We start from the raw sequence: 123,224 nt of genomic DNA, 5'->3' as shown, positions 1-123,224 counted from the left end.
AACACAGTGTCAGGGGAGGTAGTTGAAACAGATACAATGGCAACATTTAATAGGCATTTAGACCAACATGAACAGGCATGGAATAATAAGATATGGCATCAAGGTGCTGGATTGGTGGGCTGAAGGGCTTGTTCCTAAGCTCCATTATTCTATGTTCTTCTTTGATCCATAACACATAGTTCTTAGCTACTCAGCAAGGGCAAACGTCCTACCCATATCCACAATGGAGTACTTTTAAGAATTCTGTAATTTTCTCAATAACGTCTCCTCTGAATTTTCTAAACTCCAGAGAAGAAACCTTGCCTCCTTAATCTCTCTTAATGTGATAGACCTGCCATTCGAGGAACCAGTTTAGTAATTTTTTACTGCACTCCTGCTATGGCAAGTATAAGTTTTTTATGTGTTGCCAATATTGTGCGCAATACACATGGTGATACTCATCAAGACCCCAGATAATTGCAGTAATGCAATGAACAAATCTTCACAAAACTATACTGGCTCTATATAAACAACAATTATTGTCTAATCCATATTACCTGTGAATAGTTTCTCCTTTAATTCATATTTATTTAATTTCTTCAATCCATATTCCCCAGTTGCTATGCTATCCTTGCTGAATTAGAGATCCAGACTTCTGACTGCAAGCCCTGTACCTTACTAATTATGATGCAGTATCTATATGATTTGGCTGTGAAGGTACTGCAAATACCAAATACCAATCCAGGTAAAGTTTTGCAGTACACACAGTATTGATGCCAAATGTGGGGCACAATGGCAAATAGAGAACTGTCGCCTGTTTTTACAAAATGCTAAAATAATTACTAACCAATGCAACTAATTTCAAGGGTTGAAGGTCTAAGTATAACTCAGGCTCTTCTGTTTTAATGCTATTTTGTTGCACAATTTGTTTCATGTGATTGATGGTGAGAAAGATATATGTCCCTCTTGGGCAAGCATTGGAAGCTTTTAAGTGTCTAGACAGCCACTGATTGAGGCTGGGTATGTGTGTCCCAATGTGACTGATTTATACTGCTTCAGCAAAATAATTCCAATTTATCTAACATACAGGCAGAAATAAACAGACAATAAACATTACTATACAGGGAGTCGGAGTGATCTTAAACCAAGCCCCAACAGAGAGATCTACAAGATGTGTATTCCAGTTTAATTAGTTGTTTATTGAAGTAGTTGTATAAAAAAAGAGATGAATATACCAGGCTGTACTTATTTCGCATTCAAGTCGTAGCTGGCTGCTCTGTTCCTCCCGTCTGCTCACAGCTCTCGTTGCAGTTCTGGTAAGAACTGTGTCCTCTCCCTCCCTGTGCCTAACTCCTCCCAGTCCTTGTATCCACAGATATACCACCTTGTTCTGGCTCCTCCCAGTCCGTTATGCCCATATATATATTCATCTAATGACAGCTCCCAAGTGTCCAAAATAATACGGCAAGATACATCTAGACAAAATAATATAATATGTTAACAGCAGCCAGTACAAACACAAATGGCTCCTACACCATGAAAGGGAGGCACAGCGCACAATTGCTGCCTTACAGCATCAGAGACCCAGGTTTGATCCTGACTATGGGTGCTGTGTGTTCAGGGTTTGTATGACTGCGTGGGTTTTCCCCGGGTTCTCCAGTTTCCTTGCACACTTCAAAGACGTGCAGGTTTGTACGTTAATTGGTTTTGGTAAAATTGTAAATTGTCTCTAGTGTGTAGGATAATGCTAATGTACGGGGTGATTTCTCCTTGGTGGGTCTAAGGGCCTGTATCTACACTGTACCTCTAAAGTTTAAAGTCTAATGAGGACAATCAAGCCATCCACAGTATACAAATAAAGAGTACAATTTAGTGCAAGATAAAGTACGATAAGGTGCATTAAAGATAGTTCAAAGGTCTCCAATGAGCCTGATGGGAGGCCAGGTATATTGCTGCGTCGGCATAAACTGAGAACAGCATTCTCATCAGTCAATTATATTTTCAACATTTATTGTTGGAACTCATAATGACTGACCTCTATTGATTGAAAATCTGGAAGAACCTAAACAAAATCATTTCTATTCAGGGGTCAATGATTTCAGGAAAGGAGAATAAGTAAAGGTCAAGCGTGTTTAATTGTCATATGTACCAAAATGGAACAATGAAATTCAATCAAAGATATATGCTCTATTATGAATGGAAGCTAAAGCCTAATACTTTAATGTATATATTTATTTCTGTGAGAAAATCAACACTTTACAAATATTTAACGACTCCTAAGCATTTCAGATTTTCTGGCGTTATTCTTAGATATTTTCCAAATATCAAACATATTTGTTCCAAGTTGAAATCTAATAGGATACTAGGCCAAGTGGACCCGTTGGGCCCAAACTTCTCCTGCATTGGTGTAGCACCCTCTCCTCCCCCCCTCCCCTCTCCCCCTCCCCCCTTCCCCCTACTCCCCCTCCCCCTCCCCTCCTCCTCCCCTCTCCCCCCCTCCTCCCCCTCCCTCCTCCCCTCCACCCCACTCCATCCCCCTCAACCCCCATTATCCGCCCTCCTCTCCCCTTCCTCCCTCCACTCCCTCCCGAGGAGATAGATTAAAACTTTAAAATATGAATAACTTTAAAAATATAACACCGATTTCAATGAAACTTCTTCCATTAGCACCAAAGAGATGATGGTGAGTAAGGTGGGCCTAAAATCGTCATGCTATCGTGTACCATTTTGGCTGTAGTTCAGGAACAAACAAACAAACAAACAAACAAGAGTTTTAGTATATAGATTAAGTTCTGCACTCTTTCTGCAGGCATTTAAGAAGCCTTTAGATAGGTGTTTGGATCACGTGCAAACAAATTAAATTAGATTATTTTGGCATTATGTTCAGCACATTTTGGGCCGAAGCACCTGTTCCTGTGCTGTACTGTTCAGTGTACTATATCAGTGTATATATGAAAACAAAGTTAGTATTAAGAAATATTAAAATGTTTCTATTAATGATGAGTATAACCAGTTATCTATGGTCCAACGCTGGTCTACTAAGTCAAAGCAGTTTGCCGTTTCTGTTCTGTGAATGACTGAGTCATGAAGTTCACAGACAAGTATGTTATTTATAACCATAGAGCAACTGCAAAAGGAAAGAAGGCAGACATTACAGAAGTAATGAAAGCTTTAAAAAAAAATTATCTGCTGCAAAGCTGTAAAATATTGCATTGCATTATGAAAGCAAGTGCGTAGTTAGAGAGATACAGCTGGATAAATGGGTTGAATTCATCTTTGAAAGATGCCTTATATTTATCCCTGAACAAATCTTATTTTCAGGTTGGTGAGCAGTTTGCCATGAATGAAGAGAACTTGAATGGTTCAATATTTGGTAAGCACAACATGATAGGATAAATAATCAAAACATTCCTAAAGCATGATAACAACCTCCCATTTTTTTTAAATAACAGTGATTAGCACTTTTAATTCATCAAACAGTGCATCTACTTTAAGGGCTTGTCCCACTTAGGCTATTTTTTAGGCGACTGTCGGCGACTGTCAAATTCGTAGCAGATCGCCGAGATTTTCTTTGACCCTACGACAATGACCACGACAATGCCCCTGGCTCAAAGATTACACTGTCTTCGGAAACGTCGCAAAATTCCCACGCTTATCAATGTTCTCCGGCATCATAATTTTCACTGGAATCACTGACAAGTCGGTAATTACTTGAGAGTTTTGAAATATAACATCTTGCCCGGGTTACTTGAAAACCAAGCTTCATTGGTAACAAGGCATAAACTGGATTGACTTCCACTTTACTAATAGCAGTATTAAGAAATTTAATTTTTAACGTGGTTAAATGGATTTTTGTGTGGAGTGTGGGCATTCTTTGTAAATGTACGGGAGATGCATATCTGGTTTCTGGGTTGCATATCTGGGTTGGGAGCCTACTTTAAAAGTAATCGCTGATGGCCATAAACATCGCGAAATTCCCACGCTTACCTGACCGTAAAACTGTCGCCTCCAATCTACCTGTCAAATGTCCTGACAGTAAATAAATTGGTTAAACACAAGTATTTCATGGTATCTTCAAATGACTTTACTTAATTTAATATTATGTGCTTCTAAATGCATTTGTGACAACCTAGCAAACCTGGGGACAGCATGCGACAGCGCCCGCAATAAGCAACGATACCTGGCGACAGGCCAGTTGTCGCCGAGAAATTTCTATCTGGAAAATATCTCAGCGACGCACCGAGATCCACTACGATTTTTTTAAGACTCCTCACGATCATGCCCACGACCCCATAGTGAACTGTCGGCGACAGCCTAGTCGCCGGCAGTCGCCTTAAAATCGCCTAAGTGGGTCAGGCCCTTTAGTGATTCATCTGAAACGTTTCCATCTGTTACCTGATAAGGTTTCTATTTTGAAACTTCAATAAACACTGGGAATCATTCCAAACATCTTTTCCATTTCTTCTAGCACCAGCACTCCTCAAAAAAGAACAATATATATTTAAAACAATTACAAATATAAAGGATAGAAATTGAAGTTGCATTTTAATTGCTTTCGTAAATACACATGAGAATATTTAAGTTTTACTGTAGCCAAGCATGGGTGAGATAATGTGTTCCCATAACATTACCTTCAAGAAGTTGTGGCCCAGAAGATCCCAGTTGGTGCTTTAGTTTAGAAATACAGTTTAGAGATATAGTGTGGAAACAGGCTCTTTCGGCCCACCGGGTCCGCGTGCATTAACACTATCCTATACCCACTAGAAACAATTTTTAAAAATATTTTCCAAGCCAATTAACCTACAAACCTGTACGTCTTTGGAGCGGGGGAGGAACCGAAGATCTCAGAGAAAACCCACGCAGGTCACGGGGAGAACATACAAACTCCGTACAGACAGCGCTGGTTGCAAAGAAACTTCAAACTTGGCCTCTGATAACTTCAAGCTTGACTTGTCTGATAACAAAGCAAGTGATGATTCAATATATGAGTTGTCTGATCAAGATCGTAACTCCATTCATCTATCGGCCATAACCTTCAACTACAGCACAGGAATAGGCCCTTCAACCCACAATCTTTGTGCCAAACATGATGTCAGATAAACTAATCTTCTCTGCCTGCAAATGATCCACATATCCCCCCAAACCATGCATATCCATGTGCCTATCGAAAACCCTCTTAAATCTCACTATCTGCCTCAATTACCACCCCTGGTAGCGTTCCAGGCAATCACCACCTTGGTGTAAAAACCTTGCCTCACACATCTCCGTGAAGCTTTGCCCCTTTCATCTTAAAGTTATGCCCTCTAGTTTTTGATATCTCCATCTTGGCAGAAAGGTTCTGACTGTCTACTCTATGCCTCTCATAATGTCATATGTTTTCACAAGGTTACCCCTCAACTCCAGCTTTCCAAATAAACTTACTGTCTTGAACTTGAATATATTCAATGATTTTGGGGGTTTACCAAAAAGATCTACCATTTGATGTAAGAAACTTCTTCATCTCTATCTTAAATAGGCAACCCAGTATTTAAAAACAACATCCTCGAGTTTTAGATTCCCCACGAGTCGAAATATCCTTTCAGCATCTATGCTGTCAAGCATCCCTTGAATCTGATGTATTTCAGTAAGATCTCATCTCATTCTCCTAACATCCAACATGTAGACCTAATCTGCCCCATGTGACAAGCTCTCTACCCCAGGAATCAACCTAGTGACACCTCTCTGAACAACATCCAAACCAAGTAAATCCCTCCTCAAATAGGAGACCAAAACTCTAAGCAGTAGTCCAGATGTGGTCTCACCAATGTCCTCCTTACTTGCAGTTAGACTTCCCTCTATTTATATTATAATCCCTTTGCAATAAAGGTTAACCTTCATTTGGATTTCCAATTACTTTCTGTCTGTAAATAAAATATAATGAAGAAGAACACTTCAAACCTCATGTATAGCAACATTTTGTGGTTTCTTTTTATCCAACAAACAGCCATGCAGGTTGCCATTTCATTCTCAGGCCATTCTGTGACTCTAAAGGCATAGCAACATAGTTCTTAGCTACCCTCCATAAAATAGCTGACCTTCATTCAGGGGCAATCTGGGTTGGACAATAAATATTGGGGTTGCTTGTGATACCCTCATCATGCTAGAGAATAATTTATCTGTTTAAAAATGAAGGTCTTGGCACCTCTTCATAACTTACACACCTGACTTGAGGTTATGGCCTCAAGATCGATCCACATTCAACAGTGATTAGAATTCAAAAGTATTTAATTGTTTTGTACATTTTGAAACAGTTAAAGTGGACTCATAAGTAAAATTCTTCATTTATCTTTCAGGGCAATGTGATTACATCTGATCTTGAGAAAAAAAGATTTGTTTCATGAAGTACAACATAATAGACATGATTGAAGCCCAGGTAGTGAAAGGGTGGTAGAAGTGTGGATAGGAAAATCAAAGAGACTCTTTACAGCGAATGCAGCGCCGGAGACTCAGGTTCGATCCTGACTACGGGTGCTGCACTGTAAGGAGTTTGTACGTTCTCCCCGTGACCTGCGTGGGTTTTCTCCGAGATCTTCGGTTTCCTCCCACACTCCAAAGACGTACAGGTATGTAGGTTAATTGGCTGGGTAAATGTAAAAATTGTCCCTAGTGGGTGTAGGATAGTGTTAATGTACGGGGATCACTGGGCGGCACGGACTTGGAGGGCCGAAAAGGCCTGTTTCCGGCTGTATATATATGATATGATATGATATGATAAGATAGTTGTGGTGAATGCCATAGGTATGTTTCCTCCCACATTCAAAAGATGTGCAGATTTGTAGGTTAATTGGCTTCTGTAAATTGCCCATAGTGTATACGATGCGAAACTGGGTAAAAATAGAACCAATATACAGTTATCGCTAGTCGGCATGGATTGGGTGGGCCGAGCGGCCTGTTTCCATGCCGTATCTCTAAACTGAGCTAAACGTAAAAGGAAGCCACTCAATGCATTAAGTCTGTGCTGGTTCTTTTAAAGAACCCTTAAATATACCTGGACTATCTCTGACATCTCCCTCCCGTTTCTGGACCTCACCATCTCCATCACAGGAGAAAAACTAGTGACGGACATTTATTACAAGCCCACCGACTCGCACAGCTATCTGGACTACACTTCTTCCCACCCGGTCCCCTGCAAAAAGTCTATACCCTACTCCCAATTCCTCCGTCTACGCTGCATCTGCGCCCGGGATGAGGTGTTTCAGACTAGGGCTTCCGAGATGTCCTCGTTTTTCAGAAAACGGGGCTTCCCCTCCTCCATTATAGATGAGGCTCTCACTAGGGTCTCTTCTACATCCCGCAGCTCCGCTCTTGCTCCCCACCCCCCCACTCGCAACAAGGACAGGATCCCCCTCGTTCTCACCTTCCACCCCACCAGCCAGCGGATCCAACATATCATCCACCAACATTTCCGTCACCTACAACAGGACCCCACCACTGGCCATATCTTCCCATCCCCTCCCCTCTCTGCGTCCCGCAGAGACCGTTCCCTCCGTAACTCCCTGGTCCACTCGTCCCTTCCTACCCAAACCACCCTAACCCCGGGCACTTTCCCTTGCAACCGCACGAGATGCAACACCTGTCCCTTTACCTCCCCCCTCAACTCCATCAAAGGACCCAAACATTCTTTCCAGGTAAGACAGAGGTTCACCTGCACCTCCTCCAACCTCATCTATTGCATCCGCTGCTCTAGATGTCAACTGATCTATATCGGCGAAACCAAGCGCAGGCTCGGTGATCGCTTCGCTGAACACCTGCGCTCGGTCCGCATTAACGCAACTGATCTCCCGGTGGCCCAGCACTTTAACTCCCCCTCCCATTCCCAGTCTGACCTCTCTGTCATGGGCCTCCTCCAGTGCCATAGTGAGGCCCGCCGGAAATTGGAGGAGCAGCACCTCATATTTCGCCTGGGCAGTTTGCAGCCCGGTGGTATGAACGTCGACTTCTCCAACTTCAGATAGCTCCTCTGTCCCTCCATTCCCCTCCTCCTTCCCAGAGCTCCCTCTATCTTCCTGTCTCCACCTATATCCTTCCTTTGTCCCACCCCCGACATCAGTCTGAAGAAGGGTCTCGACCCGAAACGTCACCCATTCCTTCTCTCCCGAGATGCTGCCTGACCTGCTGAGTTACTCCAGCATTTTGTGAATAAATTGATTTGTACCAGCATCTGCAGTTATTTTCTTATACTTTTAAAGAGGAATCCAGGTGGCCCCATTCCTTGGTTCCTGCTTCATTTTCCAGCATTTCTTTCCTCTTCAGGCATTTATCCAATTCACTTTGGATAGCTATTATTTAATCTATATCCATCACTGCCATTGGGCCGTCAGAGAGCGAGGAGGGCCATCGGAGAGCGAGGATGGTCATCAGAGAGTGGGAGGACCCGTCGAGAGTGAGGAGGGCCGTCAGAGAGCGGGGAGAGACGCCGTGGAGCGAGGAGGGCCGTCGGAGAGAGGAGATGCGTCTTAGAGCTGAGTGAGAGCAGTTGGAGAGCGAAGAAGGCTGTTGGACAGCGAGGAGGGCTGTCAAGAATGAAGATGAACCTGGGGTGGGGTGAGAACGAAGATGAGACCAGTCAATGCAGTGTGCAGCAGCAGGCAGTAGATAGTGCCTTTTTTTACTTTGTCAGTGCCAAAACGTGGTGACACTTGTGTACTGCCTAGGAAACCATGATTTTACCTGGCTGTATGCATTTCACTGAATCTAGGTACATGTGACACTAAAGCATCATTGAATTAATTGATAATCCCATCCATTCCTGACTAGAGATTTCTCTTAATTTTGATTTTTTTTCATTTTGCTAATCACTTAAATCTGTGCCCAGTGATTTTTGATCCTTCTCATTCTAGAAATGTCTTAATTTCATTAACTCTATCCAAATCTTTTTATGATTTGAAATATTGAGGACTAAAAATTTATTAGCACAACTCTGCAAAATGTCATGCTAAGCCGTTGAAAATAAAGGCTAACCTGGAATAGTGGAATTTTATGCACCTTTCTAGGTAGTTTAATGCCAATTAGAAAATTAGCTTCCTCATTTTTGGTGCCATTTCCAGTCTCCTGAGCACAATTTTTCCCATGTTAATCTCCCACAAATAATGTCAATATTAGTGCAAGACAGAAAATACATCTGCAGCAAAATTCCCATAAAAGCCCCTGGCCTTGAATGCTGTAGTTATATACTTGAAGAAAATAACAATGTTATGAATTCCTTCCCAATGACCCCCCCCCCCCCCCCCCCAGCTCACACACACACCCCAAGTGATGCTAAGGGCTAATATTCAAACTGTATTCATTGTATCCACTGTCCTCACTGTTCTCACTGGCCACCTACAACTCCATATGTGTGCTGAGACTGCTTTACCCACAAAATTAAGTGTCATGGTCATGTTTAGCTTTCTCGCCTCAGGACTATTTCAGGCTGTCATTACTGATCTCTGCTACATTTCACAGTCTGTAGCTTACTGTTGTATTCAGATCACCCAAAGTCCATAAACAAGGAAAGAATATTTCATCTATTTTTGTTCTTCGGCCCAGCATCTACTTGCAGTGCATGTTTCCCCAAAGTGCAGATACTCAAGGATTGCACTCATATCCTTAGAAACCTCCACAGAAACCTCCTGGTGGATGTATCCACTTGTAGCCCCTCAGGATCCCCATGCCCCACTTGAATAAAAATCTTGTTTCCTATGGGGTACTGTTTTTCATCAGCCTATCCAGGTGCTTTGATATCTTCGAGAGCACTCTCAGACAGACCTTCCTTTCATCACTGAAGGATTCATTCTATCAGTACCAACATTCCACAGTAGCCAGTAGAGTTTTGCCTGCTTTGTTGTATGACCCTTTGAGAGCTGACTTCAGAGACAGCACTTACTGTGATATGTGCTGAGAAGGTACAATGCTCGATCAGGGAAAATTGCCAACATCTGCAACGCTCATTGCAATAAAGGGAAATATGAAAACACTATTCTGCAAACCTTTCCATTCAAATTCTTGCACCTGCTATTTTCATTAGCAAAACTACAGTGACCCACAAATTTTAATGCCAAAAGTATTGTGCGGGATTATTTCTGGTCTTAATCCCCTTTTTACCTTTTATGCTCCAATCAGCACAATTCAAGATTCTCCAGTCAATGTAAAATGGAATAATCTTTTGTCCATGGGCACATTGTCTACTCTTCTGGTATCCTCTAAAAAGCACCCATATTTGTCCCAAAATACCGTTTAGAATTGAACATGAGGTTGAATTTGTATTATGTGGAAATTCAACAAAACTGTCTGAGTGCTGTACTTTTTATAAAGCCCCGGATCCCATAGACTTTGTTAACTACTTCACTGCCCTCTGCTGCCAACCTGGATGTTGCTCTTTTCCTGCGCCTCATTTAAAATACCATTTGACTCTCTTCATTTCTCCTGCCAATCATTGCTCTATCTACACTTTGCTGTACGGAATTTCAACCACAGTGAGTTCCTTTCCCATATCTTCCCGACGTCTTTGTGAACTCCACTTCATACATTTCGCCAGTCTGCATAACAGAATATTCATCACAACATCTTTTTACCTCCTAATCAATTTATAACACAGCCGCTCAGCTACGTCCACTTGCATCCTGATAGAGATGCAAGATCCCCAGTCCAAATTCCTTGGGCATTAGCATTATCTAACTGTTTTGATTCTATGTGCAAATATACGTAAAATATATCATTTGAAAGGATTTCTTATGTTTACAAAATGGGGTCCTGCAGTGCAAGGAAGAGCAGAAAACCTCTAGTCATGAAAATTTTCATAATGATTCTAGAATATATGAGCATTTGAATTTTGGATAAATTCAAAGTACACATATCAAAACTGAAGACGTTCAGCCCAAAGAGATTTTTTTTAATGGCTTTCATTCTTCTACACAATTTCACTATTTATGTTCAATCTATTATTTTAATCAAATTGGGTTTAATGTTAACATTACTTTATTAGCCCATTGTTTCTACTATTTCCAAAAGCTTCCTAAGCACAGATGTTAAACTGAGCAGCTAGCAATTGTAAGATTTATCCTAAAAAAGACACAAATTGCTGGAGTAACTCAGTGGGTCAGGCAGCATTTCTGGAGAAAAGGGATATGAGATATTTCGGGTCGAGTCCCTTCTTCAGACTCATCTAAATCTGATGAAGGGTCTCGACCCAAAATATCACCTATTGCTTTTCTCTAGAGATGCTGCCTGACTTGCTGAGTTACTCCAGCATTTTGTGTCTATCTTCAGTATAAACCAGCATCTGCAGTTCCTTCTTATACAATAATGATTGTAAGATTGGCCCCTGTAGCTTCAATTCATCTTGACTAGGTAATTTACCCAATTTCAGAACCACTTGCCTTTCTAGGGTAAAGAAAGACATGCAGTACATAGGTAGTACGATTCATAATCTCAGGACATCACAGAAACAAACTATATTTTGAAGAGTAGCCACTGTTTAAATGTCAGCAAAATAGTAACCAGTTTTTATGCAGAGAGATCCTGCAAAAATGTGATGCAAAAGTAATCAGATAATCTATTTTAAGAAAATAAATCAATAAGTAAATCATCTCTCGGCCTCCTGCTCTCTAAGGAATAAAGTCCTATTCTGCCCATCTTTCCCTATAGCACAGGCCCTTGAGTCCTGTCAAAATCGTTGTAAATCTTTTTTGAGATTAATGGCATCTTTCCCATAGCAGGGTGACCAAAACTGAACACAATACTCCATGTACGGTCTCAACACCTCAAAGCCTTTCCATCATAAACACAGCACTAACCCATGGACTCTACCACAAGAAGAAAATAAGGATTTTTGGCTCTCTCTTGTGTAGCACATGACTCCAAGTTGGAAGTATAATGTCATTCCTCTATTACAACCTGGTCTAAATCCTGAAACTCACTATCCAACAGGACTGTGAAAGTGCTTTTAACAGAAGGACTGCAGGTTAAGAATATGGCTCAACCTCACCTCTTCAAAGGCAATGGACATTAAATCCTGGTCTTGTCAGCGATGCCCAAAGACTGAAAAAGCATTAAAAAAAACTTTTAGAGTTTCAAGCCTTCACTGTTAAATTGGAACGTGAACCTTGTATTTTTGTTCATCTTTTCATAGAAATCTGCTCTGGATTAATAGATTGGAGTCCTATCTACTGAGTCAACGTTGCCTTTCTCCTTCATATCTATGTTTATTTAATGGTCTATCCTAGCTGATCCTTGAATGGAATTGCTTTCACAAAATGTTGCATGGTAAATACAAGTGCAAAATATTCTTTCAGTATCTTAAGTTAGTTGCTAACCTTGTGGCATCTACTGGCAGTTCTTTTTCAATTTTGCTCTGTATTCGTCACATTCAGGCTGATTGTACAATACAGTTTTAAGTTTCCATCTGTTCCATCCTATTCCTCAACACCTTTACCTTGCAAGAGTTTGGATTTTGATTGGCCTCCATTTATGTTTTGTACGAAATTACTCAGCCTGTAATCAATGCATCTCTCTTTATTGCCCCACTATGTTCCTGCTTGCCAATCTGATGCCAGTTTACAAAGTGCAACACCCGTCTCAATTTATTGAAAACACCCCTTCTCCATTTCTATATTTTCTCCAAGTTTTTTGCTGCTTTTTCTGCATAACTCATGTAAAAGATGCTTACCCATCATCGACTCATTATTTGCTCCTCCTTTGACTATTAGTAACCACATGGATGAAGCAAATTCTCCCAAGTTCCTTTCTGAAAGTATTTTGCTTCTTTGTCCGTAACCCATAGGATGCCAATATCACTATCAAGGTCACTGAAGTTCCCCATTACTGTTTGTTTCATCTTGGATGTCTTGATAATTACAATTTAAGGTGGCACAGCGGTAGAGTCACCAGAGACCTGGATTCTATCCTGACCTCAGATGCTGTCTGTGCGGAGTTTATAGTTCTCCCCGTGACTGCGTGGGTTTTCTCTGGGTGTTCTGTTTTTTTTGACATCTCAAAAAAGTGCAGGGTTGTAGGTTCATTGGATTCTGTAAATTCCCCTTAGTGAGTAGGATGAGAAAGTGGGATAACATAGAATTAGTATGAACGGGTGATCATTGGTTGGCGCAGACTTGGTGAGCTGAAGGAACTATTTTGACGCTGTATCGCTAAACTAAACCAAAACTAAACATCACAAATTTATTTCCCAATGGTATTCCAGCGATTGATGTCCTATAAAATACACCCAGGACCATTTATTATTTATTGTTTTGTTACTTTGAGGAAATAGATTCTCTCTGATTCCTTGTGAACATTGTTGCAAATGTCGCATTGCCCCAGAGTCGAAGGCCACCTCCCATGTAATCAGGTTCGTTGTTCCAATGTAGTTACCAGTGAACTTTCTGCTGGAAGCCCAGATTTCAGCACCGATGCACAAAGCAGAAAAGTCCAGGAGCTGTCTGTCCCTGGCAGCTGGCTGCACTCTCAAAATATCTTTGATAGCCAGTGAGGCCCACCTCCATATTTTATGCAGTTAATGCTGTTGGTGAGTCCAGGGTCATGAGTATTTTATTGATATTTTTACTTGCAATAGCACAACAGGTATGTAAACATAGTACTCAGTAGAAACCATAATAAGCAATAAAAATATGTTCAATGAATGAGAAAATATATAGAGTGCAAAACAAAAACAAAGCCCAAAGTCCCTAGTGCAATCAAGACAGTTTGGAGTTCAGAGTTTAATTGGAATTCTTGGTGTTCAATAGCCTGATGGTTGTTGGGAAGAAGCTGTTCCCGAACCTTGAGGATAAAAATGTTCAGACTCCTCTACCTTCTTCCAACAGCATGAGTTTAATGAGAACGTTGAAAATGTGGTGTGGGTCCTTGATGTGTCTCGCTGACCTTTTGAGACAGCGCCCCTTATAGATCCCTTTGATGGTGCGGAGGTTAGCATCCATGATGGAGATCAAGGTCATTGTATGTTTTTGCACACCTTTGACATTCACAATTTTCAGCAATAGTTAATAACATTAACATGATTGTATTTTTTCTATATTTTATAGCTAACAAAAACATGGAAAAATAGGTGCAGGAGTAGGCCATTTGGCCCTTCGAGCCAGCACCGCCTTACAATATGATCATGGCTGATCATCTAAAATCAGTAACCCATTCCTGCTTTTTCCCCATATCCCTTGATACTTTTAGCCCGAAGAGCTAAATCTAACTCTCTCTTGAAAACATCCAGTGAATTGGATTCCACTGCCTTCAATGGCAGAGAATTCCACAGATTCACAATGCTCTGGGTGAAAACGTTTTCCCTCATCTCAGCCCTAAATGGCCTGCCCCTATTCTTAAACTGTGACCCCTGGTTCCAGACTCTCCCATCATCGGGATTTTTTCCCCCTGCATCTAGCCTGTCTAATCCTTTAAGAATTTTATATGTTTCTGTAAGATCCCCTCTCAGCCTTCTAAATTCCAGTGAAGACCCATTCTTTCATCAGATGTCAGTCCTGCCATCCCAGGAATTAAACAAAACTAACAAATTAATAATAAAGACATAACTACTTGCCTCTCCCCTGGAAGATTGCCTGAAGTCTCCCTTCACTTGAATGGGCCCTGCCTTTCTTGCACAGGCTCTGGGGCAGAACTGTGAACCATTGTTACTGCGATGGACTTTGCAAGGAATCAGGTCAGCACCCAGACAGAGGTAGCCCTGAGGGTATGATTGAAAGATGGCAACGTCAACTTTAGTTGGCAACAACACTGGACTTCCTCATTGATACCCATAACAACAATGTGAACATTGGGGAGGAAAATGTGTCCCTATGCCTTTCGAGCATGTGTAATATATCTTCTTGATTTCCTTATATGCATCTTTCCTGAATGCCTTGTGTGCAGGAACATCGATCATCTTATGTATAGGAAAATAACTGCAGATGCTGGTACAAATCGAAGGTGTTTATTCACAAAATGCAGGAGTAACTCAGCAGGTCAGGCAGCAACTCAGGAGAGAATGAATGGGTGACGTTTCGGGTCGAGACCCTTCTTCAGAGCCTTATCTTATCAGACCGATCATCTTATGTAACTGTTCCCTTTTTGAGCCAGGTCTTATATTCCCAAGTGGCAATATGCATTTGTATATCTCTCACTGTATTAACCACACCTCACATATTTACACGAATACAATCCGATCTAATCTTTAAAATATTTCAGTGATCACGTATTATTCGGTTTTCTTCCTAGTTTCCTTCTCGATCTTTTGTGCACATTGTTTCTCTTTATTTAAAGGCTAATGTCCTCTACTCTCACAGAAGGAAAAAATTACACAAAGCATCTTAATAGACAGTTACAGAGACAGAACCTGAGACATCGACTTTTCTGTGCAATCGAGGGTGGGCAAGAAATCTTAAAACAAACACAAAGTGCTGGAATAACTCAGCGGGACAAGCAGCATCTCTGGAGTATAATGGATAGGCGACATCAGTTATTCTAACACTTTGTGTGTTTTATTTGGGTGAACCAACATCTGCAGTTACTTGTGTCTTCTATAAGTTATGGTCTTTGGCTCAATAGTTCCTCTGCTGATGGCAGTCCTGGGTGATAGTGTCAGGTTATCTCAGGTGTGCAAAGGAGCTGGGATGCAGTCCTGAGTACTCCCCCGGTTTGCAACAGCTCTGGGGTGCAGTACTGAACCCGCCTGCAGGCCCATCGGTCGACAGAACCTGCCCAAAGGCTCGTCGAGTAGGAGGGTTAACCCGGGTAATGTCTTAAGCACCAAGGTCGGCGGCAGGAGGCGCACCGGGAACACAGAGATGACTGGACGAGGAGGGACATCGGTTCGTGGTAACTACTCCAGTACATCGAGCACACAAGCCATGAATAATGGTGCCAAAAATGGCGGCGCCAGTATATGTAATATATGCAAAAAGAATGTCACTGTACAATTGCACATGTGACAAATAAAGCTCCATTGAATTATTGAGCTGGTGTAAGCTCATCGGGTTTGCAACACTGGAGCGCAGTACTGAGTTGGTGTAAGCTTGGGTTTGCAACAGCGCTGGAGTTTACAATACAGCTGGATTGCAGCACTGAATTGGTGCGAGGTTGGGTTTGCAACAGCGCTGGGGGTGCAGCCTTGAGCTGGAGTCAGCTCCTCTGGTTTACAGCAGCGCTAGAGTGCGGTATTCAGTTCGTATAAACTCAGGTATGCAACAGCGCTATAGTGCAGTTTGGAGTCGGTGTAAACTCGGGTTTGCAGCAGCGCTAGAGTGCAGCACTGAGTTGGTGTGAACTTGGGTTTGTAACAACGCCGCAACAGTATTGGAGAGCAGCATTGAGCCGGTGCCGGTGCCGGTGCCGGTGCCGGTGCCTCGGGGTTGCAGCAGCGCTGGCGTTGTGCTGCTGGACAGAGATATCTTTCCCCGGCGCGCATTGCTGAGGATTATCTTTTTGTTGCTGAGCGTCAGCGCGGAGACTCTGCCCGGGGCGACATCTCGCGAGATATCACTAAGCAGTGGGCGGGGCTGCCGTGATGCCCGTCAAATCACGTCGGCCTATTTCTGTGACGCGACCTGTGGCGTTGCACTGGAATTTGACCATGTTTGATTAAATATACCCGATGCAATCACCTCAGAAATAAAGCTGGCGGCCGGTTTTGATGATTTCCCCCCCCGCAGTTCTCCCCTAACCGCGGGCAGCCTTGAGGATCCCAGTCAGACGCGAACGTCCCGCCCCCTCCGGCCAACTGTCCAATGAGGAAGCGGAACACGCCGGACCGAACGCTGTGATTGGACCAGGTAGCTGCCTATCAAACAATACGTGCCTGCGCGACGTCAAACAGCGCGGCCTAGTCCACCTCGACGCTGTGTCAGTAAATCCGCGGCGCTTTTGTTTTGTATCATTTAAAATATATTCATATATATTCCTCCTTTAGGGACGCGCCATTTTTTTTACAACGCGCAGAAAAAGAAGGGAAAAAAATCCGCCTTTGGACTGATCGACTGCTCGTCTCCACAGCCAGGCCGTTGACGACCGTCAATCTAACTTGCTGCCTGCTGTTTGTCCCGCCTCCTTCTCCGTCCCATTGGCCAGGCGGTGGTAGAGCGGGCGGGTGATTGGTGGGCGGCCCTGTCTGTCAGCGCGGGGTGGGCGGGCGGGCGGGAGCGAGGTTTGTGTGCGCGGTGCGCTGCGGCCTGCTCCCCGTTTGTTGTCATGTCGCTGGCGGACTCTCACTGAGGCGGATCATTCTCATGGTGCAGCTGGCACTGGGTAAGAGACCTTGGGAAGATGATCATAGAGAATCTGGACGCTTTCAGATCTTGGTTGTCAAGGGCGCTGGACCCTATGTGAGTATTATTCCACGCACCTCATTCAAATATACTGGGGTGTACTGTTTTTTTGGGGGGGGTGGTGGTGTTTGGGAACGCGTGGGTACTTACTTTTTTAGGCCTTGCGACTGCCACATGAGGCAGGCTTGCAAGGCCGCACGCTTATACCATTCTATTATCTCGATTACAACTAGGTGGGATAAGAATCAGCTATTTCGCTCTCTTGGAAGACTTTTTCTTGTGAAGTATTAACTCCTTGGAAACGGATATTCTATATTTATGAATCAGAACGTTTTCAACTTTCTAATACTTGTCTTCCAAATTATTCCAGAAGTCAGTTCACTCTCTGTTTATGAGTAAAGAAATTAAACTGACTTCACTTGGAGATTCTGATTGATTTTCGCATTACTTTCAAAAGTTTGTACTAAGGGGGTGTATTTCATGTGCAGTTTTCGTGTTGCAACAATCACACGATGAATTAGAGAATTTGGAGAACCGACTTAAATATATAAGTGAATGAAGACATTCACAAGTTGATAGCTTTGTGTTATTACACTGCAGATCTGTAAGGCTCATTGTTAATGTTCTGGTTATGTAGCGGTGTGATGTGTGCACCTCAACAACTACATGCATCTTTGCAGCCAATCATTAAATAATCAATTATCTTGTCACAAAAGGTCGGACTTTGTTGTGTCTAAGTAGCCACGCTTCTCTGCATTCGTACAGTGACTAAATTTGCGATGCACTTAATTATTGTATTCCAAAATCGTCATATAAACAAAAGCCCTACTAATTCTCTTGTATAGAGATTCTTTAGATATTATGCTAAACACATTCCATATTTGTTTGAATTCATGGTTATGAAAATGTGTGTGATGTTATCAGAGTATTTGTCACTTTAAATGTGCAACCTGAAAATAGTTATCCAGTCATTATAATTTAACTTTAGAGATGGAAATTTCCAACTGCTTTTATCTGTTAACTTCAGCTTTTATCTGTTAACTATGACTTTTGTATAGTACCTTTACCAAAGTAAATATGTTCCTGGTACTTTGAAAGAATGGTAACAAACAAATTATGACTCTCAGCCATGTCGAGAAAGATTATGGTCGCTGCCGAAAAGTACTTGGTCAAAAGTGTAGACAGTAAGGAATATCTAAAATGACTAAAGAGATTTGAAGAGAATTCCCAAACTTAGGACCTTGGCAGCTAACATTCATAAACACAGCAAAAGGAGCCCAACCAGCTTGATTAATTGTGGATGAGAGAATGCAACAGAGTGGGTTTGGTGGGGTCCTGGATGCATTTAAAAACAATGGATGATTTTATAATCAATCCTGAACTCAAGTTTCAATTGAAAGATGCTCATGGTGTCTGCTTCTGTTTCTCTTTCATCCCTCGTTATTGGAGTTTGATGCTATGATAAGTTACTGGCCTACTTTGCTAAACCATGAAATGATCTTCTCAATGTCTTGTATTAGGCAAATAATCACGAGATGCTGAGATTAACTATCACTGTGATAGAATTCAATTGTGTGCTGGCACCAGAGAAAAAAAAACAATTGGTAAACTGCCACAACATTTCAGCTTGCTTCAAAATACAGCCAAGAAGAAAGTAATTTTATATACATTGTCGCATCTTTTGCCTTTTTAGTCAGAATATTCCTACGGTTTTTTTTAAAGGAAAATTGAACTGGGGATTGCAATTTTTGACTTTTTCACTTTTCACTATTGCATTTCCTTGATGGCTAAAATGTGCACTTGTACTAACTTACACAGATCAGCTGCAATTTGATTTTTACTTTTTTTCTGACAGTGAAGTAAATATGTTGTCATGGTTGATCTCAGTTTTTGTATAGCTTAGAAATCCCAGTTGCTATTTGATCATCTCCACTGGATAGAACATGCAACTAAATTAGGTGAGAATAGTATAGGGGTTTGACAACAGTCGAAGAATTTCTTTACAGACCCACCAGTTGTCATTATCTGCAGAAAGCTATTCCAGGATTGCAAGGTTTTATTCATTTGCCCATGTGTGCCAAAATGTTAAACTAAACCTCTATGCAAAATAACAAATCAAGAAATTAAAGGATGGCACCTGTCGTAAAATCCAATTTATTCACAAAATGCTGGAGTAACTCAGCAGGTCAGGCAGCATCTCGGGAGAGAAGGAATGGGTGACGTTTCGGGTCGAGACCCTTCTTCAGACTGATGTCGGGGGTGGGACAAAGGAAGGATATAGGTGGAGACAGGAAGATAGAGGGAGATCTGGGAAGGAGGAGGGGAAGGGAGGGACAGAGGAGCTATCTGAAGTTGGAGAAGTCAACGTTCATACCACCGGGCCGCAAACTGCCCAGGCGAAATATGAGGTGCTGCTCCTCCAATTTCCGGCGGGCCTCACTATGGCACTGGAGGAGGCCCATGACAGAGAGGTCAGACTGGGAATGGGAGGGGGAGTTGAAGTGCTGGGCCACCGGGAGATCAGTGGCGTTAATGCGGACCGAGCGCAGGTGTTCAGCGAAGCGATCGCCGAGCCTGCGCTTGGTTTCGCCGATATAGATGAGTTGACATCTAGAGCAGCGGATGCAATAGATGAGGTTGGAGGAGGTGCAGGTGAACCTCTGTCTCACCTGGAAAGAATGTTTGGGTCCTTTGATGGAGTTGAGGGGGGAGGTAAAGGGACAGGTGTTGCATCTCGTGCGGTTGCAAGGGAAAGTGCCCGGGGTTAGGGTGGTTTGGGTAGGAAGGGACGAGTGGACCAGGGAGTTGCGGAGGGAACGGTCTCTGCGGAATGCAGAGAGGGGAGGGGATGGGAAGATATGGCCAGTGGTGGGGTCCTGTTGTAGGTGACGGAAATGTTGGTGGATGATATGTTGGATCCGCTGGCTGGTGGGGTGGAAGGTGAGAACGAGGGGGATCCTGTCCTTGTTGCGAGTGGGGGGATGGGGAGCAAGAGCGGAGCTGCGGGATGTAGAAGAGACCCTAGTGAGAGCCTCATCTATAATGGAGGAGGGGAAGCCCCGTTTTCTGAAAAACGAGGACATCTCGGAAGCCCTAGTCTGAAACACCTCATCCCGGGCACAGATGCGGCGTAGACGGAGGAATTGGGAGTAGGGGATAGACTTTTTGCAGGGGACCGGGTGGGAAGAAGTGTAGTCCAGATAGCTGTGCGAGTCGGTGGGCTTGTAATAAATGTCCGTCACTAATTTTTCTCCTGTGATGGAGATGGTGAGGTCCAGAAACGGGAGGGAGATGTCAGAGATAGTCCAGGTATATTTAAGGGCAGGATGGAAATTGGAGGTGAAGTGTATAAAGTCAGTGAGTTCTGCATGGGTGCAAGAGGTAGCACCAATGCAGTCGTCGATGTAGCGGAGGTAGAGTTCGGGGATGGGGCCAGTGTACGTCTGGAACAGGGATTGTTCGACGTACCCGACAAAGAGGCAGGCGTAGCTAGGGCCCATGCGAGTGCCCATAGCTACGCCTCTGGTTTGGAGGAAGTGGGAGGAGTCAAAGGAGAAGTTGTTGAGGGTAAGAACCAGCTCTGCTAGGCGGAGGAGAGTGTTGGTCGATGGGGATTGGCTGGTTCTACGGTCGAGGAAGAAACGGAGGGCTTCGAGACCATCCTTGTGGGGGATGGAAGTGTAGAGTGACTGGACATCCATGGTGAAAATGAGGGAGTGGGGGCCTGGGAACCGGAAGTTATCCAGGAGATGGAGAGCGTGTGAGGTGTCTTGGACGTAGGTGGGGAGGGATTTGACCAGGGGGGATAGGATGGAGTCGAGGTAGGTAGAGATAAGTTCGGTGGGGCATGAGCAGGCAGAGACAATGGGTCTGCCGGGACAATTGTGTTTGTGGATTTTGGTAAAATCCAATTTGGTAAAATCCAATTTGTTTGGTGTACTTTGGAGAACAAAACCTGCAATGGTTTATAAACCATGAAGATCTATGTGATTTCTGTACTGCATCAAAATTAATGCTTTATTGCCTGAAGGGTTGAGGAAACCACTTGGTTCTACCTGACCACTTGATGCAGTTGAAAATGACCTCCATCACCTTTGTAGGACTTGAGGGGGTGGGAAATAAAACTTGCCTTTTCAAAAAAGGTGGCACAGTGGTACAGCTGCTAGTGTGAAGAAGGGTCTCGACCCGAAACATCACCCATTCCTTCTCTCCAGAGATGCTGCCTGTCCCGCTGAGTTACTCCAGCATTTCAAGTCAAGTTTATTTGTCACATACACATAAATGTGCAGTGAAATGAAAGAGTGGGTTTTGTGTCTACCAGCTGGTAGACCTGTTGCCTCACAGTACCAGAGACCTGGGTTTGATCCCGACCTTCTCTTGTGGAGGTTGCACGTTCTTCTTGTGGCCGGGTGGGTTTCTAGTATTTTACATTTCCATCCCTGGAAGAAAAACCCGGCTCTGTATCCTATATCTGCCTCTCATAATTTCACATATTTTTATCAGGTTGTCTCTCGGCATCCGATGCACGATAGAAAGCAATCCACGCTTGTCCAGCCTCTTTATGGCTAATTCCCTCTAGTCCAGGCAACTTCCTGATGAACCTTGTATTCACCCTCTCTAAAATCTCCACATCCTTCCTATAATCTGGTGACCAGAACTGCACTGACTGGTTTAAAGAATGTTAGCATGACTTTAATTTTACATTGTTATTTTATGAAGTCTTAGATTGTTACAGCATGAAGGTGGAAATTCAGTTGATTGTGGCATAGCCTCTTCCTTGATAGAGCTATCCATTTAATTCCACTCAATTTTTCCCCATAACCCTGTAAGCTTTCCCCACAATTCAAATATTTATCCAGTTTGCTTAAATCTGCTTTCATTGTTCTCTTGGGCAGTGCACTTCAGAGCACAGTAGTTTCATGAATTTCAATAAAGAAAAAAATCATATTGCCACAAGTTCTCTTGGTAATCACCTCAAAATCCGTAAGTCCAAGCTATTGATCTCTGTGCAGTTAATAAGATTGGACATTGTATATTCTAGAAAATTACTTCTGTTGACATTGCTCTGGATATTCCAATAGAAATAAATACTTTATAGAAGTTCCAATTTTAAAATAGCTTTACATTGGAAATAATAGCAAAATTGGGAGGAGGGGGGGGTGTACGATTAGCTAATTGCAGGCTTTTATTGCAGTGTGATTGATGTGTTGACAAGCTTATATATATATATATATTATGTGATTATATATAAAATAAATTCATCACAGTATCAATTTTAATCTGATGACCGAGGAAGGAACTCTGAATTGGCACCAAATCCTGCTCGCTCAGTGAATTTTTCTGAAAGTGAGGAAGTGAAGTTCAGCTCTTATTTAAAAAGTGAAGAACCAACGTTGCTCTGATTGATCACCAGCAAAGCCAGTTGTGCACAATTTCTATATGGCAAGGACTGGATTAACCATGTGTACATTTTAGAAAATAGTAAATTTCTGGATAGTTCTTTGTTACTGTCATTCCAATCGCACTCCAACTTTCTGCAGTTTTGTTTGAAATTTTACCTTATTCTTCAGTGACTGTTCACCTCAGTGGAGAGGAGATAGCTGGAAGGAGATGGTTACATTTCAGGCATATACAATATTTAAATCACTATTGTTTATTTGTCTGTATATAATTGTTTTAAAATCAGTTTTAATCATTTATTTTTCACATGTTTAACTATTACTTTCATAGTAACAATGTGTCATGCGATTTTAAAAATTGAGGTCAGAGACATTAGCAAACATTCAGTATCTGATGGACAGTAAGCCTTGTGGTGGCTTGGTGTACCCAGCTACTAAAGCTGTGTGGAGCTTTGTTGATTAGACACCAGTTTGGGGGATCAATGTGCAATGGCCAAGATAGGAAACAAATAACGTGCACTTCATTGTTCCAATGGGCTTGAGGATTGTGGAAAAATGCTATTTTTAACCTGTTACTTTGATCTGCTCATTAAAACACACTGGCTTATTGATGCAAACTGAACTGCCCTGTGGGCCAGACCTGACTCAGGGGCTGAATGGACACACTGGCTCAGTCATTGCACTTTTAATATTCAGATTTTTTTTAAATCGTAGACTAATCAATCCAGTTTGCTGTATATTACTTGGTTTCTACATCTTGCTTGACTTTGCATTTGTAGGCATTCAACTCAACACAATGGAACATTCAATTGAATTTGTTTGTGCACGTGCAATTATCTGGAGATGGATGGGAGTAATATACAGTGGTATTTGTCAAAAGGTGTTACTGTTTCTGGTTTAGGCTCATCACGGCTTATAAATTATTCCGATGGCTGAGACATTATTACGTTTGCAAGTTAATGGGGATTCAAATGTGGCTTTATCCACATATTTGAAGTGTGGCAGAAGTGGCATTTTCCCTGTTACTGCTTGGATTTTTTAATGTTTCCCAGTGCTGTTTTATCTTGCTGCTGAATACTTCTGCTATGGTGCAGCCTTGCTCTGTATTTTGGTTTTATGAATAAGTCATAACAGATATAGCTGTTGAATTCAATTTGATAATTCTCACATAATAGTTCTCATCAAATCCACAGTTTTCTGTGGTATTTCATTATATCTGGAAAAGATTTGATGCAGAGTATATTTAGCCTTGAAATCAGAAGGACTGACATGCCACGCAGGAATAAAAAGCAAAATGTGTAGAATCTATGAAAGCTGAAGAATCTTGCACCAGTTTTGTTGAGCATTGTAAATGTGTATGTTGGTGCAATGTGTACCTGAAAGTATACAAGACAACTTATTTATGAACAAATATCGGTCATGCGTTGGAAGAATATCAACAAGTGTCAATGGGCTTCTTTCCCCCTTACCCCTTCCATGTGAAATTGGTTTATTGTTCATTACTGAGATACAGTGAAAAAAATTTGTTTGGCATGCTATGCCATACGCGAGTACAATCCAACCATAATAAGTTAAGTGATTATAATAGGTAATTCAAAAAGAGAAAGGAAACAGTACAGAATATGGCTACAAAGTGCAGATTTTTAAAACTGCAAGGGGTGCAACAAGGTAGATTTAGAGATTAGGGATATATCCTTAGTTTATGAGATGTCCATTTAAGAGTCTGGTAACAGTGGGAAAGTAGCTATTGTTAAATGTGGTGACAGATCCTTTCAAATTTTGGGACCTTCTGCCCGAAGGGAGAGGAGAGAAGAATGAGTGATCGGGAAGTCAGTGATCCTTGATTCTGTCTGCTGTTTTCCTAAGGCAGCATGAGGTGTAGATAGAGTCGATTTGGTGAGGGGGGAGGAGGCTGGTTTGCATAATGTACTGGACTGTGTCTGCAACTTTGCAATTTCTTGCAGTCTGGAGCACAGCAGTTACCATGCCAAGCTGTGATGTATCCAGCTTTCTATGGTGCACCTTTAAATGGTAAGAGTCATTGAAGACGGGCTGTATTCTGAGGAAGTTGAGACTTTCTTGTTACGCTTTCTTAGCTGTAGTGTCAATTTTGTTTGATCAGGACAAATTGTTGGTGATATTTATGCCGAGAAACTTCAAGAGCTTGAACATCTTCACTTCAGTACGAGTGATGGAGATGCAAATCCAAGCCTTAATAATATCATATTTAAGACATTAATATAGAAAATCCAGAAATAAGTACAATCCCAATTGTTTATATTTGGATTGCCTATTGACCATTGCATGGCCTTCCAAATCTTTTCAAACTAAATTGGATCAAGATTAATGGCAAGATATTTCATGGTTGGGTGGAATGAAGATTTTTTTAGTACAATTATTAAATTCTATTATTCTGCTAGAACTGGGAGTTGCAGGAATTTTTTGAAGATAGAACACATGTGCTCACAGAATTGCAAATAAAAAGGTATTTAAAATAAAAATAGAAAATATTCAGCTGGCTCCTCTGAATATTTCCAGCATTTTCTGTTTTTATTTTAGAATTCCAGTATCCATAATCTCTTTTGATTTTCAGAAGGGAATATAATTTGGATTATTTGTGTGCAGCGCGTTTTTAGCAACTGGTTCTGATTTCCATCTCGTTGCCTATTTCATGGTAAGATGAATTCTGTTTCAAGTTTTGGAAAGGATAGATTTTAATGTTTTCATTTTTGTCGACTGATGCATAATGCAGATAAATTTGGTCTCATCTCTTAGATCATATGTGTATCGTGAAGACTGTAATTGACTGTTCAGGAGCCTGAAAGATTATGCAGTACAGTTTTCTGTCTTTAGAGGTTCAACAAGTTTCATTGATTTGTCATGATATACTCTAATACTGATCAGCACAGTGACCCTTTTTCATTTCATTGGCCTGATCTCTTTATTTTCAGCTTGCCTTTTTCAAATTTCCTCACATAAGAATAAAGTAATAATATAGGTGAGCATCCCTGAATTTTTAGTTTGTTTTGCCTAAAAAATGGACACCTGGTGACTTTTCCCAAGGGAATGGGACCCATTGCTTTAAACTTGTATAACACCCATTCCTGCAGAACTTTATGAAAAATTCTTTGCGCACTTTTATTCATTAAACTTCTGACTGTTGACTTGAGCTAGAAATTCTTCAAAGAAAGAACTGTTAGGTCAGATAGGAGTTCCAATCTTTGAAATGGTTAATGTTATGGATGACACTATTTCTACTCATTTAATGTTCACTTTTGAAATTGTATTACATATGGATATGCTTTTGTTTGGACCTCTTCTGTGTTGCTCAGCTCTCACATTCTCCAATTTCACAAATTAATTGGTTTCTAATTCTGGTTTGTGTTGAGATGTACCCAGTTGCTCAAGGGGTCGCATATCAAACAGCTGAGGGTTCTCTATCCCAGTGATGTCGGGATTATAAACTTTGAGTGATGCTGAGTTGATTTAAAAGAGAATAATTTCTACCACAGCTTTGGGGAAATTTAAGTTCAATTAACTCAAAAGATTTTTTCTCAAAAAAATTCCGGACTATCAGTAATGGTGCCTATGTCAATCTTCAGTTTTATTTATTTTGGGATGGGGGGGGGGGGGGTGTATCTGTGAATCACTGCCAAGACTAGCACTTATTGCCCTTTCCAACACTCCTTAAAGACAGTGGTGAGTTACGACCTTAAACTTTAGCAGTTCTTACTTTGAAGGTATTGCTCAAATCTATAGGGAGTTCCAGGTCTTGGATACCGTGGCAGCGAAGGAGGACTGTTTCCAGCTAGGGATGTTGTGGCATGGAAGGGAACCTGCAGAGGGCAGTGTCTTATTGCTGTTGCGTTCCTTTTAATTCTGTGTTACACTTCTTTTGATGCTACCCGAATATTTAAAGTTGTGGATGGGTACTAATTAAATGGAGTGTTTTGTCCTGAATGATGTTGAGTTTTTACTGTTCCATGGAGCAACGCTACCAGCAAGCAGAGAGTGGTCCATAATGCACATAAATTTTGCTTTGTAAAAGATGAAAAAGCTTTGATGTCAGGAAGTAAGGCATTCATTGCAGTGTACCCAACGTCTGCCTTGTGGCCATAGCATTTATGGATTCCTCATCAGTGGTGATCCCAGAATATTTGGGGAGTCAACAATAGTAATGCCATTAAATGTCAAAGATATGTGGTTTGTCTTTCATGCATCTGATCATTGCCTGGCATTTTGATGTCTCAGGTATTGCTTACTACTTACCAGCTCGCACTTGAATACTATCTGGGACATGCCGCAGACAGACCAGGACTGCTTCAGTTGCCGTAAAGCTACAACTGGAATTGAAAGTTGTGCAGTCATCAATTAATATCTTTCCTTTGTAATTCCTGATATTTGGAAGATTGTTGAAGTAGATAAGGTGGTTTGGAATTGGATACTACCAGGGAATTCCTGCAATGATGTTATGAGGCTGATGATTGATCTCCAACAGCTACAACCACCTTTCTTAATGTACACTTTTTTTATTTTGTAGCTTAATTCTTATTCAACCTCACGACATTGCTGCACCAGATTATTACTTCAATTTTAGGTATGCATGGTGCAGCCTTGGCATGCTCCGTCATTAAAACTCTCCATTAAACCAATGTACATTCCCCTGGCTACAGTCTGCAGATCATTGTACCCTGATCCCCTGGTTTGAATGTTAGAATGAGGGAGGTGCCAGGCCATGATGTTGCAAATTATAATGGCACACACAACCCTTATTGGTGATGAGTTTTGAGCTGCTGCCTCTGAGTTTGTCTCTGTTGGCACAAGGGATGTGTTGCAGAAAGCTCAACACAATGGAGATGCTCTCCGTGTGAATTCTGGATTTTATCTCCACCAATACTTCTATTATATGTACCATCCATAATAGTTAAGTTAAATTTCTTGTATTAATGCACAACCGTAATCCTACCTCTGCATCAGAACAGTAGGGATCACCTGGAGAAACAAGGAACTGCAGGTGCTGTTTTGCAAAACACATCACAAAGTTCTGGATTAACTCTCTGTGCAGGCAGCATCCCTGGAAACCATGGATAGTTGACGTTAGAGGGTCGGCATCCTCTGGGTAGGGATCACCTCTTGTACTACCATGGACTTGTTTCCAGTTATGTTTTGCACTAATGTCTTTGTTTCATGTACATTCTTTTTTCTTTTCACTTTTAGATTAGTTTATTGTTATGTGTACTGAGGTACAATGAAAAGCTTTTGTTACATGCTAACCAGTCAGCGGAAAAGGCAATACGTAATTACAATTGAGCCATTCACAGTGCACAGATACATCATAAGGGAATAATGTTTAGTGCAAGATAAAGCCAGTAAAGTCCGATCAAAGATAGTCTGAGGGATTCCAAAAGAGGTGGATAGTAGTTCAGGACTGTTCTTGAGTTGTGGTAGGATGGTTCAGTTGTCTAATAACAGCTGGGAAGAAATTTTGTATAATTTATGCGAGTTGATCTGAATGTATGTGCTTGTGATGCTGATGCAAATAAGATTTTCATTGTTTCTGTTCCTCACTATACTTCTGCATATGGCAAAAAAAATACTTGGCTAATATGGACATTTTTCACAAGTAAATTGCAGAGGAGAAGGTAAAGATTTCCCCATATGTTGATTTACTCACTTTCTGCTGTAGGACCCAATCTGGTAACAGTGTCATTTGGAAGTTGGTCATCTTAGACACTGACAGTTTTTTGAGACTCTCCGTATGATGGCAGTCCCCCAGGCATTCTGTATGTTTCCTGGTTTTCGTTTGTCGTCCAAATCCACCACAAGGAGGAGCACTGTTTACGAGTGTTTTAATGTCATATGTCTCAACGGAACAATGAAATTCTTACTTGTAGCGGCACAATGGATATGTAAACATAGTATTCTGTAAACAACACTATGCTCCAAAAAAAGTTGTGGTATATTGAAACACAAAAATAGTGCAAAGACAAAAAAAGTTCCCTCAAGTCTATGTACTTCGGAGCTTAGTTGGAGATTGTTGTGTTTAATAGGCTGATGGTTGTCAGGATGAGGCGGCACCTGAACCTGGGCGTTACAGTTTTCAGGCTCCTAGACTTAATTCCTGATGGCAGGAGTGAAATGAGAATGTGGCCATGGTTCGAGTTGCCGAACCAGACTGTAATACAACCAGTCAATATGTTATGGAGGATAGTAGGTGATAATCCATGGGAAATTTATTTGCTTATCGTTGACCTGATATTGCAAAACTTCATGGGGTCTGGGATTAATATTGACAATTACCCAGGCTATTCCCTTCCACCTTCATGCAATTTTAACACCCTCTCTGTTGAACCTTTCCTGCCAATATGACAAAGAGGAATTGTGGAAGAGTGGAGTGTTGTCTGTTGAGTATTATACTGAGAGGATGAGTATTGCAGGCTGATGGTTTACTAGTCTGTTGGACATCTTTCCACTGGACTGGTTCTCTTGACGTATCTGAGGAGGAATATGTGAAGTTATCGTAGGTGGCTAGATCCTTGTTGTCACTGAGCTGAATGCTGATGTTAATATACTGGGCTTTGTTTTTAGATTTGGCATAAGCATTGTGATCTGATGCAACTGAATGGCTCACTAATCCATAGAGGCCTGTTAAGAATCAACCACATTGCTACGAGTCTGGGGTCACTTTTCGGTCTGATCAAGTAAGGGAAGCAGACCTGCATTATCCAAACAAGTTTTTTTTAAAAACCACTAAATTTAAATCACCATATTCACCAAGGAATTAAAAATATATATTTTTGGTTAGCCCTCTGGATTATATTTCTGCAATCCACCACCACCACCAATTCTTGAATGAAAATACCTCTTAAAAATTCATCAAATTCATTAATATTCTTCAAAGAAGAAAATCTCTCGACCTTGTCTACTGTGGTTTATGGACATCAATTCATGGGCATTTCACTGAACATTGAATGTCAGTGAAGATCCAAACACAATATTGAAAATGTAATTCAATGAAAACGGTATTATGTGGCATCCTTAATGTTATTAAAGGATAAAATGTGTTTTTGCCAGTAAGCCTTGATACCATTTTCTCCGCTACACCAGAAATATCTTCAATAACCAGTGGATACAATTGGATTTCTTTAAATTATAAGAATATTGTGTTTTTATGATGACATAGAACATCAGCTGTCAGCTTCTGTATTTGGAGGTTTTTTGGATTGAATGTGGAAGCGAACTTTGACCAAATAGTGACATAATATACGCTGAAATGCAAAAGAACTGTTGATGGTAGAACTCTGAAATAAATGCCACAATTACGGGGAAATCATAGTCAAGAAACCTCTGGAGTGTGAAGCAGAGTTAATGTTTCATTTTGATGACCTTTCATGGGAGGTGATGAAATATCATTGACCCAAAACATTAACAAGGCTGCTATTTTGGCTGATGATTATTTCCAGTTTTTTCTCTTTTAAAAGATCTTATTGTTAATACCTGGGGATTTTGAGATGACAACTGCATTTTTGTGTTACATCGCAAATAAAGAAATAATATAAAAAATGTGCAACATGTTATGGGTGCCTTAATAGGTTTGCTATTGAAGTTGGATAAATCATTATTTTATTTGATCTTTAATGATAAGTGTAGCTTTGTTAAGACTGGTTGTTCGAGGGCCTTTTTCTTACTGATGTAGAGTGTAAGGCCCAACACTCATTTGTTTTAGTGAACCTGTCAGTGATGACTTTGAACTCTTGTCTCCAAACATACACAGATATTACCTAGACACAGTAATTTAACCAGTGGGGCTGGGGTGACTTTAGTTTGAATATAGGTACAATGGTGAGTTGCCTGTAGATTTTATAGATTACCACCACTCTCAGTGAAACAAAGTGCAACAATGCAGAGGAAAAAGTGTTGGAGTAATGATGCAGCGTAACTTGACCTTGTCTACACTGTGATGCTGACTGTCTTCCAATGGTTCATGAGACCTTGGAAAATGTGTACTGTTTTCTGTTTCCTGGAAACCTACACTTTTTTTAAAAAAAGTAGGTGTCATTGATTAAAATTGATCATCTTGTTCAGTTCTTATGGACCAGGAATGGGTGTTCACATGTCAACACTTCAGTCTATGTATGTGCTTTGCACGAGGTCCAGCAGGAAGTGCTGATCCCTGCCTTTCCACGTGGTTGTAGAATATTGACTACTTGCAGTGTATATATCAAGGCATGGAAAGAATGCTTCCAATGCACACCAAAAATGTTGAAATTCATGGAAAAGGTAATCAAATCAGCATCAATTCTCAAATTAACATCCTTGGCATTGAGATTGTTTTGGGCTCTGTTGGACAGGCTGTGTTGTTAACATGCTGAACATCATATTCATGGGAAGAGTTTGCTAGGTGGGCACAGGAAAAGATTCAAAATCTTAAAGTATAAAATCCTGTTCTATTAATTCTAGGCTACAACTGATTCAATTCAAGGTTATACACAGATTACACTACTCTAAGGTTAAGCCGCCTAAAATCTTTCCTGATCTCTCACCTTTGTGTAATAGATGCAAGACCGCTGAGGGTACACTCGCTCACCACTTTTGGACTTGTCCAAAACTTCACAACTTTTGGTGTCTTTTATTTCAATGGTACTCTACTGTTTTAAATGTCACTTTAACTCTGGACCCTGAAACAGCTCTATTCGGGTATTCCACAACGTTTGAGAAGCTAGACCATAATGCTCGCACAATCTTGGTTTATGGTATGGTAAATGCCAACAGATGTATTTTGAAACTATGGAAATCGGACTCTGCTCCTCAGTTTGAGACTTGGTTAAGAGAATTAATGGGCATCTTACACATAGAGAGGCTGAGATGTGAATTGTCTGGCAACCCTCAGAAGTTCTTCAACATATGGAGCCCAGTGCTGCAGCATATTAAGGACAAGTAAAACTATCCCCTCAATGCCACATGCTTTTGTACCTTCTTTGAATCCAGCAGTGAAAATACTGAAATATTGGACTTGTGAAAATTACTTTGACTCATGTTTTTGTGCTTTTGTCGTTTATGTCACATAGTAGTCATGTTTTTTTAAATTTTTTATTTATTATTTATTTATTTGTTTTTGTTTGTTTGTTTTCATGATTATGTAGGGAAGGGGAGCGATGGGGTTTACTGTTGTTAAATGCACTGTAATTAATTAAATTAAAAATTAAAAAATAAACATTAAAAAACCCAAAAGTTTTCAATGTTTTCTTGCGAAATTGCAAGACGTCTGCTGACTTCTCGGAATCCCTGACCAATGGCTGTTCCAAGAGAAGGAACATTTGAATTGTGGTGTAAATCTCAAGTTTGTATATTGGGGGTAAACAGAAGCCAAGCTCAAATGACAAAGTGTGTACCATCTCAATCTACCCACCTACATGGTTTATTGGGTTCCTCCTTGTGAATCTGTGGAATGGTCTTTGATTCCTAGATAGCTTCATTGGTCATTTTGGAACCACAAAATGAACTGGGAGCATTCCCTATCACAAGGAATAGGTTCAGTGTACTTAGTTTATTAAGTGAACTTTAATAGGAGAAATTTTACTGCCAATTTTAATAGCAATAACCACCAACATCATGCCACAGTGATGATGGAAGATATTGCTGTTAAAATTTATTTTTGAATGTGTCGGGTAAGTTGAAGATTCAGTAAACTTTACTGCTAAATGTTTCGGATTAATGGACTTACTTTTGACACCTCTGTTTGTCAAAAATGCCTGATAAATTGCAAATAGAAGCATGACAGGCGCAGCAAGGCGGACTACATTTCTAAAAAAAAAACCTGATGTCTGTATTATATAGAAAGCTTTTTTACACAAGATATACTATAGTTGCAGCTTCATTTTGTCATCTATCAGTTTTAAATTCAATATCTATTATTTGGTCAGAATATTTGAATTCAATATTATCGGCTTTAAAGTGAGTTTGTTGATACGAGGTCAATTTTAAACTTTAAAAATGGCTTTTTAATCTTTAATAAATGCCTTTTACACTTGCCTTGCCCAAGATGACTGCCGGGGGCAGGACCCACCTGAGTGATGGGAGTGGCGGCCAATGAGGGGAGGGGGTTGAGGAGAGCAGAAGAGGCGGGGCTAGAAGGAGGGGGCGGGGCCCGCACGAATGACGGGAGCAGCGGCCTCTGAGGGGCGGAGGAGTGGAGCGGATGGAGGAGGAATGGCAATCATTAGAGGCTTGGACCCAACGGGTCCACGCCGGCTAGTGTATTATAAAGCCACGTACAACTGGTCCAGAATCCATTGAGGTTTTGATATCCACTGGTCTCAGTGCATTAACATAATTGTAATTTTCTAAATGTTCTTTTAAGACATAGTGATTATTTGGCCATTATTCTAAGGAAAGAAAATATAGGCCCTTTCATTGCTGGTTGATAATCCTGGCAGGAAGCCCTTATTTGTGAGTGCTTAGAAAGAACTGGGTCAGACAATATATCAACATTTTCTCTGTGGTCTGCTAGTGTGTCATTGTCAACACTTCCACGTGAATTATATCTATTTTAGCAAGGTGGCAATGCTGTGTATTTGTGTAAGGTACAAGATGGTAATTACTGTGAAGTGAGCATGTCAAGGAATTTGCCCTGTACAGAAAGAAAGCATTTATTAAATGTTACACTTTGCCCAATAGTCTTTGGTTGTTTTACCATATTAATTACAGTATACTTTGAGAACTGGTTTGAATATTTTAACAACTTTTTTTTTAAAATCCTTTATTTACAAAAAATGACAGTTAACATTCAAAACCATGATTTTTTTTAATGTAACAAGTTTTAGCAGTTTATGGAATTCGTCTTTTAGGCTGATGTGTGACTTGGTTTGAAATTTAATTTTAGAGACTTCTTTAAGTGATAGATGCTGCATGTTTGGGGGTTGATGCCAAACAATCCTTGGTGAGTTGCTAGTTTTTTTCCTGGGATACTAGATGGAATTCACTGAGGTGGATGGCTGTTAGTAAAGGAGCTGCTTTGTCTAAGATGTTTGCATGGATTTCTGAGTAGTGTTGGAGTTGCATGCATCCAGGTGCACCGCAAAATTAATTAGACTCTTGATTTGACGCTTTCTGTTGTGGTAATTTCTCGTCTGCTCATGCAGCCATGATGTTTGTGTTATTTATCATTTTCATAATGTTATTAAAACTACCTGTTTTCATAATGTTGTTTGAAGGAGATTGTAATGCAATATCTTGTATTTTGGAATCTCTTTCATTTTGGATCTATCATTCATACCCAAATACAAGGGAAAAACATTGTAACTTGTTGCTGCCTTGTTGTGTACACTGATCCAAAGGTTCAATGGTACTTTATTGTCATGTGTACCGAGGTACAGTGAAATTATTTTTAAAATACATTTTAGTAAAAGTATTGCAATACAAAAGCACTTGTTAGATTCAGTACAAGTGTATAGAAATGATACACTGTGACCGTGTACAAGAATGCCAGGTTTGCCACCATTTTCAAGACCAAGCTGTTATAAATGCAGATTTCTTAACCTGGTGGCATTGCAGCTGATGTCCACCATTGTCCTGGTAGCGTTGCAGGTTCGGCTGGCCAAGTGTAGCCGTTGGAATTCTCCACCGCTTTGTGCCGCTGCAGGTAGTGTGTGCTGCATGTATTGATTGAATTGAATACTTTATTGTCACATGTGACAAGTCACAGTGAAATTCTTTTGCTTGTATACCTGAGGTATGCAAATAGTTGCCACGTAAATGCGTAAATAGTCGCCACGTACTCAGCCTCTTTGATCCAGCCGAGTCCCAGGCTGCTGCAGGGGCTCCAGCGGCCCACTCCACCTTCAGGGTGCCCTGCACTGCTTCCCGCAGATGGTCTGCCGACTGACCATTCGTTCCGTGCATCCACCAACATGTTGAAACATTCACCTCCTCTCCGGACTCGGGGGCAAGCCGGGCTGGGCTCGGTGGCTTGCGTCTTGGGAACGGGTTTCCCGGCTCCACTGCTGCTGGGAGTTAGACACGGAGGTCTAGGATTGAAGACAATATAAATATGCATGCTTTATCAATTAAGTTTATTATTTAACCCATACACTAAAGTGGCCTCAAATCTAATCCACATGCTTCACATCAAAGTGGGGAACAAAAAATGCTCGGAGCTAGTTGACTTGCACTATCTTGTCAGTATTTTTTTACAGACTTATTAATTCCTTTTGTAACTTTGTCAATGCTAGAAATGTGGCGAGTCTTTGCGTACTTTGCGTATTAAATGCAAAAACAATTTCACAATACCTAGGTACATGTGACAGTAAAGTGTTATTGAATTATTAATTGGAGGCTGGAGCCCTAAACATCACTAAAAGTTAACACATTTGAAATAAAAGGCCTTTAAATGTAGGTAATCTAAAATAAAATGCTGGAAATATGGCATCTTTGGAAAGTGAACCAGTTAACATTTCACGTTGAAAACAATTTAGAAGACAAATAATGTGTTGGTCTTTATCACAAGAGGGATAGAGACAGCTTGCTCCAATATTATAGGGCCTCATAAAATCGCATCTTCAATATTGTAAAAGGATCTGCTTTCCCTATGTAATGTGGAATATATTTGGAACAGTGAGAGTGCTGTGATGGTTCAGCAGAATGATTCCTGGGAGTGAAGGTTTGTCACCTGAGACGCAATTAAACAAATGAGGCTTCTATTCTCCAGAGTTTAGAATATTGGTAGGGATCCAATTGAACCATATAAAATTGTCAAGGGGCCTCTCTGGAGAGATGTGGAGTTGTTTTTATTGGGTAGGATGTCTAGAATCAGATTAATCTTAAATTAGGTACAGACCATTCAGGTCAGACGAAAAAAGATTCTTCACATGTGGAAAAGGCAGGAAAGGTAAGGACAGTCACTGAATATATTTAAGACCAGGATTCATTGATATTTAGATGTTTAGGGGGTCGAGAGAAATGGGTTTAGTGGAGCAAAATGTCCCTGAAGTAGACGATTAGTTGAATCTTGTCAAATGGTGGCCAAATGCCTACACGTGGTCTTTCTTATGCTGATAGCTATTTTGCAATTGAGATTGAAAAGATTACATTAGTCTAAAGAATACATTGATTTTTTAAATTTTGTAGTTTACTCTTCAATTGGGCAGTAAAAACTCTGAAGCTAGATTTGATCTCATTTGGAAAGCAGAAACCTTAATTGCATGTCAGTTAAGTGATATTTTTAAAAAAATCTTATTTTACAGTTGTGACGCTGATCCTTCGGCTCTAGCAAAATATGTTGTGGCTTTAGTTAAGAAAGATAAACCAGAAAAAGAACTGAAGGCTTTGTGCGTTGATCAACTGGACGTATTTCTGCAAAAAGGTAAGATTTATATTTTATTTCCTGACTGCTTTCTTATACACTTTTTATTTAAGGGAATTGATTGGAGCTACCCAATCTTTTGATCCAGTTGGTGTGTACAAACATAGGGTAACTGAACTAATCTTGGGTGAAGGTATGAGGGGGTTTATTTGAGATTGGTGTGGTATAGAATTATCACAGATTTGTTTTATGCCAGCTGACATCAAAGGATGCATCTGTTTGCAGCAAATGATCGCTTGAACCTCCTTTCACAATAAACTGCATTAATCAACTGAATCAGTAGAGAAGCTGACTTTTCCCTCCGCTCCTTCACCCCCCCCCCCCCCTTACAGCCATACATGACAAGCATCTTTGATACAAATACATTTTCTCTGATTATCAGAGACTGTTGTGGCCATTTCATTGTATTTTCTCTTCAGATGCAAATTTCTTCAGGTACAAACTTTTTAAAAAATGTTTCAACTCTGGGTGTGGGTATACTAGCAAGTCTAGCATTTTATATTGTTCCTAATTGCTCTGGAGGAGATAGTACAGGTGCTCCTCAACCTATGATGGGGTTACGTTCTGAGAAACCCATCGGAAACCGAAAATATCATAAGTCGAAATGCATTTAATACACCTGATTATGTGGGCGGATGCGATCTGCGGCTCGCTACGGGTCGCTGCCATTTGCACCATTGCAAAGTCGAAATATCGTGAGTAGAAGCATTGTAAGCCGGGGAGCATCTATAGTGGGCTGCAGTAGCTCCAACCTGTAAATTCCCATGGTACTGTTGGATCAAGAATTTCAAGATTTTAACCTGGCAATGATGAGAAAGCACAATGACAGTTTTTCAAGTCAGGATATTGTGCGTCTGCTGTCCTTCTTGCTAGAGATCATGGTTATTGGGGATGCTGTTGAAATAACTGAGTTATTGCAGTGTAGATGTAAAAGGAAGGGTAAACTTTAAGTTGTTAATTTTTTTAAACCATATCTTTGTGTGCTTTAGTTATTGATTTTTATATGTTAATAAAGAAATGTATTCTGAATAGTTTCAGATATTTAGAATATTTCCCACTCGGCAAACTCGGGACTTGGCTAAACCAGCAAGTATTTCCACATCTTTTGCTATAGGTCATGTTTTTCCCCATTCCTTTCCTCTTTATGATATATATAATTCAGTGCCACAACACAGTTTATCGTCAATGGTTAGCTGGTTCTAAGCAGCAATATGTCATGGTACCTGTGAAAAAATGTAATTACACCGTATTAGGCAGTGGTAAGCGTGAATGCTTCACTCCTAGCAAGAAATTCTGGGCCATTTTAATTGTACTCATAGATCCTTCTGCTCGATAATACCCCCCAGGGCCCTAACACTCACTGAAGGTCCTGCCCTGGTTTGACCTTCCATAATATAACACCTCGTACTCCATTTGCCATTCATTGGTCCACTTGTCCAGCTGATCAAATTCCCACTGTAATTGTTAACAACCATCTTCACTGTCCAGGATACCAACTATTTTAGTGTCATTCATTGCACCCTGCTATAAACGAAACTGAATATGATTCATATTTGAACATTTTGCCAAATGCAGAACGTAAAACTGACAAGATAGGGCTGTTCATGTTACAGAAATTCGATAAGGAATTAAAATTCACTCTCAATTTATTTTTCGGCCATGGGGGAAGGAAATAAATCGGAACACTTTTTCTCAACATGCGTCTCATGACGCATGTGCAGACGATGTGGCTAAGTGTGATGGAAAACCATGAGGCAGGCTGTTTTCTCAGAACAACCAATGCATACCCATTATGCAGGGGTCGCCTATATGGAAATTGTTTACTGTGTAATGAGGAATCAGCCTACATTTATTGTATGAACATTGCTTGCATAAAAATGATTACACTTAATGTAATGGTAATTTTAGACCATGCATGTTAGACTGGCTGGAAATTTAATGTTCTCGGTGTATGAAGTGAACATGGATAACTTTCCACAAACCAAAGCAGGCCATCCTTCTAGAAGACTTGCCAATAGAAAACAAAGCCATTCAGCCTGTTGTTCTTAAGCAGACAAGACCAAATTTTTCAACACTTGGTCTGTAGCCCTGCTGATTGCCATTACCGTTCATCCGTACCTTTTCATACTACATTCTAAAGCTAAAAGGAAGAAAGACCTTTCCCTATTGAAAATTATTTAAATGCCATCTGGTGGGAGAACTGGGGAGGGGATGGAGAGAGAGAAAGCAAGGGCTATTTGAAGTTAGTCCTTGCTATCCCTCCCTCTCCGTCCCCTCCCCTTCCCAGTTCTCCCACCAGTCTTACTGTCTCCTACTACATTCTATCTGTCCCGCCCACTCCCCTGACATCAGTCTGAAGCAGGGTCTCGACCCGAAATGCCACCCATTCCTTCTCTCCAGAGTAACCCGCTAAGTTACTCCAGCATTTTGTATCTACAAGAAGTTGGACACACTTGGATTGTTTTTTCTAGAACACCAGATGTTGAGGAGAGACTTGGTGGAAGTATACAAAATTATGGGAGGCATAGATTGACAGTCAGAACCTTTTCCCAGGATGGAAAAATCCACTACTAAAGAGCATAGATATATGGTGAGATGGGCAAAGTTTAAAGGAGATTTGCAAGGGAAGTATTTTTATCCAAGGTGATGGGTGCCTAAAACCCACTGGTGGTGGTGGAGACAGATATAATAAAAGTGTTTAAGAGTCCTTTGGGTAGGCATATGGATTATGTGCAGGCAGATAAGAGTTTGAGTTGGCATGCTTGGCACAGACATTATGGGGCGAAGGGCGTATTCCAGCGCTGTACTGTTTTGTGTTTTATGTTTGGGAAGGAAGATTGACTGTTAGTGTATTCTTCGATAAAACATAATCTATTGTAATTCCATGGTATATGGAAGATAGTTCAAAATTGTTTCATCTGTAGTTCAAAGTGTTTTGTTAGAGTGTTAGACTTTTGGATGATAAACATGTCAGTTAAGAGTGGGTACAAGTAATTTTAAGAGGTCGAGTCCTGACTCATTTTATCAGTCCGTGTGTTGCAAGGGGCCAATGATATTTGGAAAAAGATGGTCGAAGCAGTTATAATTTGGTGTGGATTCTACTGCTCAAGGTTCAGGTTGTGACACATAACTAATATGAAGTAAACTATTAGCATTGTCAAATATTTTCCATCATTATTGTGTGTCCATAGGTAAGTGCCTAGGTAGTTACTGAAACTTTTATTTTTGTTCCGTGTACATTATTTTGATTCCATTAGTGGAGGATCCTTCCAGTTTCTTTATTTCGATTTCTAGCTCTGCAAAACAAATATCCAATCAGAGGAAAATTGGCAATTCTGATAATTGTTTTGATAGTCTATTTGTGGGCGAGATTTTGGTGGCTCATTTTTGTTATAGGGTACTAACTGAGCCATTCAAAAATAGGAGTTTTTCCATCAACATAGGCAATTATTCCTCTTCCCCAGCTAGCCTCTCCTGCGGGGTTCCACAAGGCTCCATCCTAGGCCCCATTCTCTTCTCTGTACATGCTCCCCCTCGGCCAAATCATTCAAAGGCACGGCATTTCTTTCCACTGCTATGCGGATGACACAGTTTTATCTCCCCCTGAAACCCAACAACCGGTCAAATTTAATCAGTCTCATGCACTGCCTTGAGGACATAAAATGTTGGATGGCACAGAACTTCCTTCAATTAAACGAGAGCAAGTCTGAGGTCATCCTATTCGCCCCCCCCCCCCCGACTCCATCAAAACGATAACAGGCAGCCTTGGAAGCCTATCCTCCCTATTCAAACCGCATGTCAAAAACCTTGGCGTGACATTTGACTCTGCATTAAAGTTTGACAAGCAAGTCAACGCTGTGGTAAAAGCCAGCTTCTTCCAGCTTCGTACCATAGCTAAAATCAACCCATTCCTCCAATTTGACGACATTGAAAAATCAACGCATTCATTTCCTCCCGCCTAGACTGTTGCAACTCCCTATACACTGGGATCAGCCAATCATCCCCGTCTCGCCTGCAATTGGTCCAAAACGCCGCAGCGAGACTCCTGACAGGTACCCGTAAAAGGGACCACATCACCCCGATTCTGGCCTCTCTCCACTGGCTCCCAGTACAGTACAGAATCAACTTCAAGCTCCTCCTATTCACATACAAAGCCCTAAACGGGCTTGCCCCCTCCCCCCCCCTCCATATCAAAAATCTTCTAACCCACCACTCTATCTCCAGGTCCCTCAGGTCGGCCGACTTGGGGCTACTGACTATCCCGCGGTCTAGGCTTAAGGTCAGGGGTGACCGCGCTTTTGCGGTTGCAGCTCCTAGACTATGGAACAGCATCCCTCTCCCCATCAGAACTGCCCTCTCCATCGACTCCTTTAAGTCCAGGCTCAAAACCTATTTCTACTCCCTAGCGTTTGTGGGCCTCTGAGGGGGCACTGTGAACTGTTTATGTATATGCTGTTATGTTTGTGTGCCATTGTATGTTCGTTCTTAGTACCTGAACTGATGTATAGCACTTTGGTCAACGTGGGTTGTTTTTAAATGTGCTATGCAAATAAAATTGACTTGACTTGTATCTCATCCACCTGATGGTGAATGAATCAAGGATATTTTGTTTTGCAAAAGACTTGTACCTTTTTGCAATTTCTCCTTTTGGTTTGATTTCTTCTGACAGTAGAATTGCAGAAATACAGTGCTATTTAAAAGAGATATTACTCATGGTTTACAAGGATCTTTGTGTGAATAAGCAAGCAAGTCCCATATGAGAATGCAGTATATGTTCAGGTGTAGATTGCATGTAGTAATTTAATTATGAGTTTGTATACATTTCTCAATGCTGCATTTAATTTTAATTTAATTTATAATTATTTGATTTGATAGAAACTGTTGGTTTTGTGGACAAACTCTTTGATGCTTTAAGCACAAAGAACTACATTCAACGACCAGAACAGCTTGTCCAGGAGACATTGAAGCAGGACATGCAGCCTTTGTGGCAAGAGAGGGAGGACAAAAAGGAAGTGAGTAATCTGCCTTTTGAGTAAATTTCTGATGTTGTGTGACCCTCTGTGTCAGTAATGACTTTCAGGAGAAAGATCTAGTTTAAAAATAACCTTGCCAATGCTATCCATGTCTAAGGACAGTTGTTGCTCAACTTGTTTCAAAACATGTTTTAAAAAATCATTGGAAAATGTTCATAAAATTCATAGCTCAAGGCTTTCATAACCTGGAGACTGCTTGTATTTTGTTGTTTCACCATGGGTTCAAGTAGGATTTGTGACACATGTTTCTACAAGGTTTTGGTTAAACCTTGAGTTATTTAATATCAGGGATTATGACTGACTGTAGGAGGTTTTTTTTAAAAGCTCAAAAGCTGCAAAGTGCTGCTTTATAGATGATGGGGAGAGCAGATTGAAGAAACAGCACAGATAGCTGGAATATATTGCCATATTTTGTTCACAAATAAGCAGGTTTAGAAACTTAATTGATGGTGGGCAGATGGAAATACTTTGTGCGACTGTTGCTATGTGAAATTGTATCTTAAAAATTAAAACTCTGCTACTTATTTTAAATGGCAAAAAATCTCCGTTGTTTACCCTTTTAATCATTTGAACTTTAACACTGATTATCACGTGTTCTCAAACACATTGGTGGGAAACATAATTAAAATCGAGCCAGTTTTCTTAGACCTGCAGATACCCAAATAAATTTTAATTATACCAACTGACAAATTTAGGGTATTGATAAAAGCTTAAAGAATTTACAGAATTGAATGCCCATGAAGTCGGTCAAATGTTGTAATAAATGAATGCTAAGTTTTCCAGTCATGTTTGAGTTGTCAGAGTCACACTGACAAGTTTCAATGTGGTGTGAATTGGGATTATTTATGTGCAGTCATATAAATGTTTCCATTAATTTTAAGGGAGATAAATGAGTTGCATCAAGTTTTCTGCTTACATTTTTATGACATTGTGACTGTAATAAACGTCTGGGTTTACTTTTTTTGTCCATTACTTCCTGTTATTTTAGGTTCCCCTGTATGATGAGGAGCAAGATGGTAGAAAACCTTTATTAAAGAAAAGCCACAGTCCTTTTAAACCCCTTTTAGGACCTATTGATACACGGTATGAAACATGACTAATTATTAACTGAAAATGTGTGCTTAGAGTCGAGTTTGACTTCTGTTTGCACACTGATTTGTGTCATGCCAAGATTAGGTGCTTAAGGTTAATTTTCATGTAAAGAATATGGAATCAATTCAAAAGTCTGTTTTAGTTGTTTTTAATAAATGTAACCGCAGGACAAATGGACCTTTGTTACTCATAAAACATTAACAAAGTTGCGGGCTGTAGCTCAAGAAGGATTGACAATAGGTGCAGGAGTATTGCTTTGTTGCCATTGCCAAATATGTATTGTATTTAAGACGCCATATTACTATGTAAACTGGTAACTGCATCTTTTTACTTTTAGTGTTTATATTCATACTCTGTCATTGTTTTCTTTTAAAAAGCATTTAGATATTAAAGGGATGAAGGATCTCATTAGGCATGAAATTTGCATGGATTGAGTTTTTGTTAATTGTTAGTAAACAAGAATGAATAAAAAATGGATGGAAATTAGCATGTAACATAACACGTGTCTGTCAGGCAGCCTAGAAATTGGCCTTTTAATCACATGAAACTGCAGCTGCCATCATGTACCCATTTATACTAATCCCATTTTATTCTCCACTTTCTCAATTTGCCAACCTCCCCAACAGCACCATCCCCTCCCCCAGCTTCTATCAGTGGTCAATTAATCTACTCCATGTCTTTGAGATGTTGTAAGTCTGAACATTTGAAGGAAATCTGTGTGTCCACTGGAGCAACATGCAAACGACATATAACCCACATTAGTCACAGGGAGAATATACAAACTCTGTACAGATAGCACCCATTGTCAGGATCGAACCTGGATCTCTGGCGCTGTTAGCCAGCAGGTCTACAACTGTGTCTCTCTGACACCCCTGTGTTTCATTTTGTTCCAAAAGCATCCTTTGTGTTCATTTAATATTTGTAAATCACTGTTTTTTGATTTTTATACCTGTGTTCTCAAACACCTTTTCTTCAACATCGCCATTTAGTGCTAAAATTTGGTTTTTATAAGGATGTTAATCCAGAGAGGCATAAATTTATTAAAGAATAAAATAATTTTTCAGAACTCGTGACGAGAAAAAGCGCGAAGAACGACGGCGCAGAGACTTTGAGAGATACCCCCATTCGAGAGATCTTTATCGAGATCGATATGACCGTCGTAGGGGTAGGAGTTATAGCCACAGTCCATTGAAGACCAAAAGTCGAAGTCGCAGTCGCAGTCGGGACCGGAATAGAGTACTTGGCCGCAGCAATAGCACAAGTAGGGGTAAGTGAGCAGGTCTGTGAAGCTTGGTTCTTCTGTTTTTGTCCAGATTTCTGTGACTCCACCGATTATATTTTCAATAATAGAAAGGCTATGTTATGGGCAGTATTTATTATTAGTATTGAATGATAACCATCATAGACACCTTTTTTATAGGAGTGAAATCAGGCAAAAATTGTCAGGACCTATGACCGGCAAATGCTCAGTTGAGATACCGAACTCGCTTATAGAATAGAAATTAATTCACATAATTTCCCCTCACTACCCCAGCCAAAAAATATATGCTGTACTTGCCAATTCCCAATTTGAATACGACTCCACTGGTCATAGCATGCCTGCCTGAAAAATAATATTTATTTGGAACAGTACAGCTCAGAAACCAGACCATTTGGCACACAATTTGCATTGGAACATGATGTCTAGCTGAACTGATCTCATCTGCCTGCACATGATCCATATCCCTCTATTCCCTGCACTTTCATGTGCCTCTCTAAAATCCTCTTAAATGCCACTATTGTATCTGCCTCCACCACCACCCCAGGCAATATGTTCCAGGCCCCCGTCACCCTCTGTGTAAACAGAAACGTGCCCTGTATATCTCCATTAAACTTTCTCCCTCTCATCTTATAGCTATGCCCTCTTGTGTTGGAAATTTCCACCCTGGAAAAAGGTTCTGACTGTCTACCCTATCTATGCCTGTCATCATTTTATATCCTTCTATCAAGTCTCCCCTCAAACTCCGATGTTCCAGAGAAAACAATCCAAGTCTATCCAACCTCTTCTTATAGCTGAACCCCATTAATCTAGGCAGCATTCTGGTAAACCACTTCCAAAGTTTCCATATCTTTCCTGTAATTGGGCAACCAGAACAGCACGCAATACACCAAATGTGGTCTAACTAAAGACCTACAGAGCTGCATCATGGACTTTCTGACTGTTGTGTTCAATGCTTCTAGTAATGAAGGCAAGCATACCGTATGCCTTCTTTAGCAGCCTATCTACTTGTGTTGTCACCTGTAGTGAGGGATAAACTGGGGCTCCAAGACCCTTCTGTACATCGATGTTGTTAAGGGTCTTGCCATTAAATGTATACTGTCTCCTTACATATAACCTCCCGGAGTGCAACACCTCATGCTTGCTTGGATTAAAGTCCAATGGCTATTTTCTGTCCATTTCTGCAGCTGATATTTATCCCACTGTTCCTTCTGACAGCCTTCCTCATTATCTGCAACTCCTCCAATTTTGGTGTCATGAACAAACTTACCTACCATTCATCTATTTTTATGTCGAGGTCTTATATATATATATATTACAAACAGCAAAGGTTCCAGCACAGAACCCTGCGTAACTCCACTGGTCACAGACTTCCGGCCAGAATATCTACCTTCTACCACAGCCTTCTGTCCTCTGAATAAGTCATTGTGAATCCCGCACATCATTGTTCTATCATTGTTTTCTGTTTCGGTCCACACTAGTATATTAAACCAATTCTATATGCTCTTTTTTTAATATAATGACCTCAAATGTAGAAGTTGAAATACACCATAATTTTTGCTTTCCCCAATCTACTGAAGGAACTTCAGTAAATTAGTCAACCCTGGTTTTTCTGTAGTTTCATCTTGTCTCAAATCAAATGTAATAAATTTCTACTCAATTTTTTAATATAGATACCTTCATTTTTTCAATACTAGTCAAGCCCACAAATCAGTTGTTCCAGGTTTTCCCTCTCTCAAATAATGTTGCCATATTTTACTACCCTCCAATGTGCAGGAACCATTTAAAATCTCAAATTTTGGAAGATAATACTATCTCAATGGTCTTCCAACATTCTGGGATAAAGGCCAACAGATGTTTGGGATTTATCAGTTTAATGGGCCATTAACTTCACTTGTTGTATTTCATTAATAATACTAAATTTGCGTATTTCCTTTGTTGCACTGGACCCTTCTATAAAGATAGACACAGAGTTCTTCTTGTTTTCTTATTCTCCATTTCTAAATTCTATCTGTCTCTCTGCCTACTGCATTTGTCTCACCAGTTATTTTCCATTTGTATGCCAAAAAAAAAGCTTATGCAGTCTGTTACTCATTAATTTACTCTCACACTTTCTGTATCAACTACTTTGTCATCTTTCGTTGAATTGTAAAATGCTACTGCTCCTGAGGCTCACTATTTATGGAAACTTTACGAGACTTTTTATATTTAATAGACCTTTAATTTTGTTGTATTTTCCATGGTTGAGTTGCACAGTAAATTTGAAGGCCCTTGGGAGTGTTATGAAATAGAGACCAAAGGTGCAGGTACATAGTTCAATGAAAATGGTGTCACTAAGAGAAGGGTGGTGAAGAAGGCATTGGGAACACTTACGGTAATGAGTACATGAGTCGGGATGTTATGGTACCACTGCGCAAGGCCTAGCCAAGACCACATTTGGATACCATCTATACTTCTGGTTACCCTGTTATAGGAAATATGTCATTTAATTGGAAACAGTGCAAAAAATATTTACAAGAATGTGACAAAGGTAGAGTAAATAGATTACTGGTCTTAGATTTCTCCATCTGGAACTGTTGTGTTCATAGATGAACCCCACTCATTTTTTTACATTGAAGTACTTTATGAATCAAGTTTATTAATTTTATTACTGGGTTAGGGTTAGGGTTCTAAATGTACAGGGGCCACCTTTAGCCATTTTTCTTGTGTCCATTATAACGTCAATACTTTAAATAATTTGACAATTTTTAGTTTGGCGATATAGCATAGGAACACGTGCCTTCGGGTTGAACAACGATCAACCTGTACGCTAGCACTATCCCACACACTAGGGATAATTTACAATCTTTACCGAAGCCAATTAGCCTACAAATCTGTATGTCTTCTGAGTGTGGGAAGAAACCGGAGCTCCCGGGGAAATCCTACGTGATCATGGGGAGAACGTACAAACTCTGTACAGACAACACCCATAGTTAGGATTGAACCCAGGTCTCTGGTACTGCAAGGCAGCAACTCTACTGCAGTGCCGACAATGTTGAGTGCAGGAATTTATCTCTACTTACCCATGCAACCATATATTTAACTGACTGCCAATGAATAAAGAACAAGTTATAAAATATCTAAGTTGGTGATTAAATATTCCTTTTCAGAAACAAACTAGTACTCAAAAATAGCATTTTACTTGATCAAGAATGTGTGCTCAACATATTGAAACGATTGGAGCTGAGTATTCTCCACTGCACCTGTCGTTGTTTTCCACAGTTGGATTCATGCTGATAATTGACTCCGTGGGGTATTGTAGGTTAGAAATAGTTGCAGACTTTGCTATTTCTGGTAACAGTTGACGCTCATATCTCTAACTTTTTACGAGGTAGCTAAGAAGTCTTATAGATCAGGCAAAATATTGGATCCTTGCTTTTAACAGATAAACCTGCATAACTCCCATTATTATATTCTTTAATCATTAAACTGCTGGGCTGTGACGAGTCCTGCTACGAATGAAAATTCTTGTAATATTTGGAGACTTCGAGCAGTACACAGTGCAAGCAGTAGCACAGTCCCTCTGGATTCAGATCATGTTTTTAGGTCTCTGTTGCTTAAAACTGTAAGCGATACTTGCAAAAGCTTTTTTATTTGTCAGAAAGGGCACCAGGTGGTATATTCCACTAGAAAATGTCTGCCTTTGTAAGAGAATAATGAAAACTTGTGAATAATCAGTAATGAACATAAACTGTAATTTATTAAGACTTCAAAGGTTTGCTTCAGGTACAGAAGAAAATGTAAATCAGCATTAAAAAAAAAAGATAGCAAGGTAACTATTATCTTGCTGTTGGAGGTATCACTATATCTCAGTTTACAGATAAAAGTAATGTATCAAGAATAATTCATTTGACAGGTACAGGTTTCAAGATATTATCATGTGAATTTTACTGACCTGCTTATGTAAGAAGGGCATTTATGCAAGGCTGTTGGCAATTTATTGTTTTATGTAAATGCTTCCATTTCAATGAATGCCAGATTAAAGAGCAAAATTGACCTGACCAAAATATGGACTGTCTTCAACCTTTTAGAAGACTCTGACATGATTTTAGGAGACAAATGAATGATTGCAAATATTGAAGGTATCACAAAATGCTGGAGTAACTCAGCAGTTCAGGCAGCATCTCAGGAGGGAAGTAATGGGTAACATTTTGGGTCGAGACCCTTCTTCAGACTTGCAAATATTGATTTCATTAATATGAAATTGAAATACTGAAGCTCTTTCGCGGTACAATTTGGCAACCATCCAAAATCATTTTGGTACCGATTTTTTAAATTATTTAATTTGAAAAACTTTTTTTAATTAACAGATCAACATAAGGAGAGGTCAAAGTTTGAATTGGAAAGAAATGAGGCCACAGAGAACATGTATGTTCCTAGTTGTACATCAGTAAGCAGTTCAACCGAGCCGTATTTTGTTGGAGGCCCCCCTGCTCCGAGTGCAGTAACCGTGGTAGCTCCTGTCCACCATCCTGACAACACTACTGAGAGCTGGTCTAATTTCTATAACAACCACACGGGTACAAACTCCTTCGGTAGAAATGCAGCTCCAAAACGCCGGTGCAGAGACTATGATGGTAAGTGATGTGTACTATTTTACATGTTTATTGCTGCAAAAATGTTTGCACTATAATTTAATGTCCTTTTCATTTTGACAGTGAATACTGCGCTGATGGTTTGGACTAAAACTCGTTATAAATCAGGCAGATTAATGGCTGTAAAGTAAGAGTTTAAGTTTAGAGATGCAGTGTGCAAAACGGACCCTTCGGCCCACCGAGTCCGCGATGACCAGCGATCCCTGCACACTTACACCACCCTACACACACTAGGGACAATTTACAATTATACCAAGCCAATTATCTTATAAACCTGTACGTCTTTAGAGTGTGGGAGGAAACTGGAGAAAACCCACGCAGGTCACTGGGAGAACGTACAGACAAGCACCTGTAGTCAGGATCGGACCCGGGTCTCTGGCGCTCTAAGGCAGCAACTCTACCGCTGCACCACCATGCCGCCCCGGTTGACAGGTGATGTAATATGAAATTTGGCAATAACTTATAACTATAGGAAGGACAAAAGTCAAATATATTACCAAGTACTAAACTGAATTCAAATGTTCTTCAAGTGGAAAAATGGCTATTTCTAAGTTGTAATTGTTTAATCAGTTTCATTTTAATTCCATTGACAACTGAAAATATTTGAGTAATTTCAAAAATGATACACGATTAGTGAACTGAATATCAGCTGAACTATTACTGGTCTACAGTTCCAGTTTAAAACTAACAATATAATTATTATGCACTAACTTTTTATGAAAGTCGTTAGGCAATCACATACAGTTGGGGTGACCTGTGAATAAGTGCAATATCACGACTGCATTTTTACTTTCTGGAGTGAGAAGCATACATTTTGAATATGATGTGTTGAACTATTTTTCTTGTTGTCAGAAAAAGGTTTCTGTATGCGTGGTGATCTCTGCCTCTTCGATCATGGTAATGACCCATTAATAGTGGAAGACGTCACTCTTCCAGGGATGATTCCATTTCCGCCACCACCTCCGGGGTTGCCTCCGCCAGGCCATCAGTTGCCTCCACCCGGACATCATTTGCCTCCACCTCTACCAGGTCTGCCTCCAAGCCTGAGGTTACCTCCTATACCACCACCTGGACAGCCACCTCCTCCTGGTATCCATTCTGTTTCTGGTAAGATCAATGTTTCATTTCTGAGTTGTTAACAAAATTCAGCAAATCATTTGCTCGTATTTGGTGAACCTTGGTTAATTCTGTACTTTCGGATGCCTGTAAATCAATAAGATGTTCTTTTCATGTATATTGTGTGTGTAAATACACACTCGCTTCTGTTTAACAGCATTACATTCAAGTTATGAAATCATATTTCCTTCACTATGCAAAGCATTAAGAAACACAGAAATGTTGAATTGATGCTTATTGTTTAGTGCTTATTTGGACTTTTCGGAGGATGTTAGTAGAAAAAGGGGTCGCTTTGGAAATTAAATGCTGTGTCATTTGAATCTGCTTGTCAGTACTCTTAGTGTAAGAAAATAACTGCAGATGCTGGTACAAATCGAAGGTATTTATTCACAAAATGCTGGAGTAACTCAGCAGGTCAGGCCGCATCTCGGGAGAGAAGGAATGGGTGATGTTTCGGGTCGAGACTCGGTCTGAGGAAGGGTCTCGACCCGAAACGTCACCCATTCCTTCTCTCCCGAGATGCTGCCTGACCTGCTGAGTTACTCCAACATTTTGTCAGTACTCTTAAGTCTTTATGAACCAGGCTATGGAAGACAACTTTCCAGTGGTTTGTTTAATGTTTTCGGTTGACTAAAGGACCCTTGTGTAATACAATCTTGTCATTATTACTGGTATACTAAAATAGATTTAATGATGTGAGAACTGGGATTACCTTTTTGAAAAATACCTAATGTACAAGCATTGAGAATTGATTTTGCAAGCAAAGAGTTAATGTTTGATTTAACATTGCATGATAACTAATGTTAATGTTGTTATATACAATTGGAAAAACAAAGAAAAATTGAGACGGGTGATTACATTTGGCTATTTCGGGCAGAGCAGGATCCCAGAAGTATTTTCTTGAATAGCTGTGATTTGTTATGTTGAACAGTACAATCATCAGTCAGTTCCACCTTCAGGCAAAAGCTTTGTAATGTTGGTAAATATTGTTCTAAGTGCCATGAATAGCTCTATGATGGCATCCCATCTATGTCAGAAGATTGGAGTTTAAAAAATTTGCTGAATATCCTCCGCAAGTGTGGTGAGGTCTGTGGAGAAAAAAAAGGCTGAACATTTCAGTCGATAACTTTTTCACTGGAATTACAGGATAGAGATACAGGTGGAGAGAGAGGAATAAAAGGGCTTTCTGTAAAAGGGTAAAATTAGGGAGAGATTAAATGGCAAAAAGGATGATGATGCAAGGTGAAAGTGGGCGATGAAAGGAAAAGTGAAGAGATAAAGATCAGTGGATGTGAATGAGAATTTCAAAATCTGCTTTCACTGTCCTTTTGGGACATGTATAGAGCCCCCTGACATGCATTTGAAGAACCACAGAGGCACACATCTCTTTAACCTGATTAACATGAATAGACAATAGGTGCAGGAGGAGGCCATTCGGCCCTTCGAGCCAGCACCACCATTCAATGTGATCATGGCTGATCATTCTCAATCAGTACCCCGTTCCTGCCTTCTCCCCATACCCCCTGACTCCGCTATCCTTAAGAGCTCTATCGAGCTCTCTCTTGAATGCATTCAGAGAATTGGCCTCCACTGCCTTCTGAGGCAGAGAATTCCGCAGATTCACAACTCTCTGACTGAAAAAGTTTTTCCTCATCTCGGTTCTAAATGGCCTACCCCTTATTCTTAAACTGTGGCCCCTTGTTCTGGACTCCCCCAACATTGGGACTCCCCCAACATGTTTCCTGCCTCTAACATGTCCAACCCCTTAATAATCTTATACGTTTCGATAAGAACTCCTCTCATCCTTCTAAATTCCAGTGTATACAAGCCTAGTCGCTCGTCTTTCAACATATGAATTCCTTAGCCATATGCTGAAAATGTGAAATAAAAACATGAAATACTAGAAACGTTCAGTAGGTCAGTGTGGAAAGAGAAATAATTAATTTTTCAAGTTTGTAACCTTTCATCAGATCTGAGCAGAAAACAAGGGGGGAAAACATAATAACAAAATTTGATCTATTTTGGGTTGAGATACGAAGTAAAAGCAAAAAATAGCATTTTCGAATAGTGCACACCCTCCTCTGTTCTTCAGTTCTGCCCATATTGGGCAGCAGAAATATCAAAGTCAAGGAAGCATTTATGTTAGTACAGTAACAAGAATGTTTAATCTTCAAATGGATTTGGCAAAGTACATGAAAGATATAAAGGGTAAGGTTATGGAATATAATCAAATTATGGAGACTGAAGAAGGCTTCTGAACTGAAATGTCGCCTATCCATGTTCACCTGACCTGTTGAGTTACTCTAACATTTTGTCTTTCTTTGGAATATAATCAAGCTGGTTTTATTGAGCAATTAGTTGATTTTACTTCAAATCTGTTATTATATGACATTGCGGGGTTAGTTAACAATGTTATTGGAAAGGAACCATGGATAAAGAATGAACATAATAGAAAGTTCTGAAAATTATTTAGGTACAGAAAAAGGGTCTTAGATCTGATCAGGACCCACTATTGTTATGAAGATTGAATTCAACAAAGTAGATTGAGAAACAATATTAAAATATACAATAGTAAATGTGGTTGGTAAATATTTAAAGTAGTAATTCAGAATGACTAATAAATGCACAAAGAAAATACCCATCAGTTGCGACTGGAGCCTTTTAACACCATCACCAATGGTGTATAAAATCATGAGAGGAATAGATCGGGTAGATGCACAGAGTCTCTTGCCCATAGTGGGTGAATTGAGGACCAGAGGACATAGGTTTAAGGTGAAGGGGAAAAGGTTTAATAGGAACCTGAGGATTCCATTTTCACTCTAAGGGTGGTGGGTGTATGGAACAAGCTGCCAGAGGAGGTAGTTGAGGCAGGGACTATCCCAACATTTAAGAAACAGTTAGACAGGTATAGAACAGGTTTGGAGGGATATGGACCAAATGCGGGCAGGTGGGACTAGTGCGGCTGGGACATGTTGTGTGGGCAAGTTGGGCCAAAGGGCCTGTTTCCACACTGTATCACTGTACCAAGGAAAATAAAAATAACACATTTGTATAGAATCGTAGTACGATTTACAGCACGGAATTAGGCTATTTGGCCCATTATGTTTCCAACCTTTCGCTACCAAAACAGCAGCTCACGAGTTCTACCACTTGATCCCTTTTCCATGGTCTTGCAAGTTTTTCTTGACATATTTATTTGATTTCCTCAAAGGCCAAAATAGAACTTAAGTCCATCTCATCAATATGCAATGCATTTGAGATTTCAGTCACATGCTGCATTAAATTAAATTCCTTGTGTTGAAACAAGAAACTCCAGATGCTGGTTTACAAAAGAAGACACAAAGTGCTGGAGTAATTCAGCGGGTCAGGCAGCATCTCTGGGGAACATGAATAGGTGACGAAGTGCAGAAACAAGAAACTGTAAATGCTGGTTAGGCAAGCTTGTGACCCTTGGTGGAGTTCAGGTCAGCAAGGAAGTGTTTATTGAAGGCATGGATCTGGCAGAGAATAAAGTAAAGTTGAGGTCCATTGCAGGTCTGGGCAAGTGAGCCTCAGAGTTTAATTTAGTTTAGAGATCCAGCGTAGAAACAGGCCCCTTTGCCCAGGCCCCTCAGTCCGCGCTGACCAACAACTGCCCGTACACGATAGGGCGAGGGAGACAGGTGACAAATGGGTGTGAATCCAGTTGGTGCACATGGAAGAGTGGCTGGAAGTTACCTAAAATTGGTGAATTCAAATTCATACCATTAGGTTGTAAGTGGAATATCAGTTCCTCCAGTTTGCATGTGGCATCACTCTGGCAATGGAGGAAGCCCAGGACAAAGATGATATGGAAATTGGAAGGGGAATTACAATGGTTAGTAACTTGGAGAAACAGCAGACCGTGGCGGATTGGAGAGACCAATCATAGATTAGGCGACTGTTTTGCCGAACACTTGGCCTCAATCCGCCAAGGCCTACTGGATCTCCCGAGTCCTAATCATTTTAACTCCCCCCCCTCCCCATTCCCAAACTGTTCTTGCTGTCCTGGGACATCTAAATATGAATACGTTCATAAGTGATGAGCAGAATTAGGCCATTCGGCCAATCAAGTCTCCGCCATTCAATCATGGCTGATCTATCTTTCTCTCAACCCCATTCACCTGCCTTCTCCCCATAACCCTGACACCCATACAACATAACATGAATTGATGAACTCTGATAAACAATAGGTGCAGGAGTAGGCCATTCGGCCCTTCGAGCCAGCACCGCCATTTACCGTGATCATGGCTGATCATGCACTATACTGGAGGAACAGTGCCTCATAGTCTTCTTGGGTAATTTAGAAACTCACAAGGTATGATCATTGGATTCTCCTATTTTAGGTAACTAATCTATAAACAACTCTTTCCCTCTTCCTCTCTTCCACCCCCATTCCCAACCTCTCCTCTGTGACCCATCTTGATTTGCACCCATTTCTCCTCCCCCCCCCCCCCCCCCAATCTCCTTCCAATAATTTATCCCACCCTCCAGATTCTCAATTTGTTCCTTTAAAACCTTATCTCCGTATCTTTCACTTTTTGTCTTTTAATCTCTGACCTTAGTTCAACCATCTGCCAACAAACAAAGTTGATATGTAAGTAGCAAATGATACAGGAGACTTATTTTTAACAAGGGGGTTGAAGACCATGAGTAAAAATTTTTAACCACAATATTGTAGACTCTTTGACAATGAAACCAAAACCACATTGGAGGAGCAATCTCGTCAAAGGATACATGTAATGCAAGGACGGAGCATCCTAGACTTCTTAGGCCCCCCTCGGTCATGGCTGACCATGGGTGATGCATCCTAGTTGTTGGCTGCTTGCTCCACACCTCAGCAAAGGTGTCGCTTGTGGCTGAAGAGACCAATGCGGGAGTGACAGTCTCTGTTGCAAAGGTCACATTTGTGTGTGGTATCTGGTCTGTTGAAGTTGCTGCGCTCCTTTCTGCGTGCCTGCTTGTCTGCCGCTGCGTTCATCAGTTTCTCTTCCCCCATTTTGAGATGTTGGTTCAGGGTACCTCTCCACCTCGTGCGGTCAGTTGCAAGGCTCTCCCAGGACTCCACATCGATGTCGAACGCCTTTAAATCTCTCTTGCAGACATCCTTGTAACGTAGCTGGGGGTGGCCGATGGTTCTATTCCCAGATGTCAGCTCTCCATAGAGGATAAGATGATGATATTTATCCTGTCAGAGAAATTGAGTTTACCAGGCCTACATTCTGTGAGGGCTAGAAGAATAAGAGGTGATTTTAGTGAAATTGATCAACTTTTTATACTTGACAAGCTAAATGTGGAGAGGTTGTTTCCTTTGGGTGTGTTGAACTAGAGATGATGGTTACAAAATTAGTTGGGAAACAATATTAGACTTGGCATGAGGTGAGTGAGGTAAGACTGAGGTGATATGTTTTTCACTCATAAGATAATTAATCTTTGCAATTCTTTACTATGAATGCTCCGTTGTTTATTTGAAAATAAGATTGATCTGGATCACAGAAGGCAGTGGAGGCCAATTCACTGGATGTTTTCAAGGGAGAGTTAGATATATATAGCTCTTGGGGCTAATGGAATCAAGGGATATGGGGAAAATGCAGGAACGGGGTACTGATTTTGGATGATCAGCCATGATCTCATATTGAATGGCGGTGCTGGCTCGAAGGGCCGAATGGTCAACACCTGCACCTATTTTCTATGTTTCTATGGATTCTTGGTGAATTGAGGAATTGTGGATAGTAAGGTTGAAGCATCAGGATTATCTTGTTATGCAGGGAAGGCGGCTTTATAAACCTGACTGCTGATGTTCCTTTTTTTTAATGTTCTAGTGTTGCATTGGGAGATGCAATAGAACTATGCTACATGGTTGTACACAGTTGCAAACCTAACAATGAATTGAACTATAAAGAAAACAGGTTTCTTCTAAATTGTCTCAAACAATTTTGGAGGCTTGTTTCTACCCAAACAGATTAAAGTTTGCCTACTGTCAAAATCATTGCGCATAATGAAAAGTGCACACACTAAGACTATGTTGGGGAAAAACTACTTCAAATGGGCTAAGCTGCATAATATTCCCTCGGTTGCCATTTAATTTATCCTAGTGTGACTTGGGAATAAGAAAAACAACATAAGGAGTACAAAGTGAGTCTGATTACATTGGATCCAATTTGCTGCTTATGCTTGGCCTCCCATCCTCGCCCCATGGCTGTGCTGTTTCTTTTACAGCCTACATTCTGTAGCTCTGGATTAGAAGAGGGTGAAAGCTGCAAACAGCCTCGAGTAGCCTGCACTTTGTGCCTTACTGAGGACCTTTTGCCACTCGTGCTGTTGTTAAATACATTAGATAATTAGAGGCATTTACAAGCAGTTGAAATTGATTTGGATAATTATTGAAAGTAATAAATTTGTTTAAAAACAAATAGAGAATCTCGCATGACATTAAATGTATGGGGCAACAATGGGTGTGCTAGCTCTGGTTAGCATAAAGTAACGGAATGCCCAAGACTTAGGGTGAATCTAGGGGTGGAGCAAGAGGTCAAAAGCACCTGCCCCTGTTGCAATATACTCTGTGCTTGGATGCAGCATTATGCAAGCTAGGAAATCTGAATGCAGTAGCTAGTTGATTGTTTCCCGCAGAACTACCAGCTGCCTGACTTTGTGACCTGACTCAATGATCTCACACATATTGGATTGGAAGGAACTGTAGATGCTGGGTTATACCGAAGATTGACACAAAATGCTGGAGTAATTCAGTGGGTCAGGCAACATCTCTGGAGGAAAGGAATAGGTGACATTTTGGGACTGAACTCTACTTCAGATGGAGTCCGAAGAAGGGTTCCGATCCAAAACATCACTTATTCCTTTTCGCCAGAGATGCTGCCTGACTCGCTGAATTATTGCAGCATTTAGTGTATAGTTACAGGTAGATGGTGGTAGCCCCCTCTATTATACTAAGTAGTAGTCTTGTGCACAAGAAATATCAGTAGATGTGCTCAGTTTGGAAGGGTTCATAACTGCTTCTGTTCTCAGCTTCTTGTTAGTATAGTGGTTTGCATCTCCACTTCGTGAGGTAGACCAACGCTCAATAAGCGAGTTCGGTATTCCGACTGAGCAAGCACAGGTCATAGATCGCGGGGCATAGAATTGTCGCCAGCTGATCTACTACGTGTAAACAAACCTTCGTTTCTGGATAGTGAGTGAAAAGATTTGGTGTCAAATCGCCCATGATCTTGATGAATGACAGAGCAGAAGTGAAAGAAAAAATGGCTTAATTCTGGTCCAATTTCTTGTAAGCTGATCTTTTCAAAGAATGTCTGATGGAGTTTGAGAGAAAAACAATTTAAACTATAATTCGAAAAAGATTAACTTTTGAGTTTCATATAGTGAATGTACATCATATAATTTTGTTCTTTTGCCTTGTATATAAAGCCACTCCATTCTTACACTTACACATGAAGCTCTAGCAACCTAGCTGTAAGGTATGGGTGTGAATGGGATTAAAGTGGTGAAGTTGAAAATAATTTAAATAGAGCACGATGTAAGTTGATGTATGTTTCTGATTTGTATTATCCATTTCCATATTTATGATTTGAAAGCCATGATTTGTGGTTGAGCTGCAGCCTCACAGTGCCCAGAGACCCAGGCTCAACCCTGACCACAGGTGTCGCCTGTGTGGAGTGTGCTCATTCTCCATGTGATAGATTGGGTTTCCTCTGGGTGTTCCGGTTTCCTGCTCAACCCAAAGACGTGTGGGGTTGTAGGTTAATTGGCCTCTAAAATTCCTGACTATGTTGGGAGTGGATAAGAAAGTGGAATAATATAGAATGAGTGCGAAGGAGTGATCAATGGTCGGTGTGGACTCAGTGGACCGATGGGTCTGTTTCCTTGCTGTATCTCCAAAGTAAATTATGTTCTGTGTTATCTTTATAGGACCACGTTCCATCTCAAAAAGCAGTATGGATGGCATTGAAGTCTCTGGGACCACTACAGTACCCTCTTTGCCACCTCCCGGATTACGGCCCCCACCTTTACCACAGTATCCACCATATGCAACTTCAGAATGTAAGTGCCTTGCACTTGTAAACTCCAGGATGATAGTAATTATTATTTCAAATGGTGCTTATAACCAGCAATGTTGGTGTTTAGAGTTATGCAACTTTCTTGCTGGATAAAAGCCCTCCTTTACTGCTTACATTGTATTTTATCATAATGATACGCTTCCATAAAAAAACAAAGTGCTAGAAATTAGAGGTCAGCCAACTCCTGTGGGCAGAGTTAATGTATCAGGTTAATCATTTTTCAAGCTGAAGGAAGATTTCTTGTGCTGCTCTTCCCATCGGTGCTGCCAGGTCTTTGACTATCTCCAGATATTTTTGCTTTATATTTCAAATTTCTAGCAGTGTTTAATGTTGCATGCTTGTCCTTTATTACTGAAGTTTTAAATTCTTTGTTGGGTTTGTTTTGATTGTGGGCTGTTGATACTTTGGTTGTGTGTAGGTAAGTTAAATGAATCATAAGTTGAATTTTCTGCATGACAATACCATAATCAGGATATTTCAATTAAGCTGTACTTCAGATATGCACTCCTGCAATTAACACAGGACTTGCTTGTACTCTTTGCTCTCTTGAGGTCCTTCTTTGTGCAAAACGTCAATTATCTGCCATTCAATTATCCTGATATTTTGGTCTCTGACTCACTGCTTCCAGTGCTTCCTGGGAACTTTTGCTGCTGTGTAATGTATTAAAAAAAGAATTGACTATGTTAGAGTATTAAAAGAAAAGACACCCAACAGTCCAGATAAAAGTCCTGAGTTTGCTGGTTAAGAGTTTTATTGTGCTAGCTTGAATGTTCTTTCTCCACTTTGAACAGTCATGGGCGAGGAGTTCCCAAGAATCAGTAGGAATATTGCATTTGGTCCAAGGAGGCCTTGAGAATATACTGAATTATTTAGTACCTGGAAAATCTCTGTGTGATAGGACTATATATTTTTTGGAGTCTGGTTTCAGGCATGTGAATAATGCAGCTTGACCACAGAACTGTTTGAGTCAAGTGAGAGTTAAGAGTGTTTTATTGTCATATGCCCCCTAAAGGGACAATGAAATTCTTACTTGCAGCAACATATTTAGATATGCAAACAAAGTACTCAGTGGAGGCCATAATAATCTAGAAAAAGTTCAATATATAAAAACAAACATACAATGTAGTGCAGTATATTGCATCAATAACAATATAGTGTGCATTTAAAGTGCAGCAATAACAATGTAGGGCCCCAGCACTGGGGATGTTAACCTGGGAGATGCTACTGACATTGGCCTGCTTTCTATGTAGTTCAAGTCACAGAGCAAATGGGAGGCCTGGGATCACTACTGACCAGTAAACCATACATTTTGTAGCAGGCTTGAAGTCTTGAACTTCAAATACATTCTTCCTCAATCAACCAAAGGCTGTTCTGGCTCGTTGAACATAATGGAGAATTTCATCATCATTTTCTGCCTTCACTGACAGGTGACACCCAAGATCTAGGACGTGCTCTATGCTTTCCAGGGTCTCAACATGAACATTTATTGTTGGAGGGAAGCAGGGCGACAGGTTTGTAGAGGGCTTTAGTCATAAGGATCGAGGGCAACGCCTATCTTGTTTCAGTGACAGTCAGCGATGGGTTGGAGCCTGGCTTTTAAGCATGCTCAAATGCATGCATTGTCTGCACGCTGCTACTTAACTGAACTAGTCGGTGACCATTATACAATTAATGGCTGCAGAGTTTATTCTTTTAGTTGTACCTGAAAATAGGCATATAGCCTGTTATTCTCTAAAGTGAATGCAGACACCATGCAAACATCAATACGCAGATCCTTTGGTGGTGGGGGAGGGGGGGGGGGGGGTGAGGCAGTAAATGTCAAACTCTATTTTATAGCTGATTTAGTTATATCAAAATGTTGAAAAGCTGCAACTATTTATCTAGTGTCTTTGAAGCAATATCCCAAGAGCCTCAGAAGCATTATCGAACAACCTCTACCTCAAGAATTATTTCCTTTTGAGTGATCAGGCATTGAAAGCCTATCTCAAAATCCTTCGTTTCAAAAGGCACGAGCAGGCCATTTGAAGGTGTAATCGCATGTTACAGAAGTTTTCCGACCATTGTTAAGCTGGACTTCTAGTATCTATAATATATTGATAGTGGGAAAAGAAAACAATGTATTTATAAATCAGTGTGATATTTGAATTTGAGAGGAGCTTGATGGTATCTAAGCACATGTGGTTTTATGGGTGGCAGCGTTCATGGGTGTGGAAAATTTGGTACAGGAAACAATGGTAAATTGTTTTAGTTACTGTGCACTTGTGAAGGAAGTCGATGTTGGATTGCAGTTAAATCAAATTGGATTCAATGTGTTAGGATTTTGGTGAACTCTTAAAAGTTTTTTTTGTTTTTGTTCATTGATTTGACCTGTTACACTGAGATTAACTCTGAATAGCTTTCTCAGTTTAGGGGCAATAAAGATGGAGAAAGAATGCAAAGTGTTAAGACAAAAAAACACCCAACAACCTTTCTGTGCTCCTTTCCAATCTGCAACTCACCACTACCATTATGCTGGACTTTGGCAATAAGGTGCCGGTGACAGTGAATTTAATTAGATTTTGTTTTGGATTTATTTCTTTGCCCGTTTTTTGTGTCTGTAATGATGGTGAATCTGTTGGTGCTTTCCGTCATTACTTTGTAAAACTGCCAGCAACTTCTGGCATACATAGAAACTTAGAAAATAGGTGCAGGAGGAGGCCATTTGGCCCTTCAAGCCAGCACTGCCATTCATTGTGATCATGGCTGATCATTCACAATCAGTAACCCGTGCCTGCATTCTCCCCATATCCCTTGATTCCACTAGCCTCTTGGGCTCTATCTAACTCTATTTTAAATTCATCCAGTGAATTGACCACCATTGCCTTCTGTGGCAGAGAATTCCACAACTCTCTGGGTGAAAAAGTTTCTTCTCACCTCTGTTTTAAAGGGCCTCCCCTTTATTCTTAGACTGTGGCCCCTGGTTCTGGACTCCCCAAACATTAGGAACATTTTTTCTGCATCTAGCTTGTCCAGTCCTTTTATAATTTTATACATTGCTGTAAGATCCCCTCTCATCCTTCTAAACTCCAGTGAATACAAGCCCAGTCTTTCCAATCTTTCCTCATATGACAGTCCTGCCATCCCAGGAATTAACCTTATGAACTTACGCTGCACTGCCTCAATAGCAAGGACGTCCTTCATCAAATTAGGAGACCAAAACTGTACACGGTACTCCAGATATGGTCTCACCAGGGCCCTATACAACTGCAGAAGGACCTTTTTGCTCCTATACTCACATCCTCTTGTTATGAAGGTCAACATGCCATTAACTTTCTTCACTGCCTGCTGTACCTGCATGCTTACTTTCAGTGACTAGTGTACAAGGACACCCGGGTCTTGTTGCACTTCCCCTTTACCTAATCGGACACCATTGAGATAATAATCTGCCTCCTTATTTTTGCTGCCAAAGTGGATAACCTCACATTTATCTACATTATTATACTGCATCTGCCCACTCACTCAACCTGTCCAAGTCACCCTGCAACTTCCTAACATCCTCTTCACAGTTCACACTGCCACCCAGCTTTGTGTTATCTGTAAACTTGCTCATGTTACTTCTAATTCCCTCATCCAAATCATTTATATATATATATTGTAAATAGTTGCGGCCCCAGCACCGAGCCTTACGGCACTCCACTCGCTACTGCCTGCCGTTCTGAAAAGGAACCGTTTATTTCCTACTCTTTGCTTCCTGTCTGCCAACCAATTCTCTATCCATGTCAATACCCTATCCCCAATACCATGTGCTCTAATTTTGCTCACCAATATCCCCTGTGGAACCTTATCAAAGGCTTTCTGAAAGTCCACTGGCACTCCTTCATCCATGTCTCTTCCATCTGGAAGCATTTAAATATCTAAACTACCCTGTTTTTTAAAATAATTTTAATGGCCAAGGCTAAACAGTTCAGTTCTTTTCTGGAGAAATTCTGGTGCATAAAAGGTAGAATTTAATTTCAAATTAGTTATTATGGAATCTGAACAAAATTATGGATTAGTATGAACTTTAAATATTTATGGACAACATCTGCTGTAACAAAAAATGTGAATACTGAGTCTTTCTCTGGCAGAAGTGTCCTAAGTTTTTAATCATGTACAAGATAGGAATTCTGCTAATATTTATTGGCAATATTCTAGCCCCTGAGAAATTATGTTTTCACCCAGTATCACATTGTGCAAAAATAATATTTTAAATGATCTTTGCAGCTCCTTTAAGCCCTAATAGTTTTGTTTAACTGATCTTTTTAAAAAAAATCTTTGCTATTTGTGAGATCTCTTTATTCCATTGCCATCATAGATTTCCATCTTATCCTTATAGGTTCCACAGTTGTTCTACTACTGCATCTGCCAACAATACAGAACTTAGCCACACATGATCTACACATTTATTGTTCATTAATCTACATTCAATCCATTACCAAACTGATGGAAGGTGTAATCTGCACTGTTGTCAATGTGATTCTTATTAATGTTTGGGTTTCACCAGGACCACTTAATTCCAGACTTTATATGCTGATCCAAACTAAAATAACTGACAAGACAGTGACTGTTCTTGATCAAACCAAGATTTAACTGAATGGAACATCAAAAAGTCATAGTAAATTTGAAATTGGCTCCATCAACTGAAGTCATACCTGGCATAAGTGAAGATGGTTGTAGTTTTGGAGGTCTCAGCCATAGCATGTAGGCTGTAATCTAGATCCAACCTCGGCATGTTTTAAATGGCAATATTTGTTGTTGATTGTCCAATAGAAATTGGAAAAAGTCCATTGCTAATGCAGTAAGATTTGGTTAACATTCAGACACAGGATGAAAAAACTCCATGTAAAGTTGTAATACTATTTACTAATTACTATTTACAATAAAAGGGGCTCAAATTTGCTCTTGACGTTACCTTTAATGAGGCCTGCACCATCGAAGTTCCTTAGTGAGTGCATTTGGTGAGCAAGACAACTTGATTTGCTGCACTTGTACTGTTGTGACAGGGAGCGGTTGAAGATTGGGTACCCGATAATGAATGAGTTGCTTTCTGACTTCCCAAAATCTTTCTGTCACTTGTTATGTTAGGAAAGTGATTAAATTCTCTCCATCTCCCTGGATTAGGGCATCTCCAATGGTATTTTTGAACACTTGGCACAATCCTCACTCAAACAGTGATTAAGTTTAAATTGTATTCCTAAGAGCCAGTACAACATTGCAAAATTCTTCACTAAACAACCCTGCCTCTGACTCTAGCTCACTGTGGCTCAATTTGTACCAATTGCAGCATCTTTGCACAGTTTCTTAAGTAGCACCAGCCTGATGGGCAATTTTTGCAATCAACAAGTTCAAAGATCAAGATTCAAAGATCAACTAACTGCAAGTTTCCGTCCCATCATGACTTGGAACCATGTTGCTGCTGCTGTTGCTACTTAATTGTTGTGTCGAATTCCTGGTATGCACTTTGTGTCTGAGAAAGGATCTTCACTAGTTCTGCAATAGTTCAGTAAACAGACACATTGGGCACATTGGAATTTATTAGCTATATTATTTTAATGCATAAAAGAGAAAAACTAAGCATTCTACCTGACCTGGAAAGGTTAATGCTCAACTAAATCTATTGGATTTCTTTAGAGTTCATCGTAATTCTTTTCACTTGCAATATTCAAGCTACTATTTTTAGAACTTCAGTAGAATTCTTAAATTAGAAATTGCTGAGTTAATGGTCGGTCATTATAATTTTCATTCTCACAGCAAGCATGTCAAACAATACAATTTGTATTTTAATTTGTCCAAGTTTTAAAAAAAATTGTTTTTGTAACAGCCTGGTACAGTTTTGCTAAATTCCTTACTTCAGTGCACTATGCATTTGTTAAAGAATAATGAAGTGCTTCTGTTTCAGATAATTATGAGCCTGATGGTTATAATCCTGAGGCTCCCAGTATTACCGGTGGTGCAAGACCTCCCTATCGACACTACATCCCACGAGTTCAGACGGAGCGTCCTAATTTGATTGGATTAACATCCAGCACCATGGATAGTCCTCAACGAGGTAAAAGTTTGCCTGCTACAAACTTTAAGAATGTTACCTATTTTTGTAGGAGCCATTTATCTTTAAGCTAGCTACTGTTATATTATTATAACATATTATATTATTTTGTCTAGATATATCTTGCCGTATCATTTTGGACACTTGGGGGCGGTCATTGGATGCACTGGGGGGGGGGGGGGGGGGGAGTCCTGAACCAGGGGCCACAGTTTAAGAATAAGGGGTAGGCCATTTAGAATGGAGATGAGGAAAAACTTTTTCACTTAGAGTTGTGAAGCTGTGGAACTCTCTGCCTCAGAAGGCAGTGGAGGCCAATTCCCTGGATGCTTTCAAGAGAGTTAGATGGAGCTCTTAATGATAGCGGAGTCAAGGGATATGGGGAGAAGGCAGGAACGGGGTACTGATTGTGGATGATCAGCCATGATCACGGTGAATGGTGGTGCTGGCTCGAAGGGCCGAATGACCTACTCCTGCACCTATTGTCTATTGTATATATATATGGGCATAAGGGATTGGGAGTGGCCAGACACAGGGAGGGAGAGCATACAGTTCTCACCAAATCTGGGTACAGGCCTGGACCTGAGCAGCCAGCTACAATGTGTATGCGAAATAAAGAAAGTCCGGTATGTTCATCTCCTTGTTTGTACAACTACTTCAATAAACAACTAATTAAACTGGAATTTAAAATTGTATTATTAAATTTAGCTTTACAACAATATGTCGCAATATGTTTGGTTTCTAATAATTATATAATTCAATATTGTGCACTGAAGGAAATTACAAATCACAAAATCCAGCAGAGTTAAACTTGAATCATTGGGTTATATCTTTTAGTGATCTGTCATTGAATTTAAAATTACATTTGGTTATTATATTTTTATGGGCGTGTACACCTTACAAGAGGGTGAGGGAATTTTTCCCCTGCTCAACAATTTACTAGAACACATTAAATGAAAATGGTGTATTTGTTTCTGATTGGTGCTTACTTTTGAAACTTTATTGCCTGAGCTAATGTTTGTTTTTGACAGAGGCATACTGAATGCCCAATTTCAAAGAACAAAAATACTTGTGTTTTCTTTAACTTGAGAGGATTTGTTTTCGACCTTAAAGGGAAATAATTTTTAATTTATTCAGGATAAATCATTCCATACAGATTTCAGTGTTAATTATTCATTGGGCATTTTGTTCTTAAAGACTGTTTGCATGAATTTGGTGTGAAATAAATTGCAGTAATCTGCCCAAGAACATCATACGATGGAGATAAGATATAAAGGGATGGGACTGGTATTGTGTTGTACATCAATTCCTTATTGAAAAAATTCTGTTGAGAAACAAATCTGCACAATGTCAAACCCTCTCCACATGCTCACTCGAGGCCACTGCAGTGTGGACAAGATAGTCGTCCACCACCTTACGGATTGCGTGTTTTTCAAGAAAGTCCAGAAAGGGATACAGTGGTCTTTGTTGAGATTTGTTCCTCTAACTGATTCTAGGCAAAAATGTGTAGCTCATGGGCTATTCCCAGGGGTGTAAACCGAGTACCATCAACTGCTGCTGGAAGATAATCAATTATGTGAAAGTGGCACTTTGTTCTGCCCAAAACCTGTTTGTCTTCTAGTGCAGAGGGTTGACCATAAAGGAATGCTGCCAACATCTATGTTAAGGGCCGTGGTAAAGCTTGGTGGTAGTTGCACTTACTCGCAAAGGATCTGTGAGGAAAGACTCGCGTCGATGGTCCGATCACCATTGGGTGCAGAGAGGCTGAGACAATGAATGCCACAGTCTCTCGAGGGTCTTACAAATGCAGTGTTTGGGATAAAACATTAGTGACTTCACTTTGTAAATTAATAGAGATATTAAATTTCTCCTATTTTTGACATTTTTAGTACCTATAAAACTTAATCAAGCGGAGATCTGCATAGCTGCAACTGCCAGCAACAACGCTTCACGTGTGGTCATTGAACCAGAATCCAGAAAGAGAACTGTGGTGGCCTTGGATGGGCCACCAATGAAAAAACTTTGGATGGAAAAGTAAGGTTGCATTATTATGCCCTTTTTTTGGTTCATATTTTTGTTTTGCAGAGGGGTCTAGAGTAGTTCCTTAGCTGTTTTGGAGAAAAAATGTTCTTGTATTTAAATGGACATTTGCTTATTGAAAGTCAAATATGAATTTTATGCACTTAGTGGAGAGAAGTATTGTATCTTCCCAGTCTAGATCACAAAATTTGTTTTTAATTAAACACATCCTTTTATACTTTTTACATTAATTTGTTAACCATTTTTATGTTGAGACAAGGTGATTATGGAGAAATGAGAATAACCCCAGCACCCTTGCTATTTGGAATCCCATAGCCAAAATCTACTTTCCACCCCTTGTTCATCTCCTTAACTCGTCCTGCTCAAAGATCTACCATCAACTTTTGAACTCAATGCACTGGTCTCCAGGGTAGAGAGTTTCCAAAATGTATCTGCGACTCTCTTCATAAAGACATTTCTCCTTGTTTCAGTCCAAAATAAGCAACCATTTATCTGAATGTTCTAGAATTCTGATTTCTCTGAACAGAGATCTCTGTGCATCTATTCTGTGAATCCCAATATTTTTACTTATCTAAACTATGGGAAGTGTGCAGGCCACTTAAACTCATGCAAACTTGATATGGCAACACCTCCTATTTCTCCACTTTGCAAGCAGGCAGTCTAGTGTTTATAGAGATAGAATTGCATGTTGTAGCCCAGGTGTTGTTTCAACGTACTCTTGTACAATTATTGATTGGCATGGACGTGGTGAGCAGAAGGACCTATTACTGTTTGTATCACTCTGACTAAATGTTGCAAAGTTTTCTTACTTTTGTACATGTTCTGAAATGCTTGTGGAACCTGCAAGTTACCTTATTGCCAAAATCCCACTAAATACCTGTTTTTACTTAAAAAAAAACGTTTTTTTCCTATTCTTGCTGAAGTGGTGTACCATTTTTTTTTCTCCTGCTACCATCCTATTCACTTCATCACTCCACACCCCATTGCAGATTTCTTGCATTCTTCTCTCCAGCTTTGCATCATCATCAAATTCATATTTTTATGTATTTCATTAATATAGATTGCACCTAGGTACAATTTTTCAATATTTAGTTTGGTTTAGAGATACAGTATGGAATTAAGCCCTTTGACCCACCAAGTCCGCACCGAGCAGCGATCACCCATACACTAGTTCTATCCTAATTTTATAGAAGCCAATTAACTTACAAGTCTGCATGTCTTTGGAATGTGGGAGGAAACCGGAGCACCGGAGGAAAACCCACACGGTCACAGGGAGAAAGTACAAGCTCCGTAGAGACAGCATCCATAGTCAGGATCAAACCTGATGCTGGAGCTGTAAGGCAGCAACTCTACCACTGTGCTGCCCTGAAAGATGGTTGATAGGGAAGAGGTGTCACAAGGATCAATATTTTGGCTCAGCTACTTGCATAGCTTGATCTCGTGACTTAACAATGCCTCAACTTGCTAAAATATTATCCAAACTCCAACACTTGCTGCAGTGAAGGAAGAATGTCTTAGAATCTTTAATATTTCTTGGTAGTTTGCTCTCATTTCCATCTTATTCTGCTTTGATTTCTTGATCATCAATTGCAGGTTTCAAAATTTTCCAGTGTTACAACATTGTTATCCTCACATTTAATCTAATGCTCACCATAATCTCTGTAAACTCTTCGATGGGTCATGTTTTCTGTGGTGTTTTTAATTTTAGCAATTGGCTAATTTGATCCTTAAACAGTTGCCTATGTTTAAGTTCAAAACTTTCTTTCGCAAACCATAATTAAAAATTCCCATGAGAACATTTTTCTGGAGAATCCATTAGTCTATAAATGCTAATTAAACCTGTCTCATTACACAAGTGAATTTTTTCAGCCCGTTTGAGTTAATTTCATGATGTAATGCTCTGGGAAACTGCCCAAGTATATTCCATAAGTTTGTCCTCCAACTTGCATTTGGCAATTCGATATGTTAAGCTTATGTGAAGATGGAAGTTTACCGATTTTTATGTCACCTTGGTAGAAACCAATGTCTTGATAAATGTTTTTTTAATTTGTTAGGTCTGTGTCTATGTGTTTATGTGGTGGATGCTTCCTAAGTTGTTTCTTCTCTTCACACGTACTGATTCTACTTGTTATTTTGGGCCAAGATTATTCCTCACACTATTATTTCTTCCTTTATTTTTCAGACTTGTAACCTTCTCTGTCTGTCTTTTCTGAGTGTCCTGAGTGTCGTGTACACTGGAAATTTTAATGTTCTAAATCTTTGCTGTGAGGCTAAAAATCTTCCTGTGTGCCATTATCACCTACTTAATGTGTTTTATACATTAAATATAAAAATTTTAATTGTAACTTTTTCCCATATATAGACAATAGGCAATAGACGCAGGAGTAGGGCATTCGGCCCTTCGAGCCAACACCACCATTCAATGTGATCATGGCTGATCATTCTCAATCAGTACCCCGTTCCTGCCTTCTCCCCATACCCCCTGACTCCGCTATCCTTAAGAGCTCCTATTTGATTTAATCCTATTTGATTAACATTTACAGCTAAAACCACAAACCCATCTTTTACATAGTACTTTTTCATCAGATATCCTAGTTTCCTATTTAAATCTTCACATTTCTTTTCCCTTGAACACTAGCTAACTTAACCCAGAGTTGTGAGGATTCCATAAATTTATAGCTCCGGTCACCTACTTCACATGTTTGACTTGCACTTTCAGTTCTCCCAATTTGTGTGCGGCTCAGGTAACAGCACGCTTCTGCATTTTAACTTCAACCCTCGCTTAAACTCACTAAATATGGATCTCTTTCTCAAGTTTATCTGCTCTATCGATCCACATATGGACTAAGGCAACTGTATCCTCCCACTCCTCATTTGTCTTCTATTGAGGCAATGCCCTTGGCAACATGCCTTTGAGATACTCAATCGCAGCTGTGGAAAATCACTTCTGTGCCCTGAGTACTGTGCATGTAAACACCATAATATTGGTGAAATCTTGGTTCAGTTATTTCAATTAAACTATTGGTCTTTGCACTTGAAGCAACTTTTCATTGTGCTTGGTAATCTTTTGGATTTATCGGTGTCACCTTTGAATTGCTGTTGTATTTGTTCTGTAAATTGCAGAATTAGATATTTGCTGGTTCATTTAGAAGTATTGTGATATGTATTCTATGCTTTTCGATATCAGTTTTTAGAAGCGGCTTATTTTAGTAGTGATGGTTTGAAAGATAAATTTGGGATTGGATTTAAATTTGACGCAACTAAATTTCACTACATCCTAATGTTCAAAGCTGATTCTTAACCAAGTGTAAAGGTCTTCAATTCTGGATACTATTTTGTAAATGCGACACATTTATTTTCAAAATTTGGCAGGCAACATTTTAACCATCAAAACAAACAAGGTTTCCAGAAGAAAATTCACCATGCTTACGATAACACAAAGCTGGAGGTACGCAAGATCCCAAGGGAAATGAACACCATTACCCAGCTGAATGAACATTTCAGTAAATTTGGTACTATTGTCAACATTCAGGTAAGAGAACTGGTAGAAGATGATAATTCATGAAAACTTCATGTTTAAATTATGCAGTAAACATCGATACAACTCTTATTAAAGAGCAATGAACTTGAGAAATTTTATTTTTTCTGTATCATCTCAATTCCCTGCTTAATCCCACAGGTTGCATTTGGAGGGGATCCAGAAGCAGCTCTCATTCAGTACTCTCACAATGAGGAGGCAAAGCGAGCCATTTCCAGTACTGCAGCAGTATTGAACAACAGATTTATTAGAGTGTATTGGCACAGAGAGAACAATGGGATTCAACATCAACATCAACATCAACATCAGCATCAGCATCAGCATGAAGTTCAGACACAACAATTAGCAGTATCACAACACAACACAGTTCATAAGGTACTAATTTATTATTTAACATTCTGCTCCCGATGTTGGAAACACTTAAGTCTGTGTCTTTTGCTTGATCTTCTTTCCCTTGCTTTACTATTTTGCAGTCATTAAAATCATTTTTTACCCTCCATTGTTTTTACTTAACACTGTCTTTTATTCAACTGTTTATCATTGCTTTATACAGAAGGATTGGACATTTAAAATAAAAACATAATGGGAAATTACCATTCTGATTTTGTTAAACGTACCGAAATGACCAGTTATCAATTGTAACCTAGGCTTGATGTAGGATCAGGTGGTTTTGTCATTTGCATCCTGCAAACAATCAATTGTGGTTTGCTTTTTGTTTTTACAATCATGTTACTTAAAATATGATATGTCACTGAATTATGTTTGCATTCAGTCTTAACATTTTTGAGAAAGCTAATTATAAGCCACAGATTCTATAAAGGGTGATTGCCACCTTTGACCAGACCATTTTCTAAAAGCAGGCATTCAAAAATCTCATTGTTAATCGAGATGCATAGATTTAAAAAAAAAAAGTTGACGAGCTTGGAGGAAGAAGTGTTGTGACGTCTCAGACCTGCTTTCCATGTTTTAGATTTTAAATCGAAACCAAAGTCCTGGGTCTTTCGTGCTAACAAATACACCAGCAAAGCAACGACTGGAATCAGTTGGTGGAAGTCAGCCTGACGGGTTGCAACCCTGTTCAAACCAGTTTGGGACAGGTGGAGAAGCTTCGCAGGTATCTGATATTAATATTTTTGTGTTTCTCCCTCTTGACACAAAATTGTATTTGTGAAAATTAATGTTGAGAAAATAGGGATGGGGGATAGGTTCCTGAAGTGATTTTGAATGCCAAGATAGAAATACTAAATTTGAAGCTTTTGATGTAATGAGCTGATGTAATGTGTAAGATAGGCCTAATAAGGAGCGCAAAATAAAATGCTGCTGGAGGAACTCAGAGAGTCAGGCACTATCCAGAGGGGAATGGGCTGACAATGTTTCAAAGATCCACCTCATCCAGACCCTTATCTGCTTTCCAGTGGGACTGCTCTCTTTGTGATTCCCTCGTGTGCTCATCTCTTCCAATCCATCCCTCCACCTCTTCAGGTACTTTCCCCTGCAATCATAGGAGGTACAGCACCCATGCCCAAAACCTCTCCCTCACCTCTATCCAGGGACCTAGACAGCCTTTGCAGGTGTGGTAAAGATGCACGTACACCTCCTCCATTGCATTAAACGCTTTCAATATTGCCGCCTCTATATTGGTGAGATCAAGCACAGACTTAGCAACCACTTTGCTGAGCACCTGTATTCTCTCTGTCATGGCTTTCCAGAGTTCCCAGTTGCAAGCCATTTTAATTTATTTTCCCTTTACCACATCGGCCTATCAGGGTGTGGCCAAATGCAAACAATACGAACAGCACATCCTATTCTGCCTGGGTAATCTACATCCCAATGGCATGAACACTAAATAATAACAGGAAAAGATAGTTGAGTATCGACTCAAAGTGCTGGAGTAACTCAGTGGTGCAGGCTCTGGAGAAAAAGGATGGGTGAGGTTTGGGGTTTGAGGTTTGGGGTGACTTCTTATGAGTCTGAAGTCCCTTCAGACTGAGTGCAGAAGTGGCCCGATTCGAAATGTCACCCATCCTTTTTCTCCAGAGTTGCTGCCTAACCTGCTGAGATACTCCAGCACTTTGGTCTATCTTCGATATGTACCAGCATCTGTAGTTCCTTTCTACATTAAGATGGTTGAGTATTAACTGTACAGTATCAACTGTAAATCCCCCACCGCTCCCCTCCCCCAAGGTGTCCCCCAAGGCCCCCTCCTCTTCATCCTCTACCTGTTCCCCCTTGGTCAATTAATCCGCCGTCATGGTCTCAACTTCCACTGCTTCGCCGATGATATCCAGCTCCTCATCTCCACCAAGTCAATCTCCTCCACCACACACTCTACACTAACAAACTGCATTACTGAAATAAAATCTTGGCTTCAATCAAACTTCCTCAAACTCAATTGCAACAAATCTGAAATCATCATCATTGGTCCAAAAATGCTCACCAAATCCACCCAAAACTTCATCCTCAACATTGATGGTCTCCCAGTATCCACCTCACCTCACATCCGGAATCTTGGAATCATCCTTGATCAAACCCTCTCCTTCGACAAACACATCAAACACATCACAAAGACAGCCTTCTTCCACCTCAAAAACATTGCCCGTCTCCGTCCATCCCTCTCCTCCACAGCTGCAGAAACCCTCATCCACGCCTTCATCACCTCCCGTCTGGACTACTGCAACAGCCTCCTCTATGGCGCACCCTCAAAAATCATCAATAAACTTCAATACATTCAAAACTCCGCTGCCCGTCTACTCACACACACCTCGATCCGTGACCATATCACCCCCGTCCTTTATAAACTCCACTGGCTCCCCATCCCCCAGAGAATCCAGTACAAAATCCTCCTCATAACCTACAAAGCCCTCCATAACCTGGCCCCATCCTACCTGACCGACCTCCTCCACAGGCACACTCCCACCTGCACCCTCCGCTCTGCCGCTGCCAATCTCCTATTCCCCCACATCCGGACTAAACTCAGATCCTGGGGGGACAGGGCTTTCTCCATCGCTGCTCCCACCCTATGGAACTCACTACCCCAAACCGTTAGAGACTCCCCCACACTCACCACATTCAAAACATCGCTGAAGTCTCACCTGTTCAGTACTGCCTTCAACCACTGAAGGTCACCTCACCTTCTGTCTCCTTTCTCTGTTCATTTATTTATTTACTTATTTATCTATTTATTCATTTCCCTATGTTCTCAAAATCTCTGTAAAGCGTCTTTGAGTATATGAAAAGCGCTATATAAATAAAATGTATTATTATTATTATTATTATTTGGCAGTGGTTTGAAAGGCTGTCATATTGAATACATTTTTTTTGTTATCTACTCCACAACAATGATGGTGTTGAAAGTGAGAGTTCACACTAGGAATTGAAAGGGAAGGTTGGTAATCAATTGTTGTTAAATGTGGTTAAAGGATGTGAAGTTGGGTTTCGTTGATAAATTAAGGTTGGAGGGCAGTTGCAAAGTTAAGTGAGAAACTAAGGAAAGGTGGATGGAGCTGGATGGAATATTTGCCCTTAAGGACTGTGATAGGGGAATGCATGATGAAAATTTAATTGGGGCAGTAAAAAGAATTGTGGAAGCAGCAAATGAAACTCTGGATGAATCCAATTTATATATAAAAAGATAATCCCGAGCTGTATTTCTTTTTCATTGAATAATGTGAGGTAAATACAACAGGGCTATTCTTCTGTGTTTTAAAGTTGGATAAATACAGGTTTGTGCTATTCAAACTTTTGTTTGCCTGGATCTTAAATTGAAATGGGGATGTTGCTTCGATAATCAATGTGCAGATGATTAACCAATAATGTCCAGCTCCAGTATGTGCTTTTTGATGTATGCACAATTGGTGTTAAAGCTGGACTGGATTATATTTTAAAGAATGTAAAGAACTGGAACCAGAGGGATAGTTTTATCACACAGAAGGTGGTATGAATATGCAATGAGCTGCCAGAGGAAGTGGTTGAGGCAGGTACTATAACAGCATTTAAAAGACGTTTGCACAGGTACATGAACAGGAAAGGTTTAAAGGAATAAGGATCAAACACAGATAAATGGAACTCGTGTAGGTAGACATCGTAGTCAACATGAACAAGTTGTCAGAAAGGCTTGTTTCTGTGTTGTATGACTCTTGATTATGACTCCATTTTCAGGTGTCACTAAAAAAACTGAAAACCAATGTATGTAGTGTTCTAAAAGGAATTGTTCAGTTCATTAGCAAATAAATTACAGATTTACTTTAGTTGTTATAAAGTGATTAGAATTGACCAAGTTAATGAAACTATCTATTTTGAATGTCCTTAAGCAGAAAAGAGTTTGATTAATGACATCACAGACCTCTTTTTTTCTTAAGAGATGATGAAGCGTCATGGCAATTTTGATTAGTACAGGTGTCAGGTTATGGGGAGAAGGCAGGAGAATGGGGTTTGGAGGGAGAGATAGATCAGCCATGATTGAATGGCGTAGTGGACTTGATGGGATGAATGGCCTAATTCGACCCCTATTCCTTATGACCTTATGACAAAGTGCTGTAAATGAATTTATTACTGTTCTTTGAAGACCCATGTTTCTTCCCCTGCTTCAAAAAGATGATCAAAGGTTTATCATAAGAATGCAATAAGATAAATAGTAACATTTGTCTACTGGACTCGGAAGGATGTTTGTTTGCCTTGGGGACTACTCTTTAGAAAATGGAAAGCTTAATAGAATTTCTTCCTCCCCAAACAGTTTGGGGGGAGAACAATGTTTAACCAACTCCAGCGTTTTGGAACAGAACAGTGCTCATAGGTACATAATAAGAAAAAAACAATATGGAGTATGGTATGAAAATTATTTTGCCTTGTGATGGTGATTGAATAGATACTTGAATGTGTTACCAATAAAAAAATATTTATTATACCATAATATGTGGAGTACTGTGCAATTGAAAGAGCAGATTGCATGTACTGATGGCCTTCTGTCTGAAAGATGGAAATATATAATGATTACAGATGATATTGCAACCGGTTATTCAACCTCACCTGAATGTTATGACTAACATTCTCTGATGCCATCTGGTTATTTTGTTCTAATGCAGAAATTGGATAATGTTTCATATGGTGTAATACTTGACCATGATTGTAACACAGTGACCTTATTGTGCTAATTCTGATTCCCCTAGGTACTTCCTTCATCCACTAGTCTGGTAAAGGCAGGCTATAGTTCTTCTGTCACAAAGACAACTCATAAGTGCTCTATAGCACAGAGTAAAGCACTTGAAACTAAAGAAGCTCATAAGAAAAAACAGGTACTTGGACATTATTGCTGTTGTTTGTTTTGAAATTGCTGATCTTAAAGTTACCATTTAAAGAAAATAAGTACTGACAATAGACAATAGGTGCAGGAGGAGGACATTCGGCCCTTCGAGCCAGCACCACCATTCAATGTGATCATTGTGGTGTTATTGCAATGTACCTTTAAGACTACACAGATCTATTGGTAGAGGGTCATCAGAGGGCGACAGGGAGGAGCCGGGGGAGCAGATGTGCGGTTGAATAAACACTCGTGTAAAAACACAGTTGGACTCACTGTATCTTTTTAAAGAACACAACATGGTGTCAGAAGTCCTGTAGGGTGCGTGAAGTGTACTTTGAGTCGAACAACTATCGTTTGGAGCTCGTTGACGGCAAAAGAGAAAGAAGAGTGCGACATGCAAGACGACAACGCACAGAGAGCCCCGGTATGACCAAATGCTACATTTAGCATCCAGCCTCCGGAGTCCTTCGACTTTTCAAAGCCGCAAGAGTGGGCCAAATGGATGCGGAGGTTCGAAAGGTTCCATCTGGCAAGTAACTTGAATGCCAGCTCCGAAGATAATCAAGTTAACACGCTGATTTATTGCATGGGAGATGAGGCGGACGATGTTCTGCGCGGGTTAAACCTGACAGTAGCACAAAGCGGAACGTACATAGGGGTGCGCGATGGCTTCCAACGATTTTTCATAGTAAAGAAAAATATAATCTATGAGCGTGCCAAGTTCAACATGCGCAGGCAGGGAGAACATGAAACAGTGGATGCCTTTGTCACTGCGTTGTATGCGCTGGCAGAGCACTGTAACTACGGGGTGCTACACGACGAGCTGATACGCGACAGGCTTGTTGTCGGACTAATGGATAAGCGGCTGTCCGAATGTATGCAGCTTGACGCAGAATTTACGCTCGAAAAGGCCGTCAATATGGCGAGGCAGAGTGAGGAGGTGAAACGGCAACAATCTTCTCTGCGAGGTGACATCAGGACAGAGACAAGTGATGCTAAATCTGTGGACAGAGTGTATAAGAGCAGTAGTAAAGGTGCCAAAAACAAACCTCACCAGGCTTATGGCCACCAACTCAAAACACACAGCGCCCAACACAGCAGGGGGAAAAGTGTACAGTGCCATAAATGTGGCAGATCTCCGTCCCATCCAAGGCAGGATTGCCCAGCAAAGGATGCGAAATGCCATTTATGTGGGAGAAAGGGACACTACAAGCGTGTGTGTAGATCACCCAAAACCGTGCAGGAAGTTGAAGAGGACGAGGATGATATGTTCCTAGGCAGCGTCACAGCCGATGGAGAGCCATGGATGGTAAACATCGACATAAATGATAAAAACGTGTCATTCAAAATTGACACCGGCGCCGATGTTACAGTCCTACCCCACACCGTGTTTAAAGAGATCTATAGAGACAGCGATCCACCTACCCTCCGTAAAGCAACCAAGCCACTGCTGGGACCCGGGAGGAGTCCACTAGAAGTTGTGGGCGTCGCTGGGCTGTTCCTGGTGAAAGGAGAGAAAAGGGTGATGGAGGATGTGTACGTCACACGACACCTGCACACTGCATTGCTGGGAGGCCTGCTATCGGCAAGCTGGAGCTTGTGGTTCGGCTAGACAGCATCACCATAGAGACACTTAAGACTAGCTACCCGAAGCTATGAGGAACGACGTGCTGACCAGACTACATGAAGGTCACCAGGGAGTGGTGAAGTGTAGAGAGCGTGCACGATGGTCAGTGTGGTGGCCTGGACTAAGTCAGCAGCTGAACGAATTGGTCCTCAACTGCCGGACATGCAGCAAAGAGAGACAGAACCACACAGAGCCGCTGATGCCATCACAATACCCAGGCCGATCATGGCAAAAGCTGGGAGCTGACTTGTTCATGCTGGGAAGCAAGAACTACTTGCTGGTAGTGGATTATGCATCGAGATACGTGGAAATCGCTCCACTCAGCCCCACCAAGTCGACAGATGTAATCCACCACCTCAAATCAATGTTTGCACGTCACAGACAATGGGCCTCAGTTTGCCGGAACCGCCTTTGCTGCGTTTGCAAAGTCGTATGGTTTCCGCCATGTCACAAGCAACCCGAGATATCCTCAGAGTAACGGGGAGGGCGAACGTGCAGTCAAGACAGTGAAGGGTCTCCTGAAGAAAGCGGCGGATCCCTACCTCGCTTTACTTGCATATAGAGCGACCCCACTGCAAAACGGGTACAGCCCAGCCCAACTCCTTATGGGGAGAAGGCTTCGCACTACGGTACCAACACTTCCAGCCCTGCTGATTCCTGCTCTTCCCGACGATGAAGTGGTTGCGTGGAAGGAAAAGGAGAAGAGAATCAGAGATGCACAACGGTACAACCTGCGGCATCGTGCACGGAGTCTCGACAGGCTCTTTCCCGGACAAGAAGTGTGGGTCGCGGATCAAGGCGAAGCTGGAGCTGTGATCGGCAGCCACACCGCCCCCTGCTCTTACATCGTGGAGGGACCTCACGGGACGGTCAGGCAAAACCATCGCCATCTAATTCCCATGAAACCCTTGCCGGACCAGAGTGGGGGTGGTATGAAAGAGCAACTCCCGGGTTGCATTCCAGAGCAGAGCTCAGCAGAACCACCAAAAGAGAACATTCCAGAACAGAGCTCAGCAGAGCCACCAAAAGAGAACATTCCAGAACTGCCATCCACTCCCAGAACCAGGTTTGGGAGAAGAGCGGTGAGACCAGATAGGTTGAACTATAAGTGGAAAAAAAAAGAGAGTTTCTAAAGAAAAATGTTTTTCTAATTTAGTGAAAAGAGTAAAATCCTTTTCACTAAGACAATGTGTTTACATGTACTTATGTTGAATTAATTTAGTTCAGATAGGAACAGACCTTCCAGCTAAAGAGGCAGAATAATCCTCTAAGGTCTGGTGAATCAACCGCAGTCTACCGATTGATTCTAGAAAGGGGAGATGTGGTGTTATTGCAATGTGCCTTTAAGACTACACAGGTCTATTGGTAGCGGGTCATCAGAGGGCGACAGGGAGGAGCCGGGGGAGCAGATGTGCGGTTGAATAAACACTCGCGTAAAAACACAGTTGGACTCACTGTATCTTTTTAAAGAACACAACAATCATGGCTGATCATTCCCAATCAGTACCCCGTTCCTGTCTTCTCCCCATATCCCCTGACTCCGCTATCCTTAAGAGCTCTATCTAGCTCTCTCTTGAAAGCACTCAGAGAATTGGCCTCCATTTGGCCTGACAAATTAATTTCTGTTATCATTAATAAATTATGAATAACAGACTAGGAAAATAACTGCAGAAATCGGTACAAATCAAAGGTATCACAAAATGCTGGAGTAACTCAGCGGGTCAGGCAGCATCTTTGGAGAGAAGGAATGGGTAACGTTTCGGGTTGAGACCCTTCTTCAGACCCGAAATGTTACCTGTTCCTTCTCTCCAGAGATGCTGCCTGACCCGCTGAGCTACTCCAGCATTTAATGAATAACAGACTGGTTTCCTGTAAATGAAATCTGTTTAGTTGGAACATCAATGGTAGTTGGCAAATGGCATCTTCAATTTTACAGGAAACAGACTGATACTTATTTCAGTCGTCCCATCAAATTGACACTAAGATTAAATTGAAAGTGTATTTAGTTCAAACCCTGTTTAATGTGAGATTACCACTTAATATATGGAATCATTTCATTACAAATGAACTTTAAGCAAATAGGCAGAATGGCAGCAAATGGGAGGTTAACACTCAGAACATCAACAATTGGTGAAAATCTAGAAACAGCTGCTGGTGGTGGGGTGGAGTGGACAATGAAAGATAGTGCTTCCATGTACATTAAACTTAAATGAGCGATTCAGATATAAAACCAAATGGAAACGTAGTCCTTATTCTTGCACTTCGTGTGGTGTGGGGGAAGGAGGGCATTTATCCATTTTTCCGTAACTCCCTGGTCCACTCGTCCCTTCCTACCCAAACCACCCCAACCCCGGGCACTTTCCCCTACAACCGCACGAGATGCAACACCTGTCCCTTTACCTCCCCCCTCAACTCCATCCAAGGACCCAAACAGTCTATCCAGGTGAGACAAAGATTCACCTGCACCTCCTCCAACCTCATCTATTGCATCCGCTGCTCTAGATGTCAACTTATTTACATCGGCGAAACCAAGGGCAGGCTCGGCGATCGCTTCGCTGAACACCTGCGCTCAGTCCGCATTAACCAAACTGATCTCCCGGTGGCCGAGCACTTCAACTCCCTCTCCCATTCCCAGTCTGACCTTTCTGTCATGGGCCTCCTCCAGTGCCATAGTGAGGCCCACCTTGGAGGAACAGCACCTCATATTTCGCCTGGGCAGTTTGCAGCCCAGTGGTATGAACATCGACTTCTCCAACTTTAGATAGTTCCTCTGTCCCTCCCGTCCCCTCCTCCTTCCCAGATCTCCCTCTATCTTCCTGTCTCCACCTATATCCTTCCTTTGTCCTTCCCCCCTGACATCAGTCTGAAGAAGGGTCTCGACCCGAAACGTCACCCATTCCTTCTCTCCCGAGATGCTGCCTGACCTGCTGAGTTACTCCAGCATTTTGTGAATAAATACCTTCGCATTTATCCAATTATGTTTATGCTCAATTTGGGACAATCTAATTGGTCTCATTCTTCTAATAATCTCAGAGGACAGACGACAAGAGGACAAAAATTATGCTTCTAAATAAACTGATCAGATAACCTATTGTCAAGAACGGGTGTCAAGGGGTATGGGGAGAAGTCAGGAAAATGGGATTAGGAGGCAGATATCAGCCATGATTGAATGGCGATGTGGACTTGATGGGCCGAATGGCCTAATTCTACTCCCAAAACTTGTGAACTTGTGAAAAGCTAGAACAAGGGCAAAAAAAGTAAATTAACTTTTATGGCAGGGTGATAAGATCCTGGCTGGAGAAACATTTTGAAGGTGTTTTTTTATAATAGGAAATTTAATGGTAAAGTGATGGATATTTATTAAAATAAAATGTTGCATGACTAGCTTCCCACATCATGAGTTTTTATTCCCTAGTCTTACACCAACACTTTGGAATATTAACTATAAATTTTCAGAGGCTTTGCAGATTTGTGTCCATAATTGAGAAAATATTGACTCGAGAATAAATTGTATTCTATGTTTCAGGTTTATTGTAGTCCTTTTATAATATGATCCACAATGTTCTTGTACCTTTGAGATTGGTATCTTTTCCAGAAATCGTTGAACATTTCTGTTTCAGAAAATATTTTTTATAACTGGGTCACTTTTGCTTTACTGCAGTTAAACAGTATAAACATCTTATTCGAAATATTGTGAAAAAAATGTCTAATTTTAATTTTAGGAAGCTTTAAAATTGCAGCAAGATATGAGGAAGAAGCACCAAGAGATGCTGGAAAAACACATTGAGTACCAGAAGGTAAAAGCACAAGTCAAAAATTAAGTTTGTCCCCAACTTACAAACTCCCAACCTTTTTATACAAATGAGTGTTTGGGGGAATGATGGGATGGATTTGCTGGCTGCTGTGAGACTGCAGGCAAAGTCTGCTATGTGGGACCTCAATTCAAAGCGGGATTTACAATTTGCATCCTCTGCTGTGGTCTTTCTCTATACACCAATATTCCTCGATCTGTCAATTACTAATCTACCTTCACTGCTAATGATCAAGGTTCTATTTTACCTGGTGGATCAAATGTTGATAAAGGTTCAAATAAATTTAATAATATAGTGAAATTTGCTTCATTGAAGTGCAAGGTAATTCTACTTGGGAGGTACATTAAGGCAAGCGGGACCAAGAGTTTGTCTACTAATTTTTAACGGTAGCTGGGCAAAAGGTAGCTAATTGACCCCTTGTGTTTCTGCTGGATTCAACTAATCAGTTCAACTACACTCTTCCCCACCCATTCCAAAGAAAATAATTAATTGTTGCCAGAACAACAATCTTGCTCTTGACATTAGCAAGACCAAGGAGCTCATAGTTGACTTCTGGAGAGAAAGCTGAGGAATCACTAACTTGTCTTTGTCATTAGTGGTGGAGAGACACAACAGCTTCACGTTCCTGTGTGTGCCGATCTCTGAAGATCTGTTCTGGGCCCAGTACCTTGATACAATCACAAGGAAAGCTCATCAACACTTCCCAGAAGTTTGAGGAGATTTGGGATGTCATTGAATACTCTATCAAGCTTCAGGGTGTACAGTAGAGAACATAGTGAGTGGTTGCATCATGGCCTGGTTCCGCAACTGGAACGCCCAGGAATGAAAGAGATTACGGAGAGCAGTGGACATTGCCCAATCCACAGGTACTGATCTCCATGCCATTTGAAGGGATCTATAGGAGGCACAGCCTCCAAAGGACACCTATCAAAAATCCACACCACCCCGGGCCAAGCTTGTATTTTGCTATTACCTTGGGAAGAAGATTCAGAGGCCTGAAAACTATACCACAACATTCAACAACAGCTTTTTCCCAGCAAACATTAGGCTATTGAACACGACACAACACTAATCTCAGTAACTGTGATCTTCTTTGGACTGTCTTTGGTTGCCACAGACGTTAAGTTTGCATTATTATGGTCGCCTAATATGGCTACTAATTTATTGTATTAATGATTATTATATATTTATTTATGTTATTGCATTTACAGGCCTGCTGATTTGCAGCAAGTAATTGTTCCTTGTTGGTACATATGACAATGAAACATTCTTGATTGTCTGTTCTCTGTAGCCTTGCAAAAATTTTCCTCAACACATTTTTGTCCAGTGGCCTTTTGGAAAATGAACATAGAGTCTGCATTCACCCAATCTGTGGACATTGCTTTTTCAGTATCCATCTGCACAATAAGAACTGGTTTTCCGTGTGTCACTTTTAATTTCTTTCTCCTTTATTTTATACTTGTGATCTCTAGTCCTTGACCTCTCCATTTAAGGGAACAGCCACCCGTTATCTATTATATCTAGACCCGTAACATTTTATTAGCTGGTTAAAATGACATGAAGGTTGTTTTCCTTCGTTAGTCAAGGAGCAAGAAGGCCATGCTGGGATTGTATGAAACTCTTAGGCCACTGTTTGAGCTCTGCATACAGTTCTACCGCATGATAAGAAAATTCTGGCTGCATTAGAGAAAGTACAGAGGAGTTTTATGAAGATGGTGCAAGAACTAAATTTTAAATATGTGGAAAGATGAAAACGCCAAGGTATTTGGGGAACAGAGGAAACTGAGGGTAGACTCGATTTAAGTGGAATATAAAAGATAAACCTATTTTACTAATGTGATTGGCCATAAACCAAAGGGATGTACACATAAAGTAATTAAAAAGATTAGACCGAGATGTTGTGGGGGTCTGGAACACTCTGGAAAGGTAATTGAGAAAGAACTCCTCGCCACATTGAAAATTTGTCTTGATGGGCTGAATGGCCTACTCCTGCACCTACTTGGGGTAGGGCTTTGATGTCTGTTTGAAAAGCTGTGACTTGCAAGGCCATTCCTCAAATCCTGGAAAATGGATTAAGGTTGGGCAACTCTTTTTGTTGATCATCTGATGTGATGGATTCAGTGGCTGTTTTCTTTAAATATTCCAGAATTTCATGAATATTTTTTGTCTTTATCTCGATTCCAAGTGTTCTAAAAATAATTAGGCCGAATGTCACAGGGCTCTGATCATGTCCTGTGATGGTTCCTCTGAAAATTTAGTTTCATTTAATTTGATCTTTGAAATACCAGAGACAAACCCTATTCACTTGATTTCTCATAAGATGACCCTACACTCCCTGGTAAAAACAGGCATATTCTCCTTGGGGTAGGAAAACCAAAACTGCATCCAGTACTTCAGGTATCATCACTTTTGGAGTCTTATATAATTGCATTTTTCTTACTCTAACCCCTTTGCAGTAATGGTGTGCATTCCATTTGGTTTCCTAATTGCTAGATGTAGCTGCAGGTTAATTTTTCCATGATACATCTAACTCCCTCTAAGTTGAAAGGCCTCTTGGGAAATAACGAGTAAAAGAAATGTAGATTGTGCAAGGCCATTATTCAGAGGAATGCAGATGTAAGATTGAGATAATAAGGACAATTTTCCCTCCTGTTTTGCATAATATGTTAGACCTATTCATTTTTTCCCCTTCTGTTACTGCACCATTCTGAATTTGAAAGTTTTTGTATAATTAATGTGATGACGTGTTCATTTTGCATGGATACAACTTGATTTTACTTTATTGAGTATAGATTGAGAACTATTTGAATATTTTTCTTTTCCTTCACAGGTATTAATTTGCAAGCTGGAAAAGAATAAAAATATGAAAACAGAGGAGAGAGCCAAAATTATGAAAACCATTAATGATTTAACGGAAAGAATATCACAATTGCGAGATGAGCTAAAAGCTACATCAGCAGCAACGCCATTGGTTCCAGCGCATCCAAAATCAAAATCTGACGTTAGTCTCTGATTCTTTTAATACATAGTTAACCAGTGTCTTCTTTTTAAAAAAAATGTTAATAATCAGAAGAGAATCCCGCTAGTTTACTGGAGGAGTAACATTTGGTCCTGGAACTGGTTTATTATTGTCACATGTACCAAGGTACAGTGACAAACGTTGATTTGTGTGCTATCCAGTAAATCACACCATTCATGAGTACTATCAAGCCATGCACAAGTACAACAGGCTTGCAAAGAGAAAAATACCATAGTGATACAGCTGCAGGGAGAGTGCAGAAAAGTGCAAGGGCCACAATGAGGCAGGTTTGCAAATCAAGATTACACCCTCTGCCCATGAGAGGATTTTTCAAACATCTGATAACAGCAGGGAAAAAGCTGTTCCTGAATCTGGTGGAACGAGCTTTCAGATTTTTGCGTGTTCCATCTAATGGGAAAGGGGGAGAAAAGAGGGAATGACAGGATTGAGAGGTTCTTGATGATGTTGTTTGCTTTCATGAGGCATTGTGGAGTGTAGATGGAGTCAGAAGTGGGAAGCTGGTTTGTTTATTAGGATGGGCTACATTGACAACCCTCCACAATTTCTTGCCAAGTTGGGCAGAGCAGTTGTCAAATCAAGTTATAATGCTTCCCAGAATTCGTTATGAGTGATTGTAGATGTGCTAAATTTCCCGAGGAATCTGAGGCGTTGGTATAATTTCTTGGCAATCACATCAGTGTGGTTGGAACAGGACAAATTGTTGGTTGTGAAGTAAGTTTTCTGGAAGGTTATTAAAGTAGACATTGGGGTTGAATGAAATAAGGAATTAGATTTCCTGAAGACTGATCTGAGACATGACCTTTTTCTGTTTGTTATATGTTACAACCATGTACAGGTTATTGTTCCAATGGGAAATGAATATATAGAGAATATACAGCGCCCTCCATAATAATGTTTGGGACAAAGACCCATCATTTATTTATTTGCCTCTACTCCACAATTTCAGATATGTAATAGAAAAAAACCCACATGTGGTTAAAGTACACATTGTCAAATTTTAATAAAGGCCATTTTTTTACATTTTGGTTTCACCATGTAGAAATTACAGCAGTGTTTATACATAGTTCCCCCATTTCAGGGCACCATAATGTTTGGGACAGCAATGTTATGTAAATTAAAGTAGTAGTGTTTAGTATTTTATTGCATATCCTTTGCATGCAATGACTGCTTGAAGTCTGCGATTCATGGACATCACCAGTTGCTGGGTGTCTTCTCTGGTAATGCTCTACCAGCCTGTATTGCAGCCATCTTTAGCTTATGCTTGTTTTGGGGGCTAGTACCCTTCAGTTTTCTCTTCAGCATATAAAAGGCATGCTCAATTAGGTTCAGGTCGGGTGATTGACTTGGCCACTCAAGAACTGACTATTTTTTAGCGTTGATAAACTCCTTTGTTACTTTAGCAGTATGTTTGGGATCATTGTCTTGCTGTAGAATGAACTGCCGGCCAATGAGTTTAAAAAATATATATATATATTTTTATTTTTGAAAAGCATATGTACAAATAAAAATAAAAGACAAATTTGTTACAAAATTCTTACATAGCTTCAATTTTGAAATTTTTAAAGAGAGAAAATAAAAAATAAAGAAGAAAGAAAAAGAAAAAACTATAAACTATTAGAAAGAGAGAATAAGACAATTTAAAAAAAAAGGTATAACTGTAAAAATTGAAGGGGGTAGATCCGGGAGACAATAACCACAGTTGTACATCCAACCCTAAACTCAAGTTTCAACTTTTAATTTTAATTTTTTATTTTAGTCCTGTGCCAAACCTATTTACTTTTCTAAAAATTCAATAAATGGAGACCATATTTTAAAAAGTAACTCAGGTTTGTCAATTAAGGCAAATCTTATTTTTTCCAAATGCAGGGTCTCTGTCATTTCCGTAGTCCACATTTTAATTGTGGGGGTTATTGGTTTTTTCCAAAATTTAAGTATTAATTTTTTCGCAGTTATTAAACTATAATCAAGAAAATGTACCTGACTTGTTGTAAAGTTTGTAGTATGTTCTGATAATCCTAATATAATTAATTTTGGATCCATATCCAATTGCTTGTTGATAACTTTAGAAACTATTTTTTAAATCTCCAACCAGAAATTTTGCATTTTTGTGCAAGTTACGAAAATATGAGTTAAATTAGCTTCTTGAAATTGACATTTATCACAAGTAGGAGAGATACTAGGAAAAATCCTATTTAATTTCGTCTTCGAATAATGTAATCTATGTATTATTTTAAATTGTATTAAGGAATGTCTAGTATTTAATGAACATTGGTGTATATGTTGTAAACTTTCATCCCATATATCTTGCATTATAAGTTGATTCAATTCATCCTCCCATGCTCGTCTATAAGATTCTGATGACAGAATGTCAGTATCTAGGAGACGGCCAATGAGTTTTGAGGCATTTGTTTGAACTTGAGCAGATAGGATGTGTCGATACACTTCAGAATTCATTATGCTACTACCATCAGCAGTTGATTCACCAATGAAGATAAGTGAGCCTGTACCTTCAGCAGCCATACATGCCAGGCCATAACACCCCCACCACCGTGTTTCACAGATGAGGTATGTTTTGGATCGTGGGCAGTTCTTTCTCTCCTCCATACTTTACTCTTGCCATCACTCTGATATAAGTTCATCTTCGTCTCATCTGTCCACAAGACCTTTTTCCAGAACTGTGGTTGCTCTTTTACGTGGCGGCGCCTAACGGCAGCGGCTGACTAGCAGTCTGTCCGTCTTTTTTTCCCCCTTTTTTTTTTGTTGTGTGTCGGTGTTGGGATGGTTTTTATATATATATTTTTTTGGTTGTGTATGTGTGGGAGGGGGTGGTGGTGTGGGTGGGTGGGTGTGGGGGGGGAACTTTTCTCTTCCTCACGGCGCGGGGTGCGGCTCGGCTGCGGGGCCTAACATCGCCCGCTGCGGCTCGGCCGCTGGACTTTACATCCCGGTGCGGCTTGGCCGCTGGACTTTACATCCCGGTGCGGCTTGGCCGCTGGACTTAACAGTGCCCGGTGCAGCTCGGCTGCGGGGCTTAACATCGCCCGGTGCAGCTCGGCTGCGGGGCTTAACATCGCCCGGTGCAGCTCGGCTGCGGGGCTTAACATCGCCCGGTGCAGCTCGGCTGCGGGGCTTTTCATCGCTGGTGCGGCTCGGCTGCGGACTTGACATCGCCCGGTGCGGCTCGACCACGGGACTTAGCTGCGCAAGGCTTGGTCGCGGGCCTTTCATCGCCCGGTTCGGCCGCGAGACGTTTCAGCGCCCGGTGCGGGGACTGTGCGGGTCGGTCGGGGACGAGCTGTCTGTCCGTGGGCGTGGGGAAGAGAGTGGAAGTTTTGTTGCCTCCATCACAGTGAGGGGGTGTTTGGAGTCACTGTGATGGACGTTTGTGTTGGGGTTATGTGTCTTGTGTTCTTTTTTTTTCTATGACTGCTATGTAGTTTCGTTCGGTACTTCGGTACTGAACGACAAATAAAGCTCTGTTATACCTGTTATACCTGTTAAGTACTTCTTGGCAAACTGTAACCCGGCTATCCTATTTTTGCGGCTAACCAGTGGTTTGCATCTTGCAGTGTAGCCTCTGTATTTCTGTTTACGAAGTCTTCTGCGGACAGTAGTCATTGCCAAATCCACACCTGACTGCTGAGAGTGTTTCTGATCTGTCAGACAGGTGTTTGGGGATTTTTCTTTATTATAGAGAGAATTCTGTCATCAGCTGTGGAGGTCTTCCTTGGCCTGCCAGTCCCTTTGAGATTAGTAAGTTCACCAGTGTTGTATTTCTTCTTGATGATGTTCCACACAGTTGATTTTGGAAAGCCTAAGGTTTGGCTGGTGTCTCTAATAGTTTTATTCTTGTTTCTCAGTCTCATAATGGCTTCTTTGACTTTCATTGGCACAACTTTGGTCTTCATGTTGATAAACAGCAATAAAAGTTTCCAAAGGTGATGGAACGACTGGAGGAAAGACTAGGTGCTGAGAGCTCCTAGATAAAGGAGGCAATTACAAATGCCTGTGAAGGCATGTGTCCCAAACATTATGGTGCCCTGAAATGGGGGGGACTACGTATAAACGCAGCTGTAATTTCTACATGGTGAAACCAAAATGTACAAAAATGGCCTTTATTAAAATCTGACATGTGCACTTTAACCATATGTGATTTTTTTTTTCTATTACAAATCTGAAATTGTGGAGTACCGAGGCAAATAAATAAATGATGGGTCTTTGTCCCAAACATTATGGAAATTAATTATGGAGTATGGAGGAGAGAAGGAACTGCCCAAGAGCCAAAGCATTCCACCTCATCTGTGAAACACGGTGGTGGGGGTGTTATGGCCTGGCATGTATGTATTAAAAATAAAGTCAGTTCTATTGGGCAAGCAAATCAAATAATTCACTGTAGTGAATGTTTTGATTTGCTTGCCCAATAGAATTGACTCTTTAATTTTTTTAATTTTTTTGGGCTTTTAAGAATGACATTTATGTTTGAATGCTGTCCCATTAAGCTCTAGATTGAGTTAAGATTCATTAGAGAGATAGAATAAGTTGCCATCAGTTTAGTTTAAAAAAGAACTGCTTATGTTCAAGCAGCTTTCTTTGCTTCGAAGATCTTTCCTCAAGTCAGACTTGTTTACGTAAGCTTGTTTTAAGGTAGCAAATTAGTTTTTATAATCTAATTTTCTGATCAAAAAGGAGCTTGGTAATAAATCTAGATACTAAACTGGTGAGTTGAAAAAGCAGTTTGTATTCAGGCAAATCTCAAAATTAAGAGACTCTCCATTCTGGTTTGCGACCCTTTATCTGGACTGAAATAGTGGATGGGAGATCACTACTATCTTCTGGGAGAAGATAGAGAAGCATGAAAATCCAGATGTTCAGACTGAAGAACAGCCTCTGCCCCACTGCTATCAGATCCTTGTACATTACCTCCTTCACACTCTCTTCCTGGAGCTGCTGCCATGTACTCTTGCTCTTAACTCTACCTCATTTGGTTATTCTGTTATTGCACTCGTATATTTTTGGAATAGTTAAGATTTGTCATTAATTGTATTTATCATTGCCATATATACTGTTTACTCTGAGCTTCAAGCGAACAAGAAATGTTGTTGTATCCTGCTATGTATGACATAAACTAATCTGAATCTGAGGCAGAAGCAGTGGACCTGTCAAACTTATTGCCAAAGGTCCATGATTTATTTGCCCTTTGGTAGTTAGAGGTTAAGATGGAGGATGCATAGGGGTGGATGGTTTATAAAGGCTTTGGGTATTGAAAAGACGGAAAAGTTATCTTTCGAATCAGAATTATTTCTGTACATTGAGTAGTTTAACAAAAAAACTTAATTTGAGAATTTAGTTTGAGCAGAATAATGAAGTGGTTGCCATTTTTTTTCTAATTGAATGCCATAGGTTAGAGAGTGTATCGACTGTTTTGTTGACTTTAGAAGCTATAGTTGAAGAGTACATACTTATGGAGAAGATTGATTTTTTTTTTGGATCTAGGCACAGAAGGAATTATTGGATGCAGAACTGGATTTTCACAAGAAGCTTAACTCGGGAGAGGATACAACAGATTTGCGTAAAAAGCTGAACCAGCTCCAGGTGGAGGTGAGGTTTGTCTTAAATACATCAACAAAGACAGTCAGATATTAAGCTTACAAAGTAACCTGAGTATGTGATTTCACAACTATCACCTTGGGGTTGACACCAAATAAATAAAATAGAACTAACTCTCGGTTTCTGTGTGAAATGGGTTTGGAAAGACCTAAAATAGTTTTGAAATGTAAATCTCCAGCACAGCTGCAAAGCATGCAACTGATTTTAGCACTAGGTTGTCATTGTTGTTACCAAACATCAAAATTGGAGAAACAAGGGTCTGTAGATGCTAGAATGACTTGACTGATGACAAATTGCTGGTGTGACTTCGACAGTCAGGCAGCATCTCTGGAGGATATGGATAGACAACATTCATCAGACTGATTGTAGTAGAGAGGGTAAGAAAGCTGGAAAAAGGGAGGGGTGGGACAACGCTTGGCAAGTGATAGGTGGATACAAGTGATAGGTGGAGTATTTTATTGGCAGATGGGTTGACAAAGGTTAGAATTGAAAAAGGAGAAAAGGGTGTAAGCGAAGAAATGTGAAGCTAGACGGAGGGATACAGCTGGAAGATAGTGGGGTTATGGTGCCTGCCCAGGCAGGATGCCAGGAGAAGAGGGGGGGGGGGGGGGGGAAGGGAGATGGGCAGATGGTTTGTTACCTAAAATAGACGAATTAATTATTGGGTTGTAAACCACCCAATCGTAATATGAGGTCCTGTTCCTTCAGTTTGTGGGTGGCCTCTGGCAATAGAGAAGGCCCAGGACAGGAAGGTCATTATGGGAAGGGAAGTTAAAATGGCTAACAACCGGGAGATACAGCAGGCCTAAGCGAACTGAGTGCTTTTTAAAAATGGTGTAGGAAATATGGGATTGAGATTATGCTTAAGGCATGTTGATGGTTTGAATAGAGTAAACTTTCTTCTTCATTAACCTGTGCAATTCAGATTTCACTTCAGCTGAAAAAGTAAAATTACTGTATTCCATAATATATTTCCAAAGAAAGATGAAGGAATTGAGTATAACTTCAAATTAATATCTTTGCAGATAATAAATTACTGTTAGTTGGCTGTTGAAATGTTGAGTTGCAGATAGAAAAAAAGGCAAAGTAAAGGATAATTAACATCAATGCATTTTCAATGATTTAAAATGTAGCAAAATTATGTGTCACATTTCTGAAAGTTGTGCACAGTTCTTGTGAGGTTGATTAAATGGGTGGAAGCCTAATGTGGAAGGTGGTCTTTACCCAGCCAATTGCCAGGAATGTATGTCTGCCTAAATTCCTCTGGTAGTCAGTAGTCTTATTATATATGTTCTATACGAAGGCCCCACTTCAGAATGCCCAAGCAGAACTTGACAGTTTATTGGCTGCAAAACTTTAAAAACATTTAATCATAATCTGAGTCGGCACGGTGGAGCAGCAGTTGAGTTGCTGCCTTACAGCGCCAGTGCCCGGGTTCGATCCTGACTATGGGTGCTGTCTGTACGGAGTTTGTACATTCTCTCCGTGACCGCGTGCGTTTTCCCCGGGTGCTCCGGTTTCCCACATTCCAAAGATATGTAGCTTTATAGGCTAATTGGGCTTCAGTAAACATGGTAAATTGTCTCGAGGGTATATGATAATGCTAGTGTACAGCTGGTGGCACGGACTCGGTGGGCCAAAGGGCCTGTTTCCATGCTGTATTCCTAAACTAAACTAATAATTAACCAATATATAAAACAATTTTAAGCTGTTAGAATTCAAGTAAATAACTAAAACATTAAAATTAAGTAAATGAATAATGTGCTTGCTTTATTTATTAATAACCTTCAGCACATCTTAGACACATGTGTGAAAGTGTGAAAGTTCAAAGGATTCCATCTATTATCTCAGTTCGTGGAGTCAAAGCATTTTGTTAGGGTGTAAAAGTTAATGTATGGTGAGAGATGCTGCTTCCTAATTTTTCTTAGTTTCGTGATTTGGGGAGTACCTATTTGGCCAGACCAGAAGACATTTGAGGAGAGCCCTGATGATAACTTTACTTGTGACAAAGAGCAGGGTGGTTTCTCCACAATTAGTGCATTCAGATTTATCAGATTTCTTGAATATGGTCATGATTGCAGTGTCTCAGAAATCCCTTGGCATGTCCTTCTCTTCCTGGATGTGGGAGATGAGATTGTGAATTTGTGGCCAAAGTTCATCCTTGTCAAGTTTTAAAACTGGCAAAAGTTATCTAATACTTTATGTTTTACATTTGACGTGTTTTTTTTCCAATGATTTGCCATTCTAGGGTGGCAGAAAGGCTCTTTTAGGTCTTTGTTATTTCAGTTAAGTCTCCATATGTAGACCTTTTTTGTTTTGTGGTAGCCAAAATCTTGTAGACGCGGCAAAATCTCATAAATCTCCTCTCTACCTCTTCCAATATAGTCACACCTTTTTTATAATGTGGTGACCAGCATTGCACATGATGCTCACGTTGGTGCCAAATACGTGTTATTTGTACATTTGGCATAACCTTCCTGTTTATATATTCTTTGCTGTGGCTAACAAACAAACCCATCCTATTTCTCATTTTTACCACTTTATAATGCTTCCCATAAGGGTTTGAGGATATGTGTTCTAAGGTCTCTTTGTTCCTCCTCACTCAATATCCTCTCATTTGCAGTACCTGGTTGCACCTGATCAATGCCATTAGTCATGGATATTATTTGATAATCTTCTTTTGGAATCCATGTGCCTTTCATTCTTCCCAGCCTCTGTTAAAAGGGGCAGCGAGTGAGAGGGTGACAGTGAATGAATAAATGTGAGCCCAGCATCCATGAATTGTCTCTGCAAAAGTGACGAATTTGAAATATTGGGCTGTAGGGGCAGCATTCAGGAACCGGAGAAATGTGTTAGTAATGGCAGAGCACAGTCAAGCCATTATCAACAGATTCAATTGTTATCAAGTCAATTGGGAAGTCAATGATTCAACAAAATGCTTTTTGTTACCAATAGTTATATAACATTTTCATTGTGGATAATGGTTGCATTAAATGCACTACTGGCAACAACTTTGCAATTAATTTGTAAAAATGACCGGAGGAAATGTGTTCATATTTTACGTTGCCTTTGATTCATAGGGAAACTTGAATAAATACTATTTGGGTTTTAATCAGTGCTTTCTGATCTTAGTAATTCTCCATAGCTGAAGAAGGGCATGCTAAATTTTAGTTTAAACTGAGATGTCAATTGCTTCTCGCCATGAATGTCTACTGCATTTTCTAACCTGTTTTCACACACGTGAAATTAAGGTATAGTTGCTAACATGGTAAAGGAAATTCTGTAAGTGGAAAAGCTTATTCCAGAAAATATTCCATTGGGAAATTTTCAATAATAAGCACTCAGTGAAGTCTGAGTTCCTAAGGATTTCAAAAACAATTGGAGCTATTTGATTTGTTCAGTGTCCTTTTTTAGTAGACTTTTGCTAATTCTCATTTGTTATAATTGTTTCTCACTGCACATTTATAGTTCTGCACTTGTGCAGATCTCTGCATTTCAAATCAGTTCTGTTATTTTTATTCCGAATACATAATGTGAGCAGCGAAGTGCAAATGTTACACACATTGTTTGTGCTAGGTCTTTAATGGTAATGCTCATTATATAAATGGACAGAGGTAAATCCATTGTCTGCTTACAGGCTGCTCGATTGGGCATTCTTCCTGGAGGACGTGGTAAGACCTTGCAAACACGAGGCAGAGGTCGAGGCAGGAGTGTGAGGGGAAGAGGTGCACAGATGCATATGGTGGTTGATCACAGGCCCAAAACATTAACAATATATGGCTTCACAGAGGAGGAAAAGGATGAATTAACGCCACATTTCTCGGTAAGTTTAGACCAGAAACTACTTCACATTTAAATACACGGATCAAATTAATTGTTCGTTTTTCTATTATGGATTTTTTAATTACCTTCATTGCCACTTCTTATTTTTGTTCACAGACCCATGTTTTCAGTTATCAAGGTGTAATTTGTGAATTATGCCTTGAATTAGAAATCTAGTCCACTGTAAATAAGCATAAGCATCAATTCTGCATTGACTCTATGACTCTGAGATAAGTGAAAAAGAACATGGTTGATGACAAGCAGTCATTGACAGGCATGCTATAGCAGCACTTCCCTTCTCACTAACACACTTGCAAGCACAGTTTCAGGATCACACTGACTGGAATACATAGTGCACTTCGATATGGGTGGGAAGGGACGAGTTGACCAGGGAGTTGCGGAGGGAACAGTCTCTGTGGAAAGCAGAAAGGGGTGGAGATGGGAAGATGTGGCCAGCAGTAGGATCCCATTGAAGGTGGTGAAAGTGTTGGAGGATTATGTGCTGTTTGCGACGGCTGATGGTGTGGAAGGTGAGGTCAAGGGGGACTCTGTCCTTGTTGCGAATGGGGGGGGCGCAAGAGCAGAGCTGCGGGATATCGAGAATACCCTAGTGAGAGCCTCATCTATAATGGAAGAGGGGAACCCCTGTTTCCTAAAGAATGAGGATATCTTCGATGATTATTTCGGAAGATAATCATCGAAGATGTTTGCAACTCCCTGGCCAACGTCCCTTCCCACCTAAACCACCCCCTCCCCAGGAACTTTCCCCTGCAATTGCAGGAGATGCAACACCTGTCTCTTTACCTCCCCCCCCTCAACTCCATCCAAGGATCCTGACGGTCTTTTCAGGTGAGGCAACGGTTCACTTGCACCTCCTCTAGCCTTGACCTACCTGATCTCCCGGTTGCTCAGCATTTTAACTCGCCCTCCCATTCCTAATCGGACCTTTCTATCCTGGGCCTCCTCCATTGTCAGAGTGAGGCCCTGCCCAAATTGGAAGAACAGCACCTCATATTTCACTTGGGTAGCTTACACCGCAGCGATATGGACATTGACTTCTCTAACTTCAAATAGCCCTGGCTTTCTCTCTTCTCTCCATCCTCTCCCCCTTCCCAGTTCTCCCACCAGTCTTACCGTCTCCAACTACATTCTATCTCTGTCCTGCCCACTCCCCTGACATCAGTCTGAAGAAGGGTCTCAACCCGAAGCATTACCCATTCCTTCTCTCCAGAGATGCTGCCTATCCCGCTGCGTTACTCCAGCATTTTGTGTCAACCTTCGATTTAAACCAGCATCTGCAGTTCTTTCCTACACATTTTAGCTGCGTTATGATCCGTACAACTGGTTAATTGGTGAGTTGTGAAATTAGTTCTTGTTGGTGGTTTCTTCCTGGTTAATGCCAGAGCCATTAAATTTTAATGTAAGTGAAAGAACAGAGAAATGTCAAAAAACATTTTTAAATAGGTGGATGGGTTCTACTCTGGTGCATGGAGAATAGGGGAAATTGTTGGGATGCAGCTTTCTGGTGAATTTGACATATAAGACTAATCCCTGATCATATTTGAGATTGGCTACCATTTTAAATCGTGATGATGCTATAATTTGTACAGACAAGGAATTCCAAACTTTTGGCCCAATATTTATGAAGGAAGGTCCAAGTCAGGAAACTTTGTGGATTTGGGTTTGTAATTGATGGAAAGGCTTCACAGTTTTAGCTGGATCTCCACAAGTTCTGATGTTTTGCGTTGTACCCATGGGATTTCACAACTGATCATTGAGCTTGAAGTATCAGTCTGAAGAAGGATCCTGACCTGAAACGTCACCTATCCACAGTCATGCTGAAACGTCACAGATGTTGCCTGACCTGCTGAGTTATTCCAGCACTTTGTATCCTCTCTTGAGTTTTGTTCATTAGCGATGCCATTGGACATGATTGGAAGATGGCTGAGCTGTTTCTGGAGATGCCCTTTACCTGATACCTGAGTGGCAAAATCTTTGCATTTGTCTAGACACTGTTTCAATGAAGTGCTGTGTTACCTATGTTGAAGGAACGAAAGATAATTGAACCAGCTGATGAAAGGCCTAGAATGCTTTCTTGAGATATTTTGCATTGATGTCCTGTGGCAAAGATGATTGGCTTGCAGGAGTCGCAACTATCGTATATTTTGTCAGGTGTAGCTGCAACCGTGAGGATTTTCTTGTCGGCTCCTGTTGACCAGTGGTACTAAAAGTACATGGCTGCTATTGTTGGCCGGCTACTTACATGAAGGAAAGGGCTATTGCACTCGCCTAACTTAATGGGGTTTTTTTTTATGAATAGGCAGCACAATACATTTATGCTAGACAATATATTTTCTGTTTGTGTTCACACCAGAGTTATAGTATGTCAAATTTTGAGCTGTCATAAACCACAAATTAGATGATTTGCAAGTAGGGTTCTTTTTGATACTGTTTGCACTAACCTTTCAGGATAAGGTTTTACCAGCAAATAAACATTTCCAGTGGATTCAGGACCATGAAATACATAAAATAAAGTGGTTTATGTGTTATTTCAAAGACATTTGTAGTTAATAGCATTTCTGTGAAACATAACTTTATCCATTTTGCCATTTAATTTAACAATAATCAAGAGCTGGATCAGTAAATTTTGCTTGATAGCACAATTTCATCCCTTTAGTTTGGTTGGATTTGGTCTGCTGTTTGTGGTAGCTTGTCAATTTTTCATATTGCCATGAAATTGCCAGTCTTGTTGCTGCACCAATAAGTTTTGGTTAGGACTGCAGCAAATTCTTCAGCCACAACCACATGCTAAGACCCACTGCTCCTATGATGTGATTGTACAACGTATTTGGCACCAAAGGAGAAAGAACATTCTAACAAAGAAAAGTAGAATCCCTCTTTAGGCTGCAATGATTTTGATTTGATATATCGCCCATTCCCTATTACATATTTTTACTGAAGTTTGCTTCTTAAGTGAATGCTGATGTCCCACGGAGGAATTAATGAGCCAAAGAATATGTGCTCTCATTAATGCTGTGGGAATTATCATCAAACCAATTGTAATATAGCTTCAGATATGTTCTATTGTATTCATGCAAACGAAATGCAACATTTTTAACAATCTGGTGTTTGTGGGACTATCATTATGAACCATCAAAGAGTAAAACAAAACTATAAGAACTTAAAAGTGCACAATAAAATAACATCCTGAGAGTTAACATTTTTAGAAGCTTTACATTTGCAGAAAAAAGTTAGCTGAAGGATTTAATTGAATTGTTAACGTTAGTTCTGTGACTTCACCGTATTTTGTACTTTATTATTTAGAAACAGGAATCTGAAGGCTCATACATATTAAGTAAAACAGATTTATTTCCGTTTAATCTTTTAAAATGCCTTTTGTCTGGTTTCTTTAGAAATTTGGAGAAGTAGAAGATTTTCAAGAGGATACTCCTTTAAGTGTTAGAATAACATTTAAGACGAGAATTGAAGCAGAAAATGTAAGTAGTATGATTGGCGCACTGTTAATTATGTGATTTTTGCCAGATTATTACATTTTAAGGCATAATGGTTGACTTTGTTATCTTCAAGTGCATCTTAGGATGGGCAAAACTATTGTATTCCACATCCCATGGATAAGAAATAATCCTTTTATTTTTGTTACCACTGTCCTGGATTGCATACTCTTGCAATCAGAGTTATGAAAAGGAAATCATATTTTTCAAATTCAGTAGAGATTTTGAGGATGCAGGATGAACAAAGGGAAATTAATAGGTATAATGGATTTTAACTGCCAACGGAAATTTGTTAAAGTACAAACTAAAAGGCTAGGGCACAAGATAAGAGCTCATGGCCAAGGAAGTAATATATTCGCATGGATAGATTGACGAACTAATAGGAAATGTGGGCCATTTTCATGGCATTCTATAACTAGTAGGTTGCCAGCAGGATCAGTGCTAGGACCTTATTTTTTACAATCTATGTTAACAAACAAGTTATACAGTAGTTGGGAAAGCAAGTTGTAAGGATGGCACAGTATGCAAAGGGATATAGTTGGGTTAAGTTTAAAAAAAAATAACGGATAGAGTATAAATGAATGAAATTTGGCAAGTAAAATAAATAAAAAGCACAATATTGTCTGGATGCACAGCCACTATCAAATGCTGCAATACAAAGATTTGGATGTTAGCACAGATAAATAATTAGGAAGACAAATTTAATGTTTTTTTAGAAGTAAAAGTGGCTTGTTAATACTGTATTATTTTTGCAATAACATAAAGAGTACTAGCATAACAAGTGCTTTATATACCTACTCTACCATTTAGTAAGATCAAAGCCTCAACTCCATTTCTTGACTCTAAACTGTTGACTCGCCTAAAATCTCGTTCAGCTCTGATTGTATTCAGTAATTCCACCTTCCACTGTTCTGTTGGTGCAAAGAATTCCAAAGGCTTGCAACACTGAAGGAAGAAATTTTTCCTCACCCGTATTTTAAATGGGCCACTCGTTAATCTGAAATAATGCCCCGATTTCAGATTTCCCCACCAAGTAAACATCATCTCAGTATCAAACTGTCAAACCTTTCTGAATGTTTGTGTTTCAATGAGATAACATCTCATTCTTATACAGTCTGATGAACTTTAAGTCAAACCTGCTTAATATTTTCTCATTATATTCCTTTTACCCAATGAATCAACCTAGTTAATCTTTTCCTAAAACGCCCAAGTGCAAGCTTGTCCCTCCCGAAACAAGGAGACTAATACTCTCCAGTACTCTGGAAATAGTTTAATAATCTCTTACACAATTGCAACCTAGTTTCCTACCATCTACTAAGATTTGGAGTCATATATTTGAAGCCCACTGAGACGAGCAGCCACAGCAAACAGTTCAGTGGTAATTTGGGATGGGCAATAAATGTCAAACCTGTTTGCAGTATTAAACTTGTGATCACATACAATATAGACAAAGTCATTCTGAATTAAGATAGTTCCTGTGATATTTCCATATCATAGTGAAGTCTTTAGATCCAAAAGAAAATTAGATTTACCTACTTAAAGGCTCGTTCTTCAAATGTCGAACATGTTTAAGAATTGTAAAATTTCCTGTTTAACTGATTTGAAAGGCTTTGTGTAATCTCAGTAACTGTAGAGTCCAGGTTTCTGGTACAAATACTTTAACAAAAAAATTGCTGCTCCAACAACATGTCTGTATTTGAAACCGGTTCAAGGACTGATTAAAATACATAAATAGAGTGCTTAAATATTAAAAATTGGTTTAGTGTTAATCAGTATGTCAGGGAACTGAGTGTGTTTATTTTGGAGGTGGAAATAATGTTCTGGGTTTTGAGATAGGATCGATCTGGGATTGAGCAGTTCTCCCTGCTGTTGTCCAACTCAAAGGCAGGATATTGCATATGTTGGTATCAGAAATAAAAATAAAATTCTACAAGCATTCAGCTCAATCAAACAAATCTATTAAATGCATGAGAAATTTAAAAAGTACATGGAAAATAACTTTTCCCCAACTAATGAACAAGATTAAGGATGGTATTGGATTAAAAGCAAAGAAAGTGCAAAATCTAAAAATAACGAACCAAAACAGAATATGAGAATAAACTAGCAAGAATAAATTTGATCAGTCTGAAGAAGGGTCTTGACCCGAAATGTCACCCATTCCTTCTCTCCAGAGATGCTGCCTGTCCCACTGAGTTACTCCAGCATTTTTTTCTAGCAAGAATAAAACCAATTCTAGGTGCTGTTGTTGGATTTATAATATGCAAATAAGAGAGTAGTGAAGTAAAAAATGGTCCTTAAATAATACTATTATTAAAGATACATAATTACATTAATTGGGATTAAAAGCCAACAAATTCCTGGAGTTGATAATATTGTTTTATTTCATAAATTCCAAGGAATTTGGAGCACCACTGTTAGAAAATATAATACTTCCATTCAAGTAAAGAGAGGGAGGGAATTACGAACTGCAACTCAAATTCTCAACAGGTCAGGCAGCATCTGTGGAAAGAGAAACAGTTAACATTTCTGATCCCAAGACCCTTTAGTCAAAACTGAGAAAGTAAACTGGAAACTTTGCAGTTCTGATACAAGGTCCAGGGCCAGAAATGTTTCTGCACTCTGTATCTTCCATTTTTTTGCATTATCTGTTGTGCTTGAGTTTTGTTCAATTTTATTTATGTATGGTACAACTGATCTGTTTGGATAGCAAACTAAAAAGTTTTAATTGTAGCTCCATACACATCACGATAATAAACCTAAACCAGATGTGCTACCCAACTCGCTGAGTGTTTCCAGCATTTTCTGTTTTTATATTGTGTTTCCCAGCATGTGCATTTTTTGATTTTAAAATAATCTTGACATTAGTTATCGCGAAAACACGATCTGGTTTACTAATCAAGATAATGTTGGAAATCTTTATCAAGAAAGAGGTAGCTTGCACTTGTATGATCATAGGTATATGATCATCAATGTGATTAATATGAGTGAATGCCATTGATATAATTTAAAAAGAGGCAAAAAGATGTTCAAAATCAATGCCTGTCCTCAACAGTGGAATTCGGTACAACCGATTCGTTAAGATACAATTGTGCTACCAGGTTAAAGCCTATCTTTAAGAAAGGTGATGAGAATTTAATATAAATACTTTCCGCAGTTGTACGGGCAATACAAAGTTAAACAGGACAAGTAAGTGGTGTTCTGATAGGGAGTGAGAAGTTTATGCTAAAGTTAATCTGGCCCAGTATATAATGGACAAATTATGTTTGCATGAACATTCATTGGTAAAAAGTATATTAAGGCCATTACAAACTACTTAGTAGAAAGTTGACTAACTTTTTCTCAAATGTGGGTTGAACTGGGTAGGAAAGAACTGCAGATGCTGGTTTAAATCGAAGGTAGACATAAAATGCTGGAGTAACTCAGCGGGACAGGCAGCATCTCTGGAGGGAAGGAATGGGTGACGTTTTGGGTCGAGACCCTTCTTCAGACCTGGGAATAATTCCAAACAACGCAAGTCCCAAATTTCCTGACATGTTTGGAATGGTGAACCTTTCTGTTTGCTCCACTGCTGGACTTCATGTAAAATCCACGAATGGAACTCTCTCTTCCTGTAATTCCACAGTGATTATGCTGAGGAGTCGGCTCTTGCATCCTGTGCAAGGTTAAATCTATGATCCCCCTGATGTTAATGAGAGTTTCAGGCTGCAGAGAAGAAAGCAGGACTCTGTCTTAAAATTTTTTTTTTTCCGATGTTTTTAAGTGTGTTTTCGGATGATTTTATTTTAAATTAATTGGATCACTTTTAATAGTTTTTGTGTGTCCCTGAATACAAGAGGCAGTGGGTTGAATCATGCCTTCTTGCAACTAACAGTTCTGTAGGGAACCATTGCTAGCAGATGGTTCAACTGTTGTGTTCTGTAAATCTTGTACTAATAAGCATGCACGCAAAAGTCTGAACCAAGCTGGAGGTATGATGCCGCACAGAGCGGCTGCACTGGATTTCCCCATTCACGCCAATGTCGGACCACTGTACTAAAGAGAGGGGCTGGATGCACTTTGCATCTAGTCCCTCAGCTTCATACGAGGGAAGACTATTGTGCAACCTCAGGAAAAAGGTAAGTGCTTATGTTATTTTACTTTTTTAACGGTTTTCATTTTTGTTAGCATGTTAATATGTTTTTATTTCAATTACTTTTATGTAAAGTTATTTTTTTCCAATTGTGCACAGGCTGCAAATCAGGGAGCAAAGTTCAAAGGTCGAATCCTTCAGATCTCCTGGTACAAGCCAAAAGCACCTTCAGTATCAACAGAACCCAAGGAGGAGGAAACAAAAGAAGAGGTACTGCACTGGCCATAGAATTTCTCTGCTTGGAATAATACAGTAGTGCTAGTAACACCCACCCCCACCCTCCCCCTCCACTTCCCTCAACCATTCTTATCAAATAGCACTCTGATCAAGATACCCCGAGGAGGAACATGCCAGAAAATCTGCTTCCTTAGTTTGTTCAAGTTAACTATTATGTTTTCTGCATAACATATATACATTGAAATATTATTAAATTTATTTTGTTTTGTGAGGTGAGAAAAAAACTTGAAGTGTGCCTAATGGTTACTGATGGAAATTCTTAACTTTGCTTGAATAGGTGCCAGTGTACTGATTACCAACACAGGCTTTCAAGCTGTGCTTGTTGCCGTTGCACGTACACTATAGAAAACCAATGCTTGCCCAGAAGTCAAATTTGATGGGGCTATCATTACTGTGAACTTCAGACAAGCACATGAATGAACTGAATATATATCTTCTTTCCTTTCTTGAAGGTGCCACAGAATTCCATTTTCCACCCAAGGGTCCATTCCTTGTATGGTTATTTACATGCTCCTGTGACCTAATCCTTCATCTCTGCAATTTTAGTTGGAGTTGCACTCCAAGCTAAGATAACACTCGGCAATACAAATATGGATTTGGATGGTCCATTCTTTTCTAAAAGTTCTTAACTCTATTAGAACATAATATATAGCAAATTGGACATTTGGCCCTTTATGCTTGCTCTGTCAAGCAAGAAGTCATAACTGATTTTCGGAATGAACATAACTTATTTTTGGGAAATATAGTATGTCTGTTGTAGGCCAATATAGTTAGTCAATGTTAGCTTTAATATTTCTGTCAGATCAAATATTTTTTTGTGACCGAGGCAGTGTTTCCACTTCATTGAAAATAAGCTTCCTTTTTTCAATGTTAAATTAATTATTACAAGTTCAGAACTTATGCTATATTTCATTGCTTCATATCAGTACACTGAACTAATTACTGAACAGGGAACCAAATTAAGTCATCTTGTGCAATTAGCACTAGGATATTATATTTATTGTACATACTTTTCATCCGACTCCATAGATGTTGTTGAAATTTAGAAATACATTTTAAAAAGATGGCAAATGCTTCAATTTGCATGTTGCTGCAGTCTTGGAAAGCTCACGATTATTCTTTGAAAATCAATTAAATGTGATGCTTGTGTAACTCGGAGAATTCTATTAACTTTCATTCTGCTAATCATTTCCAGCTGTCCATGATTCGCTGTAGGATATGTATTTATGGTTCATTGAACATTATTAAAGATATTAAATTGCTGTGGTCAAATTCCCAACGCTTAGATTTGTACGGAGCATCAATACAGATGAAAAGGAGAACCACTGCAAGCTTGAAATAAAAACAAAAGTTGCCAGAAGTATACTTTGCCAACTAAAAATAGAAAAGTCAATGCTTTGCTGAAAACCGGTTTATCAGAACTGTGGGGGGAAGGCGTGACAATTTTACAAAGGTTATGAAATACAAAAAATTGTAATAACAAATTGTGCTGTTTAATTCCTTCAATGTAACACCATCAAGCTATAATTCTGTCAATGTAACACCACCAAGCTGTCAATGGCCCTGAAAATGCAAAATACTGCAGATGCTGGAAATCTGAAGTGAAACAGAAAATGGTGGAAATATTCAGCATGTCAGGCAGCATCTGCAGAGTGAGAAATAGATAACATTTCAGATTAACTTCAGATTTAATTTCAGATAGTCCGTGCTTTCCCCCTCTATCCCCTTCCCAGTTCTCCTACTAGTCTTCCTGTCTCCGACTACATCCTATCTTTGTCTCACCCTCTCCCCTGACATCAGTCTGAAGAAGGGTCTTGACCCGAAACGTCACCCATTCCTTCTCTCCAGAGATGCTGCCTGACCCGCTGAATTACTCCAGCATTTTGTGTCGACCTAACATTTCAGATTGCTGGCCTTTCATCAGAGCTACATAGCATTATTGAGTGCATGTTTCTCATGATGCGCGGAATGCTGTAAATATAGACTTTTTTGGTAAAAACCTCCAGATTTTTTTCACATTTGTTGAACTAGATTTGATCAGAAAATCTTAAACAAGCTACTTTTGCAAAGAATCTGTCAAGATGTCTTTGCTGCGTCTATATTTGTTGTTAGATACTATCTTTTATTTTATGAATGTTGAATTTCTTTCATAGTCTGTAATTCCCTAAATTAAATCATGAACATTGTTCAAGAATTCAAGAAGCACTTTAAAAAATTTTGGTTTGTCTTTTTAATTTAGATCATAAGAATCAATGAAAGTGCTTGTTCAGGTTTAAGGACAAATTTCTCAGTTGTGTTTTGGGATCTTCGGTTAGATGCAACACACAAATATGATCATATTGAATGATTTTATTTTAGAAAATTCGCTTTATATGAATGACATAAGAATTTGCAACAGAGGGCCAGGTGTAAAAGCTAATTAAAACTTCTGTTCCTGGATTATTAGGATACAAGTAGTTGAATCAAGATATTAATTTGGTTGTGCCACGTGATACAATAATTGGAAATTATTTTGATCAGTTGAAGGTTGTGAAGGTTGTGAAATTAAAAGTAATTTATCTTTCTGGTGGAAGTGAAGACAGATAATGATACAAAAATGCTAATTTGTTCATGGAGGATTGAAGTTGTCATCTGAGCAGTAAGCAGTTATTCATTCCTCATGGAGAAAATAAAATTGGGTTGCCGTAAAATCGCCAAATTTTGATTTAAATTTTTGCAATGGTTTTAGATGAAGCTAAATGTAGGTCTCTGTTTAATTTTGAACTCCATTAGTTTGATGAAGGTGTGATGCATCATTCATTTGAACTAAGTTAACTTCCTGCTGACTTGGAAGAGAGAGAGAGAGAAATTCTACAGCACAATTTCAAGGTTAAGGAATGAAGATGTAATACATTGGAGGGAACCTATCACTTTTTTTGATTCATTTGAATCTAGTTTATTCAAATTGGACCTAGGCTTTTGGGAAATAATTTTTGGATATTAAATTGAGACACATTTTGAGTAAGCTCAAAAGAACAAAATCTGTGATTGGTTAGTAAATGTAGGAATATTTTAGAATAGTCAGTCGGGAGGAATGAAATTCCAATTGAGAAGCTGGAATATTTTAAAAGTAAATACGATTGCCACTGTCAGATTAATTTTTTAGTTGTGGGTTAAAGAAATGGATTTTTGCAGTCCCATCTCCAGGGTCTTGTTTAAATAAATATTACGTGTTATTCCAGCTCCAGGGAGACCAACAGGAAGGAGGTCAATGAATGAGGAAACTATAGCTGTTGTACACAAGGCATATGATGAACAAAGCAATTAACTGAAAAGCCCAGCACTTGTTACAGGTTTATGTGTTGTAGCATGTGTTATCTAAATACTACAGAGAAGGGTGATTTGGGGAAATATGGACTGCATTAATAAGTACAAGTATCATATATTTCCTATCCTTCCCTCTCAAAGTATTTCCCATCAGTAAGCAAGGTAAAGCTAATACTGTGATGCATGCTTATATGTATGTAGCAGATAAATCGTATGTACCAAAGAATCCTGAAATAAAATATTTTCTTGCCTCTGTTTTTGAAGTATTAGTATGATCTCTGTGTGACACCTAATGCTATTTAATTAAAAATATATAATCAAATAAAAACCTAGTTTCTGGTGGCACTAATTTGCCGAAACTGGTAGCTCAAAAATTGTTCTAATATGTGATTTCTGGTAGATGTACATGAGGAAGATTGTTTTTCAGAGTTTTTTCTTGATTAATGCCAATGCATTAAATGGGATTCCTCTCTCAGCTGTTTGATTGTTTGTAAACTGGCTCCAGTGCTGAATTTGACTGAAATTGCATGTCTTATTCGATAAAAGATCCCCTTATCTCTTTAAACAATTGTTCATGGTTTGGTCTGTTCATAAAAATGTTTGGAATGATTGCACCCTATCTTCAGTGACCTGCTGTAAATGCATCTGTTGCTTATTTAGAGCCTGCTTCTCTGCTTCTTTCATGCAGAGGTTTGCTTTTGAGGATCACAGAGTTAAGATTCCTTTAGCAAAGCAAACTTTCAAGTTGAATTTGGAATAAGAATCTTGAATCAGCTTGGATACATAAGGGGCCCTTTATAAACCAAAGAAGCCGGAGGTAAAGTAAGCAACCGTGAAGTATTAGTACCAAAATTTGCAAATTTGTCGGCTAATTTTGGCATGCCTGCCAATATATGGTAGATGAAGAAGGCAATGGATTTGCTCAAGTTAGAAAAGCTTGGGATGGCTACAATACTTAGTGAACATAAATAGGGGGAAAAAAAGTTGTGTGAATTTGCTTTCTTTCTTTCCCAGCAGAACTAACTGTACGTCATCGCAACCTAATATTTCTACACTCTTCCAATTCCTGCCCATTGTACATACTCTCACAAACCTCTTTTCATTGCTGTATCGTTGTCAGCTGTGTGTTATGCTGTCAGGCCCCCTAATCTCGTCAATCTCCTAAATCACTGCTGTACCTTTCTCTTTTTAAAACTTGTGTGTTTGACAAACAAAATATTTGCTCTCTTAACATATATTTAAAGTGCTCAGTAATTGATGACATCTGTGAAGAGCTATGGGATTTTATTTACTAATAAGTACAGATTGTAATTATCAATGAGGAAACTGCAGAATGTCAACGGAAAACTAACAAAGTTGTGCCCCATTAATTACAAGAGAATGAGATGGTGAAAAAAACTGATTTAGCATACACTGGAAGTTTATTTTTATAAAGCCTCCCCGTGATGGGTCTTCCAAGTTACAGTCCATAACAGAGTAAGGAATAAATGTGCCTTTTTTGTAAAACATAAAGAACACTGCTCTGTGGGCTTCTTAAGGGCTTTATTAGCAATCATTTCAAGTGAACTGGAATTTTAGAAAGAAAGATTTTTTCCGTCATTAGCTGATGGAGCACCTGATAGGTCCAACGTAAGACAACATCAAGAGGACAGGAATGTTGATGTATGTAGCGATCTGACAGTTGAAACTGGACATTTTATAATGCAGCTAGAAAGTATGAAAAAAGCAGAGCACATTAGTTGATTAATACATCAAGAAAATGATCTTTCATGTTTGCAAAGGTTTTATGATAGATAATGCAAGATCTTCAATTTGTGTGCAAAGTAAAATGAGCTGTTTTGGTAACTGTTTACTTGAGAAGGCACTTGAACCCCGAATATGTTGTTCCTGCTGCACACATTTAGGACATCAAAATCTCTCATTTCCAACTATAGAATAAGTATTTGCTCCAAGAGAGAAGCCAGATTTAATGCACGTGAAAGAGTACGACTCCTGGGTTGCAACTATCCCAAAGGAAATATGCCACCAAAATTATGTGAGCAAATGGCAAACTGAGATCTCGACCCTGAGAATTACCATCTGTAATGAGCTTTGAATCGTAAAATGAAGTGATTGTATTTCATCTGCCAGTAATGAAAAAGTATTGGTGTAAGTGGTGATGGTGGGGAGAACTGCAGACATCAGGGTAAATATACCAGATGATTGAACTGTCATTAGAAATTATTGTTGCAAGCCTAACATGAATGGCATACATCTTCTGTTGCAGTTTTGCAATATTTTAGAACAATAACAACATTGCTGAAGTCAATATAGTAGTAAACATGTACTATCAGCGTTTACTGTGATATTATTTGGTTGCAACAAGTATGGTTAAACTGCACAGGAAGGTCTTGGCTTCTCCCTTTTTCTTGAGTCACTTTCATATACAGCATTACATTGACAGATATTTTTCAGGAGGTATGACGACCCTCTTTCTGTGACTCCCTTTTGAGGGTGATTTATTCACTCCAAGTGGTCAAACATCCTCTGGTCTTGGTATGTCAGCATGCTACTTGTCTTTTGTAACTGGTACTCTTAAACTGTTGAAATGAAAATAATAAAATAATGTAAATTATAATAGCTAGTTTATATGAAAACCATGGTCAAAAAGGACCACTATTATTTAATCCCAACCGGGAGTGTGCAGGTAATTTTTATTTCAAGATTCAAATACAATTGTATATTTTTACCAGTTAGTTTTATCTTGTTTGGAAAAATCTTTGTGGAATTGGCATGCTTTCCTTTGGCATTCATGGCATTGAATACGAGAGATGGGACAGAATGAGACCACATTGGGACTATTAAGTGCAGTTCTAGTTGCCCAGCTACAGGAAGGATAGATGTCATTAAGCTGGAAAAAGGGTAGAAAAGATAGAGGATGCTCTCTATGGTACATCTGTAGAAATTGGTAAGAGTCATTGGAGACTTGCCGAACCTCCTTAGTCATGACATCTAATCCAAGAGCTGGGAGAATGTATACATCAGATGAAGTCAACAATTTAAGATAACCAGCCTTTCTAATCTGTACCATTAACTAACTTCTCTTTCCCTCTATGATAGATTGATTTAAAACAAAAGCATTGTGCATCATATGTTTTTGAATTTTATCTCCATATTTTCTGCGGGTGTGAATATACTGCATAGCATCGAAACTTGGTAATATATAATTTGGGTCTTCGAAGGCACAACATACTGATGCTACAAATGAAACAACTTAACTAGAATGATTACAATTGGGGCTTTGTCTTTGGCATTTGTGACTTGATCCCTTGTGGTCACCGGCACTTTTTGCTCAGCATGTCTTTCTCATGCTGTCTGCTTCAGGGACATCCATTTCAAGGAAAGTCTGATGGAATTTGCAGATACAATCACTTGTTGCGCATGACCAGCAACGATCTTTGGCTTTCTCTGCCTGAACTAAATCATGATCTACTTTCATAATAATTCATTGCTTTATTTAATCAAAGAGGCATCATTCTGCTTCTGTTCCTTTGATAGTAAAACTGCACCAAATTTACCTTTTGACCTTTTCAGTGATAAAATTACTGATGGTTAACAGCAAAATTAAATTACTTTCCCATCTGTGTATTTCCATCACAAAACATGCAAATGAAAAATAATGTAAATTGCCTTACTTTGATATAAAACACAGCGTGTAGCAAATCAGTTATCATCTGTGGTGATAAATACCTAATGTTTCTTGTTTATCACTTTTGCTTGTGTTTGGTTGTACAAGTTGATTGCCCGTTATCCTTTTGCAGAGTTATTCCAATTTCAATGGAACTAAATTTCAAATGCATTTGGCAGTCATAGCGATTAATGTTGACTTTCATGTTCCTGAAGAAGAAATGTCTGTCAACGAACTTGCTGCTTGTAAATTCTAGACACAAAAAGAAGGCAATTTTGTCATCTTTCTTTGCTAACTCTTTGAAATAACCACCCAGTTCTTTTTATCTTTGCATTTCTTTGCCATCTTAATTAGTGTTTTGCATGATAAGCCCTGGGTTTCAGTATAGTTGTACATTTAGAATGTGGCATTTAAATGCCTGGTAATATTTGATGTTGTAAAGCATTTGATAAATTCCCTCATGATAGAATGATCCAGAAGATTAAGTCACATTGGGTCCACGGTGAGTTGATAATTGGATCCAGAATTGACTTGATCATAGATGGCAGAGGATGGTGGTAGAAGTATATTTTGCTGATTGGACATCTGTAATGATTTGTGTTCCACAAGGATGAATGCTTGTTCCGCTGTGGTTTGAAATATATATCAATGATTTGTGTGGAAATGTAGGGGAGGGGGTGATTAGTGAATTTTGCAGATTACATGAAATCTGGTGGAGTTGTGGATAGAGAGAGAGGAATATAGCAGGATTATGGATAAATTTCAAAATATGGGAAGAGAAATGGCAGATGACATTTAATCTTGTCGATTATGAAATAATACATTTTGGGGGGTCAAATGGAAGAGAAAAATATACAGTACATGCCAGGTCCCTTGGGGCATTGATCTACAGAAGGGATCTTGGGGGTGCAAGTCTATAGATCGCTGAAAGTGTCAATGCAAGTGGATAGGATAACAAAGTTATATGGCGTGTTTGCCTTCATCGGTCGAGGCAGTGACAACATTGGCTGAAATCATGTTGCAGCTGCTGAAAACTTTGGTTAGACCACACTTGCAATTCTTGTCACAACATAACAAGAAGGATGTGGAAGGTGCAAAAAATGTTCACTGGGATGTTGCTGTCTGTGAAGAGTAACAACTATAAGGAGAGGTGGACAAACTTAATGTTTTCACTGGAGCATCAGAGGCTGAGGTGGTAATCAGATGGAAATATGTCAAAATATGAGGCATAGGTAGGGTAGACAGTCAAATCTTTTTCCCAGATTGGAAATGCCAAATGCTAGAGGGCATAGCTTCAAAGGGGAAAGGTAAAGTTAACGGTTTTAATATGCAGAGAGTGGTAGTTGCCTGGAAAGTATTTCCAGGAAGCTGAGAGAAGCAGATAGGTAAAAAAATATTTAAGTGGCATTTAGCTAGATATTAGGACAGTCGGGGAATAGAGCAATGCTGACCACATGTAGGTAGATGGGATTACTTTAGATTGCCAAGGCCAATATAGATGCGGTACACTGTAGGGGCTGTTCCTGCGCTGTACTGTTCTATGTTCTATGGTATTTAATGTCAAGAAAGGTGAAGTTTGGACCAAACAGTTAAAGACAAATAAAGGTAGCCAAGATTATCATTATTTTCACACATCAGAGACTAATACTATATGATACAAAGCTATGTAGAATGTTGTGCTATTTAGATCCTATGGATTATAAGTGAAAAAGAATACAGTTGGCAGCCTTCCGTCACTGATGAGACATTTGCATTGCGTTTTGCAAATGGCAGAAGAATTTGGACATTGGTAAGCCTTTAAAAGCAGGAAAAAAGGTGCTGTTTTCTTGTGAAAATAAGATGAGATCAAGATAGCGTTGGCACCAACATATTATTTAAATTGTGCAGTAAAATCGACAAAGCAAGGTTGGAAGTTTTTCTGATGGAACCAGACAAATAAAATTCGGAATGACCTACCAAATAATTTTACTATGGTTGGCACCCTAATCCCAAATTTATGTTTGTAACAGATGCAGTTAAGAATAGTGACTTAAATAAAGCAGACAGGAAACATCATGGCAATTTTCTACTGGAGCAAATCAAAGTTTTTTTAAAAAAATGGGCCTTGTGTTCTGTATTTTTATTCTTTTGGATGTAAAATGCCGTTTTAATATTTTTTTTGGTTATAATTCTGTTGGAGCTAATTGTTCCAAACGCAAGAATTGAAATATGAATAGATGCTGGAAAACTGAAATGAAAACAGAAAATGACAGAGATTCTCAGCAGTTCAGCCAGTTTCCGTGGAGAGAAAAACAGTTAAAGATTTCGGTCAGTAACCCTTTATCAGGACTGGAAAGCTGAGCAAATAATCAGGATTTGTTTTGAGAGGACCACCACACCATCAGATGATATCTACTGCCTTTCAGAGGAGTACGGAAGAGACTTGCTGGTGCAGACGAAGAAAAGAACAAGAATCCTGCGTAGAAGGCATTTTGTTTCCAAATTACCCTTATAGCAGAGTTCAGTGGCATGGCATTAATCAGCTTCGTGTGATGAAACTTGCTGTGCATCCTGCTATTCAGCAGTAACTCATAATAACAATGTTTTCTCGTGAAGGGTGCACAATATCTGCTGTCTACTGGTCTCAGAAGTTGAGCTGCTTTTCTACTGATACTGCAAAGAATGGCGTTTAGCCTTGGAGGTTACTGGCCAACATGCAATACTTGGATAGAATTATTGCAAATCTCTGCCATTGAAGAAAATCATTCTACTCATTGTCAATGCCACTTGGAAAACTATCTACCCGCATTACAGTGTTTGGTCTGTGGGTCATGGGACTTTACATATGCATTTAAGTACTATTTAAACATGGTGAGAGTTTCTGTTCCTACCACCACTTGTCTCTTCTGTAATCCTAACCAGTACTTTCAATCTGAGCCTCGTAGTTTTTGACCTATCTTCTCGGGTAGATATGTGTCCTTCCAATTTATTCTACACTAATTGTAAACACCTCAAAGTCTCCCCTTGGCCTAAGGAAACAACTCAGTCTATCTAATCTTTCTTAACTAAACTTTTCCTGTCCTTGCATCGTTTTCATGAAACACCTCTCCTAGTGCTATTTCATCGTTCATAAATGTCCTGTGGATTTTATTTAATGTCCTGAATACATATTTAGTGAAGTGTTGTGCCAGCCCATCAATAAACTCAAAATCCAAAATCAAGTATATCGAAATGTCATTATCCCTGATTTTTTTTAAAAATCCTCAAGTCTGTGTACTCATGATGTTGACTCCTGGGCAATATCTCTAAATACATGTAAACACTGAGTAGCCAATCTGTATAAACATGGTGATTGGTTTCGGTCCACTTGTGACAAATGGAAGTTCTCTGTCGTGTGATGTTCTATTAATCAGCAGTCTTTGTTTATAGAGCTGAAGCTTATAATTTCAAAACCTACAAATGCATAAATAGGTTTTTGGCTGACATAATTTCCTTTTGAGCATTTAAACTTTAATGTGTTTAATGTACATAAATGCTTTTAGAACAATATGGAGATATATTTGGGGATTCCGTGGTGAAGGCCTTGCAGTAAACCAAAATTGCAGTTTTCTCTTGAGAAATCTGTGTCCATTCCCCAGGATTATCAAGATTTTTTTGTAATGATTTTTTTTGGGGAATTGAACGGGTAGATGAGGAAGCTTTGCTGGAACCTCCTTTGATGTTATTTGAATTTAATTATGTAGAGATTCATCTTTTGGTTAAGCATGTAATTTTGTTTATTTATGCAGTAGTTCTATCACATTCTCAGTTCAGCTTTTGCTAAATTTGTAACTGGCAACTCATTCCTTTGTATTTTGTTTTAAAAAGTTTTTTTGGTTTTCCAAACACTTTTGACAAGTCTTTCTGAAGAAAATCTAATAGTGGTTGGCCTTTCACGTCTATTCTGTCCATCAGTATAATGACATTTTAACCCATGATATTGTAATCCAGTATCATTTTACAAAAACCCTCTTATCAAAGTTTCCAAATTCTTTGTATTAAAGAACATGTCAACCTCTATCTTATTTATGCTCAATGACTAAGCTTTCACAATGCTTTGGGAAAGAGAATTCCAAAGGTTCACAACTTGGGTAGAGAAATTTATCCTTGTCTAAATCCCTTACTGTGAGACTGGCACCCATTTCTAGTCTCTTCACCCAAGTGAAACATCCTCACAGTATCTACCCTGTCAAGTCTCTAAGAATTTAGTATGCTTCAATGGCATCTCATTCTTCTCAACTCTATAGGTCTCAATACATAATCCTGTCCTGTAGGACAATACTTCCATTTTGGAACGTAGCCAGTTCAACCCTTGTAATATACTCCCTCTACAGCAAGTATATCCTTGAATAAAAGAAGCAAACTTCCTTCCAATGACCTTGTACAATGACAGTGACAAACTTGTACATGAGCTGTTTATGTTGTTAATTCTAATTTAACTGAAGAATTAACATTCTTCTGGACATGGACAGATATTATTTCATGCATTACTTTTCCAAATTCATCTCTTTATCTATAAATTGTATTCTGCAATACCAAACAGTTAGAAAGATTATTGAGAGTTCATTAACTTCTAAACAACTCCTAAGCAGCTTGTATTTCTCTCTCTCAGCTCTGTTGGTGGGCAAAAAGTGATCCCTTGGTAATATTGAACACATTTGTATCAGCATTGCTTATTATATTGCTTTATTTTGGTCTAGCTTGTATCTGGGGAAAAAGTGGTAGCTCATCTTTAGCTTTTAATTTCAAGACTAACTGAAAGAAACCATTTTACCAAACATTTTATGTAAGTTTTGGCAGGATTGGTGGATGGTTTCCACAGTTCATCAGTTTAGAAACTGTGCCATTAAGCACTTTTGTTTCTTCCTCTTCTCAAGGCATCAGAACCTGTGGATCCATTCTTTCGTGAAGATGACGACGATGAAGAGGAAGATGACGAATCTCGCTCCTGGAGACGATAGTGGGATTTAGAATTTTCATACTGTCGTCATGAACTTTTGTGAATTTTTTGTGTTTAAATATATTTACTAATTTTACAGAAACATTTTTATTGTATTTAAAGAAAAAAATAAGTTTGCAGCATTTTGGTGAAAAATACAAAAAAGCTTGTTACTTTCCTTTCTGTGCTTCTTGGATACATTTCCCAAAGGAGGTAAATCACAGAATGACTGGGAGGGTGGGGGAAACATGGGTGAAATAGGGAATAACCAGAAATACATTCTGCTTTTGCAGAAGTCCTTGTATGAATGTATATTAAAATAATGTATATACTTTGCCTTTTTTGATCAGAAGAACATTTAAGCCTGTAAGTAGATTTTTGAGAGGTTATTTTTTCCCTTTTTTGTTTTAAAAGAAAGAACAATTGAAACCAAAATCCATCTCGCAAGGAAAGCGCGTTAAGAGCAAATATTGAGTTCTACATAGGAAAGAAAAATCCATTTGGATAGTTGAGGGGAGAGAGTTCATTGTATGATCCTAAACAACGTGTTTTACTCAGCTGTGTTGGTGGCCATGGACAAAAACTGTCCCCATGGTGAGCGACAAAAAGATACTGTAGGACCAAGATGGCATCTGTTAACATGTACTATATTTAATTGGATAAAGTATGGTATTCTTCAAAGCTGAGCTATGTCAACGATAAATACTTACCAAGCTATTATTAAAGCTGCAATGCCCAACTATGTTAGACTAGATATTTTATTAATTTGCTATATATTGAATCCTTTTTTTAAAAAAAGAATGGAAATCTCTCCATGCTCATTGCCTGAATTTGCTTTTCATAATTTTGATTGGTTGTACATTGTTGATTTTTCTTTTGGTTTCACTATCACTCTTGGACAGCTAAGGGCGGGCATGGTCACATTGAACCATGTTTTCCATTACATTACTGATGCTCAATAGGGGAATATGTATTCAATCCCAGCTTCTCTTTCCTCAATTCAAGATGCCAGTGCTAATAAAAGAGCACAGCCATTTATTTTTCAACCGTTTCCTACAAAAAACATGTGTTGCTGATAGCATTGGATATTAAATAGCAATAATTTGGCTACTGTCAGAGAAGATCGCTTTAGCAATGTCAGGCACAGATTATGATCATCACAGAGTCCTCACCCACCACACCTGATTTGTATCATGCAAGTTGTTATTAAGAGTGCAAGTGTTCAATCAACATTCAAGGTTGAACAGTCTTTGGAGATCAAGGTCTGGAAGGTAAAAAGGATTATTTTCTGGGTGAAAAATCTGGCTCAGTTTGTGAACTTGTTGACATTTCTGTTTGCACAGGTAGAATGGTTGTTTGCTGTTGTGAGGTTTCTATTATATGGAATAGATTGTCCGCAGTGGCAGTTCTGCTATTAGTAGTCCACATGCCAATATTTCAAGTTTCCACCCAACATTCATTGTAATTCATTCCATGTCTCTAACTACACAAACAAAATACTGCTTATTTCAAAATTAGACTTGTCTATTGGAAACGGCAGAGTAAGATGCTGAACTTACGTTGCACAATTTCTCGTGCATTTTCTTCTTGCACTAAAGTGACTCAAAATGTTGACTCGTAGTTAAGCCAGTTTGATAAACCAGAAAATGATATAAAAGTGATTTTTAAAATATTCTGAAGACAATACCGCAAATCCACAATGCATAATTCAGCAAAGGCAAAAAATGTGAATGCCACACACTTCACTAAATACGAGCTTGAGGATTTAAATTTTCTGAAATTAAAAGTAATATGCACTGGTAGATACTGAAGCAAACTAATTTACATTTTCAATTACTGTGGAAATGCAGCTTTAAATAGAACAGTTATTGCATAGCGACATCTGAGTGAAAAAAACCCCACACAGTTGCAACAGAATACCATTTTACAAGTGGCTCTTTTGAGGCTATGGAAATAAAATCTTGATTGAGCTCACTTGTGTCCCTAAAACCATAATGTGTAATTGTGGGAGTTTCAATTTCCTACTGTAAGGATTAATTCTTTTGGGTATTCTGAGACTCCTGAATCTATTAACCGTATTCTACAAATGATTCTTTTATATGAAATTTACTGCTGTCTCGATATTTGACCATTAATTTTGATGACTATTTCAGATGATGAAATAATGAGGAAAAAACAGAAAACAGTGCCATCTTGTGATTAACCCAGTTATCATCGTGTTGTAATTGTCACAATCCATGCCTGGTATTTGTCAACCGTGTGATTGCATAAATCTCTGCCAAAAGCAGCCACTTTATCCTGAACAGAGGTAGTCTGGAGGGGAATCCCTCAACAATAGTCATTCATGAACACTACAGCATCTTGTACAATTGTCCAGAAGATTCTTAAGGTCATTTTTGATGAACGTAACTTCACGGTGATTGAAAATGCAATTGGTAGAAATTAAGTGGCATAGCTGATATTTCAGATAACCAGACATAAATTGCCCTCCTTTCCCTTTCTCTTTGAAGGAACCGATGATGGTATCAGAGAGTGAATTTAAGAATGGAGCTTATCTTTGGGATCTTGTTTAAAATAAAAAGTGGGTTATTTTCTGTAACTTGTGAAAACATTTACCCGGTCTCCCTTACAAGATGTCATGCTGTCTACTGATTCACACTGAAACATCATCTTTATCATACAAATTTCACAAAAATATCGAAAACTGGAAATCAAATTTATCCTTTGAACTTAGCTCAGATCAAACTTAGCCTTGGCCCTTTAAATACATTTCCAAACCTAAATGTCACATATTAAGTTTTTTTCTCAGATATTCTGCAGGATTCCAATAACTTTTTTTGCTTTACTTTCTTTTAACGCCTCTGCTTTATCCTATTTGTCCTTGTTGTCTTGTACCGTTCAATGTCCCGTGCTGTTCATTCAAAGTACTGTGTGTGATGTAGGGAAGGCTACACTTTTCATTTTAATGGGTGTGTGTGTGTGTGTGTGTGTGTGTGTGTGTGTATATATAACATTTACCATAATGAAGAGGAAGGATGGATAAGAAAGGGTTAGAGGGGCACTATGGTTTGAGGTGGTCACCACCTTGTGAACTTTCACAGAAAATACCATGATTGGGTTGAACACACAAGATGCATTGTACTGAGAGAACTCTCAGCAGTAGTTAGGCATTTAGAATTGACCATTTGTAGAGCTTTTATTTTGTGGGTGTGGAACAACCAGATATCCTACCGCTTTCTTTTGTAAGTAAATACTTGTATAATAGAGTTATTCAGAATTGTGAACGCATAGAATATCAATGTATTTTTAGGTTGTTTATGCTAAAATGTGAATTCAGTGCAAGGTTCTTGCACACTTCAGTAAAATGTTACTTTAATGGGTGATATTGTTGCTGAATTTGTAACAGTTTATACGTTTGGATTTATGTCTTTATTTCTGTTTTACTGATTGTATCTGAATTTCTAATAGAGGCATGTTCACATTTGAAATAAAGTCCCACAATGGAATGGTTTGCAATATAAAATGTTTAAAAAAAGAATTAAAAATTATATATTATATATATATATATATACATGGAGGAAAAAGATGGAAAAATTTCAAAAGAATTATTCAAAAAAGAAAGTTTAAAAGAATGATTTAAAAAAAGGAAAACGTTTAAAAAAAAAGAACGATTTAAAAAAAAAAATTAGTCATAAAACCATTCCAAAAAAAAACAACAAAATCATAAAAGAGCTACAACCAACTGCATTGATGTGTTTATTGGTGTTGTGTTTAGCTTTTTTTGTTTCAGTTGGACAACATCTTGGTTTATGCTGTTTAAATGGTAAGTAAAGCTTTTTATTTCATTAAAAATTGCCAATTAATTAAGACAGACACTGCGAAATCCAGCTTAATTTGGAAGTGACGGGGCTGCAGAAGGTTTCTAACCGAGTTATTTGACTGCTGTTTGAGGCATTGAAAATTTTAAATTCTAATTTATGCGTTCACATATTCCAAAAGATGAAATTAGAGCTAAAGTCCTTTTTATTGAGTTGGTAAATTGTCCTGAGAGGATGATGGGCGTAAAATGATAAACTATAAACTGAAGTTTGCAGAGATTTAAGAAAATGACAAGTGTGGAAAATACCATTTTTTAGCACTTTGGAGGAAATTTGTTTTTTCAGTAGATCGACCTCCATCATCACGGTCTATCGATGAATCTGCTGCAAACTATAAATTCACTTATTCTCTGAAGAGATTAACCTATCGCACATTTTTAGTGTATTATGACTCATTGTTCTGAGCCATTCTTCATATTGGCTGTTTTGCTTAACAAATATCTTTCTCGACTGTCTTTGTTATATAAATTTATTATAGATCTATGATGTTGATGTCATTATGATTTCCGCAGTTTTCAATTAGTGCTCAACTATTATGAGTCATTCTGTATTCATTTGGTGATTGCAATGAGAGGCTGCAATTTAATCATGGATACAACATACTGAGTAAACTTTAAAAAATAAGCTCTAACCATGATTTTTATTAGGTTTATGAGAACACAATGACATCTGCTTATGTTTAAAGATCAAATATGTTATTAAAATCATATTTCTTGAAATAATGCTAAATACTGTGCGCCTATAGCTCACTGTTATGTGTTGTACAGGGAGTCAATGTTATCTTGTGCAGCAAAATTCTCTTTGTAAGAAGAGCCTGCGGGCATAATGTTTATTAATTGGTCGCTTAATATAGCTTGAGCCCTTTAATTTGTATTTAAATCTAGATATTTAGCAGAAAGAGCAAGCCCAAGTGTTTTTATTTTGCCTATAAATTTAAGAGTTTTTCCTGCAGTGAATATCTTCCTCAGCACACTTAGTTGACTCCCCACTTTCAGTGGCGAGTCAGCACTGCAACCCTGCACCTCTACTCCCAGATCTGCTGTGCAACACATCTCCAGGGTTCTAATGTTTATTGTGTGATCCCTGCCCTGGTTTGACATACAGTGTGCAAAACCTCTCACATGTCAGAATTAAATTCCATTGGTATTCCTTGGCCCATCTTCCCAACTGATCTAGCTAGATCTTGTGGTGACTCCTTTCTAACTCTCCATGAAACGACCAATTTTAGTGTCATCTGCAAATGTACTAACTATGTTAACTATATGTCATCCAAATCGTTAATGTAGATAACAAAAGACAGTGGGACTCAGCACTAACACCTGTGGCTCTCCACTAGAACAACCCTCCTCAACTACCCTTTGATTCCTCCCTGCAAGCAAATCAGAGTACAGCTGCAGTGTTCCCTGATAGTGCCAGGTCAGGTGGACAGTGTGGTGAATAGCACTATTGGCATGATTGCCTTCATATTATATATGAAGGGTATATATATAGGAAGTACAAAAGTTGGCACACTGTGAAGCAGCTATACAAGTCGTTGGTGAGACCACACTTGGAGTACTGTGTACAGTTGTGTTTGCGCAGTTCGAGAAAGGATGTCATTAAGTTGGAAAGGCTGCAGAAGAGATTCACCAAGATGTTACCAAGCAATGTTTGAAACCAATTTGCTAGTGCACCTTGGAATCCATATGATCTAACCTTTCAAAATAGTGTACCGTGAGGGACTTTGTCAAAGGCCCTGCTAAAGTCCATAATGGTCCACTGCCCTGCTCTCTTCAATCCTCTTGGTGACTTCTTCAAAAAACACATCAGATTTGTGAGACATGATTTTCCACACACAAAGCCATGCTGTTAACCCTAATCAGTCTGTGCCTATCCGAATGCTGGTAGATCCTGTCCCTATGAATCTCCCAACAACTTTCCCATTACTGGCGTTGGGCTTTCTGGCTTGTCCTTACTGCCCTTCCTACACTTATGCTCACAGGGGAATTTGCTTGATCCAGACCAATAAATATGCATAAGCCTCCGTTTCCTGCTCAAAGCTTCAACATCTCTTATCAACCAGGGTTCCCTAAACTTGCCAGACTTTGCCTTTTCTCCCTAACGGGAGCGCACCTCCCCTGTCGTCTTGATCTTTGAAAGCCTCCCACTTGCCAGCAAACAGACCTTGCCTGCAAACAGTTGCCCAATCAAACTCTGCATGTTCCTGCCTAATGCCTCGAAAATTAACCTTGTCCCAAGGATCCTAGATTTTGACCAGTACTATCCTTTTCCATACCTATTTTAAAACTAACGGAATTATGGTTGCTGGTCCCGAAGTGTTCCCTCACTGATACTTCAGTCACTTGTGTTACCTTGTTACCTAAGAGGAGGTCCAATGTTGCAGTTGCACCTCTCAAGTGGGGTCCTCTGTTTATTGATTAAGGAAGCTTTCCCGGATATATTTAACGAATTCCAAACCGTTTACACTGTGGGAAACCCTGTCAATATAAGGGAAGTTGAATTCTCTAACTAATGTTAACCTTGTATTTAAATTTTTACAGTTATCTGCAATCTCTTTATACATCTGCTCCACCAGTTGGCCAAAGACTATTAACTAATCTGTTCCTGGGAGCAACATGAATATGGTCATGCAGTTGTAGAAGAACAATCATAAAATGATTCTGTGAGGATTAGTGGAAGTTGATGAGGGGGTCGGGATTTATGCAATTCCCATCTCTATTTGAGGTATGTGCTCTACTACACGCGTTTTCAATGTAACAAACGTTAACTTAAAATGTCTCATACGTTGCGACTTACTAACCGCTCATTACTCCGTACGTTTCCTTGTGTGCTCTGCAGCCTTTGTTTGCTGTTTTGCATTATCCTGTCTACACTAACTCACTATCGCTCTCAATGTTAGAAGAGAATTATATGTTATTTGTAAATGCAGAGTGAGTACGTTATGGTACTCCAAAACTGGATAATTCCCATTGTTTTGATGCAGTCTCAATTGTAATCTCGTCAAGAGTTCAGTACCATATTTGAATACCATATTTGCCTTCATCTTCCGAAGTATATTGGGTCATAATGTGGTTTGTCATTGGTGGTCCCACAACTGTCTGGGATCCAAGTCCTGGAATTGCTTCCTTAAATTTGCACATCTCTTCAATCTGTTACATCTGACTGAGCTTTGTCATCTGTCCTTTGAAGCTCCTTTGACTGATAATTGTTCATTTGGGGTCATTTTGCTACCTTAAATGTTCTGTGTAGATGAAATTTGTTGATTAAGATTGTCATCTAATTTTTAAACTCATTCCTAACAATGAAACCCTGTACTTTTTTGACAATCGTTTGCAGCATTTGAACAATTGCATTGTAACACACATTCCATGTTTATAGAAATCTTTTGTACCTTGATGCAGGATAAATTGAGGTTGTTGAACATTGTGTAATAAGCTGCAATGAGACTTAGTTCGGTTGCATGTTATCCAGGAAATGTTGGCCTGAATTCTGCAGGCCTTTGCCAGCAGTGCTATTTCGATCTGCCACAGTACTTCAACACGAGTATCAACAATTTTCAGGACTTCAGCACCAAGATGGATGTGCTAAATGTACCGTTGAAGTGTGCTGGTTGTTTCCTGCCTGTGCTTCATTTCTGGATTCCATGTAAGTTCTGCTGGTAGAGCAGAAGGTTGCTAAGATTCACTGGATCCATTGCCAGGTGAGACCTTGGGTGATGGTGGTCTGCTGTGGAGAAGGGGGCAAACCCACAATCACAATGGATGGATGTTGGTGGGGTTCAGTGCCGTCTCCAAATAGGAAAACCATATCAAATCAGTTCAGGAAATTGTGAACATGTCGAATACAGCTAGGCAAGGGCATTGCTAACTGCAGGACGACCACAAATCAATTTGATGCTCAAAAATTGTGTGTTTAATTGTTATATGTACCAACAATGTAATAGTGAAACTTTTGCACCAGCATAACAGACCTGTCGACACAAGACACATAGTTAATATATAATAAGTAAAAACTCAAATAAATAATACTCCTGAAGTCCAAAATGCACCCAAACACAGTCCATAGTTCATTGTTAAAGTTAGTGTTGTGTAGTGTTTAAGAGTCTGATGGTGGTTGGGAGGAAGCTATTTTTGAACCTGGTGGTCACCTGGTGTACATTCACCCTATCTATTCCCCTCATGATTTTATACACCGCTGATCAAGCAAGGGAAGTCCTCACACAAGCCAAACATCAATCCTGCAGTTGTCGTCTTTTGCAGGAGTGGAGGCAGAATACCCCAGTACAGAAGGCGAAAATCATCCTGCTTTAACAGACGAATAGCAGAAGATGGGGATGTGAAATTTATATGTGAAGCTAAAATTGGTCATGTGATAGTGAAGAAATCTGACGATTCCTGAAGGTCATTTTATAAGTCAATCGGCATGTGGGAACTTTCATTTGCTGCCAAGAGGCACATTACAAGAGCCTTGAGATTTGGCCAATAATAAAGCACTGGTTAGAATATTTTGTACATTTTTTTCCACCTAAGAGGAAGGATTTAAAGTGCTAGAGACCGTACCGAGATTTATAATAATGTTGCCATTACTTGGAGAATTTTAATTGTGAGGAAAGATTGCCTCGGCTGAGAATTATGTTTGGGACAGTGAACAGAGGTAAACGAGGTGTACAAATTTATAGATGGCAGGACATTGACTTGAAAGATCTACAGTAAGAAATGTAACATCTGGGGGACAGATTTAATTGGTAGAAGGCTTAGAAGCGAGCATAATTAGGATCAGGAGCTGTTTGCCTGAAAGAAAAGTGGAGGTAAAAACTCTCCTGATATTTAATGACGAGCTCTCGACTGAGATTTTAGACAAAGCGTGGAAACAGGCCCTTCGGTCCACCAGTGATCACTCCATACGCCAGCACTATCCTACACACTAGGGACAACTTACAATTTACAGAATCCAATTAATCTACATATCTAAGTCTTTGGAGTGTGGGAGGAACAGAGAGCACCCGGAGAAAACACATGAGGTCACAGGGAGATCGTACAAGCTCCATACAGACAGTACCCATAGTCAGGATGGAACACAGGTCTCTGGCACTGTGAGGCAGCAACTCTACCGCTGCGCCACTGCCACCCAAGATGATCCATTGTCTACACAATGGCATGGATCTGAGAAGTGGGATTAGGCTCAATAGCATTTTTAGTTAACATTAGTTTAATCGGCGAATTATCTCAAACTTTGACATATATTATAATTCTGTGAACTCGTTTCCACTAAAAGAGCAGAAGTGGCAATGTTTTAGATTTGCCATTATTTAGAAATTGAAAAATATCTTGACATTGCTGCACTTAGATCTTCAAATTCTCTCCCACTACAACTGTAGAACATTATCAAGAATTCCAATAATTTCAGAAAGCAAATAACTGGATATCTGATTGAACTGGAGAATGTTTCAAAGTAACTTATCTTCTGAGTGTAGCTATTACTTCCAGAATTTAGCTCTTCACTGACCTATTTGGTGTTGTGATGATTTTGCAGGTTTAGGAGTGCCATCCCAACAGCCCTACCTTTGATTATTGAGCTATACATATCATTTAATATTTATATTAAGTTTATCTTTTATCAACGTTTCTTGTATTGCTTCCAGAGGAAACAGCAAAGTAGCTGAAAATTTGTAAGTACCATCTTTTTTACTGTAAAAGTGAATATGCTTGATACCATCATAATGTTGAATTTCCATATTACCTCCTAATGGCTACACCAACTTTTAACTACCTCTCTACTCTTCTAACTTTAGAATCAAACCTTTCCTGAAACCATTTTACTTCTGTTTTCAAGTGTTACCCAATGTTCTTTTTAAGTCATAAATGTCATAAATAATCTCAATAGTAATTGGTTGTGAAGTAAATTCTAAATACTCCAGGTTGAAACAATCTCTCAGACTTGTTGCCTATTATGTTTATTACAGTGCTCCCATGATGCCACTATTTTTCCAAAGCATTTTGATAATTATGAAGACCTATTATATGAGCTCCTGATCTTTTATATAATCTTAAGTCCTTTTTAATAATCTTTAATTCTGTTATCCTATTAAGAGGACTGGGGAACTTGGAAACTGAAAGATGCTAAGTCTATAAAGAAATCTATGGCGTCTATGACCATAGGAATGAATGTTCCTCAGAAAAACTCCAAACACTCTTTCCATGCAAAAATAAGTTTAATGGCATCACCAGAGCAGTCAAGGTAAGCCACGTGTTACTTTCCAACATTTCCTGCCAATTCTTTATGGTTCACACTTGATTCAAGATTTTAAAGGAATGACGAGGTGAAGGTGGGGCTCAAAAGTAATGAGTAGAAGTTCTGTAGAATTCAGCTATGGATCCTGAAAATGCTCTAGGAAGAATAGAGCATTCTTGCTGAAGTGGCTTCACATGCCAATTGATATTGACCTCCAGTGAAGGATTTTGGCACAATGCATTAATGATTTTTGGCAGTACTCCCCAATCAGAATAACCGTACAAACACATCATTGTTTTAAAAGTGGGTACTTTGACAATTGAACTTGACTTTTTGAAAGGAATTGAAGTGACTGATGTGAACTTTAAAGGCTTTCTGCTGTGACGGGGTTGTTTTGACACAGCATATGAAATATCTGTAATCTGTCCCTTTTCATTGACAACTGACGATGTATTAACCAATTTCCTCAGACACCTGCGGAAGTTGAAGACTGTTGCACAAACCACAGAGATTTAGCCAGATTTACAGTCAACCTGGGACTTCTGAAGCTGTGATGTTAACGGAACTCTCCACAGTTGTACAAACAATAATGAGTTTTCATTTTAACATTTAGTTGGTTAGTCCAAAATGAAAACATAGTGCAAAGCAGTATTGATATGCATATCAGTGATACCTTTTCTTTAAAAAAACATAACTTGTAAAGAATTACTAATAGCATTGCCATGTTATTTTACAGTGCCCACCAGAGGGTGCTACAATTCCACTTCTGTATGAATTGGATTAATTTCTCCTGTTGATCCAGAAGTTGAGCTTATAGGACTTGGTATTACAATCCCTACTGTAATCGGCACCTTAATAATACATCAAGGGTGTAAAATGAGATTTGTTTCAGTGATTTATTCGTTATTATCGGTGACATAGATTTTATCCTAAAGATTAACTACAAAAATGTAATCAGTGGATATGGTAATTATCGTGTTCTTGAAATCGATGGTAAATCAAAAAGGTTTGCAACACAAAGATTTGGGGCAGCATTGTGGTGCAATTTGCTGCTTTTCAGTGCCAAAGACTGGCCGGGTCCGATCCTGATTATGTGTGCTGTCTGAATGGAGGTCTGTTTCCTCCGACATTCCAAAGACGTGCAGCTTTGTAGGTTAATCGGCTTCTGTAAATTGTCCCTGGTGTGTCGGATAGAACAAGTGTATGGGTCAGCGCAGA

At 39.6% G+C, this 123,224-nt stretch overlaps 1 protein-coding gene across 5 annotated transcripts; it reads left to right on the top strand.

Moving 5' to 3' along the window:
• Positions 1-17,141: 17,141 nt before the first annotated feature.
• rbm27 (RNA binding motif protein 27) lies at positions 17,142-115,510 on the top strand. Of its 5 annotated transcripts, none has more exons than XM_078411747.1 (21): positions 17,142-17,318; positions 35,902-36,020; positions 40,896-41,032; positions 42,042-42,136; positions 43,210-43,412; positions 47,753-48,019; positions 48,890-49,144; positions 57,095-57,226; positions 63,161-63,310; positions 65,194-65,338; positions 68,717-68,876; positions 69,024-69,257; positions 69,853-69,996; positions 74,048-74,173; positions 79,531-79,605; positions 82,451-82,621; positions 88,154-88,258; positions 91,905-92,090; positions 95,503-95,586; positions 99,830-99,940; positions 111,836-115,510. In XM_078411747.1, the coding sequence occupies exons 1-21, from the start codon at positions 17,260-17,262 to the stop codon at positions 111,917-111,919; spliced, it is 3,042 nt and encodes a 1,013-aa protein (XP_078267873.1). In that variant the 5' UTR covers positions 17,142-17,259; the 3' UTR covers positions 111,920-115,510. The 5 variants fall into 5 exon arrangements, with proteins under 5 accessions (XP_078267873.1, XP_078267874.1, XP_078267875.1 ...); XM_078411748.1 differs by lacking the exon at positions 111,836-115,510 and adding an exon at positions 101,163-103,518 and having other exon boundaries at positions 48,974-49,144; XM_078411749.1 differs by lacking the exon at positions 111,836-115,510 and adding an exon at positions 103,189-103,518.
• The last annotated feature ends 7,714 nt before the right edge of the window (positions 115,511-123,224 follow it).

The sequence above is a fragment of the Rhinoraja longicauda genome, chromosome 14 (assembly GCF_053455715.1).
Source record: "Rhinoraja longicauda isolate Sanriku21f chromosome 14, sRhiLon1.1, whole genome shotgun sequence".
Lineage (NCBI taxonomy): Eukaryota > Metazoa > Chordata > Chondrichthyes > Rajiformes > Arhynchobatidae > Rhinoraja > Rhinoraja longicauda.
The sequence above is the reverse complement of the archived record's forward strand: the minus strand, read 5'-3'. Positions and strand labels throughout refer to the sequence as shown.

Excerpts from the sequence above, each read along its gene's own strand:
- rbm27 (XM_078411746.1), top strand. The coding sequence starts at position 17,260 with ATGATCATAGAGAATCTGGACGCTTTCAGATCTTGGTTGTCAAGGGCG. Across the intron at positions 74,174-79,530 it reads AAGCTCATAAGAAAAAACAG|GAAGCTTTAAAATTGCAGCA; the intron begins GTACTTGGACAT and ends TTTTAATTTTAG. Across the intron at positions 95,587-99,829 it reads CGAGAATTGAAGCAGAAAAT|GCTGCAAATCAGGGAGCAAA; the intron begins GTAAGTAGTATG and ends AATTGTGCACAG.